General features: G+C 41.9%; 2 protein-coding genes across 7 annotated transcripts; one reads left to right on the top strand and one right to left on the bottom strand.

Annotated features, from left to right (window-relative positions):
* Positions 1-226: 226 nt before the first annotated feature.
* Positions 227-22,148, bottom strand: LOC144682912 (centrosomal protein of 57 kDa-like). 5 transcript variants are annotated; one of them, XM_078545793.1, is made up of 11 exons: positions 21,649-22,148; positions 18,786-18,948; positions 17,618-17,797; positions 16,556-16,677; positions 14,408-14,524; positions 12,951-13,028; positions 12,176-12,277; positions 9,810-9,887; positions 8,087-8,331; positions 2,697-2,841; positions 227-1,213 (listed from the first exon to the last, which is right to left on the bottom strand). In XM_078545793.1, exons 1-11 carry the CDS (start codon positions 21,673-21,675, stop codon positions 974-976), a joined length of 1,497 nt encoding a protein of 498 aa, XP_078401919.1. In that variant the 5' UTR covers positions 21,676-22,148; the 3' UTR covers positions 227-973. The 5 variants fall into 5 exon arrangements, with proteins under 5 accessions (XP_078401919.1, XP_078401921.1, XP_078401922.1 ...); XM_078545795.1 differs by having other exon boundaries at positions 17,618-17,794; positions 21,649-21,811; XM_078545796.1 differs by having other exon boundaries at positions 18,786-18,942; positions 21,649-21,811.
* A 166-nt stretch (positions 22,149-22,314) lies between these two features.
* On the top strand, positions 22,315-67,686 carry fam76b (family with sequence similarity 76 member B). Of its 2 annotated transcripts, none has more exons than XM_078545784.1 (10): positions 22,315-22,525; positions 28,905-28,969; positions 29,059-29,113; positions 39,397-39,552; positions 41,102-41,265; positions 42,364-42,411; positions 47,956-48,039; positions 51,981-52,113; positions 52,556-52,657; positions 64,253-67,686. In XM_078545784.1, the coding sequence occupies exons 1-10, from the start codon at positions 22,445-22,447 to the stop codon at positions 64,340-64,342; spliced, it is 978 nt and encodes a 325-aa protein (XP_078401910.1). In that variant the 5' UTR covers positions 22,315-22,444; the 3' UTR covers positions 64,343-67,686. The 2 variants fall into 2 exon arrangements, with proteins under 2 accessions (XP_078401910.1, XP_078401909.1); XM_078545783.1 differs by having other exon boundaries at positions 39,397-39,561.
* Positions 67,687-121,896: the final 54,210 nt, after the last annotated feature.

The following is a 121,896-nucleotide window of genomic DNA, read 5'->3' as shown; positions in this document are numbered from 1 at the left end:
AACGAGGCATAAGTCAGCAGTGTCTACCATCTATAAAATGCACTGCTTTGAGACTCAGACTTTGAGAACTAGCTAAAATGTATTCTTCCAAAAATGTCACATTAATTGAAATCTATTAATATTCATGATGGACACAAATATTTGCAATGAAGGTTATTTAGATTAATAGTAATAAAGTGCAACCATATAAGTCCTGGTCCAACAGATTGTCAGTCACCCAACCAAAAAAAAGCAAAATCTTTATTTATTTAAAATAGATTAATATTTAAGTATCTCTTTTTCTTGACGTAACTTATTCCTGAATGCCAGGATCAAAATCATAAAAATCTCATCATGGTCTATTTAATTTTAAAATTAGACCAACAGTTCTGTATAAAATGTGCAGGAACCATAATTTGCAATTGCAGAGTTAAATAAAAAAATATTTACACATGGAATTGTCACTAAGATATTACATGGGGTTCTATCTTTTGAATACATTGTTGGATAATTTTCCCTGAGTAACTACACCAATCTGGAGGTCATTCATCAATAAAGCCTTCAGATTCATTTATAGCTTCATAATGAAGCATTTCTGAACTTGAAACTAAGCTGAACCACAAGAGCAGTATTTGTAGGAGAGACTACGCTTTTCAAGTACAGGAAAGGTGAATCTTGAAGTCATTTTCACATTTTCCCCAGTCGAAGGATGTGCATGAATCTCAGCATCTGTAATCTAGGAGAAGCTATGTAGAGATCCAATTATGAAAGTCCAATGACATCATTGCAGAAGTGTACTGGTCCACAAATCAGGCTTGAAGTAGATTCCAAAAACAGTTTGTGAAATCTGGCATTTCACCTTCACAACCATACACTTATTTTTAAGTAAATGCTTTCTTTGAAAAGAGACAGGAATTAATTGAAAAATAGAAAGGAGGCATAAGCAAGCATGTTGGGCTTTGAAATTCACACCACAAAGTTAAAATAAATTACTTCAATAGCCCCAACTAACATCGTCTTTTCGGAGAGTAGTTTGTAGAGTCTGCATGTCTCTTAATAAACAAAGGCTTCTTTTGCTTTTAGTTCCTGGTCGCACTTTATCAGAGGAAGTATCCTTCCCTTTGGTTGTTGCAGTTCTGACTTGCACTTCGTTTGCACTCTTAAGAGTCTTTTTCTGACTTGCTCCTCCACTGACAGAGTGCTTTCTCCTCATTGTACCATGGAATTTCTTAAGCTTAAAAAAAAGTTAGCATGTTACAAGACCTGTAGCCAACTGTAGAACAAAAAGTGGCATTGTTCATTTCTGATCTTGTACAGTGAGAATATCTGGAACCATATTTATTAACTTATTCCGAATAATAGGTTTACTATCACATGAATGGATAATACCTACTGGGATGGGAAAAAGTCCTAGTAAATACAAAACCTTTAATGTGACAAGGCGTTGTTAAATCCATAGAACACAATAGTAGATAAACCAGCCAAGATTTAGAATGTTATCAACTAATTCAGTAGTGGTCTACACATTTAAATGAGATAATAATGCCATTGCATTTCTCATAATATGGTATAAGCAGATAATATGGTATAAGCAGAGAACATACAAGGGACAACCTCCAGTGGAAGCCATTCTAATGCAAATTATAAAACAGTTCAAGTTACTGTGGAATTAACTGCTCAACGCCATATGTTCCCATTTATTGATCCAATACAAAAAGGGTTCAAGTAAGTAATATGCCATATGGTGCTATGCTTTTATTAACGGACATGTCTTTTGTTCTACAGTGAACAGAATCAAGGTAAGTCAATACTGGAAAATACATGGGAGTGTAGCAATTAGTTTATTTTGGATGCTGAAGAGAAAAAAAAGAAAAAAACCTAGAAATTCGGAACACCGATGAATAATTTTGCATTTTGAAGATGCTAGTGTCCTTTAGTTAACTATCCCATGTTAGCCAAGTATCATCTATATCAGTCGTTCTCAAAGTGCGGTCTGCAGATGCAGGTGGTCCATGTGCTAGTCCAATATGCAAGTCACTGATGTGCAACATCATGGTCAAGGCCATACAAGAGAACAGGCCCGAACTCTCTTCCCCACCATTTGCATGAAGTCACATAACCAGACCGGCTCCCAAATGCACAGCATGAGATGTCATAAGTGTGAGCAACAACAAAGTGGCTTTACAAGCACGATTTAGGTTACTGTTACAACACAGCTGCATGATTGGATTTTCAACATCGTGGTGCTGAAACAAAGAGGACGAACAGTTGAAGGTGAAGCCCAACGTGCAAATGAATTTTCAGCTTGGGACCAGACATTTCATTGGTGTCAAAGGCAACATCATTTTTCCATTAATTTTGATGGGTATTTTTGCATTGGCGAGCAATGCAGTTGGGATAGGACAAGTCTGCAGGTCTTTTTGCCCTTTATCCACTGAGCAATCATGGGAATTGACAACACTTGAATATTGCTAAAAAGAGAGACATGTTGTTGAAGCTTTGTGTCGCACTCATCAGGACAAACACAAGAATGCCAGATTTCAAACAATCACAATAATTATACTACAGGAGGTACTGCCAACCAATCAGCACCCATTTCTCCAGTAAAATAAATTGCTGTGATCATTTGAAATTTGGCATTCTTGCGTTTGTCCTGTCTCTTCTCAGCAATATAATTCTGTACTACCAAGCAACTACATAGAATTTTTTTACCTTACCGATGCCTGATGTTTGTGGACTTTAGCAATCTGATCTCCTTTTGCTTCCATTCTTTTCACCAGTGATTCTAACTCTCGCTCCAAGTCCTCTCTCATCACATTTGTATTTGCTTCCTGAATTTGTTTGACCAACTCTTGATGTTCGCTGGATTAGAAAATATATAACAGCATGACACAACAAATATATAACACACGAGTGCACGAGAGGACCACCCTGGGACAGGTAGTCAGCAGCACCTAGAGGATCTAGTCTATCTAGAGGATCTAGCATCTAGTCTATACTCAAGTAGGATTAAGGGTAAAATAAAAGCAAGGGTCCATATTCTAATTAGTTAAAATATGTCTGGGGAGCTCAGTCCTGTGATTTGCACATCCTGTGCTATGTGGGAAATCCTATATGCTCCCGGCGGCCTGGATGACCATGTATGCAGGAGGTGCCTCCGACTGGAGCAACTTTAGCTCCGGGTTTTGGAGCTTGAGCGGCAGCTGGGGGCACTACGGTGCATTCACGAGAGGTTTGTGGATAGCACATTTCAGGGCATGGTCACCCCGCAGCTTAAGGGAGTACAAGCAGAGAGGGAATGGGTGATCACCAGACAGAAGGAGGGGATCAAGCAGATAGTAGGGAATCCCTCGTGTGCATCTCACTTGCAAACTGTCTTTTGGCTTTGGAAAACGGTGAGAGCGATGGTTCCTCTGTGGAGGCCAGCCAAGGCCATGGCACTGTGGGTGGTCCAGCTGCTCGGTGGGTGATGCAGCCGGGGGGGGGGGGGGGGGGTGGGGGGGGAGACAGCGAGAGCGAGAGCGAGGAAGAAATGTGGCAGGGCAATAGTGGTAGGGGATTCGTAAGCAAGGGGAGTAGACAGGCGCTTCTGCGGCCGTAGACGTGGCTCCAGGATGGTATGTCGCCTCCCAGGTGCCAGGGTCAAGGTTGTCACAGAACAGCTGCAGGGCATTCTGAAGGGGGAGGGTGAACAGCCAGAGGTCGGGGTCCATGTTGGGATCAATGACTTGGGGAGAGAAATGAGGTCTTGCAAGCAGATTTTAAGGAATTAGGTAGGAAACTGAAAAGTAGGACTTCGAAGGTAGTAATCTCCAGACTACTCCTAGTGCCACGCAGTAGTGAGTATAGGAACAGAAGGATAGAGCAGATGAATGCGTGGATGGAGAGATGGTGCAGGAAGGTGGGCTTTAGATTCCTGGGGCATCAGGACCGTTTCTGGGGGAGGTGGGACCTGTACAAGTTGGACGGATTACATCTGCACAGGAACGGGACCAACATCCTCACAGGGAGATTTGCTAATGCTGTTGGGATGGACTTAAACTAACTTGGCAAGGTGTTGGAATCCTGAAAAGTAGTTCAGAGGGGAGAGAAGTTGAGATGGAATTAGAAGTTAAAACGCTAGGAAGTGAGCCTGGAAGGCAGAGGAAACATAGACTCGATAAGAAAGGAGTGAGTTTAGCAAGGCTAAATGGAATATATTTTAATGCAAGGAGCCTGAGGAATAAGACAGACGAGCTGAGGGCACAGATTGGCACGTGGGAGTATGATACCATAGCTATGACCGAGATTTGGCTAAAAGGGCAGGATTGACAGATCAACATTCCTGGTTATAGGGTATTCAGACAAGATAGAGAGGGGGGATGGGGGGTCACAATATTGATCAAGGTATCAATTATAGCAGTGAGGAGGGACGATATCTTGGAAAGATCATCAAATGAGGCTATATGGGTAGAAGTAAAAAATGGAAAATGGGGTTGTACTATAGGCCCCCAAACAAACAGTCAGGGAGAGATAGAGGAACAAATATGTAATCAAGTTTGAGAGAAGTGCAAAAATAAGGCGGCAGTAAAGTAGGGGATTTTAACTTTCCAAACATTAACTGGGATAGTTTTAGCATGCAAGTTAGGGAAGGAGCGAAATTCTTAAGTTGCATCCAGGAGAACTTTTTTAGCCAGTATGTAGAAAGCCCAAAAAGGGAGGGGGGCAATTCTGGACCTAATATTCGGAAATGAGCCCAGGCAGATGGAAAGCGTATCAATAGGGGAGCATTTGGGAGACAGTGATCATAACTCAGTTATTTAGGATAGTTTTAGAAAACGAGAAGGTTGGGCCAGGAATAAAAGTTCTAAACTGGGTAAAGGCTAATTTTACTAAGATGAGATACAATTTGACCCAAGTGGACTGAGAGCAGCTACTTACAGATAAAACTGTGTCAGGGCAGTGGGAGGCATTCAAGGAGGAAATAGCGAGTGTACAGGGCAAATATGTTCCCGTAAAGACGGGGGGGGGGGACCCAGTCTAGAGAACCCTGGATGTCAAGGGACATGAAGGTTAGGATTAATGAAAAAAAGAAAACTTACGGCAGATACCGAGGGCTCAATATGGCAGAGTCCCTAGCGGATTATAAAAAAAAATGCAAAAAGGGGACTAGAAACGCTAGGAAAGTGCATGGGAAAGCATTGGTGGGTGTAATAAAAGGAAACCTCAAAGGAGTTTTTAAATATATAAAGAGCAAGAGAATAACTAGGGAAAGAATAGGGCCAATGAGAGATAGGAGGTAATCCGTTTGTGGACCCGGAAGATGTGGCTACAGTCCTTCGTGAATACTTTGCATCAGTCATCACAATGGAAAAGAATGACACAGGTATAAAGGTCAGGATGGGGGACTGTGAAATATTAGAGGAAATTAACAGGAGGTGGTACTAGCAGGTTTAGCAGCCTTAAAAGATAATCAATCCGCAGGCCCGGGTGAGATGTTCCCTGGCTGTCGAGGGAGTCAAGGGAAGAGATATCAGGGGCCCTGGCAGTAATTTTCAAATCCTCTCTGACCACAAGTAAGGTGCCAGAGGACTGAACGACTGCTAATGTTGTCCCATTATTCAAAAAGGGAGGGAGGGATAGATCAGGAAATTACAGGCCGGTCAGTCTAATCTCAGTGGTGGGGAAGTTAGTAGAAGGAATTCTGAGGGACAGAATATATCTGCACTTGGAGAGACACAGATTACTCACGGGTAGTCAGCATGGATTTGTTAAGGGAAGGTCATGTTTGACAAATTTGATTGACTTTTTTGAGGGGGTAACCAGGAGTGTTAATGAGAGTAATGCATTTGATGTGGTCTACATGGACTTTTGCAAGGATTTTGAATCAGAGGGTAATGGTAGAGGGATGTTTCTGGACTGGAAGTCTGTTTCCAGTAGGGTTCTGCAGGGCTCAGTGCTGGGGCCCTTGCTATTTGTGGAGTACATAAATGATTTGGACTTAAACGTAGGGGGTATGATCAAGAAGTTTGCGGATTACACCAAAACTAGTAGGGTGGTAACTAGTGAAGAGGATAGCTGTAAACGGCAGGAGGATATCAAGGGACTAGTCAGAGCAGCGGCAAATAGAATTTAACCCGGAAAAGTGAGGGGTAATGCACTTGGGGAGGGCTAATAAGTCAAGGGATTACACTATGAATGGTAGGACCCTGGAAAGTACTGAAGATCAGACAGACCTTGGTGTGCATATCCACAGATCCCTGAAGGTAGCAGGACAGGTAGATAAGTTGGTTAAGAAGGCATATGGGATACTTGCCTTTATTAGCTGTAGCATAGAATACAAGAGCAGGAAGGTTATGCTGGAACTCTATAAAATGCTGATTAGGCCACAACTAGAGTACTGTGTGCAGTTCTGGTCACCACATTATATGAAGGATGTGATTGCACTGAAGAGGGTGCAGAGGAGATTTACCAGGATGCTGCCTGGACTGGAGGGTCTAACCTATGAGGAAAGACTGGATAGGCTGGGGTTGTTTTCCTCGGAGCAGCAAAAGTTGAGGGGGGACCTGAGAGGTGTTTAAGATTATGAGGGGCTTAGATAGAGTGGACAGGAAGGCACTTTTTCCGTTAGTAGAGGGGTCAATAACCAAGGAGCATAGATTTATGGTAAGAGGTAGAAGGCTAAGAGAGGAGTTGAGGAGAATTTTTTTCATCCAGAGGGTGGTGGGAGTCTGGAACTCACCGCCTGAAAGGGTGGTTTAGTCAGAAATTCTCGTTAACAGTTAAGAAGTATTTAGATATTCATCACTTGTGTTGCCATAGCCTCCAGGGCTATAGGCCAAATGCTGGAAAATGGGATTAGTGTAGTCAGATCTTTGTTGACCAGCATGGACGTGGGCCGAATGGCCTCCTTCTGCGCATGCATTGTCTGCAAGGAAAGTAGCAATTTAATTTTTAATATAGAAGGATTGGTACTGGGCTCAATTCAGTGGAAATGACAGGGGATGAGCAAGTGGAAGAACAGAGAACACTCCTCTCTCAGAGTCTCTCTGCATCCCTTGTAAGTTCCTTCCCTTTCCTACATTGATTGTCTACATGCCTGGGCGATAAGACAGAATAAAGGCAAGGGAGACACGAGGAGAAGGGAATGGAAAAAAAAAAGGATAAAACCATCAGCAATAGAGTCATCTCAACGTGTACTTGCAGCTTGTTCCTTACTACGTCACTGACCAGTGAGTGATTGGTCTTCAACCACCTGATCCCACACCACCTCTCACTCAGCTGTTGGTCAGTCCTTAGGTGATGCCAAACACACCCCACATACAGATAAAATCCTGAAAATGAGAGCCTGAATCCTCACCAAACACAAGTTTTAAGTATGGAAAAACACTTGAATTGCTATATTTGCTAATTAATTGAATTATTTGGGAGTTAAATTCAATGAATTTTACAGTTTCACACTGGGATTCAAATTGCTGGCTGGTACAGCCCGGAGGTAGGTCAGGGTACTCACTTTCTCCTGCATCTGTTTACCCCAATTCCGTCATACTCCTGTCTACATCTCAATCTTCCAAGGTCTTGGGATCACCTTTGCAAGGATCCTGAATCAGTGTCCCTTCCACAACATTTGCTGCCCTGAACCCTCTCCCTAGTATTACCATCAGACAGATTCCCCAACCCTGTAACCTTTTAGGTGCTGAGAGCTCCTGCCGTTCCAATATTACGAAATTTCAACTCCCTCTTTCAGCATTACAAAAGCATGTCATCTGGTCATGCATTTCACTGTTGTTTGTGGAGCTTGCTCTGTTTCCCTACATCATGACAGTGGTCACAATTAAAAAGTAATTCAATGTCTCTAAAATGTGTTGTGGGACATTGAGGTTGTAAATTGCTTTTGTAAAGTCTATATCAACAACATTAATAAGTATATCTCTAACTTTCCAAGTTCCTCTAGAATAGTTGTACTTTACTCTTCATGTGCTGATTCCCTCATTTCCTTAATACATATTTTCCACATTTCACATGCAGCTGGATAATAATTAAACAATGTATTTGCAAACTGTCAAGTTAATAAAATCCCAGTAGGCAATTAATAAGCAGATGATATTCAGAGGAACAGTATACTTACAAGCTCATTTGTGCAAACTCATCTTGTAATGTCAACAATAGATCAGAAAGCACCTCATGGGAAGTGGAGGAAATGGTAGATTCAGAAGAACTTTCAGGCATTATATTGGAGACTCTTGAGGTTTTGTTCCTGACCATTGGCTGGTCACTGACAACTCTGTCATTGCACAAGATCTTGTTGTGTTGCTTCAACAGGTGCAAGACATGCTGAACATTAGCACGGACTGAATGGCTTGGACTAGCAGACTGAAAAACAAAGGCTATTAGGAAATTGCACGTGGCAGTAGAATGTTTGAGTAAAAATAAATAGCAAAATTATTTTAAACTAAATGTTTTTGATACAAGCTTCTTTACACAGCAACACTGGCAAGTAACTGTTGCATATACAAGCATCCTCAAAATATTTCTACCTTTCAATAAAAAATAAAAAATGTTAACCTTTCTTCCTTCACATCTATTACCTTTAATGAATTATTTCATAAATCTTTTTGGAATGAATAACTGGCAAGGATTATCCCCAGACCTCCCTCTCTCTCGGACTCAGGCAGTAGATATTGTGCAGAATCTTAAACAAGAAAGTGTGAAGTGATCAAACCATAAGCTCAGTGTTTTAGTTTGTGCAAAGCAAAGTTCAATTTGACCAAATGCCAACATTGCGACAAATAAAATTTCTGCTCCTTTGCTACAGCTTTTTAAAAAAAAATTCTTTTGTAGGATGAGCGCACCACTGGCTAGGCCCGCATTTATTGCCCATCCCTAATTGCCTTTGCGAAGGTGTTGGTGAGCCACCTTCTTGAACTGCTGTAAGTCCACATAGTGTAGGCACACCCACAGTGCTGTTTAGGGAGAGAATTCCAGGCTTTTGGCCCAGCCACATTGAAGAAATGGCATTAGTCAGGGTGGTGTGGGGCTTAGAGAACTTGCAGGTGGTGTTCTCATGTATCTGCTGCTTTAGGTGATAGAGGTTGTAGGTTTAGAAGGTAATAGGCAAGGAGTCTTGGTGAGTTGCTGCAGTACATCTTATAGATGATACACACTTGTGCCATTGTTTTGTTGGTGGCAGAGGAAGTAATTGTTTAAGGTGGTGAATTCTTAAAATTCTTTGTGTGGGTGATGCTGACAAAGCCTCATTTATTGCCTACATTCAGTGAGCCTGCTAGGCCCTCACAGAGGGCACAGTGTGAGGCTTGAGTTGGGCAGGCCAGAAAGGGTAGAGGTAGCAAGGTTCCTTCTCCATGGACAGTCATGAATCAGTTTGTTATTCATCTTAATCTGACTTTCATGGTTTATAGCATTCAATTTTAACACTTGTCATGTTTTGGACTCAACCTCTGGTCCAGTACCACCATTACCATATTACAGTTTCCACACAATGAATGCACTCTACACTCCACATCCTTCAGAAAGGGTTTATTATCCTTTAAGTGATTGCTGGCAAAAATTACTCTTGACAATTTTTAGCAAGAAAGATGATGAGTAGCAAAATAAGGTCCATTAAAAATTGAAAAACTTTAATCAAGATGTTTTCTTGAAGGCTGTAAAAATTTACCATACCCACTTGGCTGGAAATCAATCCAGGGAGTCTCAACTAAGTAACCAACAGTAAAGTCACATTGGAAATCGTGTGTAGCGGATTTGGACAAGCAAAGACAATAGAAACATGCCAGTACGGCAGAAAATAATGCAACACCATAGCATTGGGCACAGAAGCAACTGTTACTCACTTTTCCTGCAACAAATGGTATATCACCCAGGTTGAAGCGATAATGAGGTTGTGCATGTGAATGGTTTGTACAAGATTTCTGAAAACAAAAGTTTAGGAAAACATATTAGAGATATTCAGAAATCCATATTGCTCAGCAGCTTTCTCCTGGGACTACCAAAGCACTTCAATTAGCAAAATGCTCACAAATTTAATGTCAAAAACTGACTGATGTCATCCATGGGCCAAATTGGTAGCAGTTTCAGGTCCCTTTCCAAGGACTTGAGCACAAACTTCAGGCTGACACTTTAGTGCATTACTAAGGAAGCATTATTGGAGGTGCTGTCATTCAGGTGAGATGTTAAACAGAGGTCCAGTCTGCCCGCTCAAGAGGGTGCAAAAGATCCTTGGTGCTATTTAAGAATTGGGGAGTTTGCCTGCGTGTCCTGGCCAATATTTATCCTTCAACCAATATCATGAAAACAGATCATATTGCTGCATCTACAACGGAGAGGGTTGATAAGGGCAGTGCAGTTGATGATGGGTTTCAAAAGATATATGGGTTTTCAAAAGATATATGGGCTTTCAAAAGATTTAAGTACTGCAAAATTGAAATCCATGTGAGGGTAGTAGCTGTGTGGATACAAAAGTGCCCAAGAGACAGAAAGCACAATAGTGGTGAGCAATTGTTTTTCCAAACAGATGGGAAATGGGCAGCAGTGTTTCACAGGGCTTGATTTTGGGACGACTGCTGAGTTCGTTAACATCAATGACCTAAACTCGGTATGAAGGACATCATTTTAATGTTCGCAGATAATAAAACTCAATTGTAATCAGTGAGGAGGCTAGAACAGTCTTCAGAAGGGCACAGACAATCTGATGAAATGGACAATGGCGTTTCAAGTGCTCATCTAAATACTTCTTAAATGTTGAGGGTTCCTGCCTCTACCACTCTCTCAGGCAATGTGTTCGAGCCAAATGCTGGAAATTGGGATTAGAATAGATAGGTGCTTGATGGCTGGCACGGACACGATGGGCCAAAGGGCCTGTTTCTGTGCTGTATAACTCTTAAGACTCTTAAGTACATGGCAGATAAAATTTAATGCAGAGAAGTGTGAAATTATGAGAGTGAGGAGGGGCAATATACACAAAATTGCACAATTTGACAAGGTGGTGCATACACACAAATATTGTGAAGATAGTTGTACAAGTTGAGAAGTCTTTTAAAAAGGTGTCATTAATAATAAAAAATAGAAAGTGCTGAAAAAACTCAAGCAGATCTGGCAGCATCTGTAGAGAGAGAGAGTTAACGTTTCAAGTCCAATATGACTCTTCTTTACAACTGAGAACTGAAGAACACTGGCACCACATTGAAAATGTTTCAATAGATTGCAAACAGTCCAATGCCCAGTGACTGACTCAAAATGATCAGTGCCTCACTAATTTCCTCCCTAGCCTTTATCAGCTCAGCATTTTGGGATAGGTACCATTAATCCCAGGGGATTTTGGTTTGAGTCCACTTAGCCTCCCCAAAACTTCCTACCTCTTACGGTGAAGTAATTGATTATACTTTGGGTATCTTTGTTTGGAGGGGGCATTTATTGCAAATATTTACTATTTCAAGCCAGGTTGCATTTTCAATGGTCTTCATCCTCATGACTGCTCACTTGCTATTGTAATACTGCTTTATTTTTTGCTGTGATGCTTCACCTCAGCTGCAATGTTTCTTTCCAGGACTTTCTTTGCTACACCGATTGCATCTTTTTAAAAAAGCTTTTCACAATTTATTGCACTTAAACTTCTCCATTCAAATCAGTCTGCATCTTTGATAATTTCCACCTGACTGTCCTGTTACTGCTGTGGTAGTGAAAAAGATTTTAAAAACTCATGGTTAGCCTCAGTTACTATGCTTTTTGAGGTATTTCTTTGCCTCTAACTGCCCTTTTAACAGGATGTTTCAGCATTAGACCCTGCCCAGCTTTTAAATTTATTTGCTAACCCATTTAGGGTGACATTTGCTTAGAGCTTGATTTTGGGAATCTTGCCCTTCACATCAGCATTATACTTATGAAGATTCTGCAATTTATTTGTTCCCTTATTTCATCAAACGTAGACCTTTAAAAATTAGGCATTTCTAATGCCAGATCATTTTAGTTGTCGTTTTGCAGTCAGTGCCTTGAGTTACTTCTTAACCTCTTCCTGGATCATTAAAAAGATACCAAATCAAGAAAAGCATCTCCTCATGACTTTCCCAACACACTGTCAAGAATCAGTCATATTTACGAACTCTAAATCAAAATAGTATTTCAGAACACTATGCTGTGAGAACTTTAAAAATCCTTGCAAAAGATGACATTACTAATTACCTATAGCAACTGTTAAATCTACCTTGACTGGCTGCTTCCTCTTGCTCTTTATTCTCTTCATCTTTGGTGATGGTGGTGACACTGCTTGTAACAAAATTCTATTTCTTTCCAGGCCAGTCTGCAACTATATAAAAAAAATCTTCACATATAAAAACATGACAAAGGATTCCAACTTAAGAATATCTGCATACCTCAAACAATACTAAATATATTCTTTGGAATATTTAACCATTTAAAAAAAATCAAATTGGTATCATGTAGATGGTTGGCCAACCACTTCAGAAGCTCTCCTACATAGCATTCTCTAATTATTTGAATCTTAAATTATTCTCTAAATTTGTTGTTCCTCTACTCATCTCCTCATGACTTTAGATTTGTTTTTGTGTTTCTTCCATGCAACTTGCATACATGATTCTATACTAATCTGCCAAGATATTCCTCATGGAATTATACAGTACTGTTGCCATTAGGACTCAGTAACATTTAATGCTGAAATTGTGAAATGTTAAATGTTTTATGTAGTTCAAGTGAATATACTAAGTGCCACAATTATAAATATGGCTCCTTTAAATCTGGGTTGCACCTGAAAGAATATTTTGAGCTGTACAGCATTAAGTTGAAGTGCTGATGCTTACAGATCAGCCATTGTTGTTGGTAATGTTAGCAGCAATTTGAAACTATTAAGGTTATCCCACAGTGCATTGGATAAAGTACAATTTAAAAAAATCAAGAACCAGCTAGATCCAATTTTAAACTCCCAACTATGTTAAGAGCAGTGTTACAATGCTTGTCCAAACCTGTGCAGCTTTATCCTGTACCAGTTTTCGTTGGTGTTCTTCCTCTCGTAACTTCTGTTCCAATTCACAAATTTTCTTCTGTGTAAAACAAAGCAAATTGACTGTCAGATTATTAAGCATAGGAATGCATTGTGATCTACAGAACTACATACACATTTATTACCACCTTGTCTCAGCAACAAGAAAATCAATTACAGTGATTCAGAGTATCATTCATTGGTCAGGATTTTGCATTGTCAGCACTCACTATTAGAGCAAATTGGACAGCAATTGCAGGGGTACACACAAGCAGTTAAAAGCAGAAACCCGGAAGTTGTCGCCTGAGTTACCTTACTCCTCCACAGGCTGTGCTGTAACAGTACTTTGTCAAGAGATTCAGCATTGAAATTCACACAAGGGCATGAAGTTGCTGTACTTACCTGTTCATTACCCACCAAGAACAACAGGAAAAATGGGGGCTGCTGCATTCAGGTGAGTGAATTTTTAAAACGGTTTTGAGTTACAATTACTGTCAAGCAACCTGTCTGACACAAAATTAATTCTACAGAAGGGGAGTCTTATTTCTTCAGAAGATAATGTTGGAGATTTAAAAATTGTAACTTTTTTCCCCACTTTGTCACTTATGTCTCTTTTGATCCCATCTTTATTTCTTTCTATTTCACTTTCTATGCAAGATTATAAATCAATTTAAATCTTCTTCTACTTCCTGGTTTAGACTCCAAGAGCCTTGCTATTGATGTTTTGTTCCCTCACATCACAAATCGCCTGAGGGCACTGCACTGGATCAGATGTTTGATGACAGCATGTTGCCGGTCAAAAGCCTGCAAAAGGTCTGTAGACATCTGTCAGCATGACAAATGCCAAGAACCGTTCTTCTATCACTGACCACAAAATCCCGGCCATTCTCATGCTGGTGATCCCATTTTGGTTTTGAAACACTGATTTCTAAGATAGGAATCATCATGTACGTTGCCGACTGATACCCGGGATTGGTGGGAGAGGGGCAGGGGGCAGGCACAGTTATCTTATTAGGTAAGGTTAGACAGGTTGGGCCTGTATACATTGGAATTTAGAAGATTGAAAGGAGATCTCAAGTCCCTCAAGGGGCTTGACAGGGTGGATGCTAAAAGGATGTTTCTCTTTGTGAGGGACTAGAACTCAGGGACAGTTTAAAAATAAAGGGTCTCCCATTCAAGATGGCATGCAGAAGAAATTTTACGAGGGTCATGAAGCATGGGGACTCTTTCCCAGAGAGTGGAGTCAGGGTAAATTAATATTTTTAAGGCAGGGGTAGATAGATTCTTGACTGACAAGGGAGTCACAGGTTATCGGGGGTAGGCAGAACAGCCATGATCTTATTGAATGGCAGAGCAGGCTTGAGAGGCCTAGTTTATATGCTCGTATTGTCTATAATATTAGCTATTTCAATAAGAAATGTTTAGAGACAGCCCACAAACCTCTGCTGTAGTCTGCGTTGCTGTAAGTCTAAGATATTCCCGCTCGATTAGGTCAAGTTTTTCAAGTTTTGATTGTAGATCTGATTGATCCACCAAGTTTTTCTTTTCCAAAGGTGCCTGGATTAGCAAAAACCCAATGGAAATTGTCAAATTCATGTCACAGGATTTACAGGAGAAGTGCAATTTTGTACATTACCCCCTTAAAATCTAATAGGAATGTAGGAACAGGAGGCGCCCATTCAGCCGGTCAAACCTGTTCCACCATTCAATTAGAACATGGCTGATCTACCTTCCTTGATTCTATAACCCTCAATACCCATGCCAATAAATCCTTCTGCCTTGCCATGTCCAGAATTGAATGCAGGATTCCAGATGGGATTTAACTAAACTTCCACTCATTGTATCCCAGCTTCCTCGAGATAAAGGCCAATATTTCATTAGCCTATTTAATGGTTTTTATATTTGTCCAATAGCTTTGACTTCTGGTATTTGAACCCCTTCTCATCCAGTTCCTAGCTTCTCACCAGTTTTCTTTTACTTATATTGAATCTAATTAGTTCATCCTCAATTTTTAGTTTTCCTTATATTTCTGGCACTTTATCCTCATCCTCTGCTGTGAAGACCAATACAAGTTACATTTAGTAAGTCCGCCATTTCTCGGCTTCCAATTACATCACCTGTATCTGTCATTAGGTTGCCCACATTACTCATCAAGCTCAGAATTGTTCTTGATATCCCTTGCAAACCTTCTCATTCCATTTTGCAATTCTCAATTTCTTTGTACCCCTTGCTACTTATTTCTCCCCGTTCACAGAATCTCTACTGTCCTTTGCTATCATATAAATCCTCTTCAGTTTTGTGCCATCTCACTCCCCTTGTTGACCAAGGGTGTCTAAATACGCACTAAGAGCTCTTCCCCTTTAGGGCTATGTACAGGTCTTATAATCTACAAAATACTTTATTGAACACCTCCTACTGTTCATTCAGTTTTATCCATTAGTGATTCAGCACAGTCTATTATGGTCACTCCTATCTGACTCCTCCAAAGTCAGTCTTGCACAATTTAAAAACCTTGATTCATGACTCACTCTTCTTCTCAAAAATAAATTTTACATTATGGTCACAGTTTGCTAGGTGTTCCCATAATATCACTAGTCATCACTAAATCTAATATTATGGGTTTTCTTGTGTCATGCATTGTTCCAGAAAATTGACTGGAATATATACAAGAAATTTGCAGTCTTTGGGACTCTGCTTGCTCCAGTTGACGCAAAAATTAAAGCTTCCCATTCTATCTACACTTTTTGTAACAAGCTTCTCTAATCTCCAGGTTAATGTATCTCATTACTTTACTACTGCTGTCTGAAGGTCTACAAATAATCCCAAAGCCCTGAATCCTTTTCCATTCATCAATTCCAACCATAGCTTTTCTGTTGTCCATACTAATATTCTGTCTTTCTAATGCTATAGCAGTGTCTCATGTCAATATTGTGGATCTACCTCATTTTCCAAATTCCTGTCCTTTCTAAAGATATTAGAATAATTTATAAGCCAAAAGAGCCAGTACAACTTTTGAGAATAGTTGGGAAGAAAAAGTACTCATAAATAATGAGTCTTCAAATTTTGTACTAGTTTTGAGAGTTTTCATTCGGGCAGTGATTAATTTGTGGTACACCATGAAATTTACAAACAAAAAAGTTACAATAATCTGAATTTTATTCCATTATGTGGGATTTGGCAGAAATTCAATATACAATTTGTAGTGAAATACTTTCAATGTTTTTACAAACTAATTCCATTCCCTGCTTTACAGGTTTTAAAAAGCAGTGTAATCTATTTCAATATCTGGGAATTTTGAAAACTGTCAGTCACCTTTCATTTCTTGCAACACCAAATTTAACAAGAAAGCAAGGTCAACAATTGCTAACATTCAAATTTGAGGTTTGATACTGCGGCCATTTACCACATTTACAAGTAACTGAAGCGCTCAGTAGTGAACATTCAAAATCAGGGGTGATGATTTTTATACTGGAATGAAGAATTAACAACCAGTTCCTATAACTCACATACTCCATGATCAGGCACAACTTTAAAATTTCGGGTTTACTTTCCTTGCATTTTAGATCTGCTTGATAACCTTGCCCTTACCTGTCTCTGCAATGCCATCTCTCTCCCCATTTCAGCATTCTGCACCATTTTTCTCATGTATTCCAGCTGTTTTTCCAGAATGTTACAGCGAGACTCTGCTGCTGACAATTGTGTTGCCAATGCTGGAGATTAAACAAAACAAAAATTGTAAATTATAATATTTTTCTCAGATACAAAAATAGCTTCTTTAATTGGTAGGTCATCATTACAAACCCATTTTCAAATAGCACAATTTCCCACAGCTCTAAAACATAATTTCATAATACTTAAATAAAAAGGTAGGCAAATGCCAGTGAGTAGACAGATACCTGCCCATCAGGATTACATTAAGTCAATGTGCTATATTCGGCGCTCTCACTACCAACCAACCCAACTGAAAAAACATAAACTTTCAAACGATTGATTACCAGACAAAGGATGCACTGCTATCATCTTCACATTATTTGAGAGATTTCCAAATCCATTTGAAGTGGCTTTGTAATATGTACCACTTGAGGTGTCAGCTGTGGCTCAGTTCATAGCACCCTCGCCTTTGAATCAGAGGGTTGTGGGTTCACGTCCCACTCCTGGAAAACCAAGAACTGTGATTGTACTCGAAAGAAGTTGCAATCTGTGACTGTTGGTAACTCGAAAGAGTTTCCCTTGTCATTCTACTTAGAGGGAGGTAACTGGCATGAGATTATACAAAAAAAAAAATTAAATTATCCGGTTAGGATTTTTCCAAAGCTTGGGGTATGTCTATTCAGACCAGCAATGGCAGGATAGGGTCAAGTACTGGTGAAGTATTTGCCACTGTTAGCAACCAATAGTTTGGAGGCACCAGTCAAAACACTCTTGAGGATTACTGATGTCTCTGATACAATTAACATCGTTTTATTTACTTCACAAGATCTCTATTGACAACATAGGGAAGTTCAGCATCTCAGTCCTTCATCAGCACTGCGCAACAATTCAACAATGTTGGCAGAAACTAAAAGGCATGAAAAATCTCAAAATAAGGATTTCTAGATTAAAACTAAAATTCCACTTTTTTACAAAAAGTTCCAAACTACTTCAACAAACCTTGACTATGCTGTGCCATTTCCATCTCTGTGTTACCCTCTCTTTGTCGGCCCTTATCCAACACATTTTTGCTCTCCGCTGCACCCTTGGAGATACGTTTCAAGTTTTCCTGTGCCTGTGCTCGCTCTAGCTCCAACCTGCGAATCTTCTCTTGAAGATTTCTTAATGCTGAAAGTACTGCTAAATTAAATCAGAAACAAAAGTACCAGAAGTCAATCGTGACAGTAATATTCAACTGCACATCAGTAATTGAAATTTCTAAACAAATAAAGTGCTACATATATATATTAACCCATAAAAATTGTTGTAAGACGTTGTAAAACAGGAAAGATTGAATCGACTAGAGCTCTCCTCTAGAAAAGGGTGACTTGATTGAGGTCTTAGATTTTGAAAGGGTTTCTTAGGATAGGTGCAGAGATATTTCCACTTGTAGGGGAGACCAAAAGGGCCATAAAAATAAATGACCCTAAGAAATCCAGCAGAGAGTGCAGGTGTTTCCTACTTGCCAGAATGTTAGGATGTGCAGATCGATAATACAAGAAGTCGCCAAGGTGAATAACAAAGATGCATTTAAGGGAAAGCTAGATAATCACCAGGGATAAAGGTATGCTGATAGGGTTAGATGAAGATGACAAGGGCCAGTTAGGCTGAATGGCCTGTTTCTGTGCTGAACATTCTATGTAATTTGTTGCTCTTTTATAAATAAATTGTGCCATGGGCTTTTTACATCTATGTGAAACAGGCAGACTTCTAGCTCACCGTCACATTTGTAACTATGACATTACCTGGAGCCTAAACAGTGTATTCATATTCTGAAATGGTGCTTGAATCCACACCCAGTCGAACCAACTAATGAAGGTGCAATTTAATTTTTCATTGGCCAGGTTGATTAGATGATCATAGATTTTCTAATAACATTGCCAAATATAGTAAAATACAAGTTTACAATATAAAACAAGAATATTTGAATAATTTATTCACCTACACCAAACTGATGATGATCAAGATGATAAAATGAAAATTGATTATCGGCAGGCAGGCAGACAGTTAAGATTGTTACATATTAGGATATAATTAAAACATTGGATAAATGGGTTGCAGCTGGCCTCAACTGAAACCAAATACCACAAAATATTTTTTTTATAAAAACAATCTCTTGATTACACACCTCTACTGTTGCTCTCTGGATACGCGACGACAGGTTTATCTGGGGACCGGCGTAAATCAGCATTGATGAAGGGCTTGTCCGTTGGGTACGCAGTAAACGATGGCACAGATAAGTTGTCAGATATTGGTAATGATTGAAAACCTCCATCCGAGCAGGGCTGTAGCTGTAGAATAAAAAGGCCAATGTAACATTTATTTCCCAGAAATGACTTATTAACTGGTGGTGTAGAATAGGACTTAAATGCATGGCATTTAGTACCAGGGTGTTTCATTTTGGGTTATACACCTTTTTGAGTAATCCTATATCCCTGTACAGTACATATAGGTAATCAGAAATATGCAACTTGATAATCTACAAATAGTATTTACAGAATCAGTGAAGCAGTTTCCTAGTTCTTCAACTGTCAAAGGCACTCAGCATTCTACCTTGTTGCATGTGTACAAGTCATTTTTAAAAACCCATAAACTCAATTTATAGCAATGCACTGACTAAGATTTTAAGTTCTATGTAAACCGGCTGCACATTACTTTCCGCAGTGTTTGGTTTTGTCCAGCAGGCTTCAACTCCAAATCTTCTGGATTATGGAAGTTATGTAATGTAAAGCTAATGCAACCAATTTAAAAGCAACAGGCAAAATATAGATTACATCGCCACATCCGTTATGACGACGCAACCCTCCGCATCAGCACTTCCAATGTGTCTTCCTTTTTCCTCAGCTGAGGATTCTCCCTACAGTAGTCAACAGGGCCCTCAAACATGTCTATTCTACTTCACATACTTCTGCTCTCACCCATAACTCTCCCTCCCAGAACAATGACAGGATCCCCCCTTCTCATTTTCCAGCCCACCAACTTCCACATTCAAAGAATTATCACCTCCAGCATAATGCCACCACCAAACATCTTCCCCTCCCTTTTGAGCCTTTTGAAATGTCCAGATGAAATGAAAAGATCATGAAGGAGAATTGAAGCCACTGCAAATTGACATAATTCTACATTCAGCACACAAACCACCCCACTCTCCTGTAAGCACAGAAGATGCCTTTTTTACCTCGCCCCCTCTCAGTGCCCAAGACCCCAAACACTCCTTCCAATTGAAATAGCAATTTACTTGTCTATCTTTCAATTCAGTATACTGTTTTAGCTTCTCACGAAGCAGTCGGATCTACATTGGGGAGACTAAATGCAGATTGTGTAGGTGACTATTTTGTGGAATACCCACGTTCAGTCCGCAAGCGTGAGCCCACCAGTCATTTTTAATTCTTTGCCTTGCTCCCACTCTGACCTTCGCCTCCTACAATATTCTAATAAAGCTCAACACAAACTTGAAGCTCAGCACCTGATCTTTCGATTAGGCACTTTACACCTTTTCAGACTCAACATTTGAATTCATTCAACAATTTCAGATTGTAACCTTTGCCTCTTTGTTTGTTTTTGGACAACAGCTGTTCACGATTCTGCCATTTACACCTCCTCTAGGCATCTTTTGTTCCTTTATAGTACTTGTCTCATGGTGGGGAGTGGGAAGGGGCAGTTAGTTCAGTTGGCCAGATGGCCAGCATGTGGTTCAGAATAAAACCAGAGTAGGTTCGATTCTTGTTCCAGCTGAGGAAGACTTGAGACCTGGCTCCTTGCCCCTATAGTGGAAGACAACAGCAAACCACCAGTGACAAAAGAAAATAACAAGAAAAAGCACTCAGGATGAAGCATCAGCAAAGAACGAGCCTAGGACTTGCCTTTGGGTAGAGAATACAATAACAAATGAATAAATTTGTCTCATTACCACTCCCTTTTGGCTCATTATCACTTGTAATTTAATCTCTCCTTTCTTCCACCCTGTCAGACCTTCCCTTTTGTTCTTTTCCCCACCTTCCCTTCTTTCACTATTCTGTACTGGCTTAAAACATTAAATCTCCTAGGTCATTGAGCTGAAACAGTAAATTTGTTTTTCTCCTCGGATGCTGAGATGCTGCCACACCCGCTCAGTATTTCCAACATTTTCTTTTTTTAAATTTAAGATTTCTAGCATCTGCAGTATTTTGCTCTTGATTACAACCTATAGCTGCTCCACAGGTATTACCACACTCAGTAAGTACATCTATTTTTCGATATGTTTCCCATTGAATAGAGCATACAAATAGCATCCACATCCAAAGATCAATTCATAGTCAGATGAACATCCTGTGACCTTTTACATCCACCTAAACAGACAAATTTAAAACATCTTCAGAAAGCAATAGAATTGTAGCAATTCCCTCATTACTACACTGGAATACAAACCTAAATTATGGGCTCAAGTCACAAAATGGGCCCTAAATGCAATCTACTATCAAGAGCACTACCACTAAATCAAGTTTGCATAGTTACAGTGCAGCATTTCCAAAGCCTTTGCACCACGTAATGCTTATTTTACAGAGTTGTTTGATCTTGAATTATTAGCAATAATATATACCATAGCCAACATTACAATTGCAAACCAAAACAAACACGTTCCATCTACACTCAAGGTAGATTTCACACTTACAGTCTGGCAAACAAGTGCATCATAAAAAGAAAGGTTTTTGGTTATTGAAATATCTCAAGTCACTAAGAGTTGCAACAGGTAAGAAATACAGACTTAGGAACGTTTCAGAAACCGTAAAACAGACTAAGTGGCTCTTTAAAATTAAAGTTATATCATTATAATTGGAGTCTCACACGGTTTGCTTCCTAAATATGCAACAAGGGCCATACATCATTAAAATATGAACACAATCTACCAGAAACTGAAGGCGCGCACTCAATAAAGTGCCTCATCTCAGCCCTTTCCTCAGTGCTCTCGAGTCAAGCACATCCCAAATATTGATATAATGAATGAGCCTCACCCTTCCGTTCTTGGAAACGGCTGCCATATCCAGGTGCCTAAATACAATTTTATTTAGAGAGCCGAGGCGGCCAGGGCCGGAATGGCGAGCACAAGGATGGGAATGGAAGAGCCATCAAACCGAGGCCGCACCCAGCGCAACCCTATTTCAGGCAGCTCGAGCGGGCCGGACACAGCAACGGGCGGGGCCGCCAGTCTGCTCCTCTCATTGGCGGAGCTGGCTGATTGACAGCTGTCACTTCAAAGGAACTGTTAATTGACCAATTGGAACATGTGAACGCTAATTGTGTTCTTCAATTTTCTCTTGATCTCCTCACTTCAGAAAGATACTGGTTGGTTAAAGTGCCATGTAAGCTCAGTAGAATCACAATGGTGACAGCTGAACCACATTCCGTTACATTCCCTTTGCCTGGTAATGCAAACATCACGTGGTTTCGGACCCGCTTTTCAAATCCGGGTTTGGCCTCGCGCCACCGCCTCTAACCGTCACTTTCCATTGGCAGCCGCGCGCGGATGAAGCTATCCACTGATTGGCTACATTAGGCTGAGTTTTTTGACACATCGCCCTATGGAGTGTTTCTATTGGCTGAACTGTCAGGTTGCGTCTGGTTCCGATGTCGCCTGTCCGTGCGGTGTGACGCCGGGAGGTCAGATCCTTTACATTATTCTTTATTTTTATTTTTTTTTAATTCTCCCGTCCCTCAACAGTCCGCGGTTTTTCTTTCCTATTTGTGTGAAGAAACCAGTCGAGGTTTTGAAGTCTGACGGCGAGCGGCTATTGATTGGTATTTGAAATAATGGCCGCGCTTTACGCTTGTACGAAATGCCACCAGCGATATCCGTTCGAGGACCTTTCTCAGGGCCAGCAGTTGTGTAAGGTTTGTAATAAACATCAGCTCCTCCCGACGGAAATCAGTTATTCCGCTCTTTGTGATTTGTGTCCAGGTTAATCAGCTCCAAAATCTGGCAAAGGATAGGGCACTCGGTGCCGCCAATCCCCCCAATGTTCCTCACCCAGCAGGCGCTGCTCAACACGGAAGACGCACGGATAAGCTGCTGGCGGAAAAGCCAAGGGGGAAGAATGTGTTTTGGATCCGTGACGCCCCCCGCTGACTTTTATTTCCCGTCAATACAGGGTTCAGTTACCACCACATAAGAAATAGGTTCGGCCCAGCTTCAAAAGTTTTAATGGTGCTCTCTTTCCTCCCGTGTTCTGTTGTCAGTTCATCCATTGATTAACTTTAAACGTGTAGAAGAGAACAAGCCTGTTAACTTGACTATTTTGCTGCCCCCCTCCTGAGAAAAGCTCCATAAAAACGGAATGGTATATAATAATTGCTCATATGAAAATAGATTTCATATTAACTTTTCAAATGATCTAAAGAATCATGACTTGTTGAATTTTCCATCTAAATTGCTCAAGTAGTGAGGTTTCTGACAGTACTGTGTACTGAAAAATCTACAATGTTATGAGATGAGGAAAAATGATTTTAGTATTTAGTATTTTGTCTAAATTCAAATGCTTAAATCACTGATCTAAACAGTCGTTCCCATTCCCTTTGCCCAGAATCCAGATGAGATGATTTGGGCCATTGTGGCTGTGTAGGCTCTTTGAAAGAATTATCTACTTAGTCTTTCTTTCCTGCTCTTTCAAAAAGCCCTGGAAATGTTTAGTTTTCAAGTACATTCAATATCCCTTTTGCATCTGCCATGTGCTGAGTGTGGGCAGGGTGTTCAGATCATAACTTGCTGTATTATTTTTTAAATCAATTGCCTTTGCTTTTGCCATTTATCTTTACTCTTTGTCCTCCAGTTACCAACTCATATGGTGGAAACAGTTTCTCCTGGTTTACTTTATGCATGCCCCCTCATGATTTTGAATGCCTCTTTTTAAACTTCCCTTAACCTTCTCTGCTCTGAGGCAAACAACCATAGCATCTCTAATCTCTCCAATTAACTGAAGACCCTCATCCTTGGTATAATTCTGGTAAACCTCCTCTGTGTCCCCTTTAAGATCTTAACATCCTTAAAACATAGTGCCCAACTGAGGCTTAATTAATGATTTATAAAACATCAATGCTTTTGTAGTCTTTGTCTCTATATACAAAGTCAAAGATCTCCTTTTTGTAATAGCTTTATCAACTTTTGCTGCCATTTTCAAAGATCCTTTGATCTTTACTGTTTGTCAATCTTAATTATGTATTTCATTGTTTTGGACAACATGACACAATGTTTTATTTTCAGCTTTAGGAAGATTGTGAGAACTTGACTAAGTGTTCAGACTCATGGATCTAAAGTAGATAACATCCCAACTTCCATATTCCTCTCTAAAGAAAATTTCATGCTATATTGTTATTTTAAACAGTATAAGATTCAAAAGCAGAAATTGTTTTTATTTGCCCATCACTGCCCCCTTGTAAAGGATGTGTCCTGAATACTAATACTAGGCCCAGTATTGTGACTGGGGTGAAACGTCTGTGATGTACAGAGTTCCAAACTGATTTCTACTTTTGTACATTAAGTTGAAAACACCTCAAAAAAGCCTATGGTAGATCTAATGGAGAGATTTATTCTACAAGTGCTATACACTTGTGTTTTGATGTTTCTAATTATCAGATTTCAACATAAAACATAACTAAAAGAGAGTTGAGACATTCAAGTATACAGATATCTTTTTTGTATTGTGTAGACATATAAATTTATTTAAACAGCGTTCTTAATTGAATAAATTTGTTATAACTTCCTTCGTTGACATAAACATTGTATCTTTATTCTGACTGGCAATCGAGCATGCTATTACAGTGATTCAGTGCAGTCTATATTTGATAATATGGGCATTTCCACTTCATAATTCATAAAACTTTTACTTGAAGAGCTGCCTTGGCTGGACAAAGTCTTAACACTAAATTTGTTAGGAAGGTATGAAAAGAAAGAAAAACATAATGGAGAGATGAGACTTGCAGTCACAGTTTCTTTTGTATACTTGGGACATCCCAGCTAATGAACCACTAAGTGTAGCTATTTGTCTTGTAGATAAACACAGCAACAAGAGAAAAATATGGGATCAGGGGTTGGGGTGTGGGTGCTGGATTGGCTTAGTGGGGAAGGGGAAAAGTGGGTTACAGCAGAACTAACTGAACAGATGATGACAGTAAAGTCCTTTGGCTCCTCTGTTTTTGGAGAGGGCAGAGGAAAAGGTTTTTAAGGAAACAGTTGGTAGGAATTGGAACTAGGGGAGTAGAGGAGCCACTTGTGGTGAGGTTTAGGAAGTAGCCATGAATATGGGTAGGAGAGTATATACAAATGGAGAGATTGATGGAAGGCAAAGCAGGGTGAATTATGGAGTGTGCTAGTTAATAAGTTAACTGTTCGCTGGCAAAGGGGGAAAGTGTCTGTACCTCAGAGGCCACTTGCTAGATCTTGTGGGAAGCTTTCTTTGAGATCATTGGCAAGCTGCATTGCTTCACTGACTGTAAAATCCAGCGCATTGATTCATAGAACTTGTAAAACTGATGGAAGTCATTTGGCTTGTTGTGTCTCTGTAGCTTTTGAAAGGGCTATCCGGTTTAGTCCCACACTCCAGCCTTTTCCCCATAAACCTATAACGTAGTCGTCTTCAAGTACATGTCCAGTTGTCTTTTGCAAGTTCCTATGGAATTTGATCCCAGCGCCGTTTTGGTTAGTGTGTTTCAGATCTTAATAACTGTGTTGTGTGGAGGTTGGGGGAAAGGCTGTGTGGTGGTCGGGAAATCTCATTGTGCCTCTTAATTCTTTTGTTAATCATTTTAAGTCAGTGACCTCTCGTCAGACAGAGGAAACAATTTCTCCCTACTTGCTTTATCAAAACTCCTTATAATTTTGAATACAGGGTACCTCTATTAGGTCTCCCATTTACCACATTTGCTCTAAAGAGAATAATCCCAGCTTCTCCAATCTCTACACATAACTAAGTTTCCACATCCCTGTTATCAGTCTGGTAAACCTCCTCTGTACCTTATCCACGGCCTTGACATCCATCCTAAAGTGTTGTGTCCAGAATTGTAGACAGTACACGAGCTGAGGTCTAAACAGTATTTTGTGAGTGTGTGGCATGACTTTCTTGGTTTTGTATTTAATGCCCCTGTTAAACCACTCCAAATGCTTTATAGCCACCTTATCAACTTCCCTGCCATCTTCAAAAATTTGTGCATATGCACTTAGGTGCTCTTGCATCCCTCTCAAAATAGTACAATTCAGATTACGCTGCTTCTATGTTGTTCCTCCCAAAGACCATCACTTCGAACTTAGCTGCCAGTCTTTCTTTCTGAAGTCTGCTACTACCCTCACTCTTCACTAAGTTGCCAAATGTTGCATTATCTGCAAACTCTGAAATTGTACTAACTATACCGAAGCCCAAGTAATCCATTTATAACAAGAAAAGCAGTAGCCTTAACACTGAATCCTTGGGTCACCACCCTATCCTTCTGTCCAGTTAGAAAAATAGCTCTTTAGTACTCTGTGCCTCCTATCCCTTAGCCAATTACGTACGCAAGTTATCACCATACCTTTAATCCCCTGTGCTTCTATTTCCTATTTTGGTACTATATTGAGTGCCTTTTGAAAGTCCATATACACAATACCAATACCACCTTCAACAGACCTGTCATTTTAGCATAGAACTTTATCAGGTTAGTCAGACATGATTGACATGATTCCCCACCACTGCCCCGCCCCCATTTTAACAAATCCATACTTTCTGTTATTAACCATGCTTTTTCAAGTGAGAATTCATTTTGGCTTGACGGTAATCTCTGGTAATTTTCTCATCACTGTGTTAGATTAGCCTATAGTTCTCAGTGCTTATGTTTCTCCCCTTTCTTTGAATAGGGGTGCAACATTTACAGTCCTTTTTGCATCACTTTTGTATCCAAGAAAGTTTGAAAGATTGTGGTCAGGTTCTGCTATCTCCTCCCATGCCTACTTTAGCATCCTTGGATGCATCCCATCTGGTCCAATGAATTGTTGACTTTAAATTATACCAACCTACTTAGCACCTACTTTCTATCTATTTTTATCCTATCCAAGATCACTGCTCCCCCCTCCTCTATGGTGACATTAATTTTTTTTTCACAAATAGACTGAAGTTAAAGTTCTCATTTAGTGTCTCAATATGCCCTCTGCCTCTGGAAGAGGTTTTCACTATTGGTGTTTTTTTTTTTATTGGGTGCCCTTTTGAGTGTGCTGGTGCCAAACTTTGTACAAATATTTCTTTCCATGGAACTTTTCAGGGGCAAGCTTCTGTGGTAAAAAATCATGAATGGACATTTTAAATTCTAACCTGATTTTTTAAAAGTGAAAGCAAAGCAGCTGTGTATCATTTGAATACTTTTCCACACATTGGGATTTTTGTTGCGCTGCAATGCTTTTGCATTTAATTAAAGCATGATCTTGTGTATTTTAGTGCAATGCTTCCCAAGCTATTTTCCAATGTGATCCGATTTTAACGCTTGAAAATTAACATGATCCCAGGTGCCAGCTAAAACACAACAGCAATAAAGCAGCATAGTAACATTCAGTTTAAAGTTCACGTATTATAGATCAATATATAATAACAATACATCATAACTATGAAAACCTGATTTCTTGAAGCACTTTGTAAAAATGTTATTATTATTTTATGTACTCTGCCACACACACGCTCTCTCACACACAAACGCACACATTTGGTCTAGTTGCTGGTGTCTGTGAAGCAGAGTCACTATCCTGGGGTGAGGAACCTTTACAGGAGCAGAAATCTGATGAGGTTTGAAGCCACCACTCACCTCAGCGCACAACCTCCTGCATTGTTCCCCCACACCCAGTCAGTGATGTGAGTTACCCGAGAGGTGCCAAGCTACCTTTTGCTCTACTTGATTGTAGCATATCCTTTCTTAAGTTTGCTACTAGTTGGTCTACTTGATTTTGTTAGTGTTGGCATATTAAAACAGATTGTATTTTCAATATAGGCAATTTGTAATTCAAAGTTAGTTACTTCAAATTCTGTTTTTAAAATTTGTTTTTCAATTAAGTTGCTACTTTCCTGTGTGGTTTATGTTGCTTAATTTGAATTACTAGATAATTCAAATTTATTTAGCGCAAAAATAAATTTGAATTTTTAGGAGGTACAGTATCTTATTCAGCCTATTCCTGGGTAGTCTGTTCAACTCAAGGTTACTTCTCTTTCTCAAACCGCTAGGTATGGGTGTGACAAATTGAAAGTAATGAACTTGACAGAAACTTCTTCTTCTATCTACACCCACCAGCAAGGGATAATGCAATTGATTTAAAAGTCATTTGTCCACGTTCATGAGCAATAACACCTGATGCTTTCCTTTTTAGTCACCGACTCCATCCCTCTCCATGGGAACAGCCTGAGATTAGACCAGTTTGTCAACAACCTTGGTGTCACATTTGATCTTGAGATAAGTTTCCAACCTCTTATGCGTGCTGCCTCTAAGACTGTCTTTTCCATATCATTAACATTGCCGGACTTGGCCCCTGTCTCAGCTCAGCTGCTGCTGAAACACTCATCCATGCCTTTGTTACCCCTAGGCTACTCCAATGCACTCCAGGCTGGTCTCCAACATTCCACCCTCCATAAATCTTAGGCTATCCAAAGCTTTGCTGCCCATGCCTTAAACTCGCAGCAAGTCCCCTTCCCTTATCAACCCTGTGCTTGCTAATCTACAATGGTCAAGGAATGTCTTGATTTTAAAATTCTCTTGTTTTCAAATCCCTTCATGACCATGCCCTTCTCAATCTTTAATCTCCTCCAACCCCACAACCCTCTGAGATATCTGTGCTCCTCTAATTCTGGCCTTTTGTGTATTCCCAATCATAATTGCTACACCATTGGTGACTGTGCCTTCAGTTGTCTAGGCCCCAGACTCTGGAATTCCCTCCCTTCTCCTCTCTGCCCCTCTTCCTTGCTTTCCTCTTTTAAGCGACTTCTTAAAATCTATCTCTTTAACCAAGCTTTTGGTCATCTGACCTAATATCTCCTTAGTGGCTCAGTGTCATACTTTGATTCCTGATGCTCCCGCCTTGGGATGTTTCATTATGTTAAAGGCGCTATATAAATATTGGTTGTTTTTGCTTTGACATTGAAATTTTTAGGCAGTTTTCTTGATGAAATAGTGTTTTAATTTTGTCGAATCTCTTGGCCAAGAACTGTTTGAGTAATGGGCTTTTAAATATGTTCTACTATGTTTGGCTGACTCTTGTTTTTCTTACAAGCAGGAGTGTCGGATAGCACATCCAGTAGTCAAGTGTACATACTGCAGAACTGAATTCCAACAAGAAAGGTACAGTCATAATGACATGCTTTCATTTAGTTCTATGAGCTTTTGAAATCTTGATCATCTCTGAATTATGGGTTTCTTATTTTGTGCAGCAAAACCAACACAATATGCAAGAAATGTGCACAGAATGTGAAGCAGTTTGGAACAGTAAGTTGATGCAGCCTTTTGTGTGATATCTTAATAGCTAACAGAACAGCTAAGATTTTGAAAAACCTGCGGGTACTAAATTATGTTACTGGTACAATTATTAATCTTTCAGTATCAGTGAAATCTCTCCTTGTAGATAAATTAGGTGGTGCAGTGCTGCTGCTATTCCAAAATCCAACTGAGTTTGAGCAGCTTAAGCAGGCTGTAACTAATTGTTTTTGCCCAGCTTTAGTTTCACTTTTTCTTGTTTGGTTTGCTTTAATTTATCTAGCTCTTTCACGCACACAACTTGCAGACATAAAATGAAAGAGTTAATCATACTGCTCAGCATGGGTAGCCTGCCATAATCATAGCACAGTTTAACCAGCTAGAGTTTAGATTAATTTCACCTCCGTTGGCCTATAGCTGATGGAGGTACTGGAAGGCTGCTTTTGCCTGCCCTTGATAAAATGGGGTGAGGGAGGGAAATCGGTTATTCTAAAGAGCTATGTTTCTAATTCATTTTAGGCAAACTAAAAATGGTTGTTTTTTAAAAATTTATTTATGGGATTATGGATATCGCTGGCTAGACCAGCATTTATTATCCATTCCTAATTGCCCATGAGAAGGAGGTGGTGACCTGCCATCTTGAACCGCAGCAGTCCCTGTGGTGTAGGTACACCCACAGTGCTGTTAGGGAGGGAGTTCCAGGAGCAACAGCGATATGTTTCCAAGTCAGGATGGTGAATGTCCTGGATACATGGGAACTTCCAGGTGGTGTTGTTCCCATGTATCTGCTGCTCTTGTCCTTCTAGATGGTAGTGACCGTGGGTTCGGAAGGTGCTGTCTAAGGAGCCTTGGTGAGTTTCTGCAGTGCGAATGTAGATGGTACACACTGCTGCCACGTGTATCAGTGGTGGTGGGAGTGAGTGTTTGTGGAACAGGTGTCAATCAAGTGTGCTGCTTTGACCTGGCGGAACCCAAACTGAATGTCAGTGAGCAGGTTATTGCTAAGCAAGTGCTGCTTGATAGCACTGTTGATGACCCCTTCCATCACTTTACTGATGGTGGAGAGTAGACTGATGAGGCGGTAATTAGCTGGGTTGGATTTGTCCTGCTTTTTGTGTGCAGGACATACCTGGGTAGATTCCAGTGGTGTAGCTGTACTGGAACAACTTGGCTTGGGATACGGCAAGTTCTGGAACAAGTCTTCAGTATTATTGCCAGAATAATGTCAGGGCCCATAGCCTTTGCAGTATTCAGTGCCTTCAGCTGTTTCTTGATATCACATGGAGTGAATCAGATTGGCTGAAGACTGGCATCTGTGATGCTGGTGACCTTTGGAGGAGGCCAAGATGGGTCATCCACTCGGCATTCTGGCTGAAGGTTGTTGCAAATGCTTCAGCCTTATCTTTTGCACTGATGTGCTGAGCTTGTCCATCATTTGAGGATGGGGATATTTGTGGAGCCTCCTCCTCCAGTGAGTTGTTTAATTGTCCACCACCATTCATGACTGGATGTGACAGAACTGCAGAGCTTAGATCTGATCTGTTAGTTGTGGAATCACTTGCTGCTTATGATGTTTGGCATGCAAGTAGCCCTGTGTTGTAGCTTCACCAGGTTGACAGCTCATTTTTAGGTATGTCTGGTGCTGCTTCTGGTGTTTCCTCCTGCACTCTTCATTGAACCAGAGTTGATAATAATGGTAGAGTGGGGGATGTGCTGGGCCATGAGGTTATAGATTGTGGTTGAGTGCACTTCTGCTGCTGATGGCCCACAGAGCCTCATGGATGCTCAGTTTTGAGTTGCTAGGTCTGTTGGAAACCTATCCCATTTAGTACGGTGGTGTGCCACACAACACGATGGAGGTACCCTCAATGTGAAGATTGGACTTTGTCTCCACAAGGACTGTGCGGTGGCCACTCCTACCAATACTGTCATGGACAAATGCATCTGTGACAGGCAGGTTGGTGAGGATAAGGTCAAGTATGTTTTTCCTTCTTGTTGGTTGCCTCACCATCTGCCGCAGACCCAGTCTAGCAGTTATGCCCTTTAGGGCTCGGTCAGTAGTGGTGCTACAGAGCCACTCTTCGTGTTGGTCATTGAAGACCCCACCCAGAGTACATTCTGCGCCTTTGCCACTCTCAGTGGTACCTGGGACATGGTTTGCGAGACAGCTCTCCCAGCTTTGGCACGAGCCCCCAGATGTTAGTAAGGAGGACTTTAGCTGGGTCAACAGGGCTGGTTTTGCTGGGTGTGCCTGGTGATGCTGCAAAATAGATTTCCCCTACACTACCAATTGTTTTCTTTTTCAAAGTAAACCCCAGGAAACGAGAACCAAGTACAGGTAACATGTTATAAAATATTTCTTGAAAACTTCATTTATGGATTAGCTCCCAAATACTCTCATTATTACTTATGGGCTGGATTTTACTGCTAAAATTGGGTGGGTGGGCCCACCTGACATTTTGAAAAAATGACATTTGTCGGGCTGGCTGGCCTGCCAATTTCACCGGTAAAATCCAGGTCATAAATAGTAATGATTGTATTTGGGAACTAATCCATAAATGAAGTTTTCAAGAAATATTTTACAACATGTTACCTGTACTACTTCTTTCCTGGTGTTTACTTTGGAAAAGAAAATTGGCAGTGTAGGGGAAATCCATTTTGCAGTATCACCGGGCACACCCAGCAATCCAATCGTTAATTTAGTTTCCTTAAAATTAAACAGAAACATAATTCTTTTTAGAATAACCAATTTCCCTCCCTCACCCTATTGTATCAAGGGCAGACAAAAGTAGCCTTTTAGAAGCTTACTGAGCTTGTTAAAAGGGTAATTGGCTTCAAATTTTGTTGCGCACTCCATTTTTTGGCAGTTGCACAGGTATAACAGGAGTGATTTATACCAGGTATGAGGAGGTGGCACAAGGGCAGATAAAAAGGACTAAATGGCACCATGGCTGCATGTAGCAGCATTTGGCTGTTAGTTGACAGTTTTTTAAGCTGACTTTCCAAATAAGGAGAGAGTGAGAGGGAAGGGGATCTGGAGACAGGGATATCCTAGAGGGTGAGGACTCCAGCAGAGGAACTGGAGCTTGCTGTCCCCACAGGGATTGTGCACTCTGGAGGAGGCTCCTCCAGTGAGAGGATACTGAGGCCAGCTGTCCAGGGACAGGTGCATCCTACAGTCCAGGCAAGTGAGGAATCTGCTGCTGCAGGACAGGCAGCATAAGACAGATAACAGCAGCCAGTCCATGGTAATACAAGGCACTATCCTGCACAGAGTCTAAAGGCAAAGGATGAATGACCTTTGCTCTTAAAGCACCAATGTCTTTACAGACTAACTGCGTCTCTCCAGGGAGACAGTGACCTCCCTTTTGAAGTGCTGGAGGAGGAGATCAGTTCAAATTGCGTTGATGGCCTGTTGCTCTCAAGATGACAGTGGCCTTGAACTTTTATGCATCTGGGTCATTCTAGGCACCAGCCGCAGACCTTTGCGGCATATCTAAGCTTCAGCTCGCAATTGCATAAAGGTAGTCACAGATGCAATTTTTAGACAGGCAAACTACTTCATTCACTGCAGATAACGTTAGTCAGGCCGAGAGCCAGAGGCTTCACATATATTAAGATAAAAGCAAAACACTGCAGATGCTGGAAATCTGAAACAAAAACAAAAAAGTGCTGGAAAAACTCAGCAGGTCTGGCAGCATCTGTGGAGAGAGAAACAGAATTAACGTTTCAAGCCCGTATGACTCTTCAGAGCTAAAGAGAAGTGGAAATGTGATGAAATTTATACTACTTAAGGGGGATGGGGTGGGTGGATCTAGATAGAAGGCCAGTGATAGGTGGAGACAAAGGAGGGATTGACAAAGATGTCGTGAACTGAAGGACAAAGGGAGTGTTGATGGTAATGGTTAATGTTTAAAAAAAAGGTGCTAATAGTGGCATTAAGGTAAGAAAGCAGAATGCGATTATAACAGAAAAAGGGTAGCATTGTGTGAAAGAACAACATGGAACAAGTAACAGATGGCCCTGTGAGGGGTGGGGTTGGGGAAGGGGGCGGTGGTGGGGAAAAAAGGATAGAAAATTGGATTAAAAAAAGGGGACAAAACCACAGAGAAATGAAAAATAAAAATAAGTGGATAAGAAATAAAAACGGATGCAGAAAAGGGGGGGATTAAAAAAGGGGATGAGGATGGAGGGAGAGTTCATGGTCTGAAGTTGTTGAACTCGATGTTAAGTCCAGAAGGCTGTAAGGTGCCTATTCGGAAGATGAGGTGCTGTTCCTCCAATTTGTGTTGGGCTTCACTGGAACATTGCAGCAGGCCAAGGACGGACATGAGAGCAGGATGGTGTGTTGAAATGGCAAGCGACCGGAAAGCCTGGGTCATGCTTATGGACAGACTGGAGGTGTTCCGCAAAGCGGTCACCCAGTCTGCGTTTGGCCCCCCCGATGTAGAGGAGACCACATTGGGAGCAGCGGGTGCAGTAGACCAAATTGAAGGAAATGCTGCGAGTGCCGGAGGCCAGCACTCTGTCTCCAACAGCTGGTGCTGCAACGATGTGCTCGCACCAATGTGTGACACCCTTTCAACCGATTCACGCATACCAATGAAGCCAGGCTCTCACCCTCAGCCCCTTCAAAATTGTGTGAGACATTCTTCCCCAAGTGCTGCAAGCCACCAAAATCTGTCCCTTCCCCAATTGACCCCCACCCTTCAGCACAGTCTTTCTAGTATAGAGCTATGGGCCCTTGGAGTCTCACCACCCCAGGGCTGCCGTGCTGCCTCTCCATAGGCAACGGTCCTGCATCATTGGTTGCTGGCCAAATCCAAAGCTACCACTTCCAGAGGAGTCAAAATTGCCAGCTTTGGTGCTGTTCTACCGATTCATGAGCTGTCAGCATTATGTGCTCTCTTTTCCTGCAAAGAAAAATGAACAATGTCATGAATCTTCTGTGGGAAGATGATGCTGTTATTTACGTCCCAACATGTACATTGTCAGCATCCAGCACTTCGTAATGACCCCTGCAAACTAACAGGTCTTGGACTTCAGACCCCTAGCACCATGCAGTGTGGCATATCTGCTTCATTATTTGCATGTGGCACTAGGCAACCCTACACTTGACACTCGTCACACCCTCCCATGTAATGCCAGAAGACTGGTGGATAGCTAATGTTATTCCTGTTTTTAAGGGAGATGGATTTGTCAGCTTAACATCGGTTGTGGGAAAACACAATGGGATGTAGAAACCAAAAATATTATGAATAGTCAGCATGGATTTCAAAAAGGTAGTTCTTGCTTAACCAATTACATTCAATGTTTTGAGGAAGTGAAAGAATAAACATAGGTAATGCCATAGATGTAATTTATCTAGATTTTCAAAAGACCGTTGATAAGGTTATACAATAGACTAATGAATAAGGTCAGAGAATGCGGAGTTCGGGACAAGCAGTAGGATAGCCAGCTGGCTGAAAGGTAGCAGTTGTAGGGGTGTGGGGTGGTTACATTGAGTGAAAGAAGGTAAGAGAATAAGCAGGATCAGCGCTCGGACCATTATTGCTTACAATTTTATATTAGCGATTTGGACTTCGGAATCGAAAACACTATCAATTTGTGGGTGACACTAAATTGGGGATAGTCCATCCTCAGGAGGATGGCAGCAAATCGTAAGATATTTAGAAACTTTTAGAATGTACATATATTTGGCAAACAAATTTCAACGATGAATGTGAGGTATTACATTTTGGTAAGAAAAATAACGAAGTTGTATATGCTATAGATAACAAGAATCTAAAAGGGGTAGAGGAGCAATGGGATCTGGGAGTGGAATAGACAAATCACTAAAAGCAGTAACACAGATTAACAATGTCATAAAAAAGAAAACCAAGCACTGAGGTTTTTTAGAGGGGTAGAATTGAAAAGCAAAGTTATGCTAAAATTGTATCTAACCTTGGTCAGACCATACCTGAAATACTACATGCAATCCTGGTCGCCATAGTATAAAATGATATTGAGGCATTGGAAAGGGTGCAAAAAAGATGTTCAAGGATAATACCAGGAATGCAGGGGGGAACCTGTCAGGAGATGAAGAACAGGCTGGATCTCTTTATTTCCTCTTGAAAAGAGAAGGCTGAGGGGTAACCTAATAAAGATCTTTAAAATTATGAAAGGTTGTGGTAGAGTAAACACAAAAGATGTTTCACTTTGGAAAAGCTAAACTAAAGGCCATCAAAAGAAATCAGACAGGAAACATAGAAGACATTTCTTTACCCCCCATGAAGGTGAAATGTGGAACTTGTTACTTTTGGCAGCAAATAGTACAGATGCATTCAAGGGGTGTCTAGACTAGCATATTAGGGAGAAGGGATAGAAGGTTATGCAGGCATATTTAAATGAAGGAAGACAGGATGAGGCTTGAGTGAAGCATTTACTGGCATGAAATGGTTGGGCTGAATGGCCTTTTGCTACACTTCATATCCTGTCTATGAAATCACCTGACTGCCATGAGCAACATTATATGTTTTCAAATCTAATGACCTAGATTTTATGGTTTAAAAATAACAATAAGGCTATCAGTGCTGACTTATTATGGAGTAAATCAGACAGCAACACCTGGTGTCCTCACGTGCAGTTAATGTGGAAATCAGTAAGGTGATATCTAATTTGCCTAGCTTCTCTCCAAGTTTTACTACACCAGTTCCAGATTTCCTATAGAGGGCACTGTGCTGTTTCAGACAACTTCACACAAAGTTGCCAATCAAAAGCTCAAAGTCTATGGCAATTGAGTGTAATGAATGGCAAGCGCTTTTGCTAGCTGCTGACTTTAAAATCTGGACCAATATATCCATGTATGCAAAGGCCACATTTTGTTATTGAACAAAAGCAAATGTTTTGTAGCTTAGAGTGGAAATCTGAAACTTGATAAATTCATTTTAAGTAAACAATAATTGAATCACTCGAGTCTCTGTTTACTTAATGTAATAGTATTTGTATAGTGCTTTTAGCATAAAACATCCTAAGGACCTTCACAGGAGCATTATAAAACAAAATCTGACACTAAACCACATAAGACAATATTAGAGCAGATGACCTAATATAAATATAAATGCAAGCTGTTATTAAAGCACATTACATTAAGTAAACAGATACTTGAGTGATTCATTTATTGTTTAGTCAAGAAATTTTGCAAATTGGAATGAACTTGGTGAGTTTCAGGTTTCCATTCTGAGCTACAAAATATTTTAAATGTCTTTTTGTTCAGAGATAGGCTTTGAGGGATACCTTACAGGAGGAAAGCAAGATAGAGGCACGGAGAGGTTTAGGGATGGAATTTCAGAACTTAGTTTATAGCTACAAAAGCCATATTACCCTCCATTACTTCATCAAAGAACTTAATCAAGTTAGTCAAACATGACTTGCCTTTAATAAATCCATGCTGACTTTCATTTATCAGCCCATACTTTCCAAATGTCAGTTATTTTTGTCCTAATTATGGTCTTTAAAAATTTTTCCCCCATAATGTTACACTGACTAGCCCATAGTTGCCAGATTTACTCTTGTCCCTTTTTTTTTAAAAAAAGGTGTGTAACAATCCTCCTGTTTGGTGACACTGTCCCCATATTGAAGGGGGATGGAAGATGGTGGCCAGGGCCGCCTCAGTTTTCACCCTCCCCCCAGTAACCTTGGATGCACCCTATCCTGATCAGGTGATTTCTACTTTGAGGGCTGCCTCCTTTTAAGCACATCCTCTTTATTTTTTATTCCATTCAATACTATTGTTGCCTCTTGCTTTATTGCTGCTTTGGCAGCAACGTTTTCTCTGGTGAAGACATGCAAAGTACTTGTTTTAGTGCCACAGCTATGCCAGCTAGCTTCACAAGAAAATATCCTATTTTTAGGCCCTTAATCAGTCCCACATGTCCTTTGATTATCCTTTTACTATTTACAGATATTGGAATTAAGCTACAAGTTAGTGGAACAGATCAGCTGGCATGAAGAAGAAAGTGTCATAGGTCCAGACATATGGGTGAGACTGTAAATTCTGGGAATGTAGAAAAGATGGCAGTGCTCTTGTTAGACCTTCCCCTTGACTAATGGAGACAAAATGGTATTAATCTATACATAAAGTGAAGGAAGTTATGCAGCAGTGTAATTTGTATATTGAATCATCCATGGCATCGTCCCTCCTGATCTCTATAATTTCCTCCACACATCCCACAACCCTCAGAGATACCTGGACTCCTTAAATGCTGGCCTCTTGTGCATACCCAATTTTAATTGTTCCACCAATGGTGGCTGTGTCTTCAATTGCCTAGATTCCAAGTTCTCAAAGACCCTCGTTACACTTGTCTGCCCTTAAAAGCTACCTTTTCAATCAAGCTTTTGGCCACCTGACCTAATATTTCCTTATGTGGCTCGATGTCCTACTTTGTTTTATAATGCGCTTGTGAAGCATTTGCAGATGTTTCATTACATTAAAGGCACTAAATAAATATAAATTATTGTTTGTTGAAGCCAAACTCTAATGTTCGTTAGAGACCACTGTATGGAGTGTTTAATTAGCTGGAATACATGACTTGAAAGGATGGTGGAAGCAGATTCAGTGGTAAATTCTAAATGGAATTGGATGCATACTTGGAAAAACAAAAAAATTATATAGGAGTGGAGGAGTGGGACTAATTGGATAGCCCTTTCAAAGAGCCAACTTAGGTCCAGTGGGCGAAATGGCAGCCTGTACAGCAAGATTTTGAGATTCTATGAAATGTAGGGCAAGGCCTAACTGAAATTAGAAATTTACTATTTGAAATTGATTTTAGTCATGGGTACTTTTTAATGTGTATTCTTGTGGCTAAAATGAGTTAAGGTTGTTTCAGGTTAATGTATGAATTGATCAATTAAGGGAGGCTGGTTAGAGAGTTTTTAAATTGCAAATAAAACTGTATGCCAATTCGGGTGCATTACAAGTTAGACAACATCTGCTGCACTGTTCCTTAATCCCAAGAACTATTTATTTGTATTATGTGGCATTTAAGTTTCCCATGCTTTGCTACTTTTGCCGTGTCTCTTGGAATGCAGGTTGATTTAGTTGTGGACACCTGATTGTGGATTCCTAACCAACGAAACTACATTAAGACCATTAGTGCTTGAATCAGCAGAGGCACCTTATACTCATTGGAGAGAACTTTACTGTTTATGTTTAGATTTGTTTCAAACCCTGCCTGCTCATTTAAATCTTTAAGTTCTCCCTCCTCCTTAAACTCCTTTCTTAAAACTAATACTGGGGTATTTGTTCTGTGTACCCTTCAATGTCTGGGCCATTGGACTTCTTTTAAGCCTGGACAGTAAGGGGCTGAAATTCCTCATAAAAATTGGAAGAATTCTTATTTTCTCAAAGCAACCCATTAATGAAATTGCAATTTCAGAAATAATTTGTATCAAAGCTATACATTCCCACAGTATTAATCACAGCTCATCAATTATAAGTTATTTTTTAAAGTTGCATTTTCTAAATTTAGTAGGCCCTCAGAATTACTGGGCTATTCTACTTTGGACATCATAGTTGAGCAGAAACCTATTTCTTTCTCTCCCTTTCCTGTCTTCATTGGCCCCACAAATAACTTCTAGAAAATGTGCAGGAACCTTGTCAAGATTCCTCCTCTCTGTGATGGAAAGGCCAGTTATAGTCCTCACCCACCAGATACAGCCCGATTGACTCTTGACAGATCAGGGAATCCACCATGGGACTTTCCTTCTCATCTTGCTGTCTGACTAGTTTAGCAGGAGCTGCATTTACCTCCTGTACAATTGGAGTGCCTTGTTTCACCTTCATAATGAAATTTAAAAGTACATATTATAAATTCAGCAACATCCAAAGTTACTTGAACAATTTTACATTTCTGAAAGTAAATAATGAGAGGCACAAGATGTAAGATTTCCATTATTTTGTGAATTAATTTTAAAATTCTTGAAATATTGAACATATAATTGTGGATGGTAATTTGACTCGTACAATATTAGATGCTTAAGAAAATCTTAATTTCTCTGGTAGGAAAATTAGCCTCTTTTTCTATAAATCTGAATGAGAGCCAGGGTAAAACAGATTTTGTGAAAGAGGTGTGGTAGTTTGGTTCATTCACTCCCTGTGCTGTGGCTACAAGAGGGTCAAATCAATACCTTTTAATTGGATCTACTAGGTAGCATTGCATCCCCATCATTAAGAACAGATATGTAGCATTTGGTTGAATTATCAGTGCTCTGTTAATTAAGTTTGAGTAAACCTTTCATTTTTTTTATGCTTGCAGCCCAAACCCTGTCAATATTGTAACATTATAGCAGCCTTCATTGGCACCAAGTGTCAACGTTGTACAAATTCAGAAAAGAAGTATGGACCTCCTCAGACATGTGAGCAGTGCAAACAGCAGTGTGCCTTTGATCGAAAAGATGAGAGTCGACGAAAGGTAACGGAAGTGAGCAAAATTTTTTTATTTAGCATTGAAGTCAACTTCTCTGCTTCAGAAATTTTAAGAATTTTTTAAAATTGCAATCTCCATGTGAAAACTGGGACTTGCAATATTGAACTACAAAAGGTATACAGTACGTTGCTTCACATTAATAAGTGATTCTGTTTTTACTGTATTACATTCATCCAGTTGTTTTCTTATTTTCTGACTAATTTTATTGTATTTAAGTAAAATGTGCCTTTTTTGCAGAGGATAAGCAAAGCGATTTAAAGATGAAACTAAAAGATCACAAAACAATAGCTATAGTTATATAATTTCTGCTTTTAGTTGGCTGCTGCATAAAACGTATATAACAGCATGGTAGGTCAAGCATTACTAAATATCTACATATATGGTAGATATAAGCTGACTTCAAATTATTAAAAAAGTATCCCAAGAATCCTTTTGTAAGTTTTGTACAGTTTAAATTTTATATCTGGTAGCTCTTATATTTTTGAGATTATTGCAACTAGGCTTGTCGCAGTGTAAAATGCACCGTTAATGCAGCTAACCACTTTTTCGTGTCTGTTTAAAATCTCTTGGTGAGCTTTGATCATTTCATATTCCATATGATAGTGATAATATCCAGCGGTACTTAAGTTGTTTCTTGATTTTCATATGAAGATTTTAGGTTTAATGGAGAAAACTGAGAAATCTGTAGCATAACATATACCTGGGAGGAAGTTACACAGTTGTAATTTAATCACGGCGTTTTGATGCCATCAAAATGATGGTTCATAAATTTACTAAATCCTAAGATTGGATTACGTTTAATTTTCCCCCAGGTATTTATTTTACGTAATATATATTTTTAGTTTTGGTTTAGCCATTCATGTTCCTACCTTCCACTACTGTCGCCATTTGGGTTCGCCTTGAAGTTTGAAAGCTTTGCCAAATGACTTAGGAGGAAGGTTGAGGAAGGGCATTGAAGCTGGTTGTGACGATTGACCTGAAAGTGTACTGCATCCTGTGACAGGTACTATCATATTACAAGGTTCTTTCCAGCTGTTTAGTATCTGCTGCTTATAGTATTTTAATGGACAGTTGGATGAATTACTAAGAGAGATGCCCATTGTTTTTTTTGGGTCAATACGTGCACATGGAATCTTAAAATCAGTGAATAACCCCCAACACATCTGTAGTTCATTCATTCCTCAGAATAATTCTGTTTTTTTTCTTTATTTTTCTCTTTGGAAAAATTGGCAACATTTCATTGGGGTGGGAGAACTGCAAAGGTGAGGTCACTTGGTAATGAGAGAAAAACTGTAAATTCAGATAAGGATCCAATATCTATGAAATTAGATAAAAATCTGCATGTCATCTAAAAATAGATTGCTTGAAAAAATGTAAGTATCGGAAAATCTGCAGCAAGTGTTTTGTATAGTAAGGTTTGAATTTAAGGGCAGGTAAGCAGCATCTAAGAGATTGTATCTTCTAAAACAGAATTATGCATTGCAGATAAACTGTTTTCTCAGCCCATTTTGCCAAGTTTTATTTTGTTTTATAGGTTGATGGAAAACTGCTCTGTTGGCTCTGTACCCTTTCGTATAAGCGCGTTCTGCAGAAAACAAAAGAACAGAGAAAGAACTTGGGCTCACACTCCTCCTCATCTTCAACTTCACTGCCGGACAAGGAACTCTCAAAGCATCACCATAGCACCAGTCGTCACAAGTGAGTGTTAATACTGACTTTTAACGTGCTGCACTCGTAGACATTATTACTCCCATCTAAGGACCATTTTTAAAATAATTTATTCCCTTTAGCTATCGCCTTTCTAGTCATTGCTTTTTAACATGTTTTGAAATTATTAAATAATAAATATCAGCCAGCTTGATTGTCATACATTTCTACCCAAAAACCCAATCCGCATTTTAAAATGTAGTTGTAGCATGTCTTGAAATGTGCTTATTATGTTTTTTATGATGGAATTCTTGCTTATATGTGCTATTGCAATGTTAATCTTAAGACGATTTTTTTTTAACAGGCATTGAATGGAATATTACTTAAAATGATTATCCTTAAGTTATTTCTAATATTAGTCATGTGAAAGATTTCTTGTCCTATACCTTCCAACAAATATGAAGAAAATCTTTGCAATTGAGATGAAACTCAATTAAGCTTGGTTTCCACCTGTTAAAATTTCATTTTGAGTTAGCACATTTCCCTCATTAGCATGGTTATCTGATGATTTTCTGTCATTTGAGCTCTTGGCGGATTTGGATGCAAATTATCCCTCTGTTTTTGATATCCAATATTGCTAGGGACTGTTGGGGCGAGAGATTTCAAGTTAAAAGGTCTGTGTTTTGAAAGGAGCTGATTAATTTCTGTAAATTGGCCTATAGTGAAATCATCCAGATATTTAACTATTTCGACAACTGTGATTGGCAGTGTTAGCCCATTTGCCCTAGAACTACTAGAATTTCCATTCAATTCTTTTTTCCTCTTTGCCCCATCACCTCTTTCCCATCTCTGCCCCTGCTTCCTGACCTCTAAAGTAGGCACCCGGCTTGTCAGTAGTTTGCCAATAGAATGCAAATGCCCTGACTCCAGAATTTGGGATGAGACCAACAACATATCTCTGGAGTAAACTAATGTTCTGCTTCTTTGCAGATCCATCCCAAAAATAACTTCCGCAGCAATTTGACACGCTTGACTGATGCATACCAAATATTGCAGTAGGCTAGTCTGCCCAACTGAATTTGTACAATTTTTTCTGAACGAAGAATTTTTTTGGAAAATTTAACAGACCACCTACCATATATGTTTCAGAATCGGCAGCCTAAGTCCAGAGCAGCAACATGGCATGTGGAAAATGAGGTAAATACTTAGCTGCTGTATTGTAAAATTCTCTTACCATCACAATTTGTAAGCTTCCTTTTCGTTTATTTTTTATCTTTTCTTCTACCTAACATCCTTTCCTCCCTAACCTTGATGGAAATAATTGTTGCACTATCTTTGGTGTTTTCATCCATCTATTACTTTTAAAACCCATCTACTTCCTGTGGAACTTGGGATGGAAGAATATTATATTTATTGGATTTCCAAGTAATGTAGAAACTAGAAAGAGAAACCTTATTTTATATTTTCTCATTCCAGTAACAGTTATGCTTTATTCCAATGCTTTGCACTTTCCCGATTGTATTGAATTGATATAGATCCACCAGATTAAAATAACGAAACAATTTAGGAGACAGGATAACATATTGGACATTAAAAGGTTGTGTTTCCACCTTTGGGATGCTGCACCGTGTGCGGATTAGATAGATGGGATGAAATTATCCTTTCTACTAGCTGTAAGGATCTTGACTGATTTTAGTGAGTGCTCTATCTTTGCATGCATCTGCTCTTAATTTAGTACTATTGTCAGTCACAGGCTTGGCTAATATAAGGAACTTAAATGATGCATTTCAAAGTAATAATGTTCTGATATTGGAATTAAGATGCATTGTTAGAAAAGTGCTTCAGGAGATAACTTTGTGCTCTATTCAACATGGAACGTTTATGTTGCTCATCATGATGAAAGCAGCATTTAAAAGCAATAACTTACATTTTTGTAACATCTTTAACATAGAAGAAGGTATACAAATAGTCGTTTGGTAGTACAGAACTTGAGTATTGCTGAAAAAAGAGACATATCTAAGCATTTTGTCTTGCACTCATCAGGACGTTTTGCAACAATACCAATATATACTATGTGAAGAGTTCGATGATTGGTTGGCAAGTGGCTTGCCATGGAGAATGCACCAATGACTGACAGTTAACTACACAGCATTGTTTGAAATTTAAACTGGGCAGCTTGACCCTGATCCCTTGGGGCAATGCCTCGACCAATGAGTCAGCAAATGGCTGTCACTTATTTTGTTTAGCTGAAACAGGTGTATTATGCCTGTATAATTCCTATTATTTTAATCCATTAACTCTCTTTTTAAATGTAGTTAATTGCTTAAAATACAAATCACAGGGGCACATTAATTTGTATTCTAAAAATGGCACCCAGCAGATTTTCAGCTCCATTCTGTTTTTGGAATTTAGATTTTATTAGAAATTGACAAATTTTGCCCATGGTGTTGTGTATTGCCCAGATTCTGCCATGTTCCGTAAACATGTTGCGTATTGCCCAGATTCTGCCAAGCTCTACAAACTATTCAGATATCAAAACTCTTGAATTGTAGTCTTATAACTCCTCTGGGATCCATCCTCTTGTGTAGTCATTTGCGTGGCGTATTTCATTTGAATGTAATTGAGCAAAAATTGAATGACATCCCTCAGTTCATTAGGCTTGTTTTAATTCACTAGTAGGGAGGCAAGCAAAGATGGGCTTTTTGAAGGGATGGTTTGCTAATAGACAGAAGAAAAGTCCTTTGTGTCAAACCTCGTTTTGATTTGCGTGTACAGGTTGGCAATAGCTTTTAACTCTGCAAAGCTTTTGTTCATCATTTTGAAAGTGCTTGTTTTAGATTTTTTTTTCATTGATTTCTTTAAAATAGTCACTTATTTCATCTGTCTGAATAGGTGGCTGTTCAGGCTTCCTCTAGTGTAGGGCTCATTTCATCCTGAACGACTGCTTCAGCTTTGACCGTTTGTGGCAACAAGTTGCATGTGTTTGTTTTTACAGCTATTGCTGTGAAGGTGTATAACCTCAAAGGGTAAGTAGAAGAATTGACTCCACCAAATGATACAGCAGCACAAAAGACATTTGGTTTAAATAATAAAACAGGAAGAATTAAAATACATAAAGACTAAATATTATGTACAGAATTGCTCTATAATCTCTACAGACTATAAAGGAAGATATCTGTACATTCATTGATATCTGAGTTGGTCCTTGTTTCAATGTTTTATGCTTTAGAGCTGCTGGTTAGAGACGGCTTGGGCGCAGCCTTGACAATAAGAACGAGAAGAGTAGGTTCCGGTCAGCATAGTGCCCATAGACCGGAGCTCCTTCATATTCCCAAAGCATGAAGCACAATAACAAGGGCAACAGAAATACTTGTATAGGGTAGGTATTCAAACTGGGAGTCCCATTTGGAGGGGGGAAACAGGGCCGATGTTGGTAGGGGGAGAGGCAGATTTGGCAGATTTAAGTTTTGAAGCATTTTTTAAATTCATAGCAACAGAAATAATATGCTAGCATCGTAAGGAAACATGCTTTCTGCAGTGTTTTCCTTTGAGTAGCTAACAGTGTGTTTATTTTCAAGCGGTCCATTGCACTAATATGCAACAGTGTGTAAAACCTTTAGATCTAAGGTGACAGACTTATAAATATATTTTTGACTTAAAAATATTAGCAATTTCTTCAATTTTTAATCTATAACTGAGAAATACTGGAGGAGATTAAACTAATATGCTTATTGCAGGGGAGGCTGAAGTAATTTTCAGTGTTGGGAGCTTCTAATTAATCGATTATCCAACTCCTACCAGAATTGACACATCTGGTGTTCTCGTACCATTACGCCTAACTCTTTCAAACTATCATTTTTTAAGATCTCTTACCTAATTCTGCAAACATTGCATCCGATCATCAACTTGCCGCTACATTGCACCCAGATCCTGGAACCCCTCCCACCACTGCCATCCCTTTGTTTGCACCTTGGCCCACCAATCTTTCTTGCTCATTACCAAACTCTGCAGTTCCTAACTGTAGTTTTCCAGCTTTACAGTACCCTTCAACATACATCCCAAAGTTGGCTTTTTCCACTCGCATACCATCAGCAATGTCTTTCCCATTCAATATCAGCACCGTCTCTAACTGCATCCGTTGTTGCTCTTTGCAAATGTTTTGCATTTCCCAGCCACCCAAATGCAACTTCCTCACTGCCAGTAGCATTTAAAAGTTTATGCCCCCTTAACGTCTCAAGACTCAACTTCTTTGTGAACGGTCTACACCTAAGGTAGCCTGGGGAAAATTTTGTGATATACTGCTCTTGCACTGAGTTTTGTGGTGCAATTTAACACAGTTGTTTTACGGTTTGTTCAAATTTTCACCTATTGAAATAGAAGGATGGAAAATCAGGCATGTTACAAAGTGACCAAGCAAACCTCTGTACTTGCTATTCTGATTGGAGTCCTCTTAGTGCCATGAGTGCAACATTTTGAAATATACCCCTGTACTCCAACTTCCTACCTTTTGATAGCCCCATTGTTAGTCGTACATCATAAAGATATACTGTAAATATTTCATGATACATTAACTCACATCTGTCACAAACCTGTATTATATTAAAGATTCCAATATAGCATAGCATTTCGTTCAGTTTTTATTTGAATTGCTATCGTCTTTATCTGTTTCCTTTTTAACTACCTTTGCTTTATCCCCAACATTTTAAAATGTGCCAATACAGTAATACATTATTTATTATAATACATCTTTATCAAACACAATATAGAAATCAAAGAAAATGTATGATCAAGAAAGAGGCCATTTGGCCCATCCTGTCCTGAATTTGCAGGCCACAGCTCTTCAAGTAGACCTCTAAGTACTTTTTAAATGAGTTTTTGCCTCTTTCTGCCTTTGAGGCAGAGAATTCTGGGTCCCTGCCAACTGTCTGTGTGAAAAAATGTTTCCTCATCTCCCCTCTAATCCTTCTACCAATTACTTTAAATCTATGCCCCCCCCTCTGCTAAGGTAATTAGGCCATCCCTATTAACTCTGTCTTGACCCTCATTTTTTACAGACATCTCGATTAAGCCACCTTTCAGGCTTCACTATTCCAAAGAAAATAACCCCAGCCTATCCAATCTTTCCTCATAGCTAAAATTTTCCAGCACAGTAGATACAGATGTCACCATAATCATAGACTCTAGGCCTGAAAATGACGCATAATGACTCAATTTCACTTTTTCAACCTGTGCCCTTCATGAGGGAGAAATTCATTTGGGTAGCAGTGCCAGACAGATTTGCATCAATTCCTCACTGGCAGGCAGCACCACATTCCACTACCTGCTTGTACAACTTTGTTCTGATTAATATTATTGAAGAACGTTGCACAGATAGCAGGCTGTGTGCTACCTGCTCCCAGGGAATCGGCATAGTTTATGTCGATTCACGAACAAATTTTTCCCAATAATATATTTATTCTACTATGTGGAATATCCTCTGACTTGCTGTGAATATCGCCTCAGCGGAGCCATTAGTATAGGATCATGTAGACTGGTGTTGCTTACAAAATAATAATGCACCGTGGAAGTGAAATGACTTATTCAACCTTTCTGACTGGTCCTGTGGCTTGCAATTTTTAGCTCAACCCCGACGAGTTACTCGCTGGAATGTAATAAATATGTGGAAGTCTTTTACTTTTAATTCATGTCGAAATAAAGTAATTTTGTTTGGGGGGGAAAAAAATGTTGCGGTAAACAAGTGATCTTATCCCAATTGTGCACAATGTAATTGGACTAGAAGTGATGTTAGGATTTATCAATGGCTGACGAAGGGAATACTATCCTTCTATCGATTGAATTAATATTAATTTAAGAAGCAAGAATTAAGTCCCATCATTGTGTAGTGCCGGACAAAAGGAAACAATGACATCTAAATATTAAGTTGAGTGACCTTAAAATAAAGGAGTATAGCATTAATTTGTTAAATTATGTACAAATAGTTTAGGCATGGTTTGATAGTGGCTGTAAATGACCTCCTCCTGATTTGTTGCTTGGTACAGATGATAAAATCCCTTTTTGGTTGTTGTGATGTTAGCAACATCTATAACATGTTAATCCTTAGTAAGCTAAAGCCTCCTGGTCATAATCTTTTATTTTCATCCCTGGGGCTGAGGTAGATACCAGCTTACGATGTGGTAGTGGGAAAACCTCCTTCCACCCCAACCCCCCTGCCTCCCAATTCCCCCCGCACAGCATGAACATGCTGTTTCAGGTCTTGTAACCTTAAGATAAAACCTCTGTCGGATAACAGGACTGTAAATTAACTTTTTCTTCCCAGAAGGCAGTGACCTAGGATTTGAAACCCTATTTATACCAGTTGGATTTGAATCTTCTTGATTCACGGTCGGCTTTAAACGGGCATCAAGAGGTGAGATTTTTGCTCTCAATTAGCATCTGAGTTGTTAACTCCATGTTTAACAACTAATATAGATCTACAGCTGCACTGTGAATGGGATATAACATGGAATAACTGAATCAGTTCTTTCATGCAGTGAGATTCCTTGCTCGGTATTGCCTCCTGCCCCGAGTTCTAATTTTTTCAACATATTTGAATGAAGTTTTATTGGTTTATATTTAATTCAGTTTATTGTAGCAAGTTGAATTGATACTTCTCAATTGTTTTTATTGCCTTCTCTTTTTTTCTTGTTTAGGGTCAACCATATAAAAGTAGTCTATAAATTAAACATATGCTATTGTTTACAGCCATAAATCATCATCATCCAGTATTCAAAATGAAGCTCCAAAGAAAAAGCCAAAACTTGAAACAAAGCCCTCCAATGGAGACAGGTAAACTCGTTGGAAATCAAACTTCTGTTATCTTGTTTGGATAGGGAGAGTTTTTGTATTCATCACAATGCACAAGACAATCAGCCAGGGTATAAAAGTAACTAAGCTCACAAAAGTTGCTGCCTTAGCCATACTGACCAGGAAGGTGCCAAATTAATCCTCTGTCTACACAGGGTTAGCTGATTTCATTTGAGTAGTGGTGCTAAAGTCCTTGGGTGAAAGAAGGAAAATTGGCAAGAGTTCCTGTTTGTTATACACTGGCCTCTGCTGGAACTATCCAAATAGGATTGTTGGGGAAGAGCAGGATCAGGTTCGGTGGTGATATTGTCCACTGTTGCATAGCCTATCGAGGCTCGTGCATGAATTTTGGACTCTTGGATCACGTTGTAGTGTAGAGTAACCATTTCCCATGGAACTGTACTCCACTAAAGAGGCTCAGTGCCTTGAGAAGAGAATTCCAGAGAAAATTATTTTTCAAAAAACCTGACACAACCCAAATGTCAGTGAAACAGATCATGGTTTGGTGTTCTAATGGAATTAAAGTTATGAAATTGAAAATTAAATTCCAGTCTTGTGCATCTGCAGGATAATTGGCCTGATTCAAAGACTCCCCCACCCCACTTCCCCCTTTTCCTTCTTTCTCTCCCCTCTCCAAAGTTTGACGGAATTTCTCAGCTACTGGTGATGTGGTTAAAATAGGTGGATGCATATTCCTATCCACTAGGATGGACACTGATCTAAAAGGTTTCAGGTAGAAGTTTTTTTTGAAATGAAGTATGGAAGTTGTTATTATTGGTTTCTGTCAGGTTCCTAAGTTATAAGTTTCAAACATTGTTTATGTATAAAAAAAAGCTTAACATTGATTTATAGTGTATTACAAAACAACTATAACACTGTAAAATGATTATATACAGTAAACCAAGATCTTGTATTGCTGAGTGACTGATTAAATTTCATTGCTTTGTAAAGTGCTCCGCATTTTTTGTGATCTACCTGATGGTATAACTCTTGACTCTTGCTGTGAGCATGTTGGTGGAGTACCCTTGAAACAGCTCCTGCTTTGTGGAGCCTGGCTAATTGGTCCCTACAACAAATCAATTTTTGAGTAATGTCATCCCTGCCATCATGTACCCTGATGTGAAATCCCAATGAAATGAAAAATCAGGGAACATTGGGAAGAACAGGGACTACTGGTAGGAAGGATCAGATAGATGTATTCTAGGGGAAGCTAAACCCTTTTGGGGCTGAGCATAGCTTTTTCTTTTAAACTTATTTTTTCTGTCTCGCTGGTTGTGTATCAATTATAGCTAGACTTGTGATGAGATGTGTGCCCCGAGAGTAGCATCAGTGGAATCATTAGAATGGCCTAAGAAGAAATATTTGATTTGAGCAGTATGTTTATGCTATCAATTAAGATTAATTTCAATCCCAGTTGGCATCACTCTGGAATTACTCATGCATCGTGTTTCACTCATTGCCACAGAATTGCTCAATGAAAAACTAGTGAATGATGAAAATGCATTACTCACTTTTGACAATCATTTAAATTAAAATGAGCCAATAACATTTGTTTGTGTTTTAAAGGATTGTCATTGTTATTGATTTATCCAGTGTGTAATGATAGCTGTAAAGTTATAAACTATACCGTTTATGTGGTATATATGAACCACTAAAACATTTTTCTAAAATACTATATCACTTGACAGAATCAGTAGACTCAGAAGAGACATAAAGTGTACTAAGAAGATGGAATGTTATGATCATCCATTATGTGGTCTTATTAGTTTTCTCGAGTAAATCTTTACTGTGTTGTGGAGTTTTTACTTGCTGAAAATTATTAGCTTTGGAGAAGTCTGATTTGTATGTAATTTCTGGCATTTCATTAACATTTGAATAGTATGGCCCATTATTTGCAAAATAAAACATTCCTTAATTGTAGCTACCTTTACATGCAGCAATGCAGTGTGATTTACTGAGTTGCAGTATTGGAGATTTTCATACAACAGGAAAACAAAGGGGTAGAGTTTCAATAATTCTGGTGCTAATTATGTTCTTGTTGAGAAGTGTTTTTTCCCCCCAGCTTCCTGGCCCTCCACCCCCCAAAAACCCCCAGGAGTTCTCATTGAAACTCATTTGTTTATCCTCAAACTCAATCTGCCATGAACCAGCACAACTGGGCAGTGTTTTTTATTCCTTTTTTTAAAAAAAAAGAATTGCTTTGAAAATATTTCCTTATATTGTGGTAACTTGGTAAAGTTTGATTATTAGTCAAGCTAAAATGATTTTATCACACAAAGTAAGCATTTTAAGTCTGTGTCAATCCATCACCTGTGAATAGCACAATTTTAAATTACTTGTTTTAAAAAAATACAGAACTATTTACTAATGATTTGGGGGTATAAGTGGTATGTTCCTTAATAAATTAAGAGAAGTAATCTTCAGATTTTTATCTGCGTTTTAATTGCTGCTGACTCGCCACTTCTGCATTGGAGCTCAGTTAGTATGGGACTAATAAGGTTGTGTAAGACATGACTTGCTTCTGTTCATTGATATCATGAAGCCACCTAGGGCTGCTGTTTGCCATTTGTCATGTTAACTATGTTTGCAATTCACTATTTTGCTAATATAATGGGTGGTTTAAGTCTGAAAAAATAAATAAATAAATAAGTTAAGAGAAAAAAAATTCAAAACCTTTCAAAACTTGTTAATGCCTGTCCTTGCGTATAGAGTTCTTAATTTTTGGAACGTTCTTGGTTACCTGCCAATGAGTGCAATTAGCAGAAATTTGCATTGGTGATTACTTCACCCCGAGGACATGACCAGCTTCCTGGGTGGGGAGGTGTCAGCTGTGGCTCAGTTCATAGCACCCTCGCCTTTGAATCAGAGGGTTGTGGGTTCATGTCCCACTCCTGGAAACCAAGAACTGTGATTGTACTCGAAAGAGATGCAATCTGTGACTGTTGGTAACTCGAAAGAGTTTCCTGGGTGGGGCCTGCTTCTAGCACAATGGTTTTAAAACTAACACAAAAGATTGCGGAAACTCAAATTTTGCATTCATTGCAACTTTAAGCGTATTTTGCAATCTGTTGTGCAACTTATGTTGATATCAGGTGCTGAAAGCACAATAAAATGGAAGCATTGAGCCAAAGTACTTGTTTGAATTCTATATCTTTTACTTAATGCCATATGGTACGGAAGCCTAATTATTATGCGTGGCTTATTTTCTATAGTTAAACTGACACATTTTTAAAAATCTGAACTCTGCTTGATTGTCTTTATTTTTCCACCTGCAAATTTTCATGTCTTGTGACAGAATGGTAGACTTCCCTTTATCTCACCCTGTCAAAGTGCTCAAAATCCACCAAAATCATACAATTTGATATACATACAGCTAAAATTTGATTGAGATGAATTTTGGATGCTCACATATGATTTTTGTTTCTAGCATTTATTTAGGGAACTTAAAAGATGTGTTTCTAAAGTGCACTGTGACATATTTCAGATGTTAAAAGTGCTTTATGCACAATGAATTGCATTGAAATACAGTCATTATTATAAAGACAAAACATAGCCATTTTGATAACCACAGGCAGCAAAAAGAATGACCAGCTAACTCGATAGTGCTAGTTGAGGGAGGCATGGTGGACAACACCAGGAAAACCTTGTACTTTTGAGTATTGTTATAAATTTACTAACATCCACTGGTGCAGACAGATGGAGCCTCTGTTTAATGTTTTGATTAAAGGTTGCATCTTTAACATATTTAATCTTACTACCGTATTGAAACGTTGGCCTGATTAAGTGTTCAAGTGCTAGACTAGGGCCTCAGCCCACAGTTGGACATGCTGCAAATGAAGCCAAGCTAGCATCTTAATAACAAAATTAAGTTTTTGCAAATCTGTGATTTGATTTTATATTAAACTACTTTTTTTTGCTAACAGCTCATTAACCCAGTCAATGGACTCTGGTGGGACAGACAACTTTGTTATAATCAACCAATTAAAGGAAGAGGTGATGTCTTTGAAAAGACTTCTGCAGCAGAAAGAACAAACTATCTTGGAAAGAGATAAAAAGGTAGATTAAACAGCAACAGGTACTGTTCATTACAGCTGCGGGCGATATAGACCAGAAGGCCTGGCTTCAACTCCTGGCCCGAGCTGAGTTAACTGATTGTTGACAGGACAGCAATTGGGGTGGTACATTTGGCCCTTGTACTCCTGGCTAAGGGAAGACAAAGTCAGCCACGATTCATGTCCTGATAGCTGTTCAGTGCCTCTTGCTGGAAAATATATGTATAATGTCAGGTGAAATATAATTGGGTTTATAATACTATATGATATATCAAATAATTACCAATGCTGACTTGTATGAAGAATATTTACTTAGGTAAGGTGCCAGTTGACTCCTTCAGGGAAGGAAATTGGGAAAAATAAAGTTTTATAAATATATTTATGAAACATTTTGTAGGCTTGACTGGTGTTCAGTGCCTTAAGTGCTTTTTTTTTGTTCATCAAAGCTGACTGAGTTGAAGGCAGATTTTCAATACCAGGAGTCTAATCTTAGAACAAAAATGAACAACATGGAGAGAGCTCACAAAGATGTGGTGGAACAGCTACAGGTATTTACTGGATTTCAATATTTTAAATTTTTTCTCTTGTCTGCACTAACCTGACTTTACACATTTTAGTTAAGTAATATAGTATCAATTTTTAGATGCTGATACTTCAGTATTTATTTGACATGACTAGGACCTAGCTTCTTGCAATTGCCTAGCTGGCACTTGGTATGAAATACCCAGTCACTGCATGCCATTCACCTGAATCTCAGAGCTACTTATTTATTTCATGCTTATTGCAAAGCTGGACATGGGTTTTGTAATGTTTTTGTTGCTTGCGGACTTGCTTGAGAAACTTATTTGGTTGACCAAATAACAATAAATCTTCACCAAAATAAAATACTTCTAAATAACATTTCATTGTTGGAAAGTAATCAAAACTATTGCAAAACACTGGTGCTCTCACTCTTCATTTCAATTGAGATAATGAATTCAGGCCACTCTCTCACCCAAGTGGCCAGAGCATGTCACTATCCCATGACCCACAGCAATACTTTACATCCCAAAGTCTAGAGCACAATTTCCATTATAAATATTACCATAGGCAGTTTTAATGTTAAACATTGGCCTAAAAAGTGTGACTCAGAATTTTTCTTTTAAGCCTCTCACAGGAAGAGGGTGTTGCTGGCTAAGCTGGCATTTATTGTCCATCTCTAATTCCCCTTAAGGTGGTGATGAGCTGCCACCTTTAACCCTGCAGGATCATGACACAAGAGGTATGGCTTGTAGATAGGAAATGTGTATCATATGCTAGACTTCTAATAGTGCAACAGTAGATTTCTATATCATTGCTGATGGTTAATTTGCCATTTTAGAAGAATAAGAGTGGTAGCCAATTAACATGAGGGCTCCAGACCATTAACTTCAAGACTGTCCTTGGAAGCACTGGGAAAAGGGTCTGGCAATAGTGGGGTCTCTGGGACCAACATTTTCATGGTATGTTCAAATGTTGGAATGCTAGGAGGAGGTCATCTGGGCTTCGGGATGAGAGGTTTGTGAGCACAGAGATATCTAATCAGGGAAAGTCCCTAGGGAGGTTGTTCTAAGCGTGGTTTGGGGTGTTGTTGGTAGATCCATGGAATGGGGAGTAATGTTTAGTAGCCATGCGGAGAAAAGGGTGCAGTAGAACAAGACCCAAACTGTTGGCCTCAAAGTATTAAGCCCCGACCCTTATCCATGTTCCTACCCAACAGCCTCCTTCCTCAAAATAAAAACCGAAAATGCTGGTAACATTAACTCAACATGTCTGGTAGCGTCTTTGGAAAGAGAAAGAGTTAACATTTCCAGTCTGTGACCTTTCATCAGATCTTCCATGGTGATGAAAGATCACAGATTTGAAATGTAACAATGTTTCTCTATCCGCAGATGCTGCCAGACCTGCGTATTTCCAGCATTTTTGGTGTTTATTTCAGATTTCCAGGATCTGCAGTATTTTGTATTTGTATTAGTCTCCTTCCTCGACCAGTTTACAGCCTTTTGAGATTTTAGGTAATTGCTTCTGTTTTTCTCTACCACTATCCACTCCCTGCACTCCTCCCACCCAGCCCCGTTCCCATGTCAGTTGAATTCTGCTGTGTATTCCTGCCTTAAAGCATCTAGGATAAATTTTCTACTTAAAGTTAATAGATGGAAGATTATTTGGTATGAACTTCCCTGATATACAAAGGTGATGGTGTTCTAAGTGGTCTATTTTTTGGGATTGGGAGATGTTGCAGAAAAAAACCTTGGTGACTTGCAGTAGATAGTATACACTGTGACCATGACACTCCAATAGTGGAATTGGTGGATGTTAGGCTAGTAGATGAGCAGCTGATCAAACAGAGACAACTTTGTCCTGCACGGTGTTGAACTCCTTGCATATGGCAATTGTATTTATCCAGGCTGTCCGTCACTTTTGACTTGTGCCTTGTAGATGGTGGAGAGGCATGGTGAAGTCAGAAGATGAGCCACTTGCTGATGAATACCAGCCTTTTTTAAAAATTCATTCATGGAATGTTAAGTGGCATGGTCACTACTGCCCATCTCTGTTTGCCTTTAACAAGTTTGTTGCTGAGCTGTTGACTTAAACTGTTGCAGTCAGTGTGCTCTTAGGGAACGCGTCCCAGTATTTTGACCCACTGATGATGAAGTAACAGCAGTGTAATTCCAAGTCAAAATAGTACGTGACTTGCGGCAAGTTTGCAGGTGATGGTGTTTCCATGTGACTGCTGCCCATGTCCTTCTAGGTGGTAGAGGTCGTGGGTTTGAAAGGTACAGTCAAATGAGTCTTGGCGAGTTGCTGCAGTACATCTTGTGGATGGTGTACAATGCTGCCATTGTGTGTTGGTGGTGGAAGAATGCTTAAGCTGGTGGGTGGCCTGTCAATCAAGTGGGCTACTTTGTTCTTAATGATGTTGAGCTTCATGAGTGTTGCTAAAGCTGCACTTATCCAGGCAAGTGGAGAGTATTTCGTCACACACTTGACTTATGCTTTATAGTTGGTGACAGACTTGGGGAGTCAGGAGCTGCCTAATTCCCAGCCCCAGACCTGCTCTTATAGCCACAGAATTTGTATGGCAGGTTCAATTAAGTTTCTGGTTAGTGATAATCCCAGATGTTGATGGAGGCGAGGTGGGTGGTTAGGGATTCAGCAACAGTAATGCCGTTAAATGTTTGAATGTCAAGGGAAGATGGATTCTCTCTTGTTGGAGATGGTTATTGCTTGGAACTTGTATGGCATGAATGTTTCTTGCCACTTACCCTAAGCCTGACTGTTGTCCAGGTCTTGCTGTATGCAGACGTGGACAGCTTCGTGAGCCGTGAATGGTACCGAACACTAGAATCATCAACGAATATCCCCCCCACTTCTCACCTTGTGATGGAGGGAAGGTCATTGGTTGGGCCTAGGACATTGCCCTGAGGAACTCCTGCAGCAACATTCAGGCGCCGAGATGATTGGCCTCTATCAACCACAATCACCTTCCTTTGTGTTAGGTATGACTCCAACCAGTGGAAAGTTTTCTCCATTGACTTAAATTATGTTAGGGCTTATTGATTTGCACACTCCCAGATGCTGCCTTGGTGTCACACTCCGCTCACCTCACCTGGAATTCCACTCTTTTGTCAATGTTTGGATCAAGGCTCTAATGAGGTCTGGAACCTGGTGGAACCCAAGCTGAGCATCAATGAGCAGATTATTGATAAGTACGTGTCGCTTGATATTGTAATACTGTCGCTGAAACTTTCCATCATTTTGCTGATGATTAAGAATAGACTAATGGGTTGGTAATTTACTGAATTGGACTTATTCTGCTTTTTGTGGATGGACATACCTGAGCAATTTTACACGTCGGGCAGATGCTGCCGTTGCAGCTGTATTGAAAGAGTTTGGCTACAGACATGAATAGTCCTGGAGCACAAGCCTACAGTACTACAGCTGGGATGTTGTCATGTCTGTCGTCTTTGCTGTATCCACTGTTTCTTGATATCACATGGAATGATATCCCTCCTCATCCATCTCGACCTCTCTACAGCTTTTGACACAGTTGGCTACATCCTCCTCCTCCCCTCCAGTGCCTCTCCAGTGTTGTCTAGCTGGATTGGATTGCTCTCACCTTCTATTCTTATACCTAATTGTTGCCAGTGTATTTCTTGTATAGGCTTTTCTTACTACTCCACAATGGTACAGAATGTGTCCCTCAAGGATCCATCCTTGGCCCTCTATGGTGACATTATCCTAAAGCACAGTGTTAGTTTTCACATTTATGGTGACAACACCATGCTCTACCTCACTACCACCTCCCTCGACTCTTCCGTTATTATTAAATTATTAGACTGTTTATCTAACATCCAGTACTGGATGAGCAGGAATTTTCTCTGATTGAATATTGTTTTCCATCCCTGCTCCAAGCTCTGTTCCCTAGCTACCGACTCCATCCCGCTCCCTGTCTATAATTAAGCCAGTCTGTTCACAACCTTTGTGTCACACTTGACCCTAAGCTGAGCTTCTGAACTTGTATTTGTGCCATCACTAAGACCACTATTTCTACCTCTATAACATCATCTAATTTCAGCCCTCTCTCAGCTCGTGTACTATTGAAACCCTCATCCATGTCTTTGGGCAGAATTTTCTGGCTGATGGGCGTGACCCGATCGCCGCCCGTGATCAGCTTCCAGCTGCCATTTTACGTGGGCGGGCCAATTAAGGCCCACCCAGCGTGAATCGTGGCTCCTGAGGGCAGCAGGAGTGGGCAGGTGACGGCGTGTCTGCAATGACCGCCGAGTCCAATGGCGACCCGGCAGCCTGCTTAAAAGAAGCTGCTGCAGCCTTTTAAAGGCCGTCAAACATGGCTATTGGATGGGCTCCCCAGAGCATTGCTGGTGAGCAGGCCAAGCAGGAGGATAGGGCAGGGGGGTCACTGTGCCCCTTGTAGATGAAGGTTAATGCACGCCTGAACAGAGCATCTGTAACCTGCATAACACAAGTGTGGACAGATGTTTGGGAGACACTGCAAAGATCACCCACCAACCCCTGGAAGGAGCCAGAGGCATAGAAGTTGAGGGCAGCTGTGACCTTTACAGCCACTGGCATGGGGTGTTCGCCCACACAGTGGAGGTATCAGGCCCAATCATCTGACAGATATATTTGACTGTCTCCCTTGAGAGACAGAGCTTCCTTCGGCACTGCACCTCAGACCTATTGAGGTAGCTGCTTCACCATCTGTGTAACCTGGCAGCAGGATAGTGGCGTCTTCTGTGATCCCTTCCACCTTGGACTACCTCTTGGTCCTGCATCCCTTATGCCTGTGCCGCTCCTCCCAAAGGTGGCTCCCCTGGAGGCTGAATGTGCACTCATGGCCTCCCCACCGCCTTCTACCCCATCCTTCCTCCTCAGAGGAGGCGTCTCTAGTGGAGAGTTCATCTCCCATTCCCATGCTAAGGGAAGGCTTCCTGAAACCTGCAGGCCCAAAAATGATTCTTCACTGTGGAGTGCTGACCTGAAGGTTGAGAGTCCAGTCCAAGTAGCTGGTATGCATTTTGAAGTATTTTAGCTCTCACAGGCGAGTAACAGTAACTTTGAAAAATAAATATTTGACAGAGCACACTCGTGACCCCACTGAGCCCTCATCCTGCCTGTGGATGAGGTGTATACAAATGTGTCCTGCCCGTTGCGCCCATGTGACGACCCGAAGATCTCACAGGCGCTGAAAAATTGCTGTCAATTGGTGCCTCAAGGGCCTTAAGTGGTCTGTTAATTAATGGTGGGCGTGCATTGGAGATCATCGCGCGCCTGCCCAATGAAATATCGCGATGGTATGTGGTGATGCCAGGATGCTCGTCTGATTTCACCACGCGTCATTTTACAGGTCGGCACGTGGGCCCTGCCCCCGCACGCCAACAGTAATGTTCTGCCTTTTGTTGCCGTTAGACTTGACTATTCTAATGCACTCTTAGCTGGCCTCCCACATTCAATCCACTGTAAATGGATCATCCAAAACTCCACTGCCCATGTCAACAGCAGGTCCCTTGTTCCTTTTTCATCTGTTTGTTGACCTACATTGGCTCCAGGCCAAGCAACATCTCGATTTTTAAAATTCTCATTCTTGTTTTCAAATCCCTCCACGTCCTCGCCCCTCCCTTAATCTAGTTTTCGTCAGCCCAACAACCCCCCGCTGCAATCACTGGCAAACAGCCCTACCTCCGATGATGGAGAGAAGGCTGTTGATGAAAAAGCAGAAGATAATTGGGCCGAGATGCTACCCTTAGGAATTCCTGCAGTGATGCCCTTTGGCTAAGATGATCGCCTTCCAAAAACCACAACTATCCTCTTTTGTGCCAGACACGAGACCCACTATTGGAAGAATTTCACTTATGGTCACTATTGATAATTTTATTAAGGCTCCTTGGTGCTTCACTTGGCCAGATATTCTCGTGATCAAATACTGCCTTGACATCAAGGGCAGTCACTTTCACCTCGCCTGAAATTCAGCCCTCATATCCATGTTTAGATCAAGGCTGTCGTAGTGAAAACCAAACTGCATCAATTAGCTGTTTATTACTGAATCAGTGCTGCTTGATAGCGTCGTTGATGACTCCTTAAATCAGTTTGCTGATGGGTCAGTGTGGGCTGATATGGTGATAATTGGTTAATTTAACCTGGATTTTTTGCACAAGATATATCTGGGCAATTTTACACCTTGCCAAGTTAATGCCTGTGTTGTATACTGAAACAGCTTGGCTAAGGTTATTCCATTTTTGAGGCTGATGAGGGCGCTGGTTCCTCCAGGGAGTGCAGACAGAGCCAAGCTTCTGTTTGTACAGGAGGGGAGGAAGACCAATAGTAATAGGGGATTCTATAGTCAGGAGAACAGATAGGCACTACTGTCGCTGTCAACGTGACTCCAGGATGGTGTGTTGCCTCCCTGGTGCCAGGGTCCGGGATGTCACTGAACAGCTACAGGGCATCCTGAAGGGGGAGGGTGATAAGGCAGAGGTCATGGTACATGTTGGTACCAATGACATAGGTAGAGAGGGATGAGATCTCGCATCAAGAATTCAGGGAGTTAGGCAGCAGACTAAAAAGCAAGACCTCTCGGGTTGTAATCTCTGGATTACTCCCAGTGCCATGTGCTAGCGAGCTCAGAAATAGGAGAATAGAGCAGATGAATACGTGGCTTAAGGGTTTTAGATTCCTGGATCACTGGGACCGTTTCTGGGGAAGGTGGGACCTGTACAAGCGGGATGGTCTACATCTGAACCAGAGAGGGACTAACATCCTTGCGGGTGGGTTTGCTCGTGCTATTGGGAGGAGTTTAAACTAATTCAGCAGGGGGAGGGGACACAATGTTAGCAGAATAGGGACAAATCATAATACAGTGAAACAATCAAGTCAAAGGGAGTACGGCTGCATTAACTTTCAAGGGATTAAGGCAAGGCTGGATGGCCTCTACTTTAATGCCAGGAGTATTACAGGTAAAACGGATGAGTTAAGGGTGAGGACTGACATGTGGAACTGTGATATAGTAGCCATCATTGAGACGTGGTTGAGGGAGGGGCAGGATTGGCAGCTCAACATTCCGGGATATAGAATCTTCAGGCGAGACGGGAGGAGGTAAAAGAGGAGGAGGCATTTCATTATTAGTTAAGGAATCAGTTATTGCAGTAAGGAGATATGATATCTTGGAGGTGGCATCAAATGAAGCTTTGTGGGTAGAGCTTAGGAATAAAAAAGGGGCAGCCACTTTGTTAGGTGTTTATTATAGACCCCCAGATAGCCAGCGGGAAATTGAGGAGCAAATGTGTGCACAATTTGCGAAGGTGTGTAAAAACAATAACAATAGGGTAATTATATTAGGTGATTTCAACTTTCCCAACATTAATTGAGATAGATATAGTGTTAAGGGCTTGGATGGAGTGGATTTCTTGAAATGTGTACAAGAGAACCTTTTAGGCCAATATGTAGAGGGTCCAACAAGGGACGTCGCAGTGCTGCACCTAATTCTGGGGAATGAAGCCGGACAGGTGGTTGAGGTGGTGGTGGGGGCGCATTTTAGTGAGAGGGACCACAACGTGGTACAATTTAAGCTTGTTATGGACAAAGAAATAGACAAGTTGCAAAAAAATGTTTTGGATTGGAGGAGAGCGGATTTTAGTAAAATGAGGCAGAATCTGGCCAAGGTAGACCGGGAACAGCTACTTATAGGGAAATCTATAGAGGAGCAGTGGGGGGGGTGGGGGCGGCGTTCAAAAAGGAAATGGGGAGGGTACAGGCTCAACATGTTCCCTCTAGGGTGATAGGAAGGAGTAACAAGCCCAGAGAACCATGGATGACCAGAGATATTCAGGGTACGATGAGAAGGAAAAGAGAGGCTTTTAGCAGGTACAAGGGAGCAAATCAGTGGAGGCATTAGTGGAGTACAGAAAGTGCAGGGTGGAGCTTAAGAAAGCAATTAGGAGAGCAAAGAGGGGATATGAGAAAGCTCTGGCTGGTAAAAGTAGGGAAAATGCCAAGATATTCTATAAGTATATCAATGGGAACAGGATAACCAGAGAAAGAGTAGGGCCTATTAGGGACCAAGGGGGCAATCTATGGGTGGAGCCAGAGGACATCGGTAGAGTGTTGAATGAATACTTCACATCCATCTTCACCCAAGAGAATGAGGATGAAGGTATCTAACTCGGGGAGACAGGCTGCGAGGTTCTTGAGCAAATTGATATAGGGAGTGACAAGATATTGGAGGTGTTGGCAGGCTTAAAAGTGGACAAATCTCCAGGTCCAGATGATTTGTGCCCTAGACTGCTGAGGGAGGCAAGGGAGGAGATTGCAGATCTGACCCAAATTTTTAATTCCTCTCTGGCAACGGGGGAGGTGCCAGAAGACTGGAGAACAGCTAATGTGGTTGCGCTATTTAAGAAGGGTTGTAGAGATAAGCCAGGGAACTACAGGCCAGGGAGTCTCACGTCAGTGGTAGGGAAACTATTGGAGAAAATTCTGAAGGAGAGAATCTATCTCCACTTGGAGAGGCAAGGTTTGATCAGGGATAGTCAGCATGGCTTTGTCAGAGGGAGGTCATGCCTAACAAATTTGATTGAATTTTTTGAGGAGGTGACCAGGTGTGTAGATGAGGGTAGTGCAGTTGATGTAGTTTATATGGATTTCAGCAAAGCCTTTGACAAGGTCCCACATGGGAGACTTATAAAGGAGGCAAATGCACAAGGGATACAGGGTAATTTGATAAGGTGGATTCAAAATTGGCTTAGTTATAGGAGACAGAGGGTTATGACAGAAGGATGTTTTAGTGACTGGAAGCCAGTGTCCAATGTCGTACCACAGGGATCTGTGCTGGGTCCCCTATTATTTGTCATTTATATAAACGATATAGATGACTATGTGGGGGGTAGGATTAGTAAATTTGCGGATGACACAAAGATTGGCCGGGTGATTAACAGTGAGGTTGAGGGTTTTGGGCTACAGGAAGATATAGACGGGATGGTCAAATGGGCAGATAAGTGACAGATGGAATTTAACCCTGAAAAGTGTGAGGTAATACACTTTTGAAGGAGTAATTTGACAAGGATGGCATTAGGAAGTTCTGAGGAACAAAGGGACCTTGGCGTGTGTGTCCACAGATCCCTGAAGGCGGAGGGGCATGTTCGTGGGGTGGTGAAAAAGGCATATGGGACACTTGCCTTTGTCAATCGTGACATAGATTACAAAAGTAGGGAGGTCATGTTGGAGCTGTAAAGAACCTTGGTGAAGTCGCAGCTGGAGTACTGCGTGCAGTTCTGGTTGCCACATTATAAGGAAGGATGTGATTGCACTGGAGGGGGTGCAGAGGGGATTCACCAGGATGTTGACTGGGATGAAACGTTTAAGTTATGAAGAGAGGTTAGATAGACTTGGGTTGTTTTCGTTGGAGCAGGGAAGACCGAGGGGCGACCTGATCGTGGTGTACAAGATTGAGGGGCGTGAGCAGGGTGGATAGGGAGCAGCTGTTCCCCTTTTTTTGAAGATTCACTCACGAGGGGACATAAGTTCAAGGTGAGGGGCCAGGAGGTTTTGGGGGGATGTGAGGAAAATTTTTTTTACCCAGAGGGTGGTGACGGTCTGAAATGCGCTGCCTGGGAGGGTGGTGGAGGTGGGTTGCCTCACATCCTTTAAAAAGTACCTGGATGAGCATTTGGCATGTTACAACATTCAAGGCTATGGGCCAAGTGCTGGTAAATGGGATTAGGTAGGTAGGTCAGGTGTTTCTCATGTGTTGGTGCAGACTTGATGGGCGGAAGGGCCTCTTCTACACTGATTCTGTGATTACTACTTTGGAACAATGTTGTCAGGGTCATATCCTTTGATGTATCCAGCTGTTTCTTGGTGTCACATGAAGTGAAGCGAATTTCCTGAAGGCTAGCATCTGTGTTGGCGGGGACCTTGAAATCAGGCAGTGAGATTGTTAACTCAGTGTTTTTGGCTTAAGATTGTTGCAAACGCTTCAACCTTATAATTTGAATTTGCACACTGGACTCATATCATTTAGCATCAAATGTTCATAGAGCCTGCCTCGTGTTACTTAATTGTGTGCCACCATTTTGACTGTTTTGAATTGATCTGTTGGTTATGTGTTCATCTAGGCTTTAGGAATCTACTGCTGTTTAGTATGTTGTAGTTTCACCGGATTGATATGTCATTTTCAGCTATGCCTGGCACTACTGCTGGCATACACTTCTCATTTCTGACATTAATGGATGGTTGCCTCTCGCACGTGTTGTTTGTCTATGAAGAGTTTATAACAGAAAAACATTTTTTTTATCCAATTATATAAAGGCCCTCATTTGTCTGAAATAAAAAGTTTGTAAATTCAATGTCCAGTTTGTTTCATTACTTTTTCAAAGATCTTAACACTCAGATCCATTACAGAATGAAGGACATATCTTTCAATTCCTGTTGGTCCACTGACTACATATTGGAAAATCTGAAAAATGTGCATGTTTAGAATTTACAGATATGATTGAAAGTTCTTTGTAATTTGTATATTTAAAGCATGCTGGGTTTTTGAGACAAACTGTGACTAAAATAAAAACTAATGGAAGTATTGAAAAACATGAAAGATTGCTCAGTGGGTAAATCTAATTTTTTTAGCCTTTGTTTGAAAGCTTATTTTGGGCATTAGAAATTTGTTCCTAAAAAGGCACTTTTTAAAAAACCATTTTGAGTGATTATTTGGCAAAATACAGAAGAAGTGGAGTTGCAACTAATATTGCAAGGCATTTGTAGCCCAGAAAGAGGCCATTTGATCAGTGTTTATATGCCATATGAGCATCCCACTTTACTTATTTAGTCTTAGCCTTATTCGCATGTTCCTAGCAACAGTTCATATTTTAAAGTGAGAATTACAATTGGAAATTTTTACATTGGTTGTCATGGGGCTTGGGTCATCCTGAAGATTTTTAAGATATGTAGATAGATGTACAAAAACAATGAAATGCTGAAAATATATGGGAAAACTTTTAAAATCATTAAAAACATTTTAAAAGATTAACAAGCGCAAGTGGAAAGCTACTCTTTTCACAGCAGCATTTAAAAATATTGCCACTAATTTTATTAATTACTTAATCACTTCAGCGGTTGCAATCATATTTCTCCTCATTGTTAGTTAAATCCTGTTATCTTCTTACTTGCCCATTGGATACCTAAAAGACTGCAGAGGCCCCTGTGCCTTGTGGCAAAAAAGAACCTGATCTGAATAGTCTCCATGTGAGATTAAAAATGTTACCCTTTTTGTAATCCGTACTTGAACAATGGTCACTCTTCCTAGATTTTTCTTTCCCGTTTTAAATATTTGTGTTCATTAACTTAAATGTGTTAATTCATGCCTGTGTTATCCTTTATCAACCACACCACTCCAATCCAATTGCATTGAGTATCACGTAGACTAATGTGGACGGTGACCTTTTTAATCTACTTAGACTGTTATGACAGTAGTAATACATGAGGTAATTCTGAGATATGAAATGGCTGTTGATAAACAACTTTGTTTTTTTAATGTGATATACCTTTCATACAATTTAGTACAATATTTGTGTTTTAAACTTGTTTATGGTATAGTTATAATTTTTCCATAGGCCAAAAATCGAGAATTGCTGAAACAAGTTGCATCATTGTCCAAGGGTAAAAAGATGGAGAAGACTGGAAACGTTCTGTTGTCTCCTTGAGGGGTTTCTTAATAGGTGCATCATGAAAATGAAAGCAAATACTGCCGTGTTATAGAAGGTTACTGTGAAGTCTTTAAAAAAATTTTGCACCCTGATCGTTTTCAAAGTGGCTAGATTTAATCTTTTTTATATCATTTTAACTAGCAATAAGAAACAGTACTGTTCACAAAAGACAAACCCTATCTTTCACAAGATATTGATTCCCTTATATTTTCACCTTGAATTTGGAAGCTGAAGAAGGGACAGTGAATGGAAAGTAATAATGGAGCTTCAGTCTATTGTTATTTTCTGCAGAAAATTGCTCGGAGTTACCTTGCAATAAAATTCTAAAGAGTCACTTTTTGACATGGCAGTTGTTAGTTTTACAGTAAGACTTTTTTTAAAAACAGAAAACCTAAGAGGTCTGGCAACATATTCCCGCTCATCGAGAGTTCCTCTCTCCCTGTAATAACTGATTTTCAGCAGGGACCGGGGAAAGGGTTTGTTTATAATTGGAGGTTTGATTGTAAAATGTAAATTAATTACATTTCCTATTTAGAGTGTTCTGTGATTGCCTTTATCCAGCTGAGCTGTAGAGAAATATAAAATGACTAGTATATATGCTTTATGCAAATCAAAACCAATAGAAATGTGTAAAGCTTATATACTGAAAATGACATGATTGACTGAGCTGTCTTTCTTGGAATATTTTTCAAAAGCTGTAGCATTTCGAACAGTTGATCCTGATAAATTAACTAACATTAGAAATGTTTGGATAGATAACTCCCTTTTCAGCAACATTTCATGGGCTTTCGCCTTTATTGATGAATGCATGCTTCTATGTATGTGCGTGAAAATTGTTAAATTGTTTGAAGGACAATATAGGATTGCAAACTAATGTTAGAAAAAAAGGAACGTTTAGATTCAAGATGACAAGTGAGCTTTCCCCATTGGGATACACAAGTTATTATATTACCTTTCATTTGAAATAGCAACTCCAGATACTGCACAATTCTAATTGTTTCAAACTGCATCCAAAAAAGAAGCTGCATCATTTTCTTTTTTCCTCTTATTTTTTTGTGTGCACCAAAATGCAAATGATGAATGAATCCTGAAATAAATATTCTGTTGTAAAATGCTTATATTCTTTTCTATTTTTGGTGTGTATAGATTTTTTTGTTTCTGTTCAATGAAGCTTATAAAATGGATAGGGCCCATAGATTGATGTATGCGGTAGAGTTGGAGTTGTGCCTTAGGGAAGTTAGCCGTATCTCATTTTACATCTTGTTAAAGGAAAAAGTGTTCAGATTTACAGCAATGCAGAGACAAATTGCTACAAATGAACCGTGATTCAGTTTATATGATCATTTAGGTGTCCCCCAAAAACAAACAATCGTTAGCACAATCCTATAATAATGAGGCTGTAACACACAGTTCACAAATCCATTTCATTAAAACTATTATAATATAGGACAAGCAATCCCTTTTAAACCATTCTTAGTTTAGCTATACTGTATAGAGCAAAAACGCAAATTGTGTATACAAAATAAATTTGTACAATTTTTAAATACTCAGCCTTTTGATAAATTTAGATTGTCATGTAAAGGTGCTATTAAATGACAGGAAATGGTCAACATATTTAATTATTGGACTTGTGGCATGCTTTAATTACATTTCTTTGAGGAAAAAAGTTCAAATTTTCTAAATTGAAGTTTTAAAAAATTTTTGTACCATACATTTTTATTAAATTGCCCCCAAGTAAAAGCTTAGCATTGGTCTAAGTTTTAAAAAAGAGAAATAAACCAACAATGTAGGAATAAAGCAAAAAAAAATGTTCACGGCATTTAATTAGATGTACATCTAACAGTTTGGCAGTTAACAGACTGGTATAAAGAATTCTTTTAAGTTCCAGGTATAGAAAATCTTATTTTATATACGGCCTTTCTCTGCATTTTCAATTAACTTGTAATTTTTTAAAAATCTACCTGAGCCTTGTATTCTGGAAATTCCAATACAGGCCACATTTTGTTGACCACTATTCTCTACCAGCATGAAGTTGAGTAGGCCATATAAAACTATGCATTTAAAACCTATAAAATGTCAACTGTGTCATTTTTTGATAACTCTACAAAACAAGAAAAAATAATACTTATTCTATCTCAGGCTGATGCAAATAATACTTGACAATGTCACCGTGCAATTGTATGAACAGGCTTTAAAACTTCTAGCAGATAACTCTTCATAAGGGGCATTATAAAATTATTACAGAATAATGAAAAACGCAAGAGTAAGAACTCTCTTGGTATCATAGCGATGTGAAGATATTTGATAGCATGTTGTTACTCCAGTACAAGCATGGTTAACCCTAGGGCCTATGAATTGCCTCCTCTAGAGTGATGCATACTTGATGAAACTAATTTTCTAACCAGTTAGTGAGAACAGATTGCAGTATTTTGTGTGTAAACAGGAACATATTACAAAAGCAGAATGTGATATAACCATGTGTAAATTGCCATTGACCTCTACCAGTAACAGTGCCTTGTCATTCTGCAAGTTTTTAAATTTGGCATACATTCTGTAATTATGGTAATACATTACCATTTGTATATAATGTTTTGCTAATGCACCAGTTTGCTTATTTATAAATGCTGTAATTTTCTTTGCTGTAGAGTGGTTCCAAACTTTTAAACTCAATTTTAATCATGTAATTCCATGTTTTTTCATCGATTTAACTAATTGTAGTTATATTATGTGCATGGAGGATTATTACCCTTCCTGACTATAAACCTTTATCAGATATGTATACAATGTTATTTGTAAATCAGGGTGCATAGAATTCAAAGACTTCACAGTATTTAAACCAGGATGGTGAATTTTAATCATGTACTGAATTTTAAGATTTTAATATTGTTTATATTTGTTTTTACCTCCATTTATTACTTGAAAATTCTAAGTTGTAAAATAGTTTGGGATGTTTCCTTGCAGCAATAGACATAGACTTATGCTTTTTATTTTATTTTGGAAAGAAGTCTCCTGTATAAGTGGTGAAACTGCAAGGTAAAATTGTACTGTACTTCATTTTTATGTAACCATAAACATATGTTCATTGAACTTGTGTTCTTTCTAATGAAATAGGATTTAAGTCAAAGCTGCCAGTTGTATATTTTAAAATCTCACAACTCACCTTGTATTTCTTCTGTGTCCTCCTTGAGGAACTGTATACATAAATGCTTGGAATGTGTTCCTTAGAATTTGTAACTATACACAGGAACAAACTGAATTCTATAATCAGACATTGGTCAACAGCTGAAATTTTATACTTGTTTTCTAAATCTTGACAGTTTGAAATAAATCTTGTTAAAATATTCTGCTTTAATGTCATATGATGTTTTAAGACTTTATTTAATTCCCTTTCCTATTTGGGATGGTGGATAGTAGCAGTAGTAGTTTGTCACTTTTTAACATAAGTATGATTGAGATCAATTTATAGATTGTCTTTATGGGCTCTGAATTGTGTTTTTAAGTTAATGTTAGAGTTCCTGATGGCTTAATGAGTTTACCAGTGAGAAGCTAAGTCTCTCAGACTAGGAATGCCCCATGTCTCATCCTGAGTGTATAGGGAGGGGAAATTGCAACAAGTCACTGATATTCTGTGACCCCTGCTTCAAGTGCAGATCTATGGATAATGTTATGATCACAGCCGGTGTCAATTGCTGCACAAACCAAATCCCAGAGGAAAACTCTTGCCCTTTTTTATTCTGAAAATGAGAAGACTTACCAATCTCAGCAGGAAGAGGTCCAGTAACACTTTTTTGTGATTTTAAAAATTAAAAGTAAAAGTTTCATTAACAAGAATAAAAGAAAACTTAAGCACATAAGATTACAGTTACACAATTAAGGTTAGTCTGACAAGACATTCCCCAAACAAAGACTCTCCACTTCGTCATCCCACAAGGAAACACCTTCCAGGCAACACTCCCTTATAGATGTTTAATTACAAGAAACCCAGTAATATTACCCAAGGAAAATTGCTGTAGCTTCAATAAAGGGATACTATATGACCTGCAACTTGCTTCCATTCTGCTGTGGAAAACCAAAATTCAGAATAAAACTGCTTTTTGCAGCTCGACTTGTCTGGCTTGACTGGATAGTTGATTCAACTGCATCCTCTCCCAGCTCCAGTTCAAACAGCTACCCCCAGCTAAACCTCACAGCACCACAGTAACTCTAAAATATCTTTCTCCCCAACCCCCTTCATTGTTCTCACACATCTTTGAACTCCAACCCTTCCAAAAGTAAAATCTTTCATGTCTCTATCGTGTCTTTGCTTTTGGGTCAATAAAATATAATATCCCCACTACTGTTGACCTATGGAACTCCTGCACGATGCAAAATGTTTCTCGTCACCTTTGACTCCCTTTCGATATTCAAACAAACTCTCAACTTATCTGAAAATGCAAATGTTACATCTAACCCATTTACTCATACCTCAACCTACCACCTCTATCCTTTTCATGTTTCAACCTCCTCAGACAACCTAGTTCCTATTAATCTCTGCCCAGCTTAATTAAACCATACACACACACAGACTTTTACACACAATATTCCCAAAATATAACCAAAAACATCCATTTCTCACACCTCCCTCCTTGACAAAAATGAACCATCATAATTCCAAAAAGATGGTTTCTTTTTCCAACCCAATTTCTTATTCCTTACTACATTTAACTATACAAACAAAACTATTACACTATAGTGTACATGCATTAATCATGAAAAAATACATACAAGTCTTTTGTAAAAATGAACTCATAGTTTACCTCACTCGGCCTCTTTTTCAATCTGGTAAGGTCCCCAAAACTTTGCCTTCCGTGCCCACCTGACACTGGCAACAATACTAACACTTTTTCCCCAGCCGCAAAACTAGGAGCCTTTTCCCTTTTGTCTGCCTTTGCCTTCATCGCTTGTTGTGATAACTTTAAATGTTTCTTAGCTAGCTCACAAGCCTTACTTAATCTTTATCCAAACTTCATCAAATAATCTAGGAGAGTTGTTTCAGAAACATAAACAAAAAATGCTGGAAAAACTCAGCAGGTCTGACAGCATCTGTGGAGAGAAAGACGGAGTTAATGTTTCGAGTCCATATGACTCTTCAGAACTAAGAGAAGTAAAAATGTGGTGACATTTGTACTGTTTTTAAGGGGTCTATAGCTGGATAGAAGGCCAGCGATAAGCGGAGGCAAAGGAGAGATTGCCAAAGATGTCATAAACAAAAGGTTAAAGGGGTGTTAATGGTGGTGGTACTGGCTAAAGGAGGTGCTAATGGTGACATTAAGGATAGAAAGCAGAATGTGATAATAGCCAGACAAGGACAAGAACTCTGGAAAGAACAACATGAGCAAGTGACAGATGGCCCTAGTGAGGGTGGGGGGAGGGGACAGTGGTGAGGAAAAAAGATCGAAAATGGGCTAAAAAGTGGTGATAAAACAATGAATAAAAATGAAAATAAATTTTAAAAATGTGGGAAAAAAAGTTAAAATGAAAATTAAAAAAGGAGTGAGGATGGAGGACAGACTTTGGTGAACTCAAAGTCCAGAAGGCTGTGAAGTGCCTAATCGGAAGATGAGGCGCTGTTCCTCCAGTTTGCATTGAGCTTCATTGGAACATTGCAGCAGGCCAAGGACGGACATGTGGGCATGAGAGCAGGATGGTGTGTTGAAATGGCAAGCGACAGGAAGGTCTGGGTCATGCTTGCGGACAGACTGAAGGTGTTCCGCAAAGCGGTAACCCAGTCTGTGTTTGGCCTCTCCAATGTAGAGGAGACTGCATTAGGAGCAGTGAATGCAGTAGATCAAAAAGAGGGAAGTGCAACTTGAAAGGAGTGTTTGGGCTCTTGGATGGAGAGGAGGAGGGAGGTAAAGGGGCAGGTGTTGCACCTTCTGCAATTGCATGGGAAGGTGCCGTGGGAGGGGGTTGAGATGTTTGGGGTGATGGAGTGGACCAGCATGTCCCGGAGGGAACGATCCCTATGGAATGCTGAAAGGGTGGATGAAGGGAAGATGTGTTTGGTGATGGCATCATGCTGGAGTTGGCAGAAATGGCGGAGGATGATCCTTTGAATGCAGAGGCTGGTGGGGTGAAAAGTGAGGACAAGGGGGACTCTATCATGGGGGGAGAGGAAGGCAGAGGCGTGGGAGATGGTCGGACACAGTCGAGGGCCCTGTCAACCACCGTGGGTGGGAAACCTTGGTTAAGGAAGAAGGAAGACATATTAGAGATGCTGTTTTGGAAAGTGGCATCATTGGAACAGCTGCAACAGAGGCAAAGGAACTGAGAGAATGGGATAGAGTCCTTACAGGAAGCAGGGTGCGAGGAGCTGTAGCTGTGGGAGTTGGTGGGCTTGTAACGAATATTGGTGGACAGTCTATCACCAGAAATTGAGACAGAGAGGTCAAGGAAGGGAAGTGTCTGAGATGGACCATGTGAAAGTGATGGGAGGGGTGGAAATTGGAAGCAAAATTGATAAAATTTTCCAGGTTCAGATGAGAGCATGAAGCGGCAACGAAACAGTCATCGATGTACCAAAAGAAGAGTTGTGGGAGGGGGCCCGAGTAGGACTGGAACAAGGAACGTTCCACATGCCCCATAAAGAGACAGGCATAACTGGGGCCCATGCGGGTACCCATAGCCACACCTTTTATTTGGAGGAAGTGAGACAAGTTTAAGGAGAAGTTGTTTAGTGAGAGAACAAGTTCAGCCAGACGGAGGAGAGTGGTGGTGGATAGAGATTGTTTGGGCCTCTGTTCAAGGAAGAAGCGGAGAGCCCTCAGACCATTCTGGTGGGGGGTGGAGTTCTAGAGAGATTGGACTTCCACAGTGAAGAGGAGGTGGTTAGGGCCAGGGAACTGGAAATTGTTGATATGACGTAGGGCATCAGAGGAATCACAGATGTAGGTGGGAAGAGACTGGACAAGGGGAGAGAGAACGGAATCAAGATAGGAAGAAATGAATGCCGTGGGCAGGAACAGGCTGACATGATCAGTCTACTGGGACAGTCCTGTTTGTGAATTTTGGGGAGGAGGTAGAAGCGGGCTGTCTGAGGTTTGGAGACTATGAGGTTGGAAGCTGTGGAGGGAAGCTCTCCAGAGGAGATGAGATCAGTGACAGTACTGCCCCTCAATATTTTGTATACCTCTATCAGGTCCCCCCTCAGCCTTCTCTGCTCTAAGGAAAACGACCCTAGCCTATCCAATCTCTCCTCAGCTGAAATGCTCCAGCCCAGGCAACATCCTTGTGAATCTCCTCTGCACCCTCTCCAGTGCAATCATATCCTTCCTGTCATGTGATGACCAGAACTACACGAAGTACTCCAGCTAATAAAGGCAAGTATCCAATATGCCTCCTTAACCGCCTTATCTAACTGCGCTGCTGCCTTCAGGGATCTATGGACATGGTCCCTCTGATCCTCTGTACTTCCTAAGAACTCATCTACCTTGATGAGGATAAGGGCACAGGTAGACACATGTCATTGCTATAACAGAGACCTGGCTAAAGGAGGGGCAAAATTGGCAGCTAAATATCCCTAGTTATAGAGTCGTCAGACACGATAGAGTAGGAGATAAAAAAGGAGTGGGGGGGGGGGGAAGCTTACGGTTGAAGAATCAATTCCAGTTGTGAGAAGGGATGATATACTAAATGGGCCAACAAACGAGGCTTTATGAATTGAGCTTAGAAATAAAAAAGGGGCAGTCACACTACTGGGAGTATACTACAGACCCCCAAATAGTGAAAGGGAGATAGAAGAACAAATATGTAGGCAAATTTCTGCTTGTAAGAAGAGAGCAATAATAGTAGGAGACTTCAACTATCCTAATATCAACTGGGATTCAAACAATATAAGGGGCACTAAGGGAGAATAATTCATGCAGTGTGTCCAGGAAAATTTTTTCAACCAATTAGTGACAAACCCAATGAGAGGAGATGCAATTCTAGACCTAGTCTTGGGGAACGAAGAAGGGCAAGTGAATGAAGTGACAGTTGGCGACCATATCGGGGATAGTGATTACAATTCAGTTAGATTTAGCATTACCATGGAAAAGGACAGAGATAAGGCAGGAGTAAAAGTCTTGAACTGGGGGAAGGCAAATTTTGCAGAGATGAGAAGGGACTTGGCTGGGGTGGACTGGACAGCACTGCTGGAGGATAAAACAGTGGAAAACCAGTGGGAAACACTAAAAAGCGAGATCCTAATTGTACAAAGTAGACATGTCCCCTACAAAAATAAGAGTGGTACTCCCAAATCTAGACCTCCCTGGCTGTCTTGAGGAATACAGGGGAAGATCAAACAGAAAAAGAAAGCGTACAATAGGCACAAAGAACTAAGCACTGCTGATAGCCTAGACGAATATAGGAAGTGCAGGGACGACGTAAAAAAGGAAATCAAAGAGAGGGCATGAAAAAAGATTAGCAAGTAAAGTTAAAGATAACCCAAAGATGTTTTACCAATACATCAATGCTAAAAGGTTAGTTAAGGAAAAAGTGGGACCTATCAGAGATGAAGATGGAAATTTGTGTGTAGATGCAGAGGCTGTGGGAATGGTTTTGAATGATTATTTTGTCTCCCTGTTTACAAAGGAAAGGGAAGGTGTAGATATGATAGTCCAGGAGGAACACTGCGAGATATTAGATTGGATAGTCATAAAGAGAGAGGAAGTACTCAAAGGGTTGAAATCCTTGAAAGTTGATAAGTCACCAGGGCCAGATGGATTGTTTCCGAGGCTGCTGAAGGAAGTCAGGGAGGAGATAGCAGATGATCTGAGGATGATTTTCCAATCTTCACTAGTTACAGGGGAGGTACCCTGTAAGGACTGGAGAAATGCAAACGTGGTTCCATTGTTTAAAAAGGGATCAAAGGAAATGCCAAACAATTATAGACCAGTTAGTCTTACATTGGTGGTGAGCAAATTAGTAGAATCAATCCTGGCAGATAGGATTAACTGTCATGTGGAAAGGCATGGACTCGTCAGGGATGGTCAGCATGGATTTGTTAAAGAAAGGTCTTGCCTCACAAATTTGATTGAATTCTTTGAGGAAGTGACAAGAAGGGTTGATGAAGGTAGTGCAGTGGATGTTGTGTACATGGATTTTAGCAAGGCATTTGACAAGGTCCCACATGGCAGATTGGTCAGGAAAGTAAAAGCCCATGGGATTCAGGGTAATGTGGCAAACTGGATAAAAGGTTGGCTTTGTAACAGGAAACAAAGGGTAATGGTCCATGGATGCCCTTGCAAATGGAAAGTTATCTCAAGTGGTGTTCCACAGGGCTCGGTGTTGGGACCCTTGCTGTTTGTGTTATGTATTAACGATTTGGACGTGAACGTGGGGGGCATGATTGGGAAATTTGCAGATGACACAAAGATTGGCTGAGTAGTGGATAGTGTAGAGGATAGCCATCATCTCCAAAACGATATAAATGGGTTGGTGGAGTGGGCGGTAAAGTGGCAGATGGATTTTAACATAGAGAAGTGTGAGGTCATACATTTAGGGAGGTCAAACAGTTACAGGGATTACAAAATAAATGGGAATATACTAAGAGAGGTAGATGAAGTGAGAGATCTTGGCGTACAAGTACACAGGTCCCTGAAGGCAGCAGTTCAAGTAGACAAGGTTGTAAAGAAGGCATATGTAATGCTCTCCTTCATTGGCAGAGGTATAGATATAATAGTAAGGATGTAATGTTGGAATTGTATAAAACAATGGTGAGGCCACAACTGGAGTATTGTGTGCAGTTCTGGTCACCACATTACAGGAAGGACGTAATAGCTCTGGAGAGAGTGCAGAGGAGGTTTACAAGAATGTTGCCAGGGTTAGAAAAGTGTAGCTACGAGGAGAGATTAGATAGGTTGGGGTTATTTTCCTTAGAACAAAGAAGGCTGAGAGGTGACTTGATTGAGGTGTACAAAATTATGAGAGGAATAGATAGAGTGGACAGGATAAAATTGCATCCCTTGATGGAGAATTCTAGAACCAGGGGACTTAGGTTCAAGATAAATGGCAGAAGGTGTAGGGGGGACATGAGGAAGAACTTTTTTACACAGAGGGTAGTGGGTGTCTGGAATTCGCTGCCCAAGTTGGTGGTGGAGGTAGAAACTTTAAACTCAAGTACCTGGAACTGCACCTAAGGTGTTGTAAGCTGCAGGGCTATGGGCCAGGTGCAGGAAGGTGGGATTAGAAAGGGCACCTGGGTGTCCTTGGGCTGGCATGGATAAGATGGGCCGAATGGCATCCTTCTGTGCTGTAACTTTTCTATGGTTCTACCATTCATTGTGTATTCCCTTGCTGTGTTAGTCCTCTCAAAATGCATCACTTCACACTTCTCAGGATTAAATTCCATTTGCCACTGCTCTGCCCATCTTACCAGCCCATCTATATCATCCTGTAATCTAATGCTTTCCTCCTCACTATTTACAACACCACCAATTTTCATGTCATGTGCAAACTTACTGATCATGCCTCCTATATTCACGTCTAAATCATTAATGTGTACTACAAACAGCAAGGGTCCAAGCACCGACCCCTGCAGTACACCAATTGTCACAGGCTTCCAATTGCAAAATCAGCCTTTGACCATCACCCTCTGCCTCTTGCCACTAAGCCAATTTTGGATCGAAATTGCCAAATTGCCCTGGGTCCCATGGGCTCTTACCTTCTTGACCATTCTCCCATGCGGGACCTTGTCAAAAGCCTTACTGAAGTCCATGTAGACTATATCAACTACACTACCCTCATCTACACAACTAGTCACCTCCCTGAAAAATTCAATCAAATTTGTTAGACATAATCTCCCCCTGACAAAGCCATGCTGACTATCCCTGATTAATCCCTGCCTCTTCAAGTGGAGATTAATCCTGTCCCTCAGAATTTTTTTCCAAAAGTTTCCCTGCCACTGATGTTAGCCTCACTGGCCCGTAATTACCTGGTTTATCTCTACTACCCTTCTTAAATAATGGTACCACATTTGCTGTCCTTCAGTCCTCTGGCACCTCTCCAGTGGCCAGAGAGGATTTGAAAATTAGTGTCAGACCCCCTTGCAATCTCCTCCCTTGCCTCCCACAGCAGCCTGGGATACATCTCATCTGGGCCTGGGGATTTATCCATTTTTAAGCCCGTTAAAACTGCTAATACCTCCTCCCTTTCAATGCTAACTTGTTCAAGTATATCACAGCCCCCCTCCCTGATTTCTACACCTACATCGTCCTTCTCCATAGTGAACACAGATGGAAGTAATCATTTAAAACCTCACCTACATCCTCTGGCTCCAAGCAGATTGCCGCTTTAGTCCCTAATGGGCGCTACTCTTTCCCTGGTTATCCACTTGCCCTTAATATGTTCATAAAATGCCTTGGGATTTTCGTTTATCTTGCCCGCCAGTGCTTTTTCATGCCTCCTCTTTGCTTTCCTAATTACTTTTTAAGTACCCCCTACACTTTCTATACTCCCCTAGGGCTTCTGCTGTTTTCAGCCCTCTGTATCTGCCATAAGCCTCCTTTTTTTATCCTTATCCAATCTTCTATATCCCTTGACATCCAGGGTTCCCTGGACTTGGTCCTACCCTTCACCTTTATGGGAACATGTTGGCCCTGAACTCTCACTATTTCCTTTTTGAATGACTCCCACTGGTCTGATGTAGACTTTCCTACAAATAGCTGCTCCCAGTCCACTTTGGCCAGATCCTGTCTTATCATATTGAAATCGGCCTTCCCCCAACTCAGGACCTTTATTTCCGGCCTATCTTTATCCTTTTCCATAACTACCTTAAATCTTACAGAGTTATGGTCACTGTTCCCGAAATGTTCCCCCACTGACACTTATACCAGTTGCCCAGTTTCATTCCCTAAGATTAGATCCAGTACCGCACCTTCTCTTGTAGGACTTTCTATGTGCTGGCTCAAAAAGTTCTCCTAGATGCACTTTAAGAATTTCGCCCCCTCTAAACCTCTTACACTAAGACTACCCCAGTTAATATTGGGGAAGTTGAAATCCCCTACTATCATTACCCTATTATTTTTACATTTCTCTGAGATTTGCCTACATATCTGCTCCTCTACTTCCCCCTGACTATTTGGAGTTCTATAGTACACTCCCAGCAAAGTGATTGCCCCCTTTTTGTTTTTAAGTTCTACCCACATGGCCTCAGTTGAGGAACCTCCTAATATACCATCCCTCCTTACTGCAGTAATTGACTCCTTGATCAATAGTGCAATGCCACCTCCTCTTTTACATGCCCCATTGTCCCATCATGCCTGAATATACCCTGGAATATTCAGCTGCCAGTCCTGCCTTTCCCTCAACCATGTCTCTGATAGCAACAATATCATATTCTCATCTGTTACTCAACGTCCTCATTCATTTGCCTTACTTGTAAGACTCCTTGCATTAAAATAGATGCAATCCAGCCTTGCATTATTCCCTTGTTCCTTAACAGGTCTATATGCGCTCTGCCCTCCAGAATGACTTAGTTTCTGTTCTACATTTGGCTGTGCATCACCCCCTACTGTACCTCCACTCTGTATCCCACCCCCTGCCAAATTAGTTTAAACCCCCCCCAACTGCACTAGCGAACCTTTCCACAAGGATGTTGGTCTCATTCCGGTTCAGATGCAACCCATCCGACTTGTACAGGCCCCACCTTCGCCAGAAACAGACCCAGTGATCCAGGAAACTAAAGCCCTCCCTCCTGCACCATCTCTTCAGCCATGCATTCATCTTCTCTATCCCCATATTCCTATACTCACTAGCATGCGACACAGAGATTACAACCGTTGAAGTCCTGCTTTTTAATCTGCTACCTAGTGCCCTAAATTCGTATTTCAGGACTTCATCCCTCTTTCAACTGATGTTGTTGGTACCAACGTGAACCACGACCTCTGACTGTTCGCCCTCCCCATTCAGAATGCCCTGCAGCCATCCTGTGACATCCTTGACCTTGGCACCAAAGAGGCAACACACTGGGGAATCATGTCTATGGCCGCTGAAGTGCCTGCCTGCACCCCTCACTATTGAGCCTCCTACCACTATTGCTCTTGCACTCTTACTCCTCCCCCCATGTGCAGCTGAGTAACCCACAGTGCTGTGAACTTGGCTCTGGCTGCACTCTCCAGAGGGACATTCACTATCACCATTTTCCAACACAGAAAACGGTTCTTGAGTGAGATGCACTCTGGGGCTTTCATGACTAACTGCCTGCCTCCTTTCTTCGGACCGGTGGTCACCCATTTCCTCTCTGACTGCACTTCCTTAAGCTGCGGAGTGACTAAAAACATGCTATCCATGTAACCCTCAGCCTCTGTGTCTCCAGCTGACGCTCAAGCTCCAAAACCCGTTGCTCAAGCCGGTGGCACTTACTGCACATGTGGTCGTTCAGACTGCAAGGAGTGTCTAAGAATTCCCACATGCTGTAGGCTGTACAACACACTGGACTGAGCTCCCTTGCCATACTTTTTGTTTGTTTTTCATTAAAAGACTATTTTCCTTAAATTTAAGCCAAGTAGAAAACTATTTAGTTTTTCTTAAAAAAAGCAAATGCTGATACTCCTACCCTCTGTAATGTTGTTTTAAAGTAAAAAAAAACAACTTACCCACTATCTACCAATCAGCTCTCTCCCTTGTCCTGATGTCACTCCTTTCAAATCCCAGTGCCTCTGAGTGTCTGGGTGAGAACCGGCTTCCTCAAAGGTAAACTCCACTCCGTTCTTTATACAGCCGCTCCATTCCCTCACAGGTAAACTCCCGCTTTTTATACAGCTGCTCTGCTCCCTTACAGGTAAACTCCCACTCATTATACAGCCTTTAGTCTAAGTTTCACTAGATGCTTTGTGTAATGACAATTTTAGTCCTCAGTTTTTGTAATGGCATGTGTGTTTCTGAAACTAGGGTACACATTATCCTTTTACAGTGCAGTGTTTGTTCATACATGAAATCAATTGTTTACTGAATTGGAGGCAATCGAAGCCCCTGGTGGCAGGCCCAACGTAACCTGAGATTTCCTACATAATACATTGAGGTTAACTTCAGAGGATTCGGTGTGGTTAACTGCTGGTATCGAAAGAACCTAAAGAATGCAGTGAACAGATCCTGGAGCCACTGTGCCAGAACAAGAAAATTACTGTTGTCTTCATGTGAGACCCAGTTATAGTTTGGACCAGAAAATAAATTTCTAAACAGCTTCTTGTGAGATGAAAATGAACTAATGTTGCCAATATCAACACTTTACCTTTTGAAGTAATCCACGCTTTAGAGGAAAAAGTGGCAATAAGCTCGAAATGCCAATTGGGAGTACTGGTAATTAAGTAATGTAAGAACATAGAAGGTTTGGAGCCTTATAACACAAAAGCTTGTTGTAATAACTTACAACAAGCTGCTTGTTCTCATTTCCCATTTTAGAATGGACCTGGATAGGTTCATTGAAATTTTTTTTCTTAATCTAATATGCTTTTGAATGCACAAATAAAATACACACCATTTAACCTTGGGGTAGACCAGATGTGGTGGTGGGAGGAGATTTCTTGGATTATTCTTCTGTTGAAAGATTTAGGCAAGTGTAGAATGTTTATTTATATTCTGGATCAGTGTCTGAATGAACGAAAGGGCATGGATTACTCAGTAGCACAAGATACCTTGCATAGCTGTTAACTGTTTCAGCTCACTATGGATGAATTGCCTAAATATTGCAATGATACAATAGAAACAAACACTGCACCCTAACTGCAATAAAGTAACAAGCTCTGATAGCTGATCAGAAGTCAGATAAGATCCAGGATTTTGTTGTTTGCAAAATGTTTCACTTTGGCAAACACATATATGTCTTACTAATGTAATAAATGGTAATGCACATTCAACAATGCTACTGTACAATTCAACTGTAAAACAAAAACAGAATTACCTGGAAAAACTCAGCAGGTCTGGCAGCATCGGCGGAGAAGAAAAGAGTTGACGTTTCGAGTCCTCATGACCCTTCAGCAGAACTGAGTAAAGTTAGGAGAGGGGTGAAATATAAGCTGGTTTAAGGTGGGTTGGGGGGAGAGAAGTTGGGGGTGGGGGGGGGGGGGGTGGTTGTAGGGACAAGCAAGCAGTGATAGGAGCAGATAATCAAAAGATGTCACAGATAAAGGAACAAAGAGGTGTTGAAGGTGGTGATATTATCTAAGAGAATGTGCTAATTAAGAATGGATGGCAGGACATTCAAGGTACAGCTCTAGTGGGGGTGGGGTGGAAAGACTGACAGGGCATTACAGTTATGGATTTAAAAATAATGGAAATAGGTGGGAAAAGAAAAATCTATATAAATTATTGGAAAAAACAAAAGGTGAGGGGGAAGAAACGGAAAGGGGGTGGGGATGGGGGAGGGAGTTCAAGATCTAAAGTTGTTGAATTCAATATTCAGTCCAGAAGGCTGTAAAGTGCCTAGTCGGAAGATGAGGTGCTGTTCCTCCAGTTTGTGTTGGGCTTCACTGGAACAATGCAGCAAGCCAAGGACAGACATGTAGGCAAGAGAGCAGGGTGGAGTGTTAAAATGGCAAGCGACAGGGAGGTTTGGGTATTTCTTGCGGACAGACCGCAGGTGTTCTGCAAAGCGGTCGCCCAGTTTGTGTTTGATCTCTCCAATGTAGAGGAGACCGCATTGGGAGCAATGAATGCAGTAGACTAAGTTGGGGGAAATGCAAGTGAAATGCTGCTTCACTTGAAAGGAGTGTTTGGGCCCTTGGATGGTGAGGAGAGAGGAAGTGAAGGGGCAGGTGTTGCATCTTCTGCATGGGCATGGGGAGGTGCCATAGGTGGGGGTTGAGGAGTAGGGGGTGATGGAGGAGTGGACCAGGGTGTCCCGAAGGGAACGATCCCTACGGAATGCCGCCAGGGGGGTGAAGGGAAGATGTGTTTGGTGGTGGCATCATGCTGAAGTTGGCGGAAATAGCGGAGGATGATCCTTTGAATGTGGTGGCTGGTGGGGTGATAACTGAGGACAAGGGGGGCCCTATCATGACCCTATCGCCAACTCCAGCATGACCTCATCCCCACCCCCTTTCTGTTTCTTCCCCCTCCCTTTTGTTTTTTCCAATAATTTATATAGATTTTTCTTTTCCCACCCATTTCCATTATTTTTAAACCTATAACTGTAATGCCCTGTCAGTCTTTCCACCCCACCCCCACTAGAGCTGTACCTTGAGTGTCCTGCCATCCATTCTTAATTAGCACATTCTCTTAGATAATATCACCACCTTCAACACTTCTTTGATCCCTTTGTCTGTGACATCTTTTGATTATCTGCTCCTATCACTGCTTGCTTGTCCCTACAACCACCCCCCCCCCCCCCCCCAACTTCTCTCTCCCCCCCCGCCCACCTTAAACCAGCTTATATTTCACCCCTCTCCTAACTTTACTCAGATCTGCTGAAGGGTCATGAGGACTCGAAACGTCAACTCTTTTCTTCTCCGCCGATGCTGCCAGACCTGCAGAGTTTTTCCAGGTAATTCTGTTTTTGTTTTGGATTTCCAGCATCCGCAGTAGTCTTTTGTTTTTATAATGGAGGAGCTGGTCTGCTTTCACTGGTGTATCTCTAATCTAGCTTGTCATAAAGGCACACAGTTTTTTAACCTAAATTTGACTACTCTCAAAGAGACATGGTTAAGTTTCTACAGGTATACTGGCTGCCTTGCATTTCTTTAAATTGTTTTGACAAAATTGGCATATTTGAATTGTGTTGAAACATGCATTGCAATATAAAAAGGGCTCTGATAAGAACCCATAACTCTACATTATGAGACAAAAGTTCTTGTTCACTCACGCTTCCAGTAATGGTGTAAGAGATTAATTTGCAGCGGCATCTTGTTTAGGTAACTTTGTAAATGTGGGTTTGTTATAAATAATAATAAAATTGGGTAAGATTAAGCTTGAATTGCAAAGCCCATGAAAACTAAGGTGTATATACTGACAGTCAACATATACCTTGTTACTTAATGTAAAAACGTCCCGCCACTTGATAGCTGAGTAAACTGGATATACTGAAGCTAATATGGGTAGCTTGATACTAGCCTGAGCAAGTAAGTTCAAAAGCAGTTACTGCTACCTAGCTAAAGTCAGATTCACTGTCTCCGCAGTACAGGTGGAGTATCCTTTATGCGCAAATCTGAAAGCCGAACACATCCAAAAACCGTACATTTTTTGAACCTCATCGACCTTTATCATGGGAAGCCTGGTTGTTTGTCTGCACTGTTTACCTTGTGATTTTTGCGGTGAACATATCAAAAAGAAACTTATTACAGGTACTCTGTATTTGCTATTCTGTGATGCATCTTGCATTTCTGGCCATTTTATTTACTTTAAACTATAACTAGTCTAGGCTATTGTAATGTAAGTTTATATATGGTATCCGAAAACCGAAATGATCTGAAACCTGACATGCAATCAGCTCCGATGGTACTCGACCAGTATAAAAGTCCATGAAGAAAACAGAAATTGGTATACATGCACACAAACCATCCTTTTAGTTAAACTTGAGTATAGAATATAATTTTAATGCCGAAATGCTCATTAAAAATTTAAATTAATTTCTTTCTTAGGCTTACACAAGTTCAGCTGAAAATATTGTAAGGCAATAGACCAAATAAGGGCTGGACTATTAGCATGTCAGGTCAGTGCAAAAATATTGTGCTATGGTCTGGTCCAACGTAAGTTGAAACCTGCAATTTTCCAAAGAGTAAGCTGAAAATCATTGAAGATTAAGAGCCTTTTTCATTCATTATTCTGATTTTATAGATTTTAATTTCTTAGAAATCGAAGTGAAAATACCTTTTGTGAATCCTGGAGAAATGGAACAGAAGTTAAATATTACACCCTCCTCACCCCCATCAAAAATGTTTTTGTGGGGTGGGGGGTGGTGGAGGGAGTGGGGGGGTGGTTAAACAATTTAATTACGCAAGAAAGAAATAATTTTCCATATAATCAATTTGCAGCCAAAAGAGTGTTTTTTCTTCAAAGTAAGAAAATGAAAATGTTTATTTATACCAAGTGAACCAAGCTGTTTTTTTTGATAAATATACTTTATTCATAAAATATCTGGAAAAACATTACAAAACATTTCAAAATCACCATCACAAAAGTACAATCAGATTCAACTTTTACACATGTATCACAAGGTGCATCAATACAATCAATGAATATTACAATAATTTCAAAATGGTCAATGCAGACAATCAGACAATGGTATTGGAGTTATCAACATACATCATGTTGCACTCTGAGGTGCTTCAATACAATTATAATACAATTAGTATTCAATGCATACATTCATTTTGAGCTGTACAGCCCGAGGGGCTCTCAACAGTTCCCAGCCCCTCGGTACACTATGGCAGAATGGTCTTAGACAGTGACCTTTCCCCATTGCGCCTTTGCGACGGCTGCCCCAAGCTTTAGTGCGTCCCTCAGCATATACTCCTGGACTTTGGAATGAACCAAGCTGTTTGTCTTCTCAACTGCTTTGCAGTTCTTGTGTCAGGACCTAATGTTTAGAACTTTGCATCTGCAACCCTCTTCAATTCCTCTTTTAATGTTACTGCGACTTGATAAACTAGAGCTGTAAACTACTTAACAGTTCATCAAGCTACTGAGTTGGATGCACCAAGATAGTCTCAGATTCCATGGGTGGACAGTGCTGAGTTAGTTGATTGCTAGCTCAGCAACGCCTGGAATATGCACAATTTCTGTCAGCCTGCAGAGAATGGAAGCGTTCTTATTGGCCCTTAAACATGTTGGATGGTTGAAGGAAGGATCAGGACCTGATCCTATAATACCACTTGGGTGACTGGAGGAGAATGAGAGCCTATGGCATTATCCTTTAACAAGAATTAGATGCCTTTGAGAAGATTATATGAATTTGATTTTTTTCTAACTTTAATTGTTAGACATAGCGATTAGTACATAAAGTATTGTTGAAATACTGATACAAGGGCTTAGGTGCAACTGAGATTTGTGTAGGTTATAATATATTTAATGGCCCTAGAAGAGATAAGTTTGTTTGTTTTGAATCAACCTTTGGTGGGTGAGTTCCCATCTCCACTTGTGTGTGAGCCCTGTTCATACTAAATTGGCATTAGAAGTCCATTATTAACGATGCCAAGGGATGATATAAAAAGTCCTGAATGCAACACTTAGTTGATCACTCTGCAAAAAAAAAAATCAGATCATCTCAGATCTGATTTGGGATCTACCAGCTGACCGCTTCTCTGCTTGGACATTCATAGCACAGGCCTGTTAATGTGAAATGCAGAGGGATTTGGTCAGGGGAGGTTGTGGATGGGCAGGAGGGGGTCATGAAATAGGCTCAAATTCCAGCTCAGTCTTACTGACAATTCCCGGAAGGAATCATGCCAAAATTTGCTCATCAGCTCACGTTATGACAGAATGTTCTGAGGCACTGAAGGGGTGCTCGTGCTTGGTAAAGGGTGTCAAGTGTAGGAGAGAGCACCTTCAGAAATGGAAAGGGGGGCAGTCAACTATGGAAGCACCCAAGGTGCTTGGATTTACTTTACTAGTTTTATCCCTATGCTCAGAGTTCCTGATGCAGGGACTACACATGATGCATATTTGACAAGTTGAGGAACAGTTTTTAAAATTGAATACGAGAGCATATTGGACGAGATCTTTTGTACCCACTTTTTGACCATTGCAAGTGCCCTTAGTGCTCCAAAATGGCATCTGCATCATGTGCTCACTTTTGGGAAAAATCACATTGAATACCATATTGGTGAAGGTGTTAATGCATGTGCAAAGATCAGCCACCAAAAATGTGTAGAGTAGGCAGGTCAGCTTGATGGCAGCAGTGCCAATTTGGAGCCCAACTCTTCAGCTAACGTTATTCAACAGCAGGACAGACACACCAGCAATGCAGTTTAAATGGATCATCAACTACTTACAGCTTGCCACATTCTTCTATTCAACATAAACATACCAATCATATGACAAGAATTGGTAAAAATAATGTGGGTTCTTTATTGGAAGATAAGATTATATACAGGCAATGTTAACTGGGAGGCCCATCTAAGTTCTGCTGCTGCCGTATACCGGGTACAAGTCATGGGACACACGAATATATGAATTAGGAGCAGGAGTTGGCCCCTTGAGCCTGCTCCACTGTTCAATAAGATCATTGCTGACCTGATTGTAACTTCAACTCCACATTCTCACCTACCCCCGATAACCTTTCACCCCTTGCCCCTTGCTTGTCAAGCTATCTACCTCTGCTTTAAAAATATTCAAAGATTCTGCTTCCACCACCTTTTGAGGAAGAGAGTTCCAAAGAGTCACTGACCTCTGAGAGAAATAAAATTCTCCTCATCGCTGTCTTAAATGGGTGATGCCTTATTTATAAATCGTGACCCCTAGTTCTAGATTCTCCCACAAGTGGAGGTGTCAGCTGTGGCTCAGTTCATAGCACCCTCGCCTTTGAATCAGAGGGTTGTGGGTTCATGTCCCACTCCCGGAAACCAAGAACCGTGATTGTACTTGAAAGAGTTGCAATCTGTGACTGTTGATAACTTGAAAGAATTCTCCCACAAGTGGAAGCACCTGTTCCACATCCACCCTATCACAACCCCTCAGAGCTTATATATTTCAATCAAGTCGACCCTTATCTTCTAAACTCTAACGGATTTATGCCTAGCCTGTCCAACTTTTCCCCATAAGACAACCTACCCATTCCAGGTATTAGTCTAGGAAACCTTCTCTGAACTGCTTCCAATGCATTGACATCCTTCCTTAAATAAGGAGACCAATACTGTACATAGCATTCCAGATGTGGCCTCACCAATGCCCTGTATAAATGAAGCATAACCTCCCTACTTTTGAATTCAATTCTCCTCGCAATAAACAATAACATTCTATTAACTTTCCTAATTGCTTGCTGTACCTGCATACTAGCTTTTTGTGATTCATGCACGAGGACACCCAGATTACCCTATGCCCTTTAGGGAAGGAAATTTGCTCTCCTTATCCAGTCTGGCCTACATGTGACTCCAGACCCACAGCAATGTGGTTGACTCTTAAATGCCCTCTGAACAAGGGCAATTAGGATGGGCAATAAATGCTGGCCTAGCCAGTGACACCCACATCCCATGAACGAATTTAAAAAAAAATTCCTCTGCATCTCACCATTTAGATAATATGCTTTTCTATTCTTCCTGCCAAAATGGACAATTTCACATTTTCCCACATTATCCTCCATTTGCCAGATCTTTGGCCACTCACTCAAACTAACTATATCCCTTTGTAGCCTCCTTGTGTCCTCTTTACACCTTACTTTCCTATCTATCTTTGTGTTACCAGTAACTTTAGCAGCCATATCTTCGGTCCCGTCATCCAAGTCATTTAAATAAATTGTAAGAGGTTGAGGGCCCAGCACTGATCCCTGTGGCACACCACTCATTACATCTTGCCAACCAGAAAATGACCCATTTATGCCCACTCTGTTTCCTGTTAGCTAGCTAATCTTCTATTCATGCCAATATGTTACCCCCTACACCATGAGCTTTTGTTTTTCACAATAGTCTTTGATGTGGCACCTAATCAAATGCCTTCTTGAAATTTAAGTACAGTACATCCACAAGATCCCCTTTATCCACAGCACATCTTACTTCTTCAAAGAACCACAATAGATCGGCTAAACATGATTTCCCCTTCACAAAACCATGTTGAGTCTGCCCGATTACCTTGAATTTTTCTAAATGCCCTGCTATAATGTCTTTAATAATAGCTTCTAACATTTTCCCTATGACAGATGTTAAACTAACTAGCCTGTAGCTACCTGCTTTCTGCCTCCCTCTCTTTTTGAATAAAGGAGTTGTATTTGCTATTTTCCAATCTAATGGAACCTCCCCTGAATCTAGGGAGCTTTGGAAAATTAAAACCAATGCATCAACTATCTCACTAGCCACTTCTTTTAAGGATGGAGTCCATCAGGACCTGGGCATTTATCAGCCCGCAGTTCCAACAATTTGCTCAGGACCACTTCCCTGGTGATTGTAATTTTCTTGAATCCCTCCCTCCCATTTCCTAATTTAAAGCTATTCCTGGGATGTTACTTGTATCCCCTATAGTGAAGACTGATACAAAATATCTGCTCAATTCATCTGCCATCTCCTTATTTTCCATTATTAAACCCCCAGACTCACTTACTACAGGACCAATGCCTACTTTGTTAATTCTTTTCATTTTTAAATAGCTATACAAACTTTTACCACCTGTTGTTATATTTCTAGCTAGCTTTCTCTCATACTCTATAATTTTTCCCTCCTTATTAATCTTTTAGTTGTTCTTTGGTCTTGTCGGGCATGGTATTAGTCAGGAGATTAGAGTAGCACGTAGCATGGGTAATACAGTGATCTGGGTGACTTCAATCTACATATAGACTGGGTAAACCTAATGAGCACTAATGCTGTGGAGGACAAGTTTCTGGAGTGTGTTAGGGATGGATTTCTAGAGCAGTATGTTGAGGAACTAACTAGAGAACAGGCTATTTTAGATCTAGTATTACATAACGAGTAAAGAGTAAAGTAAAAAGTAAAAAAATACACTTGTTGTAAAAAAGCCCGAAGGGTTGAGTGACCATAATATGATAGAATTTTACATTACGTTTGAAAGTGAGATAGTTCAATCTGAAGTCAGAGTGTTAAATTTGAACAAAGGAAATTATGAAGGCATGAGGGGCAAATTGGCTGAGGTGGATTGGGAAAATACACTAAAAGGTGTGATGGTACATAGGCAATGGATAGTCTTTAAAGAATTATGACATAGCTTACAGCAACTATACATTCTTTCAAGGCGCAAAAACCCAAAAAGAAAAGTCAGTCAACCATGGTGAACAAAGAGAGTTAAGGGTTGTATAAGGTTAAAAGAAAAGGCCTATAAAGTTGCCAGAAATAATAGTAAACCCAAGGATTGGGAAGATCTTAGAATACAGTAAAGGAGGACCAAGAAACTGATAAAGAAAGGAGAATAGAATATGAATGTAAACTAGCAAAAAACATAAAAACGGGCTGTAAAAGCTTCTATTATATCAATGATTTGGATGTGGGGACCAAATGCAATATTTCCAAGTTCACAGATGACATGAAGCTAGGTGGGAATGTCTGTTGTGAGGAAGATGCAAAGTGGGTTCAAGGGGATTTGGACAGACATAGTGAGTAGGCAAGAACATGGCAAATGGAATATAATGTGGAAAAATGTGAGGTTATCCACTTTGAAAGGAGGAACAGATGTGCAGAGTATTTCTTAAATGGTGAGAGATTAGAAAGTGTAGATGTAAAGAAGGACAGTCAACAAGTCACTGAAAGCTAACATGCAGGTGTCTAAAACAATTAGGAAGGCTAATGGTACGTTAGCCTTTATCGCAAGAGTAGAGTAGTGAAGTCTTGCTTCAATTGTATGGCACTTTGGTTAGACTGCACCTGGAGTACTGTGTGCAATTTTGGTCCCCTTACCTCAGAAAGGATATTATTTCCATAGAGGGAGCGCAACGAAGATTCACCAGACTTGTTCCCAGGATGTCCTACAAAGAGAGATTGGGGAAACTGGGCCTGTATTCTCTAGAGTTTCGATGAGAGGTGATCTCATTGAAACCTAAAAAATATTTAAAAGGATACTCAGGGTAGATGCAGGAAAGATGTTTCCCCAGGTTGGACAGTCTAGAACCAGGGGACACAGTTTCAAACAGTAAGATAAAAGTAAAATACTCCGGATACTGGAAATCTGAAACAAAAACAAAAATAGCTGGAAAAACTCAGCAGGTCTGACAGCATCTGTGGAGAGGATGTCCGTGGATGAGGTTTCATGTTTTTTCTAATTCCCGCTGGGGCGCCTGGCCTGCACACCAAGGTTGGACGGGCAGGTCCTTTAATTACTTAATTGATCCTGTCAATGGCCTCAATTGGTCATTGACAGGTCAGCAGGTGCACAGCTGATTTTGCTGCGCTAAAAACAAAAAGCTAAAAGCTACTGCGGATGCTGGAAATCCAAAACAAAAACAGAATTACCTGGAAAAACTCAGCAGGTCTGGCAGCATTGGTGGAGAAGAAATCAGTTAACGTTTCGAGTCTTCATGACCCTTCGGCAGAACTGACTATAGTTAGGAGAAAGGTGAAATATAAGCTGGTCTAAGGTGGGGGGGCGGGGGGAGAGAGAAGTTGAGGGTGGGTTGATTGTGGGGATAAGCAAGCAGTGATAGGAGCAGATAATCAAAAGATGTCACAGACAAAAGGATCAAAGAGGTGTTGAAAGTGGTGATATTGTCTAAGAAAAGTGCTAATTAAGAATGGAAGGCAGGATACTCAAGGTACAGCCCTAGTGGGGGTGGGGTGGAAAGACTAACAAAGTTTTAGTTTTAGATTTAAAAATAATGGAAATAGGTGGGAAAAGAAGAATCTATATAAATTATTGAAAAAAAAGGGAGGGGGGAGAAACGGGGTGGGGATGGGGGGAGGGAGAGTTTAAGATCTAAAGTTGTTGAATTCAATATTCAGCCCGGAAGGCTGTAAAGTGCCTAGTCGGAAGATGAGGTGCTGTTCCTCCAGTTTGCGTTGGGCTTCACTGGAACAATGCAACAAGCCAAGGACAGACATGTGGGCAAGACAACAGGGAGGAGTGTTAAAATGGCAAGCGATTTTGCTGCGCTCCTGCCTTCCTTGAAAATTTAAATCGGGCGTGGTGATGTCAGGAGATCCCCCCGATGTCACCATGCATCATTTTATGTGTCAATGAGCGGGCCCTGCCCCCGCTCGCCAGCTCGTAAAATTCTGCCCCATGTTTTATTTAAATATCCAAACGAATTAAAAAGATATAAGCATTATTACAGTTCATGGAATATATCTTCCAAACACAAATGATACATCAATGGTTTAATTAGTGTCACTCAGTCATGTCACAGGCCAGAATCTTCCATTCGGCGTGTGGGGGCAGGCTCCGCGCGCTGACACGTAAAATGACACGCGGTGACGTCGGGTGTGCATCCCGATGTCATTGCGTGTTATTCCGATCTTCAGTTCGGCAGGCACACACCGGAGTCAGCTGCGCGCCCGCCGAACTGTCAAAGGCCTGTTAAGGCCATTAATTAATTAAGTAAAGTGATTGTCAGGGCTGCCGGTCAAACCCTAAGGTTGGTGGGCAGGCGAAGAGCCCAGGCGGCATTCACATTTCTCATGAAATCTCATCCACGGGTGGGATGGGGTTTCATGAAGAGTTTATTAATTAAATAAAATGTCTTATGAAAATTCATAAATATGTCCCAGCTCATGTGACAATGTCACATGAGGGGACATGTCTGAGTAATTTTCTTTTTTCTTTACTCCAATGTTTATTATTAAATTAATCTCTGTGAGGCAGCTCTGTGCCTCAGGGAGATTTCTGCACGCGAAATGGCGCAGGCCCAACTCTCCCTTCTCCCCCTGCTGCAGGTAGCGCTGAGTGCTTCTGGGTGCGCGTCACACTGGGCGGGCCTAAATTGGCCTGCCCGCATAAAATGGTGGCATGCAGCCGATTGCGGGTGGCAATCGGCTCCACACCTGCCCGCGCCCGCCCGACGGGGAGAAAATTCTCCCCATAACGTTATCACAAATTACTGCATATTTCCATAACAGATTAGTTCCAACTTGATCGCATGATCCTATCACCTCACTCCAATTATTCCTCAATTCCACACACACAAAACCTTTCAACAGTGAAACGTTACCAGTCCTATGAGAGGAGTGGGGAAGGACGAATAGGAATCCACAGGGATATAACCTGCAGAAGATTGAATAATTTATTTCTTAAAATAGTTCATGGGATGTGGACATCATTGGCAAGGCCAGCATTCATTGCCCATCCCCAATTTCCCTCAAGAAGTTGGGGCAAGCTACACTCTTGAACTGCTGCTGTCTATGTGGTGTAGGTACACCTATAGTGTTGTTAGGGAGGGAGTTCCAGGATTTTGATCAAACGATGACGAAGGAACGGCAATATAGTTCCAAGTTGTGATGATTGTGACTTGGAGGGAACTTGCAAGTGGTGGCGTTCCCATGTATCTCCTGCCTTTGTCCTTCTATGTGTTCAAAGTGGTGGCTTTGGAAGGTGCTGTTGCAGGAACCTTGGTGAGTTGCTGCAATGCATCTTGCTGCTGGCACGCACCGCTGCCAGCGTCTTGCTGCTGGCACGCACCGCTGCCAGCGTCTTGCCGCTGGCATGCACCGCTGCCAGCGTCTTGCCGCTGGCACGCACCACTGCCAGCGTCTTGCCACTGGCACGCACCGCTGCCAGTGTCTTGCCGCTGGCACGCACCGCTGCCACTGTCTTGCCGTTGGCATGCACCGCTGCTAGCGTCTTGCCGCTGGCACGCACCGCTGCTAGCGTCTTGCCGCTGGCACGCACCGCTGCCACTATGCATTGGTGATAGAGGGAGCGATTTTTAAAAAATGGTGAATGGGATACTACTCAAGCTGATTGCTTTGTCCTAAATGTGTTGAACTTCTTATGTTGTTTTTGGAGCCACACGCTTCCAGGCAAGTGGAGAATATTCCATCATACTCCTGACGTGTGCCTTGTAGATGGTAAAGGCTTTGAGGTAAGCTACCTGCCTCAAAATACCCTAGCCTCTGACCTGCTCTTGTAGCCAGAGTATTTATGTGGCTTGTCCGCTTAAGGTTCTTGTCAATAGTCTTCTCCATGATGTTGATGGTGGGGGAATTTGCAATGACAATCTTATTGAGTATCAATGGGGGGGTGATTAGATTCCCTCTTGTTGGAGATGATCAGCGCTTGGCCCATAGCCCTGGAGGCTATGGCAACGCAAGTGAATATCTAAATACTTCTTAAATGTTACAAGAGTTTCTCACTCAACCGCCCTTTCAGACAGTGAGTTCCCGACTCCCACCACCCTCTGGGTGAAAAAATTTCTCAACTCCCCTCTTATCCTTCTACCTCTTACCTTAAATGAATGCCCCCTGGTTATTGACCCCTCTACTAATGGAAAAAGTGCCTTCCTATCCACCCTATCATAATCTTATATGCCTTTATCAGGTCCCCTTTCAACCTTTGCTGCTCCAAGGAAAACAACCCCAGCCTATCCAATCTTTCCTCATAGCTCAGACCCTCCGGCCGAGGCAGCCATCCTGGTAAACCTCCCCTGCACCCTCTCCAGTGCAATCACATCCTTCCTATAATGTGGTGACCAGAGCTGCATGCAGTATTCCAATTGTGGCCTAATCAACGTTTTATACAGTCCCAGCATAACCTCCCTGCTCTTGTATTCTATGCTACAGCTAATAAAGGCAAGTATCCCATATGCCTTCTTAACCGCCTTATTTACCTGTCCTGCTACCTTCAGGGATTTGTGGATATGCACACCAAGGTCCCTCTGATCTTCAATACTTTGCAGGGTCCTACCATTCATAGTGTAATCCCTTGTCTTGTTAGCCCTCCCCAAGTGCATTACCTCACACTTTTCCAGGTTGAATTCTATTTGTCACTGCTCTGCCCACCTGACCAGTCCATTGATATCCTCCTGCAGTTTACGACTGTCGTCATCACTATTTACCACCCTACTAATTTTCATGTCATCCTCAAACTTCTTGATCATACCCCCTACATTTAAGTCCAAATCATTTATGTATCACAAACAGCAAGGGCCCCAGCACCGAGCCCTGCAGAACCCCACTGGAAACAGACTTCCAGTCACAGAAACATCCCTCTACCATCACCCTCTACTTCCTGCCTCTCAGCCAGTTTTGGATCCAATGTGCCACTTTGCCTTGGGTCCCATGGGCTCTTACTTTCTTGACCAGTCTGCCATGAGGGACCTTATCAAAAGCCTTGCTAAAGTCCGTGTAGACCACATCAAATGCACTACCCTCATCAACACTCCTGGTTACCTCCTCAAAACATTCTATCAAATTTGTCAAACACGACCTTCCCTTAACAAATCCATGCTGACTATCCCTGATTAATCCATGTCTCTCCAAGTGCAGATATATTTTGCCCCTCAGAATTCTTTCTAGTAACTTCCCATCACCAAGGTTAGACTGACTAACCTGTAATTTCCTGGTCTATCCCTTCCTCCTTTTTTAATAATGGGGCCACGTTAGCAGTCCTCTGGCACCTCACCTGTGGCCAGGGAGGATTTGAGAATTACTGCCAGGGCCCCGATATTTCTTCCCTTGCCTCCCTCAAAAGCCGAGGATACAACTCATCCGGGCCTGTGGATTTTCCATTTTTAAAGCCGTTAAACCCGCTAGTACCTCCTCTCTCTCTATGTTAATTTCCTCTAATATTTCACAGTCCTTCACCCTGATTTCTATACCTGCATTGTCCTTTTCCATTGTGAAGACTGACGCAAAGCATACATGGAGGACTGTACCCACATCTTCCAGGTCCGCACACAGATAACCTCTATGGTCCCTTATTGGCCCTACTCTTTCCCTAGTTATTCTTACGCTCCTCATATATTTAAAAATCCCCTTTGGGTTTTCCTTTATTCTACCCATTAATGCTTTCTCATGCATTATCTTTGCTTTCCTAATTTATTTTTTAAGTTCCTCCCTCCACTTTTTATACTTCTCTAGGGACTCTGCTGTATTGAGCCTTCGGTGTCTGCATTAGCTTCTCTTTTTCTCTTAATCCTAATCTTTATGTCCCTTGATATCCAGCGTTCTCCGGACTTGGTCTTTTGTCTTTATGGAACATATTTGCCCTGTACTCTCGCTATTTCCTTCTTGAATGCATTCCACTGCTCTGACACAGTTTTATCTGCAAATAGCTGCTCTAAGTCCACTTGGGCCAAATCGTATCTCATCTTAGTAAAATTAGCCTTTCCCCAGTTTAGAACTTTTATTCCCAGCCCAACCTTATCCTTTTCCATAACTATCCTAAATCTAACTCAGTTATGGTCACTATCTCCAAGATGCTCCCCTACTGATACGCCTTCCACCTGCCCGGGCTCATTTCCGAATATTAGGTCCAGAACTGCCCCCTCCCTTGTTGGGCTTTCTACGTACTGGTTAAAAAAGTTCTCCTGGATGCAACTTAAGAATTTTGCTTCCTCCCTACCTTGCATACTAAAACCATCCCAGTTAATATTTGGGTAGTTAACTATGGGTACCCGCATGGGCCCCAGTTATGCCTGTCTCTTTATGGGGTATGTGGAACATTTGTTGTTCCAGTCCTACTCAGGCCCCCTCCCACAACTCTTTCTCCGGTACATCGATGACTGCTTCGGTGCTCTTGTCTGGATCTGGAAAAATTTATTAATTTTGCTTTCAATTTCCACCCCTCCATCATTTTTACATGGTCCATCACTGACACTTCCCTTCCCTTCCTTGACCTCTCTGTCTCAATTTCTGGTGATAGATTGTCCACCAATATCCATTACAAGCCTACCGACTCCCACAGCTACCTCAACTACAGCTCCTCACACCTCGCTTCCTGTAAGGACTCTATCCCATTCTCTCAGTTCCTTCGCCTCCGTTGCATCAGTTCTGTTGATGCCACTTTCAAAAACAGTTCCTCTGAAATGTCTTTCTTCTTCCTTAACCGAGGTTTTCCACCCACGGTGGTTGACAGGGCCCTCAACCGTATCCAGCCCACCTCCTGTGCATCCACCCTCATACCATCCTCTCCCTCCCAGACCCTTGATAGGGTCCCCCTTGTCCTCACTTATCAACCCACCAGCTTCCAAGTTCAAAGGATCATCCTCCGCCATTTCCACCAACTCCAGCATGATGCCACCACCAAACACATCTTCCCTTCACCCCCCCTGGTGGCTTTCTGCAGGGATCATTCCCTCCGGGACACCCTGGTCCACTCCTCCATCACCCCCTACACCTCAACCCCCTCCCACAGCACCTTCCCATGCAACCGCAGAAGGTGCAACACCTGCCCCTTTACTTCCCCCCTCCTCACCGTCCAAGGGCCCAAACACTCCTTTCAAGTGAAGCAGCACTTCACTTGCACTTCCTTCAATTTAGTCTACTGCATTCGCTGCTCCCAATAGAATCCTAACAGGATGTGGGCTGTGAGGAAGCATAGTCAAGGTAACCAAGGGATTACCTGTCCCTAAAAATGGAGACAGAGAAGTCAAGCAAATGAAGGGAAGAGTCAGAGATAGACCAGGTGAAGGTGAGAAAAGGATGGAAATTGGAAACAAAGTCAATGAAGTTTTCCAGTTCAGGGCGAAAACAGGAAATGGCACTGATATAGTCATAAATGTACCAGAAAAAGTGTTGAGGGGGCCTGAGTAGAACTGGAACAAGGAATGTTCTACATATCCCACAAAAAGTCAGGCATAGCTCAGCCCCATTACAGCACCTTTTATTTGGAGGAAGTTATTGGAGAAGTTGTGCAATGTGAGCACAAGTTCAGCCAGGCAGAGGAGGACAGTGGTGGATTGGGACTGGTTTAGACTCCAATCAAGGAGGAAGTGGAGAGCTCTCAGACTGTCCTGGTGGGAGATGGAAGTGTGGAGGGATTGGACGTCCATGGTGAAGCGGAGACAGTTAGGGCCAGGAAACTGGAAATTGTTGAAGTGGCATTGAGCATTTGAAGAATCATGAATGTAGGTAGGAAAAGACTGGACAAGGGGAGAAAATATTAGAGGAAAAATCGGAAGAAATAAGTTCAGTGGAGCAGGAACAGGCTAACATGATGGGTCAACCAGGACAATCCGGTTTATGGATTTTGAGAAGGAGGTAGAAGCGGGGTTGAGGAACTATCAGGTTGGAGGCTGTGGAGGGAAGATCTCCAGAAGAGATAAGTTCAGTGACAGTCCTGGAAACAATGGCTTGATGTTCAGTGGTGGGATCACGGTTCAGAGGGAGGTAGGAGAAAGTTTCAGAGAGTTGGCAGAGAGGTCGGTACGCCAGATAACAACAACATCTCCCTTGTCAGCAGGTTTAATAATGATGTTAGAGTTGGACCTAAGATAATGGAGTGCGTCCAGTTCAGGGAGAGATAGATGTTTGATTACAGTTGCTTGAGTGGCAGTAGACTTATACTTCTCATGCAAGTGGCCCTTCTTCTTTTGTAAATCTTGCTTAGGCGTATTGACAGTCTATTCAACTATTCAAAACTTCATAACCATGTTATATCATGAGCTGATATACAGTTAGAGATGATGGATAATGACCAGGAGCAGAAACACTAAGGAAGCTGAGGTCAACTGCGATATTCCCTATAGCAGCTGGGATCATCCAATTCAGCACAGGCCAAGAATCGAGCCTAAGCTTTCCTAGTCCGTTTGACCCAACATATTGCCATATAGTGCAATTTGCTACTGAGCCAGTAGGTGGGATTTGTAATATAGATTGATATTGTTGACAATCTATTGATTGAATCCCAGGGAGCAGAGTCGGAGGGCGGAGTTCCAGAGAGATGAGTATAAAAATTTTACCTCGGGGATTCGCGGCCTAGTTCCAGGGAGCAGAGTGGGAGAGCGGAGTCCCAGGGTGCTGAGCATAAAAACCTTACCTCAGGGATTCGCGGACCTCGGGTCTTAAAAAAAAATAAAAGTGGCGTCACGGTAAATCTGTGACCTGATTGGCTGGTAGAGAATCTACACTAAATTTGAAACTAAAACATTGTTAAACTAATTAAACCAAATAAATTAATCACTTAATTAATAAGTAGGGGGTATCTAGACCAGAATCAGGGGAATACTGTTCTTAGAATTTAGCATTTATAGTAGAAATCTAGCCCTAGGGAACGTATAGTTAATAAGGAGTCAATAAGCAGTTATTAGATTTAAATTAATTTATTGAATAGTTCTAGAAATGGCAGTTGCTGGGGTGAAGTGCTTCACCTGTGGGATGTGGGAAATCTGTGATGCTTCAAGTGTCCCGGACAACTACATCTGCAGGAAGTGTACCCAATTGCAGATCCTCACAGACCGCATGGATCGGTTGGAGCAGCAGTTGGATGCACTTAGGAGCATTCAGGTGGCAGAAAGCGCCATAGACAGGAGTTTTGCAGACGTGGTCACACCCAAGGTACAGTCAGATAGATGGGTGACCGCTAGAAGGGGCAGGCAGTCAGTGCAGAAATCCCCTGTGGCTGTCTCCCTCTCTAACAGGTATACCGTTTTGGAGATTGTTGGGGGGGATGGCCTATCAGGGGAAAACAACAGCAGTAGCTAGAGCAGTGGCACCACGGCTGTCTCTGTTGTTCAGCAGAGGGGGTCAAAGCACAGAAGAGCAATTGTCATAGGGGACTCTATAGTCAGTGGCTCAGATAGGCGCTTCTGTGGTCATGAAAGAGACACCAGGATGGTATGTTGCCTCCCTGGTGCCAGGGTCCAGGATGTCTCTGATCAGGTACAGGACATTCTGAAGGGGGAGGGAGAACAGCCAGAGGTCGTGGTACACATTGGTACTAACGACATAGGCAGGAAGAGTGACGAGGTCCTGCAGCGGGAGTTCAGGGAGTTAGGCAGAAAGTTAAAAAACAGGACCTCTAGGGTTGTAATCTCAGGATTACTCCCTGTGCCACGTGCCAGTGAGGCTAGAAATAGGAAGATAGTGCAGCTAAACACGTGGCTGAACAGATGGTGTAGGAGGGAGGGTTTCCGATATCAGTGGGATCTCTTCCGGGGCAGGTGAGACCTGTACAAGAAGGACGGGTTGCATCTAAACTGGAGGGGCACCAATAGCCTGGCTGCGAGGTTTGCTAGTGTCACTCGGGAGGGTTTAAACTAGTATGGCAGGGGCGTGGAAACCAGAGGAATAGGTCAGCAGGTGAAATAAATGACTGGGAACTAGTGAATATGGCCAGTAGGACTAAGAGGAAGGGCAGGCAGGGAGAAATTACTGAACACAGTAGGACTGGGAGTCTGAATTGCATTTGTTTCAATGTGAGAAGTATAACAGGCAAGGCAGATGAGCTTAGGGCTTGGATTAGTACTTGGGACTATGATGTTATTGCTATTACAGAGACTTGGTAGAAGGATGGACAGGATTGGCAGCTAAACGTTCCAGGATTTAGATGTTTCAGGCAGGATAGAGAGGGATGTAGAAGAGGTGGGGGAGTTGCACTGCTGGTTAAGGGGAATATCACAGCTGTACAACAGGACACCTCGGTGGGCTCATGCAGCGAGGCAATATGGGTAGAGCTCTGGAATAGGAAGGGTGCAGTCACAATGTTGGGGGTTTACTATAGGCCTCCCAGTTGCTGGCGGGAGATTGAGAAACAGTTATGTAGGCAGATTTTGGAAAGATGTAAAAGCAATAGGGTTGTTGTGGTGGGTGATTTTAACTTTCCCTATATTGACTGGGAATCATTTAGTGCTAGGGGTTTGGATGGTGCAGAATTTGTAAGGTGCATCCAGGAGGGCTTCCTGAGACAATATGTAGATAGTCCAACTAGGGAAGGGGCAATACTGGACCTGGTATTAGAGAATGAACCCGGCCAGGTGGTCGAAGTTTCAGTAGGAGAGCATTTCGGGAAAAGTGACCATAATTCAGTAAGTTTCAAGGTACTGGTGGATAAGGATAACAGGAGTCCTCGGGTTAAGGTGCTTAATTGGGGGAAGGCTAATTATAACAATATTAGGCAGGAACTGAGGAATCTAGACTGGAGGCGGATGTTTGAGGGCAAATCAACAACTGACATGTGGGGGGCTTTCAAACGTCAGTTGACAAGAATTCAGGACCGGCATGATCCTGCTAGGATGAAGGATAAGCATGGCAAGTTTCAGGAACCCTGGATAACGAAGGATATTGTGAGATTAGTCAAAAAGAAAAGGGAAGCATTCGTAAGGGCTAGAAGGCTGGGAACAGATGAAGCCCGTGAAGAATACAAAGAAAGTAGGAAGAAACTTAAGCAAGGAGTCAGGAGGGCTAAAAGGGGTCATGAAAAGTCACTGGCAACCAGGATTAAGGAAAATCCCAAGGCCTTTTATACATATGTTAAAAGCAAGAGGGTAGCCAAGGAAAGGGTAGGCCCACTCAGGGACAGAGGTGGGAATCTGTGTGTGGAGCCAGAAGAAATGGGAGAGATACTAAATGAATACTTCTCATCAGTATTCACCAAAGAGAAGGACTTAGCGGTCGATTTGTCTAGGGAAGAGTGTGTAGATAGCCTGGATCATGTTGCGATCAAAAAAGAGGAGGCGTTAGGCATCTTGAAGAATATTAAGGTGGATAAGTCCCCAGGGTCAGATGGGATCTACCCCAGAGTACTGTGGGAGGCAAGGGAGGAGATTACTGGGGCCTTGACAGAAATCTTTGTATCCTCACTGGCTACGGGTGAGGCCCCAGACGACTGGAGAATGGCCAATGTTGTTCCATTGTTTAAGAAGGGTAGCAGGGATAATCCAGAAAATTACAGGCCGGTGAGCCTTACGTCAGTGGTAGGGAAATTATTGGAGAAGATTCTTCGTGGCAGGATTTACTACCATTTGGAAGCAAATGGGCGTATTAGTGAGAGGCAGCATGGTTTTGTGAAGAGGAGGTCGTGTCTCACTAACTTGATCGAGTTTTTCGAGGAAGTGACAAAGATGATCGACGATGGAAGGGCAGTGGATGTTATATACATGGATTTCAGTAAGGCCTTTGACAAGGTCCCTCATGGCAGACTGGTACAGAAGGTAAAGTCGCACGGGATCAGAGGTGAGCTGGCAAGATGGATACAGAATTGGCTTGGTCATAGAAGACAGAGGATAGCAGTGGAAGGGTGCTTTTCTGAACGGAGAGCTGTGACTAGTGGAGTTCCGCAGGGATCAGTGCTGGGACCTTTGCTGTTTGTAGTATACATAAATGATTTGGAGGAAAATGTAACTGGGCTAATTAGTAAGTTTGCAGACGACACTAAGGTTAGAGGAGTTGCAGATAGTGAAGAGGATTGTCAAAGGATACAACAGGATATAGATCAGTTGGAGACTTGGGCAGAGAAATGGCAGATGGAGTTTAATCCGGACAAATCGAGGTAATGCATTTTGGAAGGTCTAATACAAGCAGGAATTATACAGTAAATTTCAGAACCCTTAAGTGCATCGACAGGCAGCGGGATCTGGGTGTACAGGTCCACAGGTCACTGAAAGTGGCAACGTAGGTGGATAAGGTAGTCAGGAAGGCATATGGCATGCTTGCCTTCATTGGCAGGGGTATTGAGTATAAAAGCTGGGAAGTCATGCTGCAGCTGTATAGAACCTTGGTTAGGCCACACTTGGAATATTGCATGCAATTCTGGTCACCACATTACCAGAAGGATATGGAGGCGTTGGATAGGGTGCAGAGGAGGTTTACCAGGATGCTGCCTGGTCTGGAGGTTATTAGCTATGAGGAGAGGTTGGAGAAACTCGGATTGTTCTCACTAGAGCGACGGAGATTGAGGGGCGACTTGATAGAAGTTTACAAAATTATGAGTGGCATGGACAGAGTAGATAGTCAGAAGCTTTTTCCCAGGGTGGAAGAGTCAATTATTAGGGGACATAGATTTAAGGTGAGAGGAGAAAACTATAGAGGAGATGTGCGGGGCAAGTTTTTTACGCAGAGGGTAGTGAGTGTCTGGAATTCGGTACCAGAGGAGGTGGTGGAAGCAGGTACGATAGTGGTGTTTAAGAGGCAGCTTGACAAATACAAGAAAAGGATGGGAATAGAGGGATACGGACCCCGGAAGTGCAAAATGTTTTAGTTGATGGGCAATATGATCGGCGCAGGCTTGGAGGGCCGAAGGGCCTGTTCCTGTGCTGTACTTTTCTTTGTTCTTTGAATTAATAAAAACATTATAGACCTTTAAAAACTCATTGGGTTTGTTTTCTTTTTGATATTTCCTTAAGTAATTCATCTTATTTTATATTTAAGATTTCAGTAGAAGGAAGTCTTGATCTTCAGGTTCCATGCCCTAAGAGGGCATTGTTGGCCATGGTCTTCCAAGTGTTGGTCCATGGTTATGCTTGGCAAGGTCCTGCAGTGGTTTGTCATTGACTTCTGCATGTTCTGGCTGACCAGGAGACTCTGTTCTTACCACCTGCCATAGGAGTATTGGAAAGATTTGCAGGTTGATGCTCAACCTGTTTAGCCACATTATGAAAGCACCTTCTGTGGCCATCAAGTCCTGAAGTGGGACTTGAACCAGAAGTTTCTGGCTCAGAGATGGGGACACTACTCACTGCACCACAAGACCATAAGGAAGTTAACCAACTCAAGTCAGGAGTTCTGATCATTCATGATTTCTGACTATTCTCCATGGGGCGATCTGGTGTAATATTTGTCAGTAATTGCTATCTTTTTTGGTCATATGTATTCTGCAAAATAAGCCAGATTCTTGATTGGTTATCAAACCTGTCTTACTTGTCTTAATCAATTATGCCTATTAAAAGATTCAAAATTTCTACCTGAGGGTATGTTATTCAGTTCATATGTCAAGGGCATTATAATGTAATCAACCGACATATTCCGTTTCTCCCTCAGAGACTCCGAGGACCCTCCCTTGGCACCCAAGGAGGAGCTGCAGACAGATGCACCCACGTCACATCGTCTTTCAGTTTCAAGCACCAGCGCAGACACAGGAGCTTTGGTGGTCAATAGCACATCAGATCAGATGGTGGGGGCACATCACACTCGCATTGAGGAGCTGGTGGAGGCAGAGAGCGCCCAGGGCACTGGCAGTGAAAGGACTGCTGGAGACCAGGGGCATGCTGAGTCCCAGGCAGATGATGGGCCTTTCGACCGAGTGTTGCAGACTGGCACATTCCAAAGTCCAGGACTACGTGCTGAGTGACGCACTAAAGCTTGGGGCAGCCGCTGCAAAGGCGCAATGGGGAAAGGTCGCTGTCTAAGACCTTTCTGCCACAGTGCAACGAGGGGCTGGGAACTGTTCAGAGCCCCTCGGGCTGTACAGCTCACAATGAATGTATGCATTAAATACTAGTTGTATTATAATTGTATTGAAGCACCTCACAGTGCAACATGATGTATGTTGATAACTCCAATACCATTGTCTGATTGTCTGTAATGACCATATTGAAATGATTGTAATATTCATTGATTGTACTGATGCACCTCGTGATCCATATGTAAAAGTTGAAACTTATTGTACTTTTTGTGATGGCGATTTAGAAATGTTTTGCAATGTTCTTCGAAATATTTTATGAATATAGTATATTTTTCAAAAAAAAAAGATGATGGGCCTTTTGAGCCGCCTATTAGGCGGCAGATGCTGGATGTCCAGTGGGATGCATGGGAGGATCTGGCAGAGATCCCTGAGGGTCTGCGTGCCATGGTCTCTGTCATGGTGGGGGTAAAAAGGAATGTAGTTGTAGAAGGGGACAGTTTAGTTCGGAGATAGATACTGTTACCTGCAACCAAAATTCTTGAAGGCTGTGTTGCAATCCTGGTGCCAGGGTTAAGGACATCTCTTCCAGGCTGGAGAGGAACTTGGCTTTTTTTTTATTCATCACGGGATGTGGGCATCACTGACTGGGCCAGCATTTATTGCCCATCCCTAATTGCCCTTGAGAAGGTGGTGGTGAGTTGCCTTCTTGAACTGCTGCAGTCCATGTGGCGTAGGTACACCCACAGTGCTGATAGGGAAGGAGTTCCAGATTTTGACCCAGTGCCATTGAAGGAACAGCGATATATTTCCAAGTCAGGATGGTGAGAGACTTGGAGGGGATCTTCCAGGTGGTAGTGTTCCATGTGTCTGTTGTCCTTGTCCTTTCAGTGGTTGTGGGTTTGGAAGGTGCTGTCTAAGGAGGCTTGGTGAGTTCCTGCAGTGCATCTTGTAGATGGTACACACTGCGGCCACTGTGCATCAGTGGTGGACAAAGTGAATGTTTGTGGATGGGGTGCCAATCAAGCAGGTGCTTTGTCCTGGATGGTGTCAAGCTTCTTGAGTATTGTTGGAGCTGCACTTATCCAGGCAAGTGGAGAGAATTCTATCACACTCCTGACTTGTGCTTTGTTGATAGTGGACAGGCTTTGGAGAGTCAGGAGGTGAGTTACTCGCCGCAGGATTCTTAGGTTCTGACCTGCTCTTGTTTCCACAGTATTTATATGGTTAGTCCAGTTCAGTTTCTGGTCAATGGCAACCCACAGGATGTTGATAGTGGGGATTCAGTGATGGTAATGCCATTGAATGTCAAGGGGCAATGGTTGGATTCTCTCTTGTTGGAGATGGTCATTGCCTGGCACTTGTGTGGCGTGAATGTTACTTGCCACTTGTCAGCCCAAGCCTGGATATTGTCCAGGTCTTGCTGCATTTGGACATGGACTGCTTCAGTATCTGAGGAGTTGCGAATGGTGCTGAACATTGTGTATCATTAGCGAACATCCTCACTTCTGACCTTATGATGGAAGGAAGGTCAGTGATGAAGCAGTTAAAGATGGTTGGGCCGAGGACACTACCCTGAGGAACTCCTGCAGTGATGTCCTGGAGCTGAGATGACTGACTTCCAACAACCACGACCATCTTCCTTTGTGCTAGGTATGACTCCAACCAGCAGAGAGTTTTCTCCCTGATTCCCATTGACTCCAGTTTTGCTACGGCTCCTTGATGCCACACTCGGTCAAAAGCTGCCTTGATGTCAAGGGCTGTCACTCTCACCTCACCTCTGGAGTTCAGCTCTTTTGTCCATGTTTGAACCAAGGCTGTAATGAGGTCAGGAGCTGAGTGATCCTGGCAGAACCCAAACTGAGCATCAGTGAGCAGGTTATTGCTAAGCAAGTGCCGTTTGATAGCACTGTTGATGACCTCTTCCATCACTTTATTGATGATGGAGAGTAGACTGATGGGGTGGTAATAGGTCAGGTTAAATTTGTCCTGCTTTTTGTGTACAAGACAACCTGGGCAATTTTCCACCTTGCTGGGTAGATGCCAGTGTTATTGCTGTACTGGAACAGCTTGGCTAGGGGTGCGGCAAGTTCTGGAGCGCACGTCTTCAATATCATTGCCGAATATTCCCATAGCCTTTGCAGTATCCAGTGCCCTCAGCCGTTTCCTGACATCATGTGGAGCGAATCGAATTGGCTGAAGACTGGCATCTGTGATACTGGGGGGATCCGGAGGGAGTGGAAAGATTGAGTTGTTGTGGTCCACATGGGTACCAATGACATAAATAGGACTAAGGATAATCTCTGGATTACTACCTGAGCCATGAGCAAATTAGCATAGGGTAAATAAGATCAGAGAGTTGAATGATTCGCTCAAAGATTGGCATGGGGGAAATGAGTTTCAATTCATGGAGAACTGGCACCAGTACTGGCAAAAGAAGGATCTGTACTGTTGGAAGAGTCTTCGCCTGAATCATGCTGAGACCAGTGTTCTGGCGAATCGTATCACTAGGGTTGTAGAAAGGGATTTAAACTTGATAGTGGGAGGGTGGGGGAGGGTTAATGTGAGGGGAGATTTGGAAAATTGAAGAGAAAATAAGGCAATAGAGCTTGGCAGCAATACTGGTATTGGTAATCAAAGTGTTTCAGGATTGTACAAACATAACAGTGCAGCAGCAAATATAGACTAGGGAAAATTGACTTTAAATTAACAGAGAGGGAGGAGGGTTCAGGTGAAGGGAGATTTAGAAATCCAAAGATAGAAGTTCAGACAATATAAAAGTATATTGATGCGGGTAAAGACAAGTTGAGTGGGACAGGAAGGGACAGAGTTTAACGATAATAGCGCATTAGAGAATAGTGCATGCAATAGTTAAAAAATTAAATTGAAGTCATTTTATCTCAATACACAAATCTTTCACAATAGGATGGATGAACTAGTAGCACAAATAGAGATAAATATTTTAAATCCAATTGTTATTACAGAGACAAGGGGCGGAATTTTATGCCGGTGGTTTTTATGGTCCTGCTGATGTCCATGGACTTTTGAAAGTCTTGCCCTGTTTTACATCCGTTTCCCCCCCACCACCCCAGCTGCAACAAGGCTGTAAAAGTCCGTCCATGGTTACAAGGTGATCAAGGTTGGGAAGAAAATATTCCAGGGTGCACAACATTTTGAACAGGCAGACTGAATGTAAAAGGAGAAGGAGTAACCCTGATAATAAAGGATGACATAGGACATTAGTGAGAAAGGATCTTGGCTCAGAAGATCAGGGGGTAGGATCAGGATGGGTAGAGATTAGGAATAGCAAGGGTCAGAAAACGCTGGTGGAAGTAATTTTTAGACACCTTAACAATATTTGTACATTGGACAGAACATTAAACAAGAAATTATTGGAACTTGTAACAAAGGCAATGTAATGGTTACGGGGGACTTTAATCTTCATATAGATTGACCAATCAAATTGGCAAAGAAGGCCTGGAAGATGAGCTTGTAGAATGCTTTTGGAGTTTCTTGGAGCAATGTGTTGTGGAACCAAATAGGGATAAAGCTATTTTAGATCTCTACTGCCAGGTTACCTGGAGATCTGCATCCCTAACTGAGAGTGGAGAGTCTCAATGTAATGGGGATTAAGGTTAGGCTGAAGACTGAGTGCTTTGAACAAGTGTTGACATCTGTTGAACATCCTGAAGTGCATTGGCCCAAGTCTAGCCTAGCAGTATCATCATCGAAGTGACACAGAAGGTGTTTTTCCGTTGCTACGGATGGATCTCCCTGAGGTGCTTTGTCAGCCTGAAGGTACACTGACACAAGTCCACTGAGGACCGCAGTGCAGCTCCTGCCTCTTGTAGGCTGCCTTAGCAGCTGGGATGCTGGAGAGATGCTTGATGCTGGAATGACCTCCTGCAGTTGGTACCTCATTTCAGCAAAGACCCATGCCCTTGAGGCTCCATCATCCTTCAAAGGATGAGGATATGGTGAGCAGAATGTGTAAATACTCAATCTCTGAATGAAGAGGATGGTTGAGAAGACTATCCATACCGGTGGTGATGTGGGCCCATCATGGAGGGCACTGGTCCAATAAGATAAACACTGCCATTCATCATCATCATCCTGGAATCTGGAGGCTATGAGTGCCTCACGTGCTTGCCTGCCTCGTCTGGCCTGTGCTATGGCTTCTTCCCCTGCAGTCTCAGCTTCCTCGACCTCATTGCCTTCATCACCCTCATGTCCTCCTCATCAGAGGAGATGTGCAGCTCCTCCATCTTGGCATCTGGCATGTCCTCCCCTCTTTACAGCACCAGGTTGTGCAGGGCCCAGCAAACTACGATGATCTGCGAGACCCCCTAGGGAATGTACTGGAGTACTCCGCCAGATCTGTCGAGCCAAGATGCCAATGGTCTACTCTACCAATGTTCATGTGGTGAAATGAGCATTGTTGTACTTTCCCTCTGCTGGAGTTTGTAGCCATCGGACAGGCATCATCAGCCATGTCCTTTGCTGGTGGCCAACCCTTGGATGTTGTGTGGTCCCTCAAAGATGTCAGGACCTGCAATCTACTCAAGATGTAGGAGTTGTGGCAGCTTCCCAGGTATCTCGCACAAACTTGCATGATGTGTTTCTGGGGGGGGTCACAGACCAGCTGCACATTGAGCGAGTGGGAACCTGTCGATGTATTGCATTTCCTCTTATAGCCACATGAGTGCAGTCGATGGCACCCCACACCTGTGAAAATCTGGAAATAGCATCAAAGCCTAGTGCTCTGACTGCCTGGCTAGCTTGATCTCTAGTGAAGTGCATGTAATTGTGGGCCTTGGCAAAGAGGGCATCTGTCACCTCCTGTATGCACTTGTAGGACCCCGCAGAGGTCCCCAGTTCAGCCATGGAAAGAGCCACTTGTGTAGAAGATAAGAGCAGGAGTGACTTTCAGGGCCACTGACAATAGATCTCCTCCCAGTCCCCGTGGCATCAAGTCATGGAGAATGTGGTAGATGTGAGCTACCAGATCTATGAACATGCAGAGGCATTAATGACATAGAACCATAGAAAAGTTACAGCACAGAAGGTTGCCATTTGGCCTATCTTGTCCATGTCAGCCCAAGGACACCCAGGTGCCCTTTCTAATCCCACCTTCCTCCACCCGGCCCATAGCCCTGCAGCTTAGGTGCAGATCCAGGTACTTTTTAAAAGAGTTTAAAGTTTCTGCCTTTACCACCAACTTGGGCAGCGAATTCTAGACACCCACTACCCTCTGCATAAAAAAGTTCTTCCTCATGTCCCCCCTACACCTCTTGCCACTTATCTTGAATCTATGTCCCCTGGTTCTAGAATTCTCCATCAAGGGAAACAATTTTATCCTGTCCACTCTATCTATTCCCCTCATAATTTTGTACACCTCAATCAAGTCACCTCTCAGCCTTCTTTGTTCTAAGGAAAATAACCCCAACCTATCCAATCTCTCCTCGTAGCTACAGTTCTTTATCCCTGGAATCATTCTTGTGAATCTCCTCTGTACTCTGTCCAATGCCTTCACATTCTTCCTCAAGTATGGTGTCCAGAACTGAACGCAGTGCTCCAGATGAGGCCTAACTAGTGCCTTATGCAAATTCAACATGACTCTCTTACTCTTGTACTCAATGCTCTTATTAACCAAGCCTAAGATACCAAATGCTTTATTAACTTCTCTCTCAATATGTCCTGCCATCTTCAAAGACTTGCGTACATATACACCGAGGTCCCTCTGTTCCAGCGCCTCCTTTAGAGTTCTCCCTTTATTTTGTACTGTCTCTCCATACTCTTTCTTCTAAAATGAATCACCTTATACTTCTCTGCATTGAACTTCATATGCCACTTTTTTTTTGTGTTTTCCTGTTCGTCAACTTTATTGAAGATAATTTGTACAAAAGTCCAGACCAGCCTAGTCTTCATCTTCCTCCTCCTCTTCATCCTGATTGATCTGGAAGTACCAGAGCTCATAGCTCTCTTTGCTGTTTGCAACTACATGAAGCCAGTCATGCAGGTTGTTTTTCTTGAGGTACTTCTTGATGAGGTATTTCGGGTACCTCTTTGAGAATGGAACCTCAGAGGTAACAGTGATATTACTGTTGTTCCTCTTGGTGTATTGGACAGACATGTCTCTGTCCTTTTGAAATTCAAGACTATCCTCATCACAGTTGACAATGTTTCCAATCTTTGTATCATCTGCAAATTTTGAAATCATGCCCTGAGTCTAGGTCATTAATATACATCAGGAAAAGCAAGGGTCCCAACACTGACCCTGAGGGACTCCACTACAGACCTTCCTCCAATCTGAAAAATAACCATTTATCACTGCTCTCTGTTTTCTGTTAGTTTCTTATCCAAGTGCCTACTTTTCCTTTTATTCCATGAGTTAGAATTTTGCTCTCAAGCCTGTTGTGTGGCACTGTATCAAATGCCTTTTGAAAGTTTCATATCTACCACTTCAGCAGTGTTCCCCTTATCAACCTTCTCTGTTACCTCCTCAAAAAGCTCCAAGTTAGTTAAACATGATTTCCCCTTAATGAATCCATGCTGGTTTTCCTTAATTATCCTGCACTTGTCTAAGTGATTATTGATTTTGTCCTGAACTATAGTTTCCAGAAGTTTCTTTTACCATCTTTTACCAAACTGATTGGTCTTTAGTTGCTAGCTTTATCCTTGCACCCCTTTTTGAACAAGGGTGTAATATGCAATTCTCCAGTCCTCTGGCACCACACCTGTGTCTAAAGAAGATTGGAAGATTATCCCTCTGCAATTTCCACACTTACTTCCCTCAGTACCCTTGAATGCATCTCACCCTGTCCTGGTACCTTATCTACTTTAAGTAAAGATAGCCTTTCTAACGCCACCTCCTTGTCAATTGTAAATTTACAATATGTTTGAAATTATTTCTGCCAATTAAGCTACTATTTACAGTGTAACACGCTAATGGAAATTGTAACATATCTACTAATAATCCTATACTTGAATATGGAGTCAGTGGAGAGTAATAATGGGAGCTGCAATATGTAATACACTGCAGATGCTTCCAGTAACTCGTTAAATAGAGAATCCCAAACACATTTCATACTCACTGAACTGCCACCATTCTGCCTACTACATTTTACTGTGTGGCTTTGTGCCTGTCACAAAGTCTATTTTTAGAAACACAAGGTTATGGCAAATATGTTACAGAAGTAAAATACTGAGGGTGTTGGAAACCTGAAATAAAAACCAAAAGTATTGGAAACACTCAGCAAGTCATGCAGCATCTGTGGATAGAAAATCAGAGTTAACGTTTCAGGTCTGTGACATTTCATCAGAACTGATGAAAATTTTAAGATTGTTCTTAAAGCCTGCCTCTTTCACCAAGCTTTTGGTCACCCCTCCTCCTTTGATTTGCTATTTTTTTTTATTGTATGCTGCTATGAACAACTTGGGATATTATTTATGTTAAAGGAATTCTATAAATGCAGCTTGGCTATTACCCAACTATGTAGTAATGTATTTTATGTTGCCTTCACCAAAAAGGATCATCTTTTATTTCTGCCTATTATTTCAGGGTCTACCCAATGAAAGCTGGAAAATAAGTAGGATAAATGATAATTATGAACTTTGTGATACTTATCCTGCTATATTGGTGGTGCCAGAGAATGTCCCAGATGATGAGTTGAAGAAGGTAGCTACTTTCAGATCCAGAAACCGTATACCAGTAAGTACAAAAATTCTACTGTTATGGACAGGAGGGGTATTTAAGTTAGAACCATAGAACCATAGAAAAGTTACTGCACAGAAGGAGGACATTCGGCCCATCTTGTCCATGACAGCCCGAGGACACCCAGGTGCCCTTTCTAATCCCACCTTCCTGCACCTGGCCCATAGCCCTGCAGCTTACAGCACTTAAGGTGCAGATCCAGGTACCTTTTAAAAGAGTTTAGAGTTTCTGCCTCTACCGCCAGCTTGGGCAGTGAATTCCAGTCACCCACTACCCTCTGCATAAAAAAGTTCTTCCTCATGTCCCCCTACACCTTCTGCCACTTATCTTGAATCTATGTCCCCTGGTTCTAGAATTCTCCTCCAAGGGAAACAATTTTATCCTGTCCACTCTATCTATTCCCCTCATAATTTTGTACACCTCAATCAAGTCACCTCTCAGCCTTCTTTGTTCTAAGGAAAATAACCCCAACCTATCCAATCTCTCCTCATAGCTACACTTTTCTAACCCTGGCAACATTCTTGTAAACCTCCTCTGCACTCTCTCCAGAGCTATTACGTCCTTCCTGAAATGTGGCCACGAGAACTGCACACAATTCTCCAGTTGTGGCCTCACCAGTGTTTTACACAATTCCAACATTGTATCTTTACTTTTATATTCTATACCTCTGCCAGTGCAGGAGAGCATTCCATATTCCTTCTTTACAACCTTGTCTGCTTGGACTGCTGCCTTCAGGGACCTGTGCACTTATACGCCAAGATCTCTCACTTCATCTACCTCTCTTAGTATATTCCCATTTATTTTGTAATTCCTGTAACTGTTTGCTCTCCCTAAATGTATGACCTTCTCTGTGTTAAAATCCATCTGCCACTTTACTGCCCACTCCACCAACCCATCTATATCATTTTGGAGATTATGGCTATCCTCTGCACTATCCACTACTCGGCCAATCTTTGTGTCATCTGCAAATTTTCCAATCGTGCCCCCCACGTTCACGTCCAAATCGTTAATACATAACATAAACAGCAAGGGTCCCAACACCGAGCCCTGTGGAACACCGCTTGAGACAACTTTCCATTTGCAAGGGCATCCATGGACCATTACCCTCTGTTTCCTGTTACAAAGCCAACCTTTTATCCAGTTTGCCACATTACCCTGAATCCCATCCAATCTACCATGTGGTACCTTGTCAAATGCCTTGCTAAAATCCATGTACACAACATCCACTGCACTACCTCCACCAACCCTTCTTGTCACTTCCTCAAAGAATTCAATCAAATTTGTGAGGCAAGACCTTCCTTTAACAAATCCATGCTAACCATCCCCGACTAGTCCATGCCTTTCCACATGACAGTTAATCCTATCTCTCAGGATTGATTCTACTAATTTGCTCACCACCAATGTAAGACTAACTGGTCTATAATTGTTTGGCATTTCCTTTGATCCCTTTTTAAACAATGGAACTACGTTTCCATTTCTCCAGTTCTCTGGTACCTCCCCTGTATCTAGTGAAGATTGGAAAATCATCCTCATCCTCAGAGCATCTGCTATCTCCTCCCTGACTTCCTTCAGCAGCCTCGGAAACAATCCATCTGGCCCTGGTGACTTATCAACTTTCAAGGATTTCAACCCTTCGAGCACTTCCTCTCTCTTTATGACTATCCCGTCCAATATCTCGCAGTGTTCCTCCTGGACTACTATATCTACATCCCTCCTTTCCTTTGTAAACACTGAGATAAAATATTCATTCAAAACCCTTCCCACAGCCTCTGCATCTACACACAAGTTTCCATCTTCATCTCTGATAGGTCCCACTTTTTCCTTAACTAACCTTTTAGCATTAATGTATTGATAAAACATCTTTGGGTTATCTTTAACTTTACTTGCTAATCTTTTTTCATGCCCTCTCTTTGATTTCCTTATTTCCTTTTTTACGTCGTCCCTGCACTTCCTATATTCGTCTAGGCTACCTGCAGTACTCAGTTCTTTGTGCCTATCGTACACTTTCTTTTTCTGTTTGATCTTCCCCTGTATTCCTCTAGACAACCAGGGAGGTCTAGATTTGGTATTACCACTCTTATTTTTGTAGGGGACATGTCTACTTTGTACAATTAGGATCTCGCTTTTTAGCGCTTCCCACTGGTTTTCCACTGTTTTATCCTCCAGCAGTGCTGTCCAGTCCACCCCAGCCAAGTCCCTTCTCATTTCTGCAAAATTTTCCTTCCCCCTCGTCTCTCGCTCATCTGCAGAAAAGACATGCATCTTCTGTATGCCCTTGGCCTTGAGCGGAGCCTATGCGCAGCGTTTCTGTGAGCCTCATCCTTTGGTTCCAGAGGGGGCCCCGCTGCCCCTTGCTCATCAGGGTGAAGCTCCTCCTTTTGGTGAGCCTGGCACTGCCGGAGCACTCTTCTCTGCCTTTCCTCCTGCCTGCACGCTGTGATGCAGGCAACATTAAATGCACCCTCCATCTTCCTGAAGGCTTCATCTCTGCAAGAATGTTGAAAGAAAGACACGAGTGAGCATCTGCCTTCAAAGGTTCTCTTTCTGTCGCTGACTCGTGAGTGACTGTGGGTTCAAGGGCTTGGTTACAGTCTCAGCAGCCAGTAGCCAATACAGCCCTGGCCTGAGCAATGACTGCTCTCAGTGTTACAGGATGCTGCTTCCCTCACTCCCCGGCCCCATTTCAGTCGACCTATTGCTATGAGATAGATTTGGACAGATGCTTGGATGTCCTGCATTGATTTGAGGCGATAAATTACTCATTCAGTGGACTGTCTGGCTACATCCTTTGGAATACATGTGAGGGCACGTGCTCTGTGAGAGGATGAGATTCTTTTTGGGGGGCCTGGGTGTTCCCATCTCTGAACCTGGCAGCTGAAAAGTTCTGAGGTGGGCTTTCCAAGAGGCTTGTCCTGTTTGTCCAGGTACCCACTTGTTTTTGGAGCCATTATCACACTGAGGAATTACCATGGTTGGTACAATGGGTTTGTTATGATGCAGCAGATGATGTGTGCCAGGCAGATCAAATCCGTGAGGGAAACTTGATCACGCAGTCATAATGATTTTGCAATTTGTAGTTATTTCAAGATGCATGCCCTGAATTCAGTAGTAACAAATCCACCAAGACTTTAGAGATTTTTTGTAGAAAACTAAATTTAACATTTATTAACAAAAGAAAAGATTTTAAGCACATACATAGGTCTACAGATTACTATGATTATTAATCCTAAAACCCCAAATTAATCTGGCTTCCATTTATACCCCTGTTAAGGCAACAGTAAACAAAAATATAGATTTTAAATAGATTCTAGCCAGTTAACCCAATACCCTGGACAGTAGAATTCAAAATGGCTTTTCCCAGCTTTGGTTTCTGTAGACAGCAGCTTATTGCACAAATACTGGAATCTTTTCACACTTCTGGTAGATTTTGTAATGCCATGTCTAACACATAACCTCAATCTCCTTTATACATGTCTCTCCCTTTTAATGGAAATTCCATTATTGCCATATAGCTTTGGAACTTTACTTTTCCCATAATATAAATCTTTCCATGGTGCTCATATTATCAGTAACCTTTGAGAAAAATAAACACACTGCTTGGCCTAGCTTCTCTGGCTAGGTGTAACATCCTACCATCTCTTTGAAATTCAAACTACCCTGATTTATCTACAAATGCAAATTCTCCTCACCTCACATTCAGCCATGTTTATGTATTTAGCATTTCAAATCTAGCTTTTTTGATGAATCAAAGCCTCCAGACCAGCTGTCTCCAATTCAATTAAATCCCCCACAGACAGACACACAGAGAAACTATCCAAACTCCACTATTAGCCTACTTTTACAATAAATCACCATAATATTATGAGAATTATTATACTTTTGTGACAGGGTTATTGCAGGGAGATCAATGAATGCATCAGAATTAATCTTGCATGAATGTGCTATTACACTGAAGGCTCCAGATTGCCTCTATAGTTATTTAGATGCTCCTAACATGTTTCAGCAATACATTCTCCTCATCTGGGAATACAGATTTCAGATGGGTGCCCCTTTAATCGGCCTCCCAGTGCTGTGAGGCACTCCTCCCAGAAGCCTTAATAGTCCTCCCCAGCAGCATTGTTTTTAGTTTCATTTTCCACAGCTCCATTGCTTCAGGTTCCAAGACAGTGGACCTAAGGTTTAATTACCAGACCAGCTTTGACCCTCCTTGTGTGACAATGAAAATCCTACTCATCGTCCTGGAGGAGCATAATGTTCAGGTTTCCGTCCTTCCTATTGCTCTCAGTCCTCCCCCCCGTAATTCTGAATCCTATTGCTATGGCAGTTGATATCTCTGCGTTACCCCCTGAGTTTTTTGAGGGGATGTGTCATGCCCCATGTAGACCTTACCCCTCCCCATCTTGAGGCCTACTGTGCAAGCCTTCTCCCGCCCCCGTGTAAGACCATTAAACCCTACAATCTTGGTTCCCAATCTGCATGCTGCAGATGCCTGACTGTGACTAACTGTGACTGTGCCATCTGCGGCCGAGTACTATGCAAAAAACCCTCCTGACTGCCGTGCATGTGGTGTTGACCATGCCCTCCGCACAACATACTGGGCACTACTAACAGTGGACTGACATACCCGCCCCCTCCCTGGACTGGGACAAGGACAGTCTTTTCAAGCTCACATCACTACTTACGTGTTTTTTAGTCGGCTGCCTTGCCATCCTGCCTGGGACTCCCTAGGGACTGTTTCCCTTGACTCTCTTTACTATCTGGCCATGAGATTTCTTTGTCCCCAGTCTTCCCCCACCCCAGTCCAGTCATGTGCCTGCATTCAACATTCCGTTTCACCCTCGCCCCATTAAGCATTTGCCCTCCAGCCTCTTCCCTTGCCTCTGTCTTGTCCCTACCACCCCCCAGTCAAGACTTGCCCTTCATCTCCTTCCCTTGCCTCTGCCTTGTCTCCCCCAACCTAGGCAAACCTTTAACCCATAGCACATTGGAATCCAACCTCCGCCTTTCCATTGATCTGGTATATGGAGCCTTGGCTGAGATAGCCCCCTGAAGTTGATGTGCTGAAGCCTGGCATGAAGTATGTGGGGGCGCGAGGGCAGTACAATGCAAGGTAGGCGAACTTACCTCGAAGTCACGAGTGAAGTGCAGTTCGCCAGGTGTATGTCGAGATGCATGTCAGTCTAATTAGATGCCAATGTGGCCTTTTGATCCAGCGTCGGGGCGTGATTCCAGACAGCTGCTTTGATAATGAGCATTCATGATATTCTAATGTATTGAAGTGGCCTTCCTGACAGGGCTCAGCAGGAAACACGACCTGCCATTGAAGGTTATAGCGGACGATTGCAACCTGTTTTGCCGCCAACGGGAAACTGACTTTTTGGATCTTACGATATTTTCCCCTCCCGTCTGCCATTATGCTCACTGTGGGCGGGAGTGGGAAATCCCGGCCAGAGGCTGCAAACAGATATAGACTGGTTAATTAAGTGAGCAACAAGGTGGCAGATGGAGTCTAATGTGGGGAAGTGGCGAGGTTATTCACTTTGGTCATAAGAAAAGCAGAATATTTGTTAAAAGGTGTGAAACTTGTAAATGTTGATGTTCGAAGGGACTTGGGTGTATTGTACAAGAACACAAAAGGTTAGCATGCAGGTACAGCAAGCAATTAGGAAAACAAATGACATGTTGGCCTTTATTGCAAGAGGATTGGAGTACAGGAATAAAGAAGTCTTGCTACAATTGAATGGGTTGTGGATGTGTCATCATTGATGATATTTAAGGTTGACATAGAGAGATTTTTGGTGAGATCACAAGTGGAATGCTGTGTGCAATTTTGGCCTTCATATTTAAGGAAGGATATACTTGCTTTGGAGGCAGTGGAGTGAAGGCTGAGTAGCTTGTTCCCCTGGGATGTGAGGGTTGCTCTTTGATGTGAGGCTGAGTAAAATTTTTTCTTTATGCTCTGGAGTTTAGGAAAATGAGAGGTGACCTCATTGAAACATTTCAGATTATGGAGGGTCTGGCTGGGGAATTTAAAACAAGGGGACACGGTTTCAGGATATGGGCCAACCATTTAGAACTGAGATGAGGAGAAATTTCTTCACTCAAAGGGTTATGAATCTTTGGAAATCTCTACCCCTGACGGTTGTGGATGTGTCATCGTTGAATATATTTAAGGCTGAGATAGAGAGACTTTTGGTCTCTCAGGGAGTCGAGGGACATGGGGAGTGGACGGGAAAGTAGAGTTGAAGCCCAGGATCCACCATGATCATATTGAATGGTGGAATAGCTCGGCAGGCCACATGGTCTTCTCCTGCTCCTATTTCTTATGTTCTTATGTTATGGGTCAGCATGATTTTCAATCTCTGCGAGTAAGTTCTAAGCCAAAATAATATTCATTTTAGTAGAGGAAAGCTCTACTTTCATATTCAGTCTCAAATTTCTCAAATGTAAGTACTACATTCCATACAATATTGTGACAACTTTATTCCTGAAGTTTAGTATAAAGAAAGAAGAATAATTATTTTGCCTGATTACTCTCTTATAAAACACTTCGGGATATTTTATTGTTAAAGTCATTTTATAAATGCAAGCTATTATAATAGTTGAAAATAGAAATTGTAGTTTGTTAAATAAAAATAAATTTGGAACACTTTTACATTGTGAAACTTTTTTAAATTAAAGATAGTCAATAACACCATGTATTGAAGATTACACATACATTTAACCTTAGCTAGAATTTTTGAGATCATCTTGAGACAGGTATGAAGTTCCTTGTACATTAACAGTGGTGGTCGGAGGGAACTAGAGTCTTTTGTGTAGAAGCACAAATATAATTTTAAATTCTATTTCATTAATGGTAGTTAATATTTTGGTAATCTCTTAGCACAGTAATCTGTGATCTGTGGGACTCTGTTAAGATTCTGTCTCTAGATGGCACTGCTATGTAATAAACAAGAGTACCATGAACAGCAGATTGCAAATCCCCATGCGGAACGATGGGCTGAAAATCCTATGGTGCTCACTAACCTCTGCACTCAAATTCTCAACACACACTCCCAGAATCTGAAACTTCACTTCAAGAGTGCAAATTTAAAACATCCAACTTTACATGTCCAAGTCCATGAATAATATTCCTATGGGGACTCTTTAAAGTCATCTTGCCTTCTTGATTCTGGCTTTTGCTTGTAGCGTCTCAACACAATTGCCACTGTAGCAGGGAACCACCCTGAGATCTGGGGGTCAGTCTGCATTTTTGAGCTTGGATCGAAAAAGTAAAAGGCAATAAACAGGAAATGCTGTAAATACTCAGTAGGTCCAGCAGCATCTCTGGAGAGAGAAACAGAGTTAACATTTCAGGCTGTGATTTTTCATCAGAACTGGCCAAAGTTAGAAATGTAATAGCTTTTATGTAGGTGAAAAATGGGAGGTGGAAGAAGGACAAAAGTGAAGGTCTATGATAAGGCAGAAGATGGGAGACGTTAAATGACAAAAGAGTTGGTGGGGCAGAGTCAAAGTGAGTAGTAATGGGGCAAGTAAAGAAAGAAAAAATGGGTCCAGAGGAAGTGCGAATGGCAGAATAACGAACAGCTGCTGCCCAATAGTAAAATGAGAAAAACAAGCTTAAGACTGACATCTGCAAAGAAAATGAAACAAGATGGGCGAGCAGAGATTATAGTCTGAGATTGTTGAACTCAATGTTGGATTCAGAAGATGTAAAGGAAAAGATAATGTTGAGCTTTTTTAAAAAATACAATGTCATTAGATAGCACATTGAAAGAGTGAACATGGACCAAATCAAATCTTAAACCTTATTTTGTTCACTGTGTTAGGATGGCATTAAAATTCAACAAAAATAAATATGTTCTGACATAGGATCTACACCAGAAACAGTTTTTAACAGGTGGACATGATGGCTTGAATTTCACTTTCCAAAGTCGGGTGCGTTTGCCTGATGCACAGGAAATTGTGCGAGATGATGTCGGGCGTGCGTCCTTACGTTGTCGTGCACGTGAGCAATATTGAGGTCAGCAGGCACGCGGGGGAGTCGGAGCTGCGCCCGCCGATAATTAAAGGGCCAATTAAGGCAACTAAAAAGCCAGTTGTACTCGATGTTACGTTTCCCGTGTGATTTGGCACTCGTCGCACAACCAAAATGGGCAGATGGGATTCCCGCTTTTAAACAAATTGTCATCCAAGGGCAGGATAAAAAGAGTCTGGAGCACTACCATTGTGAGTAGTGAACAGTTTAGGAGATAGTTTGCTGCTGGTTGCTTAGTGAAACTTGACAGCTTTATCTCTCTTTTGAGCTTCAGTCTTTGCATTGCTAGCCTCCATTTCAGGACTCACTGGCGTCTCCAAGGCCCCTGGAGGATTTATACCACGTGGAGCCTTCCAGTCACCAGACAGCCTTCTGTTTCTTTGGTAATGGGGATTGTGTACCCCACTGGTGGTACCTCCTCTGAGGAGGAAGAGAGGGGCTGAAGGGAGAGGAGGCCAGGTGTCCCAGTGCAGCTTCCAGAGGGAGGAGAGGCACAGACACGTGGGGCACAGGGCCAACAGGAAGTCCAAGGCAGAAAGGGCTGCAGAAGACCACACTATCCTGCTGCCAGAGTTTACAGGCAGCGATGCAGCTACCACAACATATCAGAGGTGCAATGCCGAAGGAGGCTTCACCTCCCCAGGGAGATTGTGACCTCTGTCTGTCAGATGGTTAGGCCGGAGATCACCTCCAACTGTGTGGGTGGACACCCCATGCCAATGGCTTTGAAGGTCACAGTGGCTCTCAACATCTATACCTCCGACTCTTTCCAGGGGAAGGTGGGGGATCTGTGCGGAGTGTCCCAATCAGCTATCCAGTTGTGTAACGCTGGTGACTGATGCTCTGTTCAGGCACGTCATGGCATTTATTAATTTCCAGATGGACGAGGCCAGCCAGGCTAAGTGAGCCAGGGGCTTCGCTTTGATTGCTGGGATCCCCCGCAGTCAGAGTGCCATTGACTGCAAGCTGCCAGCGGGTGAGCCCGGTGCCTTCATCAACAGGAAAGGCTTCCACTCCATGAACCCGAGATAGTTTGTGGCCACAAGATGCAGATTCTGCAAGTCTGTGCAAGGTGCCCTGGCAGCTCCCATGACACTTACATCCTCAGACACTCACAGGTACCAAGGCTATTCAGTGCTCCAGCCTGACTAGATGAATGGCTGCTGGGTGACAAGGGCTATCCTTTGAAAAGCCTCTCTGCCACCCAAGAACAGAGGCAGAGCAGTGTTATAATAGGAGACATGCCTCCACAAGGGCGGTGATAGAGAGGACCATAGGTCTTCTGAAGATGTGCTTCAGATGCCTGGACAGTTCAAGGGGGGCACTACATTAGACCCCAGAGCGGGTGTCACAGATAGTGGTTGCATGCTGCACTCTCCACAATCTGGCACTGGCAAGAGGGGACCCACTGGAGGAAGAGGATCTTGAGGCAGCTTCAGAGGCCACAGATGATGACTCCAGTGGTGGATCAGGAGAGGATACCGGTGAGGAGCTTGGCGAGGACATGGAGGCAGACCTCTGTATTCATCAGGGAGATAGGGACACCAGGGATGCCTTGATTCAACGCTCCTTCAGCTCGGCTGCCAAAGATCTGCTTCCACTTCATGCCAGGGCTGCCGCCTCCATCCTGGATGTCTGAAATGACTCTTTCCTTTGAACCCAAAGTCTTCTCAGTGCCTGTGCAATAAAGTTTAGAGCCACTCATGTCCAGCATGAGATACTGGTGTGCCCTGCACCTAGAAAACAAGTAAAGAATGCTCACACCACTAACACAAAAGCAAAATTAAATCATGTTGGCACTCACATCAAATGAACATAACAATATATAGTGTTAATGGTCACACCAGTAAACATATTAACAAAACATGGCAGAACAGAAAACCACCCGTGAACAGTCCCTCTTGTGCTCATGGTGTCTTAAATTTACATTTACAAGTGCTGCGTCTTGTTGTCCCCACCCTCGCTGGCAGCGGCATTGGAGACAGCCTGCTGATTCTGCTGTCCCATTGGCCTTGATGACCTTGGCATTCATCCTCTGGCCAGTGGAGCCTGTTCAGGCCCTGCCTGGGAGGGAGCGGCCAGTGCCATGGCTGGGCACTCCTCAGTCATTGCAGCCTCATCAGATGCCATGGTCACTGGCAGAGGAGCTGCTGCCATCATCCAGAGTGCCCTGAGAGGAGCTCGCAGAGACGACAAGCAGCTTGTGCGCCAACGTGAGGTTGGACCTCCCTGCTTGCCATTGATGGACGGGCACCTAGCAGAGATACGAGGTGCCTCATCTCTCACACTGGCACTGACCATCTGAGGTCATTGCCTGTGTGAGGGCTTGCAGGTCCAAGTGCAACCCCTGATCCTGGAACTGCCTCTCCATGAGAGCTGCCACTCTGTCAATGGAGGAGGAAGTGCGCTTAGTGCTGAGGGTCAATGCATTACTCATGCTCCACATGGACTCCTCCATGACAGAGACCATGGCATGCATACCCTCATGAATCTCCGCCAGATCCTCCTGCACATCTCGTTGGACATTCAGCATCTGCCACCTAATGGATGAATCCAGAGGCTCATCATCTGCCTTTGACTGAGCATCGTCCTGGTCTCCAGAAGTCCACCGCCTGCTGGCACCCTGGGTATTCTCTGTCTCTGCCTGCTCCTCATGTGAGTGTGCCATGCCCTCACCGCTGTGCACCAACATTGCAGCCAACTATCTAATGCCCACGAGGTGCTGTATCTGCGCTGGTGCCTGGTTCAGAGAGTGGGTGTGGCGCAGGTGCATCTGATGACCCCTCCGGTGTCAGGGGTGGCTCATTGGGGTCCTGCACACATTGGCAGAATGGTGATTCTAGGGGAGGAAAATGACATGTCATTAGTCATCACACTGTCACTGTGCATGCTAGGTGGGCTGGTAAGACAATGGAGATTGGCATCATGGTGCCTTCATCTTTGAATGAACAATGAGGACTCCACATTTGTGGTTTCCATTACTGATGAGGCAACACAAGAATGTTTAACACACTCCGACACTCATACATCTGGTCACTGCACACTTACCTTCATCAGAGAGCCCTGCCTCTCCATAACTGGTTGAACGAGTTGGGTGCTGGCACTCCAAATCTTAGGCATCCATCTTGTACCTCATCAAAAGTAGCAGGTTTGGGGTGTCTCTGCCTGTCCTTGTCCTCTCGAAGCCGTTTTGGCCTCTCTTCTCCTGAAAGGACTAAGGAGCATTGATTAGTCCACTCTCTACCTGCAGTGCGGCCTGGCCAACCCCACCTGAGGAAAACCTTGCAGGGCACATCTGCCCTCAAATCAATCAGGCCAAGCAACCAAAGCTCACCGCCTTGGCTGGCGCAGATGTCATTGACAGTTGGCACTCAGACTCTTACACCCCTGACCACCACAGGGGTCGTTAACACTTCTCTGCACAAATCCATGCAAACTCAGTACTCATCCTTGATGAGGACAGCAGATCATTGAACCTTTTGCGGCACTGCACCCATGTGTGCCACACAACATCATGACCACTGACCTGGGCTGCTACCTCTTCCCACCCAGGTGCGGTGGCCTCCTCTTGCCATCCCTGGGGATGAGAAATGTCCTGCCTGGTACTGACCTCTTCCACTCGGATTCCCAGGCACTCATCCGAGAACCGGAGGGGTGGAGTGCCCACCAGACTTGCCCTCCCGCCTGATGTGCCCAGCAGGTGCAGATGCCATTGCTGGTCAAAATATGAGTTCCCTTAAACAAATCCAAGGCTGCAAAGTGTCTCCTGGCAGCCGCCCCCCATCCGGTTGCCATTGGAGTCGGCGCCCAACAGGCTCCCACCCCCACCCGGCACTTTCCGGCCATTGAAAATTCGCGTTTCACACTGGGTGGTTCTTAATTGGCCACCCAGTGTGAAATCGCGCTCAAAACGCGATTCTTGCCCCCAAGTGAATTCTACATCCACTTCCGGGCCACCAACTAGGCGCACTCACCAAGTGTGAAATCCAGGCCAATGTATATTTTCAGCACTTCACGTTCTTATTACAGATTTCTATGATATGCAAAGGAAATAACACAACTTTGAGTTACCATATTGTATGATGCAATACAGGGAGCTTCTCAAGCCTAGAACTTTTCACAAGCAACCATACCTTAGAAATTACTGTCGGTGTTAATAAAGTTAATAAAATCCTTTCTTAACTGCCATGTTTATATGACATTCCTTTATTGGCTATTTTAAGGCAAATATTAAAATAAATGGGAGACTGCCTCTGCTGAGATAGCTAATAAAGGAATGTTATATGAACATATCAAGTGCTCATCAGTTATTCTTAGCAACAGCAATTTTTAGTCTTATGTGAGGTGATGTGTAAAGTAATCGGGTCGTAAGATTTCATCCACTGAGGTCACTGCCAAATCACATGTGATTTATACAACAGCTGGGAGTTCTTATTGGTTTGTCTTATGTTTCTACCATTCACTGCCTGCAGAGTTTGACACCCAATTGAGTGCAATGGCAATGCACCATGCTGACTTCAAAAAAATACTCCAACGACAAAGTTGTACTGAAAGAAGCGAGTAGACCTTTGGCACAACAATCCACATATATGGGCCAACTGGATGTGAGACACAAAAGCAAAGGTAAAGTAGAAATGTTTACTTTTACCAGATTGCATTCAGTATTCTTTCAGTTTCTGGTTGTTAACAGCATCTACCTGACAAAGAGTGATGGAGACCTAAAGGAAATGGAACAGTCCACAATGAGAACAATGCAAGCCCTGGGTCCCGGAGAAGGAGAATCAAGCTGGCATTGGGAAAACTATTGAAATTGGTCTTTCTTTGCAATTGATAAATCTATGGGTTAATGGGAAATCAAGGTACATATAAAAGAGTTTGGATGAATTATTTCAATGATTTTTTGGATCCTTTCACACTGGAGCTGGAAATATATGTAACATTTCACTGATTGCCACCCACTGTTGTGTGAGGGAGTTCATTAAGGTACTC

This window comes from Cetorhinus maximus, chromosome 7 (genome assembly GCF_964194155.1).
Source record: "Cetorhinus maximus chromosome 7, sCetMax3.hap1.1, whole genome shotgun sequence".
In the NCBI taxonomy this organism is placed as follows: Eukaryota; Metazoa; Chordata; class Chondrichthyes; order Lamniformes; family Cetorhinidae; genus Cetorhinus; species Cetorhinus maximus.
The sequence above is the reverse complement of the archived record's forward strand: the minus strand, read 5'-3'. Positions and strand labels throughout refer to the sequence as shown.

Bases quoted from the DNA above. Each gene is read 5' to 3' on its own strand.
- LOC144682912 (XM_078545793.1), bottom strand. From the start codon at position 21,675: ATGGCAGCCGTTTCCAAGAACGGAAGG. The intron at 16,678-17,617 runs GTTTGTTGAAGT...TTTAATCTCCAG, and splicing joins AATGGCACAGCATAGTCAAG to CATTGGCAACACAATTGTCA. The intron at 9,888-12,175 runs GTAGATTTAACA...TTTTGTTTTCAG, and splicing joins AGAGGAAGCAGCCAGTCAAG to AAATCTTGTACAAACCATTC.
- fam76b (XM_078545783.1), top strand. From the start codon at position 22,445: ATGGCCGCGCTTTACGCTTGTACGAAATGCCACCAGCGATATCCGTTC. The intron at 48,040-51,980 runs GTAAACTCGTTG...TTTTGCTAACAG, and splicing joins AAGCCCTCCAATGGAGACAG to CTCATTAACCCAGTCAATGG. The intron at 52,658-64,252 runs GTATTTACTGGA...ATTTTTCCATAG, and splicing joins ATGTGGTGGAACAGCTACAG to GCCAAAAATCGAGAATTGCT.